At 43.1% G+C, this 136362-nt stretch overlaps 1 protein-coding gene and 1 non-coding gene across 2 annotated transcripts; both read left to right on the top strand.

The window, feature by feature from the left end:
* The first annotated feature begins 30088 nt into the window (after positions 1–30088).
* LOC145391419 (uncharacterized) lies at positions 30089–91200 on the top strand. Its single transcript, XM_080266032.1, has 7 exons — positions 30089–30705; positions 45118–45327; positions 48032–48211; positions 59372–59518; positions 71508–71762; positions 87056–87106; positions 90978–91200. The coding sequence occupies exons 1-7, from the start codon at positions 30089–30091 to the stop codon at positions 91198–91200; spliced, it is 1683 nt and encodes a 560-aa protein (XP_080122158.1).
* On the top strand, positions 34138–34256 carry LOC145391537 (5S ribosomal RNA). Its single transcript, XR_013895856.1, has one exon. It is a non-coding gene; the product is annotated as a 5S ribosomal RNA (ribosomal RNA).
* Positions 91201–136362: the final 45162 nt, after the last annotated feature.

Genomic DNA, 136362 nt, shown 5'->3' with positions numbered 1-136362 from the left:
TTCCAAAGTCTGCTTGCCTCGTGTGTCCCGTCCCTCCCTGTGCTCATCCTCGTCCTCGAGAACAACCATCACCTCGTCCAGGAACTTCCGACGGTATAGGTGCTTTGTTGCCACGATCACTCCTTGGTCCATTGGTTGGATGAGAGCAGTCGTATTAGGTGGCAGAAACATGCACCTAATACGGCCATTTTCAGCAACCAAGTCCTTGTCGCACGGGTGGGCAGGTGCATTGTCGAGTAGAAGGAGAGCCTTTACCTGGTCGCACGGGATTCTCAGTGTCTTCTTCTGGTAATGGATGACTCCTTGACGAAGTGACGGTGAAACCAGTCTTTGAAGATCACAGCTGTGAACCATGCCTTCAAAGAATGGTACCAGACGACAGGAAGGACATCCATCACCCCACGAAGGCACCGAGGCTGCTTTGCGCGGCCAACAACAACGGGCTTAAGCCGGTGCATGCCGTTAGCACTGGCACAACACAAAGCAGATATCCGTTCCTTGGAAAGCTTGCGGCCAGGTACACGCTTCTCCGTCTCCTCGACTAGAGTGTTCGTTGGCAGCGAGAGATAGAATAGGCCAGTTTCGTCAGCATTGTAGACTTGACCGAGAGTTAGGCCCTCCCTGTCGATCGAGCCTTTCACCTTGTGCCGAAACTCGTCAACTCCATCCTCGTTAGCGTCCAATGCTTCGCCATGTGCTTTACGGTTAGTAAGGCCATGTCGCAACTTGAACGCGAAGAGCCAACCCTCGGATGCCTTGAAGTCTAGGGCGTCGTGAAGTCTGGCGAACTTCTCAGCAGCAGCCTTCAGCTCCGTTCCACGTACCATCACACCAGCAGCACGTTGTTGTCGATACCAAATCAATGTGGATCGGTCGATTTCTGCAAACTTGTGGGTAAACATAACCTTCCTTTCCACGTTGCGTTTGCTTCTCGACGAGAAGTCAGCCATGTACTGCATGAGTTTGTCTCGGGACCTCTTGATATCGAACAAAGTAGACCTGGCCAGGTTGAACTCGCGAAGAATGCGGGAAGAAGACCAACCCGCATCCGCTTTCTCCAATATCTCCCTCTTCTTCTCCAGGGTCAACACCACTCTCTTCCTTTTCTCAGGTGGCAGGGCCATCATCACACACACTAAGAGGAGGCCCGAGAGCAGCAGGAGGCCCTGCAGCAGGTAGGGCACCACCACAAAAGTGATCACGTGGGCAGCCATCACGACTAGCGTGCACTCGTGGTGAGAGACAGGCGGGAAGTGGGGAGGATGCAGCGGCACTCTATCGGGTGTCGGAGGAATGATGCGCCAAAACAAAGCTCTCCCGCGGCGCGCGCGGTAAGTTCAAATTACGGAAGGGAAAAAATCTCTCTCTCTCTCTCTCTCTTTTTTTTTTTTTTTTTTTTTTTTTTTTTTTTTTTTTGTTTATCCCAGGACGATTATGTCCGGGTAGTGGGGATGTTCGGTTATTGGGCGTCCGGATATTAGAGTGATTACTGTATATATATATATACACGGTTAATGCTGGGATACGTATAAGACAATGTAAGATTAAAGAACCATTATGAAAACTATAAATTTACGCAAGACGGGCGGTCTTTGAAAGGCCAAATCCTCGAACATCAGCGCAGCACCATGCACGGTTTGTTTTGATCACGTGATCGTTTCTTGCTTTTCCACAGTACAGTACAGTAAATATTTACATTACTGTTCTGGTAAGTTTATGTACAAGTTAAAGTACTTTTAAGTAACGTGAAAGCAAGAAATAAAGTCTTACAACCAGTTTACCTGATAGGCGTCGGAATATTGCCTTTTTTATTTGTCCTTTAAAGATTTGGTGCACTGATTTTCCACGGTACTGTAATTGTAAGTTAAATATTTACTGTACTGGTATGTAAGTTAAAGCACTTAAATATAGTTTAAGCATTAAATAAAACCTTGTAACCAGTTAACCTGATTTATATGATTACCCATGATCGGTGGGTTCCGAGACAATTCTCCATCAAGTTAATTCGCCGTCAGACAATTCCCCATCAAAACATGGACGATTCCACGTCAGGACTATTCGCACTCTGAATGATTCCCTGTCATTCTATAACTATACTTATTTTGCCTTCTGATTATATTTTAGCATCACTTACAGCTGTCTTCATTAATGACGGCGAATTGTCTTGATATTGTTGTGATGGCGAACTGACGACGACGAATTTTCCCGAAACCAATCGGCATCGGAATGTTGCCTTGTATTTATGTATTTGTGTGTTGAAGTTTTGCTGTGCAGTACCGTATTTGTATGTTATAACTTTAAATAAACCATCTAACCACTTAAAATGCTTTATATTGATTACCAGTGGCAGATAACAGCAAAACACCACATTTAAGGGGTCTAGGGAGCCAAATAAGGAGTAGTTAAAACTTACGTGGTTTTGCGCTGAACGCGCCGTGGTTGGAACCAAACCTTCGCGTTAGGGGCGAGCTTGCTGTATATATATATATATATATATATATATATATATATATATATATATATCGTTTCGTTTCGTTTCGTTTCATTTTTAAAGGCTCCAACATGCTTGCATGTGTCGGCCTTGGTCACCTAATGGGGGCTCTCCATGCTGCACGATCCATTGCAGCCTCCCTGTTCAGTCCCTTAACCCTAAGGTCACACTTAATGACCTCGTCCCATGTCTTTCTCGGTCTACCCCTCGTAACCCCACCCCCAATATTAACACTTCCCACCCTCCTCACCCAATTATCATCCCTCATCCTCTCCACATGTCCAAACCATCTCAATCTACCTCTCCTCATCACAACACCAATACACTTCAGTCCCATCCTACCTCTCAACTCTTCCATTGTGAACCCAGTCCCCCCAGACCTTGGACGCAGGGACGCACTACACATCCACCTAATAATTGTCATTTCTGTATGTCTGAGCCGGCGAATATCCTCCTCCTTCACTGCCTAGATCTCACTACCATACAGCATTACACTCCTAACACATGCTGCAAACAAAGACCCCTTAGCACGTAGGAAGAGTCCTCTCAATGTCAGGAGAGGCAACAGCTCCCTGAACTTCTTCCAACCACTTCTCATCCTAGCCACAGAGCTAGCTCCAGCCCCACCTCCAGCACACAACATGTCTACCAAATAACAAAACTTTTCCACACACTCAAGAGATTCACCTGCAAGTTCAATTCTTTCACGTCTGACAATCTCCACCTGCTCTCCCCGACGCGCTGTACACACAAAATCTGCATTATCTCGCAGTCTACCTCTAATACCACTACATCTCTCATGCACCCATTTATCACAAACACCGCACAAGATGGAATTACTTCCCACGCCCTTGTGGCAGACTGCACGTGGCCACTCTCCCTTGTCTTTGACAATACCGCCACCAACCCTAGATATCATCACTTTTGTTTTATCTGCATTTACCCTTAAGCCCTTGTGACCCATACCATCTCTCCACTTCCTAAACCTTTCCTCTGCCTCCCTTTCATTCTCTGCAATCAACACCAAATCATCAGCATACAACAACTCCCACGGGAGTCCGTTTCTAAAGTCACGTGAAAGGGCTTCAAGTACCATGATAAATAACAGGGGTCTCAAAACTGACCCCTGATGCACACCAACATTCACGGAAAACCCATCACTCAAATCTCCATTCACTCCTACCTGGGTGCGAGCACCCACATGCATAGCCATAACCACCCTAACCAGCCACTCCTTCAAGCCAAGCTTTCTCATTGCCCATTTCACCACCTCTCTAGGGACTTTGTCAAAGGCCTTTTCCAAATGAACAAAAACAAAATAAAAATCCCTTCTCCTACCAATATATTTTTCCTGAAGCTGTCGAACAATGAATATGGCATCAGTCGTCCCCCTGCCTAGCATAAACCCAACCTGCATCTCATCAATATTCACTCTTTCTCTAATCATACCTTCTGAAACTCTGTCCATTACCTTCATTATCTGATCTGAAATCTTTATACCTCTATAATTTCCTCTTTCCAGGGCATCACCCTTCCCTTTATACACATTTACAATTACACTCTTCAGCCAATCATCTGGGACAACACACTCATAAATAATCCTGTTTATCAGGTCAGTGACTAACTTCACCCTATATCGCCAGAGGCCTTCAACGTTTCGGCAGTCAACCCCGACACACCTGCCGCCTTCCCCACCTTCATCCTGCCTATTGCCTCACTCACAGTAGCAGCATCAATCAAAGGCCAAGGGCCAGACACTGGATCTGCTGGCTTCAAACCTTCTCTGTCCCAGTCAAACTCCTCATTCAACAACCGGTTATAATGCTCTCTCCATGCATCTTTAATATCCTCACTGTTCACCACTACCCTTCCTTCATTCTTCACACACTGCTCACCTATAATATCTCGATTATCCCTCTTCACCTGACCTGCCACCTTAAATATCATATTTTTCCCTTCCCCATGATTTAGGTTATCAAGTAAAAGTCTCCGTGTCTCAGACTTTGCCCTGTATACCTCTCTTCTAGCCCTACGCTTGGCGGCCAAATATTCCTCTTTGCTACCACCCTTCTTCCATTCCCGGAAAAGCCTTCTTTTCTCCTTAACTGCAGCTTCTACACCCTCATCCCACCACCAAGTTTATGTCTTTATGTGGTCCTCTTGTCCAACCACATGTTACATCAGTAACTCTCAAGAGATTGTTCTTGAGGGCTCTGTACTGTTCGTTAACGCCTCTGTCTACAGCTCCCTGTTCAGCCACCACTCTCATCAACTCGCTATAGAAGGCATCCCTTACTACTGTACTTGGTTTTTCAGCTTCCATATTTTCCTCCTAGGTAAATAAGTCCTCTTTTTCATCACTCATCCTTTAAGCACCATATCACAAATCAGTAGTTTGTGCTGCTGCACACACTCCTCACTTCCTATAACTTTAACATCCCTCACTAACCTCCTATCGGCCCTCCTAACCAGAAAATAATCTATCTGACTGCTATTTCCCCCAGACTCTAACGTAATTAACCTACTGTCTCTTTTCCTAAAGTATGTGTTGCACACAATTATGTCCGTTGCCAACCCTTCTGCATTTATACCATACGCATATCCCCCATGCACTCCTTTATAACCTTGTGCTGCTTCACCTACATGACCATTTAAGTCCCCTCCCAAAACCACTATCTCATCATCCCACATACCACCCACTACATGTATTAAATCATCCCTAAATCTATCTTTCTCTGCTTTATCTAATCCTTCCTGTGGAGCATATGCCGATATAATCGCGGCTATCCTTCTACCGAACAGAATTTTCACTGCCAATATCTATCACTTACTCTCATAACATTCATAACATATTCCACCCATTTCACTGCAACCATCACACCAACACCTCCATATCCGTCTGCCCCCCCTTGCCAAAACAACTTATAGCAACAGTCCTTCCCAACAATCTGTCTGGCTGATCCACCCCTGTACTGCACTTCCTGCAAACACGCCACATCCACACACCTCCTACTATATATATATATATATATATATATATATACAGTAATCCCTCTACTTTCTGGACGCCCACTTTCCGGACATCCCCACTAACCAGACATAATCGTCCCGGGATCCAATAGTCCCAAAATGGTCCGAAAACCGCAAAAAATTTGAAAAAACCCAATTTTTTCCCGCCTGTAAATTGAACTTGGCACGCGGGGTGCAGGACAGCTTTGTTGTGCCGCGTCATTCCTCCGACGTCCGCTAGAGCACCCGTGCATCCTCTCCACTTTCCGCCTGTCTCTTGTCACAAGTGAACGCTCGTCGTCATGGGTGCCCACGTGCTCGCTTTTGTGGTGGTACCTTACCTGCTGCAGGCACTCCTGCTGCTCTCGTGCCTCTCCTTCATGTGTGTGATGATGGCCCCGCTGCCTGAGAAGAGGAAGAGAGTGGTGTTGACTCTGGAGAAGCGGGAGATATTGGAGAAAGTAGATGCGGGATGGTCTTCTTCACGCATCCTCCGTGAGTTTAACCTGGCCCGATCTACAGTACCCTCGTGTCCAGCACGGTAATATTGTCATGCATGGGTCACGTGTTGGACCAAAAACGTGTTGGACTAACAACAGAGCTTATGGGGAAAAATGAATTATGTCAGCAACCCTCGGAAAAGTCACCATAAATACCTACCATATACCTATACATATATTGGTACTATTGTAATTATAATAAATGGTACTGTGCTATGAATGATAACTAACCTTTTAGGATAGTGTTGTTGGGCTTGCTGGGAATGGAAGGTGGTATCCAAGGCTGTAGTTAGTCCTACTGGGTCCCCGGAGGATGGCTTCTGGCGTCACTAGCGGGTAATGGCCGTTGCTCCTCCTCAACCTCCCTCATAAATCCTTCAAAAACAAACCTCCCTCATAAATCCTTTGAAATCACACTCAGAATCACTATCTTCGTCCACAGCCATGGAAGGTCCTGCTTCTGCCTGTCCTAGCCCTGTAATCCTCAGCAAAGTGCATGCTTCTCACACTGTTGCCAGAGCCCCGTCTCGTGACTGTGGAAAGTGATCACTGTCGCTGACTCGGTAGAGAATAAGGAGAAGCAACTTTGTTTATAAACTGGTACGCACGCCGATGAGAAGGGTTTCAAAACGATTGATATTTATTCTAAAATATTAATATGTATTCAGTGTCAGGCTAAATGTTCAGTGCTATAGTACGATACATTCTCTGTCGAGTCGCCTGGGTTTTGGTCACACTGTTTTCCCCGTCGTATGCTCAGCAGGAATCCATCCAGATGAATTCCAAATGCCCGTGGTATCGTCGGCAATTTTACCACGTTACCGTTCCGATTTACCATCGTATCCTCGGCAAACCTGGTATGAAGTGCCGTGTGATAGCCTTCGGCTGCCAGAATCTTGTCTTAAGTTTTTTATTATGATCACGTTGGCCTCATTCATGCCGTAGGCCTTGGCAATGTCAACTTTCCTCTCCCCTTTCTTCTTCCTCTCAATGCTTTCTAGCTTGGTGGCCTGAGGGAGGTGCCGACGCTTCTTGGGGTTCTCAGAAGGCTTCCTAGGCATCGTGACCAGGGTAAAATGCAGTAACAAGGGCGGAAAATGCAGCAAGAAAAAAGCAGCTTCCAATGCAATTATGCGACTGAGTGGCTCTGTGGTGGGAGAAATGTAAACAAAACATCATGTGACACCAGAAGCGTTTTTAATTGGGCGGCATCACGATCACGTCACGATAGCGGGCGGGGAAGGCTACTTGATCAAAAGTTTTTCATTGGCTATCATCGTCATGGGAATGTCCAGTATGACTGTGTTGGACCGGGGGTGATCGTGCTAGAGTGAACTCTGCGGATTTCGCCCTCTTCTCGGAGCTCTGTGCGTGTTATGCTAACACACTCGTGTTGCAGTAATTAAATCATATTAAATAATACTAATTAATTGCTCTCCGTGCTGGACCTGAATCGTGCTGGACTAACGCGTGTTGGATGCGAGGGTACTGTACTTTGTTTGATATTAAGAGATCCTGAGACAAACTCATTCAGTACACGGCTGACTTCTCATCGAAAAGCAAACACAACGTGGAGAGGAAGATGATGTTTACTCCCAAGTTTGCTGAAGTCGACCGTTCCACGTTGATTTGGTATCAACAGCAACGTGCTGCTGGTGTGATGGTACGTGGTACGGAGCTGAAGGCTGCTGCTGAGAAGTTCGCAAGGCTTCATGATGCCCTAGACTTCAAGGTATCCGAGGGTTGGCTCTTCGCGTTTAAGTTACGGCATGGCCTTACCAACCGTAAGTCTCATGGCGAAGCTTTGGACACTAACGAGGATGGAGTAGACGAGTTTCGGCACAAGGTGAAGGGCTTGATCGACAGGGAGGGCCTCACTCTCGGTCAAGTCTACAATGTTGACGGAACTGGTTTATTCTATCGCTCTTATTACAAAACAAAAGTCCGTCAAGGTGAGTTGTTTGGCTAGAAGCACGACACTTATGCAAACTTTAAGAAATTTTCACTCTGAATCCTGATTTTCTGTTAATAATTAAATTAAGCACAAATTTTTGACTGAATGTCAAATAATTTGGTGTGCAAACCTATATGGTGATAAAGATTAAAATATTTTCCAATTAAAATTGCCGATTCAGTCTAAGATTGCGTGTTTGTATCTCGGTCAGCTGATTAGTGGTTGCCTGACCTTGTGGTGCTCTATTCCTTGCTCATTTTCCTCTTTTTCCTCAGCTTTCTGATCTTCTTCTATCACACCCTCCACATTCTCGTCAACAACTGTCTAAACAACCATTCTTAGGGTTGTAGCTAGCAAAATACAGCTATTGTGTCAGTTATTATTATTGTAATTGTGTGCGATGAAGAAGATTAAGCTGGGAAAGGCCCCAGGAATTGATGGAGTGTGTGGTGAAATGCTTAGGTATGGGGGTGAGATTGTTGTGGAGTGGATATGGAAGTTGTGTAGATTGGCTTGGGAAGAGGGAAGGGTTCCAGAGGACTGGAAATCAGGTATAATTGTTCCTCTGTACAAAGGAAAAGGGGAGAGAGAAGTATGTGGTAACCATAGGGGTATTTGCCTTCTTAGTGTGACTGGTAAAATATATGGTAGAATGCTCATTGATAGGGTTAGGCATATGACAGAGGAGCTAGTTGGAGAAGAACAAGGGGGATTTAGGAAGGGAAAAGGGTGTGTAGATCAGATATTTGTTCTAAGATGTTTAGTGCAAAAGTATCTAGAGAAGGGAAGGAAAGTGTATGCTGCCTTCATGGACCTGGAGAAAGCTTATGACAGAATAGATAGGCAAGGTATGTGGAAGGTATTAGAATATATGGAGTGGAGGGGAAATTGTTGAGTGCTGTGAAGAGTATGTACGAGGGAGCTAGGGCTACGGTGCGAGTGGATGGTGAGCTGAGTGAGTTCTTTGATCTCAGTGTGGGACTGAAACGGGTGTGTTATGTCTCCATGGCTGTTTAATATATATATGGATGGGGTTGTAAAGGAGGTGCAAGGTAGGGCAGTGGATGTGGGGGTGGCCCTAATGAATGAGGGTGAGATTTGGAAGCTTCCGGTGTTGCTGTTTGCTGATGATACAGAATTGTTGAGTGAAGATGAATGGGAGTTGCAAGGTTTGATGAATGAATTTGGGACAGTGTGTAGGAGGAGGAAGCTGAAAGTTAATGTAAACAAAAGTAAAGTTATGGTGTTTGAGAGGAATGAAGTCACAGAGTGTGCAGTGAGGTTGGATGGTGAGGATATGGAGAATGTGAGTGCATTCAAGTACTTGGGTAGTGTGATGAGTAAGGATGGAACTTTGGGGGATGAAGTACGTGAAAGGGTACAGCAGGGAAGAAAGGTTGTTGGTACACTGAAAGCAGTGATGAGAAATAGGGAGGTGAGTATGGAAGTTAAGAAGTCACTGCATGATGGTATTGTGATCCCTACCCTGACATAAGGAAGCGAGGCATGGACCTTGCAAGAGGGGAACAAGTCAAGAGTGAGAGCAGTGGAAATGAGTTACTTGAGAGGAGCATGTGGAGTGACGTGGAGGGACAGGTTGACGAATGAAGAAGTGAAGGAACGTTGTGGGGTAGATGTGGATGTGGTTGAAAAGATTAGGAGAAATACACTGAGGTGGTTTGGACATGTGGAGAGAATGGAGAATGAAAGACTGACTAAGAGGGTGTATGTAAGTGAGGTGGAGGGAGGGAGAGGGAGGGGTAAACCGAGGATGAGGTGGAGGGATGGAGTTGAGAGGTATATGAGGGAGGGGGGGGGTGAGTTGGGGGGAGGGGAGTCAAATGGTGGGTGACAGAGTGACTTGGAGGCGTTTTGTCTGCGGCCACCCTTTGCGGGATTAGGGTGTCGGGCTATAGATAGATAGATAGATAGATAGTGTCAGTGTTATTATTTTATGTACTGTGTATATTAGTTATGTTGGTATAGGTAGCCTATATTCCAGAATGATCTAGATTATCGGAATAATTCTATCTATCTATCTATTGCCAGACGCCATAATCCCGTAAGGGGTGGCCATTTGACTTTGGGTTATTTGTTTTACGGGGAGTGGCACTAACCCTCCACCAACCCACTTGCTGACACATAGGGAGGACGTATGGTTTGGTTATATGGTTACCACCCAGTGTTGTAAATGGTTTCTTGGCATACAGGAAACCATTTGGCTTGCCACTCAATATAAAGCCACTTGTAAAGGAAAGAAAAGCAATAAGAAATGACAGGAAAGATGGGAGAAATAGGAAGAGAGGAGGGCAGGCACAGAAAAAGAATGATAAAGGCTAAGGAAGAAGTAGGCAGCACTACATCAAGTGAGTGGATGATGGTCGCCACCATCTACCACAAATCGTAATAATTGCTGGACAGTATTGGAGAATTTGGACAAAGTATGGTAATAGTCCTGGGAATGGTATGTGGGGCTGGGCTTTTGCCATTCCCGGACTGGTTTACCCCCCTTGCAGTCCGGCAAATCGAGGGTCGAATATATAGATAGATAGATAGATAGATAGATAGATAGACAGTAATCCCTCCAATATCCGATGTAATAGAGCCAAAGGCATGACCGGAAAGTAGTCCTGTACGGATAGTGGGCCCCAGCCTGCTGGACTTGTACTTATGGACCCTAACTCAGAAAAACACCTATATAACACCCTCTGGACATGCATAGGACCTATTTAAGACCCAAATCACACCAATAAGGGACATAAAAGACTGAAATAAATGCAAAAGAACCATAAAATGAGGTTTCAGAGGTGAGTTTATACAATGTTAAACATTCCGGGTACTTACAACAAGTCCCTGGCTCCTGGACTGGTAGTTATGGACCCTATCCTAGCCTAACTCAGAATAACACCTCCCTACTGCACATGCATAACACCTAAGACCCTATTCACACCAATAAGAGACATAAAAGAGTGAAATGAGATGTTACATGTAATTACAGTATGAAAAATACAATACAATATGAAACATTCTGGGTACTTACAGCAAGTCCCTGGCCATCTTGATGAATAACCCGCCTCCTATCAGACTCTGACAGTAAGAAGGAGTTCCTGAAGCACTTGCAGTACACTGTACATGGAGTATTGCACTGAACTTAATCATTTTGCACTCAGAATTCCATTCTTTTAACACTGCTCACTCTTGTCTTACTTGTGCTCCATTGTACCTTAATGAAATAAGTGTTGCACTCTGCAATTAAAGTCTTTCCATTCATAAAACCATTTTCTAAACATAACACACTCTCGTTAATTTACGTTACGTTGAAAGTCAACTAAATCTTTGTCTTTTCACTCAGAATTCTAATTTCTTAACACTATGCACCGTTTTTTTTTTCACTGCACAACACTGTAAATTCCCGTGTGGTCTAGTGGAGAAGTTCTAGGCGTTTAATCACTGCCAGAGTCTGAGAGTAGCTCTTGCAGGCAACATAGGGATGCATCGCTGGGTCGTGATGATGGAGTACCCACTGCAGACGACTCTGAAGAGAGGCGCAAACTCACATCGAGTGATGACTCCACCGTGCCTGATGTGTTGTGCTGTGGCTCAGAGCATGAGGGTCTGTCTTGGGGAGGCAATGGAGTGGAGCCAGGGCTGGGTACAGCGGGGGTCACGGGCCTGAAAAAGCTGTCAATGGTTGATTGACGCAAGGAACGATTTTGATGATTAATGATGCGCTGCCTGAAAGCTCGCACTTCCTCCACAAGTTCCAAGGGCCCCATCTTCCTGTGGCAGTCTGGGTGCTCCAGGTAGTCCAGAACGAACTCTAGGTGTTCCCAGAGTGCGCTCGGCTTTGGGATGGCTGGAGTAGTGTCATGCTGAGAGGAGTCCGCATCATCGTCAACATCCTCATCGGAATCTTCAAGCTGGGTACTGACACCTGCAACTGAAGATGTGATCTCAATATCAGACAATGTCTGATACCCAGGATCGCCCTCGTCGTCATCCAACCACTCACGCACTTCGTCTACATCAACATCGTCCCCATGCGCACGTAGATGTGCATGGAAGTCATCCTTGTCAAAACCTAGGAAATCGTGCTCCACATCCGTTCCGAGAAGCAGACGAGACCAACCATTTTCTAGATTCTTGACAGGGACTTCCTTCCATGCACTGGCCCAGTTGTAGATGGCAGACTTGATGTTGTAGAAGCAAAGGTTTTCCAAAGTTCGCTGGCCTCATGTGTCCCGTCCCTCCCTGCGCTCGTCCTTGTCCTCGTCCTCGAGAACAACCATCACCTCATCCAGGAACTTCCTTTGGTACAGCCTCTTTGTTGCCACGATCACTCCTTGGTCCATTGGTTGGATGATAGCAGTCATATTAGGTGGCAGAGACATGCACCTAATGCAGCCATTCTCAGCCACCAAGTCCTTGTTGCCTGGGTGGGCAGGTACATTGTCAAGGAGAAGGAGGGCCTTTACCTGGTCGCGTGGGATTTCCAATTTCTCCGTCTAGCAATGGATGACCTCCTTGACGAAATGGCGATGGAACCAGTCTTTGAAGATGTTGACAGTGAACCATGCCTTCAAAGAATGGTACCAGAGGACAGGAAGGGCATCCATCACCCCACGAAGACACCGAGGCTGCTTTGCACGGCCAACAATAACGGGCTTAAGCCGGTGCATGCCGTTAGCATTGGCACAACACAAAGCAGATATCCATTGCTTGGAGAGCTTGCGGCCAGGTACACACTTCTCCGTCTCCTCCGCTAGAGTGTTCGTAGGCAAAGAGTGATAGAATAAACCAGTTTCGTCAGTGTTGTAGACTTGACCGAGAGTGAGGCCCTCCCTGACAATCAAGCGCTTCACCTTGTGCTGAAACTCGTTTACTCCATCCTCGTTGGCGTCCAAAGCTTCGCCATGAGACTTACGGTCGGTAAGGCCATGTCGTAACTTGAACGCGAAGAGCCAACCTTCGGATGCCTTGAAGTCTGGGGCGTTGTGAAGCCTTGTGAACTTCTCAGCAGCAGCCTTCAGCTCCATGCCACGCACCATCACACCAGCAGCATGTTGCTGTCGATACCAAATCAACGTGGAGTGGTCGACTTTTGCATACTTGGGAGTAAACATCACCTTCCTCACCACGTTGCGTTTTCTTTTCAACAAGAAGTCAGCTGTGTACTGCATGAGTTTGTCTCGGGATCTCCTGATATCAAACAAAGTAGATCGGTCCAGGTTGAATTCACGAAGGATGCGTGAGGAAGACCATCCCGCATCCACCTTGTCCAATATCTCCCTCTTCTTCTCCAGAGTCAAAACCACTCTCTTCCTCTTCTCAGCCGGTGGGGCCATCATCACACACATGAAGAAAAGGCACGAGAGTAGCAGGAGAGCCTGCAGTAGGTAAGGCACCACCACAAAAGCAAGCATGTGGGCGGCCATGACGACGAGCGTGCACACACAACGAGAGATGGGTGGTAAATGGGGAGGATACAGGGGTGCTCTAGCGGACGGCGGCGGAACGACGCACCAAAACACAGCTGGCCCGCGCCGCGTGCGCCAAGTTCAAATTATGGGTGGGGAAAAGTCGTATATTTTTTAAATTTTTTGCAGTTTTTGGCCCATTTTGGGAATATTGGATCCCGGGACGAAAATGTCCGGTAAGTGGGGATGTCAGGAAATTGAGCATCCGGATATTACTGGGATTACTGTACACTCAACCCCCTGCTATCGCGCGTTCAGCTATCACGTTTATTTGCTATCACGCACATATCAAATGCACAACCATACATGCTATCACGCACCCCAAGACCGCTATCACGCGTCGAGTTTGAAGACAGGCTAGGTGGTACTTCATATTCACACGCCACTTGAAACAAGGATTTGCCGAGGATACGATGGTTAATCGGAACGATAACGTGGTAAAATTGCCGACGATACCACTGGCATTTGGAATGCATCTGAACGGATTCCTGCCGAGGATACAACGAGCAAAATAGTGTGAACAAAACACATTCGACTCGAAAGAATATATCGTACTACAGCATTGAAATTTAGCCTAACACTGAATACTTATTAACCCCTAAAACGCGGCTGTGTACGGGCGATCCCCCCGCTATGGCGGGGTTGTAGTGGGGTCTGAGTACCTGTGGGAAAATATTTGCCAAAAATCATAGATTAACTCTAGAGCATTAAAATTTTTATGGCATATAGTACTTACATTCAGCTTTCTCCTGAGCCACATGTTGAGCCTTCGTTGACTACCAAAGGACTTGTGAAGACTTGCAAAGTTGGGTAACAAAGTCTTCACTCTCACACCTCCAGAAACCCGGTTTTCTTTCTACCACAGCCTCAATCTGTCACAGTACACTTTATACAACAACGTACAGGTTGTTTGGAATCCGTATTTGTAAATAAGCACTGAAAATAAGGCTAAAATGAACGGAGCGCACGGCCGACATGCAGCGCGGTGGCGATCTTCCCGTCACTATTGTCACATTTGCCTTTTCTCGGCAAAAAACACATACTACATTTTTTTTCATCATAGGACTTCGCAGACGTTTGCCTGTCACTATTACGGCCATAAAAATCAATGTCACTGCCAGTATTGTGGATTGGGACTGAGGAAGACCACCGCGGCGCGAGTTTATTCAGCCTTACGGCAGGCACTTTATTCTCGCTCCTGTCGGCCACTCGCACTTCATTTCTATTGCTCACTTTCACTGTATCTGTTCTTTTTTTTGCCTTATTCATCAGTGTCACTGTCCAGTGTTATAAAAATAATATTTTCTACACAACAAACTGTCACTGTCAGAACATAGAATAGGAAAATATGCTTTCATCTTCTTACACTGGAGTGACTGTCACTCGCAATACTTATATTATTACTATGTGCAATTATTTACACCAAAAAACACTGTCACTGTCAGTGCTTTTACAAGTACATACACTAATTTACACTCATCAGGCTGTCACTGTCAGCACGTAAAAGAAAACTAAACAATATTATCACTGTCACTCTCAGTATTATTTCAAAGAATCTTACCCTTATTTTCAAAATCTACTTAGGCTGTGGTAGTCAAAGAAACACGGGTAAGCACAGAGGGGAACTTTGCACTCTTTGCACTGCAAGGAGGTGCGCCTAAAGGTTCTGTCCTGCCTGGTAGTGTGGCTGCACACATGACACGTCCTCAGTGCTTTCCCCCTCTTTGCAGTGGCTGGCAGTTGCTCCAGGCGGTGTCACTGAAGGTAGGCCATACACTGTAGGCGGTCTGGAGGTGTGTGAGGGTGGCGTTTGGGACCTGTTGAAAGAACCTGGCCGTAACGCTGAAGCAGCTGGTAGACACAAGTCTTGGAAAATCGTCTGAGAGAGTAGTTGGCTGGCTTCCTGTTCTTGATTTTATACAGGATGAAGGCGTTCAACATGCACATATCAATCAAGTGCAAGAACACCTTCCTGTGCCAACGACGATTTTTCCTCAGGCAGTCAATCTCTCCAATCATCATATCAGACTTGTCCACCAGCCGCATATTGACGTTATAGTCAATGACAGCATCAGGCTTCATCACAGGCTCGCCAGTCCTTCTGTCGACCTTCCCTGTTGCCAGCATTTCCCCCTTGTGTACTGTGGTGAGCATGTTCACGACTCTCTTATCATGCCACCTGATCGCAAGCATCTTGTCAGATTTCTTCAGGTGCACGTCTCCCCGCTTTGACTTTTCAGCCTCGGGGAAGGCAGGGTAATGTGCCCTTTTGCTTCTGACAGTGCCACAGGAGCTGACGCCGTTTTCAGAAAGGTACTTGGTGAGTTTAGGAGCGGTATAGTAATTGTCCGTATACAGGACATGATTCTCGCCAAAGTACTTTTCCAAAAGCACTTTCACCACAGAACCAGAGAATCCAAGGGGGTCAGTCTTATCCAAATCGACATTGCTGGCGGTGTAAATGACGAAGTCAAGGATGAACCCCGTCTTGCAGTCGCACAGCACGAAAAACTTGATTCCAAAGCGGTGCCGTTTGCTTGGAATGTACTGGACGAACCGAAGACGGCCCCTGAACAATACCAAGGACTCGTCAATCACGACTTTCTTGAAAGGGCGCAGGAACCTCGTAAACTTATCCTTGATCATGTTCAGGATTCCCCTCACTTTCCATAATGGGTCAGTTTGGGAAGGCTCATCATTGTTCGCGAAGTGAAGGTAAGTCATCAGCTGCCTTAAACGATCGCGGCTCATGTATTTATTGAAAATGGGTGTTGGGCACAGCTCGTCGGAAGTCCAGTATTCTTCTAACTTGTGTTTCCAGTTGTGCGGCATTAGCAACATCAATCCAATAAATACAAAAAGTTCGCGGATCGTAAGAGGCACCCATGCTGCCATCCGCGACGTGGATGGCGTGGCCGCCTCACCTTCTCCTTCGCGAACTGGAGCACATTGCCCCTCGTACCTGTTTGTCTCGGTACAGATGTGCTCCATAACCTCGTCGTCAAGGAAGGCCAACAGGTAGTCAAGGCATTCACCATCCTCGTCCACAGGGAAGTCAGCCTGAAGTCCACACCCACTGTCGTCTAAGGGCAGATCCTCCGGCACAAAATCTGATCCCTCTGACCACACGAAGGCATCCAGCGTTCCCTGCCTAGGCTGGGAGGTGCTTGGGGTGGCGGGGGGTGAGGCAGGTCGTGTGGGAGTGGGTGAGGCAGGCGGTGCGACAGTATGTGAGGCAGAGGCTATCCCAGGTCGTGTTGGTGTTGTGGTGGTGGTGGTGGTGGGGACATTATCACTGGGCTCAAGGTCACTCGCGGTGGCGTGACTGCCGAGTTGCCTAGTGCGAGTTCCCTCCCTACGAGCTAGCCTTATACTAGGGGACAAAGTTTTTGCTCTACCAACACGAACACTAGGCCTACGGAAACCTCTAGAACGTAATGTTGCACATTTACTTCCCTTTCGAGGTGGTGAAGGCGACTCCGACGACTCAGGAGACAGGGCAGCAGAGGAGGAGGACGAGAGAATAGGGCTGGGAGTACGTGGTGGGCTTGCGGTGGCGTGACGTGGCGTAGGGGGCAATGGCAGTGAGCTGGGGTCACCGCTCCTTTTCCGTTTTTCCCCCTTCCCATACTCAAGGCCCCTTCTCACAGGAGCCTTCCCTGCTGAGGTGCTGGGCACTGACACACTGTCCTCCGGCACAGAAACAATCACTTCTGGCCCGGACTCTGCACTGGATTGTGTGTCAGACTCAGCCAGGCTCGACCACACACCGACGTCACTGCCATAGTCCATTGAGGCTTTCAAAAGTTCAGAGGCTATTGCAGAGTAACTTAGGCCCTTAGTAGTTCCTGGTAAGGTTTTGAAGGGGGTTGAGGTCACAAAACCCATTTTCGGAGGGCAAAAAGGCACAGACTCGGAAGAGCTCGAGTTTGACATGGTGTCACCGTGGCAGATTTGCGTGGACTGACGCTATTCTGGGGCAAACCGCGCGAAAAAATGACAGTGTGACAACTGGGGAAACAAGCGTTTCCCAATAGCAAAAAGTGCTTGCGAGATGACGGCGCAGATTGACACGTATCAGCCGTCCGCGCGTTGCCATATCGCACGACGAGGGAGGGCCGCGCATCGGTGCGTCCGTGGGTAAAAAAAATGATACTTGGCAACAACCGAGGTCAGTAGTACAAAGTTCAAGTGTGCTAAACGTAGCTCACGGGTGGCGGGACTGATAGACAATACCAGCTGGAGCCTGCTTGCCCGCGGTTATTCAAAATTAACTCAAATTGCAAACGCGACGATCCGCCGTTCTGCCCTTTGGGCCGACTGTCGCAAATGCGACGATCCGCGTTTTAGGGGTTAATACAGTAATCACTCTAATATCCGGACGCCCAGTAACCGAACATCCCCACTAACCGAACCTTATCGTCCTGGGATCAAACATTCCCAAAATGGTCCGAAAATTCAAAAAAATTAAAACAAAAATCGATTTTTTGCCGTCCGTAATTTGAACTTGCCGCGCGCGCCGTGTGAGAGCATTGTTTTGGTTCGTCATTCCTCCGACGTCCGATAGAGCGCCGCTGCATCCTCCCCACTTCCCGCCTGTCTCTCACCGCGACTGGACCTACGCTCTTCGCCATGGCTGCCCACGTGCTCGCTTTTGTGGTGGTGCCGTACTTGCTGCAAGGCCTCCTGCTGCTCTCTGCCCTCCTCTTAGTATGTGTGATGATGGCCCTGCCTCCTGAGAAAAGGAAGAGAGTGGTGTTGACTCTGGAGAAGAAACGGGAGATATTGGAGAAAGTTGATGCGGGTTGGTCTTCTTCACGTATTCTCCGCGAGTTTAACCTGGCCCGGTCGACTTTGTACGATATCAAGCTTTCCCGAGACAAGCTCATGCAGTACACGGCTGACTTCTTGTCGAGAAGCAAACGCAACGTGGAAAGGAAGGTTATGTTTAACCCCAAGTTTGCAGAAATCGACCGATCCACGTTGATTTGGTACCGACAGCAACGTGCAGCTGGTGTGATGGTACGTGGAACGGAGCTGAAGGCTGCTGCTGAGAAGTTTGCAAGGCTTCACGACGCCCTAGACTTCAAGGCATCCGAGGGTTGGCTCTTAGCGTTCAAGTTGCGACATGGCCTTACTAACCGTAAAGCACATGGCAAAGCATTGGACGCTAACGAGGATGGAGTTGACGAGTTTCGGCACAAGGTGAAAGGCTTGATCGACAGGGAGGGCCTCACTCTCGGTCAAGTCTATAACGAAGACGAAACTGGCCTATTCTATCTCTCGCTGCCAACGAACACTCTAGCCGATGAGACGGAGAAGCGTGTACCTGGCCGCAAGCTTTCTAGGGAAAGGAATATCTGCTTTGTGTTGTGCCAGTGCTAACGGCATGCACCGGCTTAAGCCCGTTATTGTTGGCCATGCAAAGCAGCCTCGGTGCCTTCGTGGGGTGATGGATGTCCTTCCTGTCGTATGGTACCATTCTTTGAAAGCATGGTTCACAGCTGTGATTTTCAAAGACTGGTTTCACCGTCACTTCGTCAAGGAGGTCATCCAGTACCAGACGAAGACACTGGGAATTCCTCGCGACCAGGTAAAGGCTCTCCTTCTCCTCGACAATGCACCTGCCCACCCGTGTGACAAGGACTTGGTTGCTGAGAATGGCCGTATTAGGTGCATGTTTCTGCCACCTAATATGACTGCTCTCATTCAACCCATGGACCAAGGAGTGATTGTGGCAACAAAGCACCTGTACCGTCGGAAGTTCCTGGACGAGGTGATGGTTGTTCTCGAGGACGAGGACGAGCGCAGGGAAGGACGTGACACTCGAGGCAAGCGGACTTTGGAAAACCTTTGCCGCTACAACATCGTCTGCGCTGTACAACTGGGCTAGTGCATGGAAGGAAGTCCCTGTGAAAACACTTGAAAATGGTTGGTCTCGTCTGCTTCTCAGAACAGATATGGAGTACGATTTCCTAGGGTTTGACGTGGATGACTTCCATGCACGGCTACGTACGCACGGCGACGATGTTGATGTGGACGATGTTTGTGAGTGGTTGGACGACGACGAGGGCGATCCTGGGTATCAGACGTTGTCTGATATCGAGATCGCGTCTTCGGTTGCTGGTGTCAGTACCGAACTTGAAGATTCCGACGACGAAGGCGATGATGATGCGGACTCCTCTCAGCAGGACACTACTCCAGCCATCCCCAAGCTGAGCGCACTCCGGGAACATCTAGAGTTCGTCCTAGACTACCTGGAACACCCGGACTGTGACAGGGAGATGGAGCCCTTGGGACTCGTGGAGGAAGTGCGTGCTTTCCGGCAGTGCATCATCAATTGCCATAATCGTCGGTCCTTGCGTCAGTCAACGATTGACAGTTTTTTCAGGCCCATGACCCCCGCTGTGCCAAGCCTGGTTCCACTCCGTTGCCTCCCCAAGACAGGCCCTCATGCTCCAAGCCACAGCCCAGCACATCAGCTACAGTGGAGTCACCGCTCGATGTGAGTTTGCGGCTATCTTCAGAGGCTTCTGTAGTCGGTACGCCATCACCACGACCCACCGATGCACCCCTTGGTCGCCTGCCAGTGATACTCTCGGACTCTGACAGTGAATAAACAGCAAGAACTTCTCCACTAGACCACACGGGAATTTTGAGTGTTGTGCTGTGAAAAAAACGGTGTGTTGTGTTAAGGTTTTCGAAATGAGAGAAAAGACTCAGTGGAAACAAAATTTAACGTAACTAACCTTCTTTGTTTTGGCTTTAGAAATTGAAAAGATTGGGGAAAGTTTATGTGCAACACGAAAGTTAACTGGAACATTATTTGGACTAAAGTGAACACTGTGAAGAGAACGGACTTCTGTGTGTTATTGACTAATTTCAGTGCAAGACTTCAGGAAGAGTGTACTGCAAGTGCTTCAGGAAATCGTTCTTACTGTCAGAGTCCGAGAGGAGGCGGTTATTCATCGAGGTGGCCAGGGACTTGCTGTAAGTAGCCAGAATGTTTCATATTGTACTTTTTTCCATACTATACTTACCAGAATGTGTCATACTGTACTTTTTTCCATACTATACTTACCTCATGCATGTGCAGTAGGAATGTGTTTTTCAGAGTTAGGTTCAGTTAAGGTCCATAAGTACCAGAATGTTTATTAATGTATGAACATACTTCTAAACCCTCATTTTATGTTTCTTTTGCATTTATTTCAGTCATTTATGTGCCTTATTGGTGTGATTTGGGTGTTAAATAGGTGCTATGCATGTCCGGAGGGAGTTGTATAGGTGTTTCTCTGAGTTAGGGTCCATAAGTACAAGTCCATAAGCTGGGGCCCAATATCCGGATGAAACCAATATCCGAACCTACCGATGGCTCTATTAATCCAGATATTGGAGGGGTTACTGTACTGTATTTTAGAATAATTATCAATCGTTTTGAAACCCTCATAAAGAGTTAATATTTCCTATGCCGAGAAAACTGTGATGCCAGTAAAGTAATCACATGTTTACAACTGAGACGTGGCTCTGGCAATAGTATGAGGAGGAACGTGTGTGGTAGCGTGCAAGTTTTGGTCCACTTAAATCTTCCTCGGCAGTTCCTGATACGATGTACCGTGTGATACCCCCTTTAGCTGTGGACACTAAGAAATCACAGTGACAGCTAAAGAGATCTGGCGGCAATTAAGCCACTCCCAAGCCTCGGAACCCATCAAACCACCCAAGCCTTAATCCTTATAAAAGTTTGATGGCCTTTTATGTTGTTCATTTATTCATTATAATGTTATTATTAATATAATAATGCTTTATTTCATGTTGGAGGAGAGATTGGCAAGAAATCACAGGCATAAAGTGGTTAAAAGTCAGAAAAATGGCCCAACGAAAAACCAATTAGAAATTTTCCCATTGATTGTTCAGTTCAGTTATTGCATATTCAGCTATCACGCACGTTTGCTGTGACCAATTAGGCGCGATAGCAGGGGGTTGAGTGTATATATATATATATATATATATATAAACATCATCATCATCATCATAAATAGACAAGGATTGTGGGAAGTATTAAGAATATATGGAGTCGATGGGAAGTTGTTGAATGCTGTGAAGAGTATGTACGATGGTGTTAAGACTGCAGTGTGTGTGGATGGTGAACTAAGTGAATTTTTCTCTTTGAAGGTTGGGTTGAAACAGGGATGTGTCATGTCTCCATGGTTGTTCAATCTGTACATGGATGGGGTAATAAAAGAGGTACAAGGTAGGGTAGTGGATGTTGGAGTGGCCCTGGTGAGAGAGGACAGTGTTTGGAAACTCCCTGTACTGTTGTTTGCAGATGATACTGTGTTGTTGAGTGATGATGAAGGAGAGCTGCAGGGCTTGGTGGATGAGTTTGGGAGAGTGTGTAAGAAACGGAATCTAAAGGTGAATATAGGGAAGAGTAAAGTGATGGTCTTTGAGAGAGGTGAAGTCAGTGAATGTACAATGAGGTTGGATGGTGAGGAATTGGAAAATGTGAGTAAGTTTAAGTACTTGGGTAGTGTGATGAGTAAGGATGGAGGTTTGGAGGGTGAAGTGTTTGAAAGGGTACAGCAGAGAAGAAAGGTTGCTGGTTCCTTGAAAGCAGTGATAAGAAATAGGGAAGTGAGCATGGAAATGAAAAAGTTACTACATGATAGTATTGTGATACCAACTCTAACGTATGGAAGTGAAGCTTGGACGTTGTTGGAAGGACACAAGTCAAGAGTGAGGGCAGTGGAAATGAGTTATTTATGAGGAGCCTGTGGAGTCACATGGAGAGACAGGCTGACAAATGAGGATATAAAGGAGCGTTGTGGTGTGGATGTGGATGTGATGGGAAGCGTTAGGAGGAATACACTGAGGTGGTTTGGCCATGTGGAGAGGATGGAGGGTGAACGACTGACGTTGAGAGTGTATGTGAGTGAGGTGGAGGGGGAGGAGAGGGAGGGGGAGGCTGAGGATGAGATGGAGGGATGGGGTTGAGAGGTATATGAGAGAGGGGTGTGTGAGTTGGGAGCAGGGCAGTGAAATGGAGGGGGACAGGGCGACGTGGAGGCGATTTGTTTGTGGCCACCCTGAACGGGATTGAGGCGTCTGGCAATAGATAGATAGATAGATCATCATCATCATCAGCCGTTGAGGTCCACTGCAGGACCTGCCTATCCCTTCCGAAGCAGGGACGATACAGCCAATGTATCTCTACCTAGTGGCTTTGGCTGTCTGGTAGAAACTGTATGTAGGGTGAGAAGTGCTTGTGAGTGTGATTGTAGTGTTGTAGTGGCTTTGGATGTGTGTGTAGTCTGTGAACCAAGTGTAATCGGCCCACCTTAAGCCGATTGGTTGCAAGCATACTGGTATGCGACACTGGTTCAACCACATCACCCCTTGTGTCCGCCAAAGTAGCAAGTGGCTTGGTGAATGCTTCCCAAAGTTTTTTACAACTCTGGCGGGAGGCGAACCCGTGCTCACCTGCGTGCGAAATGTACCACTGTATCACAGAGGCTCCATATATATATATATATATATATATATATATATATATATGAAGGGAGTCATAACAGTATAAGGTAGGGCAGTGGATGTTGCAGTGACCTTAGTGAGAAAAGGGAAATAGTGTACTGTATTTCAAACCTCTCTCAGACTAAAAATATTAGCCAACAGAGAAAAGTGAGTTGTAAATGAAATCATTTATTAGTGCAAACCTTTGTACCCCAGGCTCTGGTGTGTTGTGTTTAGTTATAGGATTTTTTTTTTTTAAATACATATCAGTATTATGTTGTTGTTTGTTACATTAGCTCATCCAGACATGATGCTAATGGACTGCAGACTGAATTTTCCCTGCCCTAGTCCACTATCCTTCTGTGGAGGGATAAGGAAAGGATTTGAGGGATGTTTATGCCCAGGCGTGGGAGACCCCTGGGTATATCAGTACCAGTGTGTGATGGTACCCTCCTGCAGCTTATCACCATCATAGTCATCATTCATACCTCCTTTCCAGAGAGCCAGAAAAACCTGATAGAAGGAGAGATTAACTAAAGTCTGCCCAGTTGACTAGACCACACTCTTTCACTACCATTCAAGCCTCTAGAGTCCTGACCACCTCTTATAGCTAATGGGACTAAAAATAGAGGCAAGCTCCCAAATTGTAAAGGTATGAATGAAGTACATGAAAACTTACTTTATGTCTCAATTTATCACTATCTATGTATCTCATGCTAGATGCCTTAATCCTGTAAGGGGTGGCCACAAACAAATCAGCTTCATGTTGCCCTGTCTCCCACAATATCACTTCCCTCCCGCCAGCTTACACCTTTCTCTCTCATATACCACTCCACCTCATCCCTTTCAAATCATCCTCAGCCTCCCCCTCCCTCTCTCTCCCTCCACCTCACTCACATACACTCTCCTCATTAGTCTCTCACTCTCCATCCTCTCCACATGGCCAAGCCACCTCAGTGTATTTCTCCTATTGCTTTCTATCATCTCCACATCCACACCACAACATTCCTTCACTTCCTCATTTGTCAGTCTGTCTTTGTGTATAACTCCACATGCTTCTCTCAAATAACTCATTTCCACTGCTCTCTTTCTTGACTTGCATCCTTCCAACAAGGTCCAAGCATCATTCCCATCCATTAGGATTGGTATCACAGTACTATCATGCAGTGACTTTTTTACTTCCATGCTCACTTCTCTGTTTCATATCACTGTTTTCAAAGAACCAGCAACCTTTCTTACGTGCTCTACCCTTTCAAGCACTTCATCCTCCAAACTTCCATCCTTACTGATCACTACCCAAGTACTCACATTTTCCATTACCTCATCATCCACCCTCACTGTACATTCACTGACTTCACCTCTCTCAAAGACCATCACTTTACTCATCCATACATTTACCTTTAGATTCTGTTTCTTACACACTCTTCCAGACTCATCCACCAAGCCTTGCAGCTCCCCTTCATCTTCACTCAACAACACAATATCATCTGCAAACAACAGTACAGGGAGTTTCCAGTCACTACCCTCTCTCACCAGGGCCACTCTGACATCCACTACCCTACCTTGTACCTCTTTTATTACCCCATTCATGTACAGATTGAACAACCTTAGAGACATGACATATACCTGTTTCAACCCAATCTTCAAGGAGAAAAATTCACTTAGTTCACCATCCACACGCACTGCAGCCTTCGCACCATCATACATACTCTTCACAGCATTCAACAAATTCCCATCTACTCCATATATTCTTAATTCTTTCCACAATCCTTGTCTATCCACCCTGTCAAATGCTTTCTCCAAATCCATGAAAGCCGCATACAGCTTCTTTCCCTTCTCTAGAAACTTTTCCACTAAAGATCTAAGAATGAATATCTGATCTACACAACCTCTTTCCTTCCTAAAGCCTCCCTGTTCTTCTCCAACTAATTCCTCTGTTCTTTCCCTAACTCTGTCAATAAGTATCCTACCATACACTTTTCCTGTTACACTAAGAAGACAAATGCCCCTATGATTACCACACACTTCTTTTTCCCCTTTTCCTTTGTACAAGGGGATAATTATACCTGACTTCCAATCCTCCGGGACTCTACTTTCCTCCCAGGCCAATCTGCACATCTTCCACATGCATTCTACTACTATCTCTCCCCCATGCTTTAGCATTTCACCACACACTCCATCAATTCTTGGGGCTTTCCACATTTTAACTTTCTTCATTGCTTCCACAACTTCTATCCTACTGATTTCTTCCTGTCTTCTCACCTCCCTCCTTCACCCAGCCATTCCCTAGCCACTTATACTCACATTACTTCCATCGTCTATGTTCAACAATTCCTGAAAGTGTTCTCTCTTTTTAACCATTCTCCACTAGTAATCTACCATTTTTATTTTTCACTCCCTTGCTAACTTCACTGCCACCCTGTCTTACTCTCTTCACCTCTTTCCAGAACATTTTCGTACAGTCCCTCCACTTTACACTCAAATTCCTTCCAAATTCCTCATCCACTATCTTCTTACTCTCTCTTACTAATCTTTTCACCACTCTCTTCCTTTCTACATGCAACTCTCTCTTCCGTCTCTCAACTTCCTCAACGCCCCTATTTCTCATCCATTCATTGTATGCTTTCTTCTTTTGTGCCACAGCCTGTCTCACCTCTTCATTCTACCACGCTGTTCCTTACACCCCCCTCTGTCTTCTCTTCAGCCCACACACCACGTCACATGCTGCACATATTTCTTCTGTAAATATCCTGCACACACCTTCCACGTCCCCCATCTGCTCCAATTCATATTTGCCCAATCGTTCCTCCACATCTGTCTTATATTCTGCCTTTTTCCCATCCTCTTGTAACCTTTCCACTCTCCTTGCAACTACTTCTTCTCGTCCTTCCCTTCTTCTATTTCTCCATCTTACTTGGATCTTGATTCTGGCCACCACCAAGTAGTGGTCAGAAAGTCCACTCCCCCAACCTCTATAAGCTCTTGCATCCACTACACATCTTTGCATCCTTTCATCCACACGCACATAATCAATCATTACCTTCCTTTCATTCAGTTCACTACCCACCCTTCTCATCACACGCCATGTATACCTGTGGATCATTTTGTGCCTGAAGAGGGTATTGGCTATCACCAACCCCCTCCTGGCACAAATGTCCACTAACGCACTGCCATTCTCATCTATCTCAGCAAGCACACCTCACTCACCAATTATTCCATCCACTTTCATATTCCCTACTTTACCATTCATATCACCGATCAAAAACACTCTCTCATTCCTTCCAAGCTTTTCCATGCACACTTCCACATTTGTCCAGAACTCTCCTCTCACTCTGCTTGCACGATATTGCGTTGGCGCCTATACGCACACAATCGCCCACATTTGTATTCCAACTTTCAGTCTTACCCACACAATCCTTGAGCCAGCTGATCCATACTCTCTTATGTTCTTCTTCCATCTTTTACTCACAACAATACACACTCCTTCGTTTGCCCTCTCATTGTCACCTACTTCTGCACTTATACCCCATCCATACTCCCATTCTCTCACACTTTCTCCTTTCCATTTAGTTTCAGTTACTCCACATACATCCACTTTCCCACCTTCAGGCACATGGACAATCTCTCTCTCTTACACCTCATCATTAGCACCCCTTACATTCCATGTTGCGATCAGTACCTGTCCTTTGTCCGGTCCTTGGTCGTCATCTTTTGGTCAGTCCTTGTCCGAGGCTTCTTGTTCGTCTTTTTAGTTTTCTGGGGAGGGACACTAACATATATAGTATCATTGTAAATTGATTGCAACCATAATTCACTCACTATTTGTTGTGCTGCCTACTTCTTCCTTCCAATTTCTCATTCTGCTTCTGTGTCACTGTCTGCCCTCCTCTCTTCCTACTTCACCCTTTCCTTCTGGTCAGTTTTTATTATTCTCCTTTCCACTTCAGGTGACTGTACACTGAGTGACAAGCCTGATAGTTTCCTGCACCCAAGAAAACCATTTACACCACTGGGTGGTAACCATATAACCTAGTTATGGGGAGAAGTGAAGCCTGCCACAGTGCCCCTGTTAACTGGGTAGAGAGATGGAAGTGTGGGATCCATCCAGGGACTAAACCTCCACACTATTCCTTGCATCTTGCTGTAGTGAGCCACTGTCAGTTGCAAGGCAACATTAATTCACTGTACACTCTGCATGGTCAGTTGCTTGCTTACAGGTGATGGATCTGCTCGTCCAGACAGACTGGGGTTGATAATTTGATCGATAACAACAACAACAACTCAGCTGAATAAAATCAGTTCAGTGTTAATGGGAAAAGGATGCTAGAGTTGTCCCAGGCATTAGAAAGTTAGTAGTTACTCTTAATTTCAGATATGATGGAGGTAACAAATATGCACGATGTTGAGACTCTGCAACGTACTCTATGTTTACTTTCTGTGGTTCATGCACAGGAAGAAGCAGCCTGCCCTGACATAGCTACATGACCACAGCATCCTTACCAAAAGTTACTATTCTGCCTCGCTCCCTCCCCATCTATCTATCTATCTATTGCCAGACGCCTCAATCCTGTTTGGGGTGGCAACAAACAAATCACCTCCAAGTCGCCCTGTCCCCCGCCATTTCACTGCCCTGCTCCCAACTCACACCCCCCTCTCTCATATACCTCTCCACCCCATCCCTCCATCTCATCCTCGACCTCCCCCTCCATCTTCCCCCCTCCACCTCACTCACATACACTCTCTTCGTCAGTCTTTCACCCTCCATCCTCTCCACATGGCCAAACCACCTCAGTGTGTTCCTCATAACGCTTCCTATCACATCCACATCCACACCACAACGCTCCTTTATATCCTCATTCGTCAGCCTGTCTATCCATGTGACTCCACAGACACCTCTTAAATAACTCATTTCCACTGCTCTCACTCTTGACTTGTGTCCTTCCAAGAACGTACAAGCTTCACTTCCATACGTTAGAGTTGGTATCACAGTACTGTCATGTAGTAACTTTTACACTTCCATGCTCACTTCCCTGTTTCTTATCACTGCTTTCAAAGAACCAGCAACCTTTCTTCCCTGCTGTACCCTTTCAAGCACTTCACCCTCCAAACCTCCATCCTTACTCATCACACTAACCAAGTACGTAAATGTACTCACATTATCTAATTCCTCACCATCCAACCTCGCTGCACATTCACTGACTTCACCTCTCTCAAAGACCATCACTTTACTCTACCTACATTCACCTTTAGATTCCGTTTCTTACACACTCTCCCAAACTCATCCACCAAGCCTTGCAGCTCCCCTTCGTCTTCACTCAACAACACAGTATCATCTGCAAACAATAGTACAGGGAGTTTCCAAACACTATCCTCTCTCACCAGGGCCACTCCAACATCCACTACCCTACCTTGTACCTCTTTTTTTACCCCATCCATGTACAGATTGAACAACCATGGAGACATGACACATCCCTGTTTCAACCCAACTTTCAAAGAGAAAAATTCTTTTAGTTCACCATCCACATGCACTGCAGCCTTCGCACCATCGTACATACTCTTCACAGCATTCAACGACTTCCCATCTACTCCATATATTCTTAACACTTTCCACAATCCTTGTTTATCCACCCTGTCATATGCTTTCTCCTAATCCATGAAAGCCGCATATAACTTCTTTCCCTTCTCTAGAAACTTTTCCACTAAAGATCTAAGAATGAATATCTGATCTACACAACCTCTTCCCTTCCTAAAGCCTCCCTGTTCTTCTCCAACTAATTTCTCTGTTCTTTCTCTAACTCTGTCAATAAATATCCTACCATACACTTTTCCTATTATACTAAGAAGACAAATGCCCCTATGATTACCACACACTTCTTTTTCCTCTTTTCCTTTGTACAAGGGAATAATTATACCTGACTTCCAATCTTCCAGAACTCTACCTTCCTCCCGGGCCGTTCTGCACATCTTCCACATCCATTCTTCTACTGTCTCTCCCCCATGCTTCAGCATTTCACCACACACTCCATCAATTCTTGAGGCTTTCCCAGATTTAACTTTCTTCATTGCTTCCACAACTTCTATCCTACTGATTTCTTCCTGTCTTCTCACCTCCCTCCTTGTCCCAGCCATTCCCCAGCCACTTATACTCGCATTACTTCCATCCTCTATGTTCAACAATTCCTGAAAGTGTTCTCTCCATCTGCTCACTTTTTCTCCCTTCTCCACTAGTAATGTACCATTTTTATCTTTCACTCCCCTGGCAACTTCACTTCCACCCTGTCTTACTCTTTTCACCTCTTTCCAGAACATTTTCGTACAGTCCCTCCACTTTACACTCAAATTCCTTGCAAATTCCTCATCCACTCTCTTCTTACTCTCTCTTACTAATCTTTTCACCTCTCTCTTTCTTTCTACATATAGCTCTCTCTTCCTCCTCTCAACTTCTTCCACGCCCCTATTTCTCATCCATTCATTGTATGCTTTCTTCTTTTGTGCCACAGCCTGTCTCACCTCTTCAGTCCACCACGCTGTTCCTTGCACCCCCCTCCGTCTTCTCTTCCTTCCACACACCACATCACATGCTGCACATATTTTTCCTGTAAATATCCTACACACACCTTCCACGTCTCCCATCTGCTCCAATTCATATTTGCCCAATTGTTCCTCCACTTCTCTCTTATACTCTGCCTTTTTCTCATCCTCTTGTAACCTTTCCACTCTCCTTGCAACTACTCCTTCCTCTCGTCTTTCCCTTCTTCTATTCCTCCATCTTACTTGAATCCTAATTCTCACCACCACCAAGTAGTGGTCAGAAAGTCCACTCCCCCAACCTCTATAAGCTCTTGCATCCATTACACATCTTCGCATCCTTTCATCCACACACACATAATCAATCATTGCCTTCCTTTCATTCCCTCCCCATGATTTATTTATTTATTATTTTTTTTATATATCAGTACTGTATTGCCCTCTGTCATATTGATGCAAACTAAGTCAGTATTGAAGTGACATAGATGTAGAAGAAGGTAGTATGCAAAATAAACATCTACGGAAGAGGTGTTAGGGAATCTGTAAAGCCACTTAGAATAAGACCCTGAAAGGGGAAGATTATTTTTAATTTTTTTGTTTTTTATGTTTCAGAGTCATCATGCTGGAGGTAATAAATCTTCACAGTGGGGAAGTAGTGCCCCATCCACTGTGTTTACTGCGTGTGATTGGTACACAGAAAGAGGCAACCTGCGCTGCCATACACAACCAGAGTGATAACACCAGAAATGGTGCCTTGTGGAAAATTCACCAGGGAGGATTCAATGCCTTAATTCCCTTAGTTGAAGGTGATAATGACCTCAGAATTATATGTGGCACAGAGGAGGCAACTATCAAGGTGACCTACAAGCCAGCCAACAACCCTCTGTATATAAGACTTATTTACATAACCTGCTTGAATGAAGACAAGTTCCAAGGCCCAAAGGATGCTGAATGTTCACCAAACACTGCCATACGTAAAATCCAAACAGGGGCGCTGGTACTTCAAACGTTTACTGCGGAGACCTTAGCGACAGAGGGACTAGGCAGACGGACATTCAGATTTGAACTGGACACAGAGGGGAATCCAATAGTACATGTTATACAGCTTCCAGTAACCTTGAAAGAAGTTCACAACATGACAGAGGAGCGTTTATGGGAGACAACAGCCTTGCATATCCTCTCCTCTCATCTTTCTGACAAGAATTGCAAATATGTTGCTTTCTTCTGTGGAACCAGGTGAAGTATTCTTAAAGTTTTTCAGTTACTTCTTTGTTGATTAATGTTATGGTTTGCTTTATATTTTTGTGTCCTCCATATGAGTGTACACCTTATGATAGACATTTGCCAAGGTAGAGAAAGTCTTCATTAAACTGTTCATTACAAGACACCTTTCCCAAGTTCAGTACTGTAAATTGTCTAGAGGCTGTAAGAATGAACTAGGATAAGAAAAGCTTGCATATTCTCTCCTCACATCTTGCTAACAGGAAGTTTAACTCTGTCCCTTTGTGTGAGGGAAACAGATGGAGTATTCTTGAAGTTTCTTAATTGCTGCTGTATGATAATGTTTTGGTTTAGCTTTTTCTTGATACCAGTACCTCAGGTCCATTTTATTTGGCTAAGAAGTAAGTTGATACTGAAAGATTTAACCATTTCACACCAGTGATGTTTTCCATCCATCAGTCATCCAATCCTTTGTTGACCCTTCAAGAGCATAGGGTCATGGGGCCAAACCACTCAGTCCCAACATGTGAGGTGAGGTGTATTTACCTATTTGTATTTACCTATTTGTAGTATACAGGAATTGAGCAATGCTCGTGTTGTCCTGTCTCCAAATCCACATTTATCAAGTCTACCTTTACACACATGAATGTTTTTCTCATGCACCACCTCTTCGTCTAAGTCGTTCCAAATATTTATGTATTTACCTAATATACCTAATTGTGATATACACGGAATGTGCTATGCACGTGGGTTTCCGTCGCTGTTTCTCAATAAGTCAAATTTAGCTTTAAATTCGTTTAAGTTTTTAGACTGGACGATCTCTTTGTCCAGGCTATTCCATAAGTTAATACTTGTGTAAGGAAAGCTATATTTCTTGATATCCTTCAAGCAGCTTGACTTTTTCAGTTTCATTCCGTGTCCTCTTGTTACTCTCCTAACCCATACAAACAGATCCTCTTTGTCAGTTTTATCTACTCCCACCATGGTCCTGAACACTGCAATCATGCCTCCCCTCTTTCTCCTTTCCTCTAAGGAAGGCAAATCCAGCTTTTCCAGCCTCTCTCTCTATGACAGGTCTGCCAGACTGGGGACCATCTTGGTTGCTGTTCTTTGTATTCTCTCAGTCTTGTTTATATCTTTCTTTTTGTGTGGGGACCACAGTACCACTGCATATTCTAACCTGGGGCGGATCATGGCCAATATCAATTTTTTCATCATCTCCTCATCCATATAATGAAATGCTACTCGTATGTTAGTCAAGAGTTTATAAGTCTCTCCAACCATCTTGTTAATGTTTCTGGTGACAAACTATCTTGGACCAGCACTCCAAAATTTTTCTCTTCTCTCATTTTTGTGATTAATTCATTACCCAACAAATAATTCAGTGATGGCCTCCTGGTACTTTTACCCATTTCCAATATTTTACATTTCTTTACATTAAATTTCATTTCCCACGTCCGGCTCCAATCATGTATCCTATCCAAATCCTCCTGCAGCTTTTTACAATCCTCCTCAACCTCTACCTTCCTCAAGATCTTTACATCATCAGCAAACAGACTTGCATAACTGTTCACTCCATCTACCATATCATTTACGTAAATCAGGAACATTACTGGCGCCAACACCGAGCCTTGAGGGACTCCACTTGTTACGTCCCTCCATCCTGACATCCTATCCTTTATTACTGTCCTCATTTGTCTGTCTCTCAAAAAAGTCTCTCATCCATTCCAGACGTTTCCCCTTCAGTCCTCCTATATATTCTAGTTTCCACATTAGTCTTTTATGAGGTACAGTACCTTGTCAAAGGCCTTCTTTAAGTCTAAGTACACACAATCCACCCAACCATCTCTCTCCTGTACCACGTCAATTACTCTTGAGTAAAAGCTCAACAAGTTAGAAACACATGACCTTCCACTTCTGAATCCAAACTGACATTCAGCGAAAATATTCATCTCTTCTAGATATTTTATCCATCTGTCTTTCACGAATCTTTCGCACAATTTTGCGACCATGCTGGTTAGAGACACTGGTCTATAATTCAGGGGTTCTTCCCTGTTTCCTCCCTTATAAATTGGTACCACATTTGCCCTCTTCCATTCTTGTGGCACTTTCCCCTCTTCCAGAGAACACACGATTAAACCGTGCATTTTATCCTTCAGTACCCAATTAGAAATTCCATCAGGTCCTGGGGCTTTCCTTTCATCTTGAGTTTCCAGTAATTTATACACTTCCTGTACCTCCACTTTTATATCTTTTATCACCGGTACATTGCTAATCACTCCCTCCCCTTCCACAAACTCTTTTTCATTAGTGAAAACCGATTGGAAACATTTGTTCATTATTTCAGCTTGCATTGCTGCATCTTTATAGACCTCTCCTTTTACTTTCAGTTTGGTGATTCCTTCCTTTTGTTTCAGTTTGCCATTAACAAATCTATAAAACAGTTTGGGTTCATCCTTGCATTTGTCTATTATACCTTTTTCAAATTTCCTTTCTTCTTCTCTACGTATTCTTGTGTATTCATTTCTAGTTCTTTTATATTCTTCCTTTGTTCTATTGTTACCTCTCTTTCTCCAATTGTTCCACACCTTATCTCTCTCTTTTTTTGCTATCATACACCTTCTATTAAACCACTCCTTTTTCCTGTTTTCTTTCCCTCTTACTCTTGGTACAAATTTTTCCACTCCCAAATTATATAGGTCTAGAAAGATATCCCACATCCTCTGTATCTCTCTTGTATCTCTGAATTTTCTCCAATCCGCATTTTCAAAAAATTTTCTCAATCTTGTAAAATTTGCTTTCCCAAAGTTGTATCTTCCATGTCTATGAAGCTTGTCTCTTGGCTTGACGTTCCCTATTATCATCTGGAACTCAGTGATCACATGATCACTTTTTCCTATAGGACAGAGATATTTCAATGATTCTATTACATCGGGTTCTTTGGTAAACAGTAAATCTAACCTTGCTGGTGTGTCCTTACCTCGAAACCGTGTCTCTTCTTTGACCCATTGCGTCATCACATTATTCATTATTATATATAATAACATAGTGCCCCACGAATCCTCACCGCCTCCCGAGTACCATTCCTCCCAGTTCACCTCTTTACAATTAAAGTCACCCACCAAAATTATATTATTGCTTTTCTCAATTATTTTTTGTAAATAGCTAGCCATATCTGACAACATCTCCTGATATTCGTCATCATTCCATGCTCTCGTCTTTGGGGGAACATACACTACCGGCATATCTCTCTTAACATTCTCTCCAGTTTCTAGTTTCATATATATCACTTCAGCCCTGCCTTCTCCCATTTCCACAGTATCTACATTTATGTTGTTCTTCACTGCTATCATCACTCCTCCTCCCATTTTTTCTTTTCTGTCTTTTCTCCACAGTTTGTATTTACCATGTCCCAAATGAACATCAATATCTTGTCTTAATTTGGATGCCAACGGCCATACCACGTTGAGTACACCGCTTCCCGTCCGATCAGCGAAGTTAAGCAACGTTGGGTCTGGTTACTACTTGGATGGGTGACCGCCTGGGAACACCAGAAGCTGTTGGCATCCCTACGTGTCAAGTGGGGTTGGTGGAGGATTAGTGCCCCTCCCTGTAAAACAATTAACTCTAAGCCCTTGGCCACCCCGTTTGGGATACATGGCGTCTGGCAATGAATGAATGAATGAAAATTTGGTCTCTACAAAGCACATGACATCAGGTTCATGTTCTCTCAAGAAATTGTTAATTTTGAGCCTTGCTGATATTAAACCATCAACATTAGTATATATCACCTTCAAATTATTTTTGATGTTTTTTATACCCTCTTCTCTCCTACTCTCCATCAGTACCACTTCCTTAACTTCTGATCGTTCACAGCCATCCCCCTTAGTTTCCTTCACTTCTATTTCCTTAAATACCACTTCCTTACTTTCATATCCATTACTCTCCCCAAAAAAGTATTACATTCTTCCTCTGTCCTCCTATCATTTTTTTTCCTTTACTTCTTCCTTCAATGATCTTAAAACTTCTCTCTCTTCTTCATTCAGATCTTTTCTTATTGTAATATTTTCCATCCCTGCCTCTTTGCTTAATTTCCAGGTCACTTTAAGTATATCATCTACTACACTTTCTGCTGAAAACTTGACTCTCACCAGGCTGTAAGAATGAACTAGGATAAGAAAAGCTTGCATATTCTCTCCTCACATCTTGCTAACAGGAAGTTTAACTCTGTCCCTTTGTGTGAGGGAAACAGATGGAGTATTCTTGAAGTTTCTTAATTGCTGCTGTATGATAATGTTTTGGTTTAGCTTTTTCTTTATACCAGTACCTCAGGTCCATTTTATTTGACTAAGAAGTAAGTTGATACTGAAAGATTTAACCATTTCACATCAGTGATGTTTTCCACCCATCAATCATCCAATCCCTTGCTGACCCTTCAAGAGCGTAGGGTCATGGGGCCAAACCATTCAGTCCCAACGTGTGAGGTGAGGTGTGAGTGGCATTATGTGAGTAATAAACCCCAGCTATCCATTGGATGTAAGCCTTTAAGTGCCTCATCCATGTAGAGTGCCTTAACCCACCAGACTACCAGACATAAAACATACAGAGCCTGTTTTTTTTTTTGCATATTGTTTGAACAAATCTGACACATACAGTCCATTTCAGACTAGAACAACACTGGGCCATAACTTATCATCATCATCATCATCATCATCATCATCATCATCATCATCCGGACCTCCTTTCCCACCCTAGGGCAGGATGAGGAGTAGCAACGTCCAGACTGCCCAAATTTGCCCAGTCCAGTGGGCCACGCTTCCATTCACTCACCATTCAAGCCTCCGGAAATTTGGTTCTGTCTGATATGCCAAAAACATTCACCACATTTTATAGCTTCACATAAATGGTTTTTGGCTGGGTTAAATGTACCCCAGAGTCCCTTGTTTAAAATCACTTAATCATGGCAAATGTTTTGGAGAGCTTCATAACTTACATCCTTTAGTTTACTGCTACCTTCAGGCAGTTTTAGTTTTAGTTTTCCTTGAATTGGATTAAGCCACAATAAACACATTCATTTTGATGGACCATTCATAAACTGAATAGAATTGTGTGCTAGCAGGAAGAATGAGCTAAATAGGACGTCATCTGGATTGAAGGAGTTAATCTGTTCTTAACCCCTTTAACCCCTTATGGGCAGGTGAATTATCAATTAGACGACCATGTGGGGCGGCATATTTTCAGAAAAATAATGTTTCAAGGAATAAGCCTAAACATACATAAATCGATGAAAATGGATGAAAAACAAAGGTATGGGGTGTAACTTACGTGGTAATATGTCTCTGCTGGTTGTAGGAGGAGGAGGGAGGGAGGAGGGCGAGCTGGTGCACCTGGGGTGAGGCTAGCAGATTTTTTCATTTTCTTCACCACTGAATACTAAATTTATCATTTATGCATTCTTTACACTGTTCATTGTCTTCAAAATCTTTATGTATAGGTTTTCTATTGTACTTGTACACATATAACAATCATACATACCGGGTATGAATCTTCTATTTTACTTGAACGCTTATAACACTACAGCTTATGTTCGTATATTTTATTTTACTTGTTTCAAGGCTTGGGCGGGTAGAGGGCAGGACAGTAGGTGACAAGGATGCCATATTGCCCAGTATCGCCAATAAATTAGGACAGAAAATGGCCGGATGTTATGTAATATCGCCCGTCTCCTCACACATGGACGTTACATAATGTCGCCCGCCTGTTAGGGGTTAATATGTTGATACTAATTTTTCTGAGGCCTTACATATCCTTGTGTTGCATCTTACAGACAGTAAATGTTAATGTCATTTTCTTCAGGAGAGCCAGGTATAGTGTATTATTTAATCTCAGTTTTTCTTCTTGGCATGGTTAAATGGTTTTATATAGGTGGAGAGTGATATGAACTGGATGTGTTCAATACAGCTAGTATTAAATCAGCAAGGGAGATCCTTCCCAAGTTCAGTAAAATTATATGGAGGTGGTAAGAAATGTTAGACTAGCCTTCGTGAACTCTTGCATTGCTTGAGGTTATTTTAAAGTAGGTGGGGGCGCCCACCATCCACTCACTCGATGTTGTGCTGCTCTTGGGTGTCTGCCCTTTCTTCTCCTCCATCCTTCTTTCCTTCCATCCTCTTCTGCTTTTCTTTCCTTCATTCTTTCCTTGTCCTTCTGCCTATGGGTGACTTTACACTCCCTCATCTGTCTTTCTTTCCTTCAGTCTTTCCTCTTCCTTCTGCTTGTGGGTGACTCTACACTGAGTGACAAGCCAAATGGTTTCTTGTACACGAGGAAACCATTATACTACCGTGGGTGGCAACCATATAACCAAATTATGGCGCCTGGTGGTTTAGTGGGTAATTAAGACGCTTCAATTGGATTGAGCCAGTGAAGGTTTATATCGAAGGGGTGGTTGGGGTTTTTGCTCACATAATGCCACTCAGGGATGAGTGAGGCTGGTCACTCTCATCTTATATGTCAGGACCAATATGCTTAGCCCTGGGCTCCTATGCTCCTCATGGGACAATGTAGGATTGGATGATGGATAGATGGATAAATAATATAATCTAGAGGCAACAAGAATCACCTCGGAGAAAACATTGCTTATCCTTTATCGTACTTTACAAACAAGAATTGCAAATATATTTTAGTGGTAGGTGAGGGCACTCACCATCCACTCTCTCAATGTAGTGCGACTTTGTGTGTCTGCCCTTTCCTTTCTTCCTGCCTTCCTCTTCTGTCTTTCTTTCCTTCATTCTTTCCCCTTCCTTCTGCCTATGAGTGACTTTACACTCCCTCTTCTGTCTTTCTTTCCTTCATTCTCTCGTCTTTCATCTTCCAATTGGTGACTCTACATTGAGTGACAAGCCAAATGGCTTCCTGTACACCAGGAAACCATTTACTACGCTGGGCGATATCCATATAACCAAATTATGGGGCCTAATGATTTAATGGGTAACTAAGGCGCTGTGGTCGGATTGAGCCTGTGTACAGTAGGTTTATATCCAAGGGGTGTTTGGGGTTTATTGCTTATGTTATGCCACTCAGGGATGAGTGAGGCTGGTCACTTTCATCTAAAATGTCAGGACCAACTTGCCTAACCCTGGGCTCCAACGCTTTTCATGGGGCGACATAGGATTGGATGATGGATGGATGGATATAAATGTATAAATATGTACAGTAAAACCTCACTTTAATGGACTAATTGGGGCCAAAGCCATCCTGAAAAAAGCGAAATTCCTATAAAAGCGACATCGGACTTCCTATTGCTAACCAGGACTTTTTCCAATAAATCAGACATTAGTCTGGATTGCACCAATGGTTTTTAAACTCTTTTCACTTCCATTGCAGTACTATACACACTGTACTGTATTATACACTCGGTACAGTAATCAAATGGTATAATATTTATAAGAATACTGTACTGTACGCTGACAAACATGTCTTTTATTTACCTTATTGTGGTGAACACACCTGAAGCGGTCAGGCAGTCTGGACTGCTTCTGGTGTTATCAGACCTTTTCTGGTATGTGAATTTAGTCTGGTAGCTCCTAGATTCCAATAAAGGCAGATTGCGGTCTATTGAAGTCTGTTATATTGAGTTTTGTGTGTGTGTGTGTGTGTGTGTGTGTGTGTGTGTGTCTTATTTTCCTAGGTGGAACCAGACATTGTATTATTTATCTTAGTTAACCTCTTCAGTGTAGTAATGTACTGGCTTAATATATTCTTGGCATGGTTAGAGTATTTTAGTTAGCTTAAAAGTGACCTTTTAGTTGCGGAGGTTAGGTATAGATGCAATAAACCTTCTTGCTCCTGGGGAGCACTCATTAGTCTAGTAAAGACTTTTTTTTTTTTTTTTTTTATCTGTGGTAATAGTTGGCTATACTGTCACACACTATATATATATATATATATATATATATATATATATATATATATTTATTTATTTATAATATATATATATATATATATATATATATATATTTATTTATTTATAATATATATATATATATATATATATATATATATACAGTGCTCGTCAGAAGTATGGAGCGCCCTGCGTCCCTCCTGAGAAACAAACCTTTCAACATTGAAAAAACATATAAATAATGCATTTTATTTACCTTTAGTGCTTCGTAGGGTAGCCTTTACGTTTCTTCACGGACCTGAGACGTCTTGGAAGTGAAAGGGCGAGGCTCCTGAGGTGCTGGAGCGGTATTTTGTCCCAGGAGTCACGAATGGCGGCTTCCAGCTTAGGGAGAGAGCTCACGTCCTTCCCTTGGAAACTCTTCTTTACGAGGTACCAGAGGTTTTCAATCGGGTTGAGGTCTGGGCTATTTCCTGGCCAGTCTGTCATGAATGATACCTCGCAGTCACGAAGCCAATTGGTGACCGATTTGGCCTTGTGAGCAGGTGCACCGTCCTGCTGAAACACTCGTGCACCTGTTAGCTCGAAGGAGTCTGGTAAATGATCACACAGAAGCTCCAGGTAAACATCCTGATTCACTCTGAGGTTCTTGGGAAGTACAACAAGCTTCCCCAAACCCTTCCCTGAGAAACAACCCCATACCATGAGTGAATCAGGATGTTTAACTGTGCTTTCTACATACCGTGGGTCAAGTGGGTCACTACCTTTGCATGCTCCTCTGTTACAGGTAACACTAAACGTTGCCTCATCAGACCACAATACTGACAACCATTGCTCCTCACCCCAGTTTAGATATTTATTAACAAAGGCAAGCCTACGAATTCTCTGGCTGCTAGAGAGAAAAGGCTTTGTCACAGGCCTGTGACTTGTGTAACCAAGCTCATGCACCCTACGAGACACTGTTCTCACTGACACCTCACCAAACACTTCTGGGTTGCTCTCCTTAATTTTCCTTGCACTCACACGAGGATTAAACTCCACTGCACGTTTTAAAACATTAACAGACCTTGGGGAAGTTTTCCTAGGCCTACCAGACCTCGGTTTCTTTGTGGGAACTTCACCACTGTTTTCCTCCCGAAACCGCGCACACCAACGACGCACTGTCGATCGTGCCACACCAACCAATTCACTAATTTCCTTTGTCTGGTGGCCTGCCTCCTTTAGAGCAATGATCTGGGATATGATTTCACTCGATAGTTCACGGGTAGGTGCCATAACAAAGTTTTAAAGGCCAAAACACTGCGGGACACTCGGTAAAAAATGGCGCAATTTGAGAGGGACACTCGGCGGAGTTCCTCTCTTTCAGGCAGCCCGTAGGCGACTGAGGCGGGAACCAACCAGCGTGTCGGAAGGCCTCAGGCTACCGTGACGTCATGCTCGGAGCTGAAACTTGTGGCTCAATTCTTACCCCCAAAAATGGGTGATTCTTTTTGGGCCATAAGTATTGCGCGCCCGGCAGACAACGCTCAATACTTCTGACGAGTACTGTATATATATATATATATATATATATATATATTTATTTATAATATATATATATATCTATTGCCAGACCCCTCAATCCCGTTTGGGGTGGCCACAAACAAATTGCCTCCAAGTCGCCCTGTCCCCCACCATTTCACTGCCCTGCTCCCAACTCACACCCCCCTCTCTCATATACCTCTCCACCCCATCCCTCCATCTCATCCTCGGCCTCCCCCTCCCTCTTCCCCCCTCCACCTCACTCACATACACTCTCTTCGTCAGTCTCTCACCCTCCATCCTCTCCACATGGCCAAACCACCTCAGTGTGTTCCTCATAACGCTTCCTATCACATCCACATCCACACCACAACGCTCCTTTATATCCTCATTCGTCAGCCTGTCTCTCCACGTGACTCCACAGGCTCCTCTTAAATATCTCATTTCCACTGCTCTCACTCTTGACTTGTGTCCTTCCAACAATGTCCAAGCTTCACTTCCGTACGTTAGAGTTGGTATCACAATACTCTCATGTAGTAACTTTTTCACTTCCATGCTCACTTCCCTGTTTCTTATCACTGCTTTCAAGGAACCAGCAACCTTTCTTCCCTGCTGTACCCTTTCAAGCACTTCACCCTCCAAACCTCCATCCTTACTCATCACACTACCCAAATACTTAAACGTACTCACATTTTCCAATTCCTCACCATCTAACCTCGCTGTACATTCACTAACTTCACCTCTCTCAAAGACCATCACTTTACTCTTCCCTACATTCACCTTTAGGTTCCGTTTCTTACACACTCTCCCAAACTCATCCACCAAGCCTTGCAGCTCCCCTTCGTCTTCACTCAACAACACAGTATCATCTGCAAACAACAGTACAGGGAGTTTCCAAACACTATCCTCTCTCACCAGGGCCACTCCAACATCCACTACCCTACCTTGTACCTCTTTTATTACCCCATCCATGTACAGATTGAACAACCATGGAGACATGACACATCCCTGTTTCAAACCAACTTTCAAAGAGAAAAACTCACTTAGTTCACCATCCACACGCACTGCAGCCTTCGCACCATCGTACATACTCTTCACAGCATTCAACAACTTCCCATCTACTCCATATATTCTTAACACTTTCCACAATCCTTGTCTATCCACCCTGTCATATGCTTTCTCCAAATCCATGAAAGCCGCATACAACTTCTTTCCCTTCTCTAGAAACTTTTCCACTAAAGATCTAAGAATGAATATCTGATCTACACAACCTCTTCCCTTCCTAAAGCCTCCCTGTTCTTCTCCAACTAATTTCTCTGTTCTTTCTCTAACTCTGTCTATAAGTATCCTACCATACACTTTTCCTATTATACTAAGAAGACAAATGCCCCTATGATTACCACACACTTCTTTTTCCCCTTTTCCTTTGTACAAGGGAATAATTATACCTGACTTCCAATCCTCCGGGACTCTACCTTCCTTCCGAGGCCAATCTGCACATCTTCCACATCCATTCTACTACTATCTCTCCCCCATGCTTCAGCATTTCACCACACACTCCATCAATTCCTGGGGCTTTCCCCGATTTAACTTTCTTCATTGCTTCCACTACTTCTATCCTACTGATTTCTTCCTGTCTTCTCACCTCCCTCCTTCTCCCAGCCATTCCCCAGCCACTTATACTCGCATTACTTCCATCCTCTACGTTCAACAATTCCTTAAAGTGTTCTCTCCATCTGCTCACTTTTTCTCTCTTCTCCACTAGTAATCTACCATTTTTATCTTTCACTCCCCTGCTAACTTCACTTCCACCCTGTCTTACTCTTTTCACTTCTCTCCAGAACATTTTCTTACAGTCCCTCCACTTTACACTCAAATTCCTTCCAAATTCCTCATCCACTCTCTTCTTACTCTCTCTTACCAATCTTTTCACCTCTCTCTTCCTTTCCACATATAACTCTCTCTTCCACCTCTCAACTTCTTCCACGCCCCTATTTCTCACCCATTCATTGTATGCTTTCTTCTTTTGTGCCACAGCCTGTTTCACCTCTTCAGTCCACCACGCTGTTCCTTGCACCCCCCTCCGCCTTCTCTTCCTTCCACACACCACATCACATGCTGCACATATTTCTTCTATAAATATCTTACACACACCTTCCACGTCTCCCATCTGCTCCAATTCATATTTGCCCAATCGTTCCTCCACTTCTCTCTTATACTCTGCCTTTTTCTCATCCTCTTGTAACCTTTCCACTCTCCTTGCAACTACTCCTTCCTCTCGTCTTTCCCTTCTTCTATTCCTCCATCTCACTTGCATCCTAATTCTGGCCACCACCAAGTAGTGGTCAGAAAGTCCACTCCCCCAACCTCTATACACTCTTGCATCCTTTACACATCTTCGCATCCTTTCATCCACACACACATAATCAATCATTGCCTTCCTTTCATTCAGTTCACCACCCACCCTTCTCATCACTCGCCATGTATACCTGTGGATCATTTCATGCCTGAAGAGGGTATTGGCTATAACCAACCCCCTCCCAGCACAAATGTCCACTAACGCACTCCCATTCTCATCTATCTCGGCAGGCACACCCCACTCACCAACTATTCCATCCACCTTCACATTACCAACTTTACCATTCATATCACCAATCAAAAACACTCTCTCATTCCTTCCAAACTTTTCCATGCACATTTCCACATTTGTCCAGAACTCTTCTCTCACTCTTCTAGCACAATCTTGCGTTGGCGCATACACACACACAATCGCCCACATTTGTATTCCAACTTTCAACTTTACCCACACAATCCTTGACCCAACTGATCCATACTGTCTTATGCTCCTCTTCCATCTTTTACTCACAACTATACACACTCCTTCCTTTGCCCTCTCATTCTCATCTACTCCTGCACATATACCCCATCCATACTCCCATTGTCTCACACTTTCTCCTCTCCATTTTGTTTCAGTTATTCCACATACATCCACTTTCGCACCCTCAAGCACCTGGACAATCTCTCTCTCTCTCTTTCACCTCATCATTCGCTCCTCTTACATTCCATGTACTCATTACCAAGTCCTTTGTCCGGTCCTGGGTCGTCATCGTTTGGTCAGTCCTTGTCCGAGGCTTCTTGTTTGTTTTTTTAGTTAGTTGTTTTCCGGGGAGGGGCACTAACCCTCCGCCAACCCTTTTAGTTGCCTTTTACGACAAGCAGGGATACTGGGGGAGTATTCTTGAAAACCCCCCTACCCCCAGGGGTAATATATATATATATATTTATTTATAATGTATATACTGTATATATATATATATATATATATATATATATATATATTTATATATATATATATATTTATAATGTATATACTATATATATATATATATATATATATATATATATATATATATATATATATATATATATATATATATATATATACACATTATAAATATGTATATATTAGGGCAAGTCAAGGGATAACACTTGCATAACATACATACTCTTGTTCATTATACTTGACTTTTTTTTCTTTTTTCATTTGCTAGTACAGTGGCCTTACATCCAGTATGATAATTGGATCAGACAGGTGACAACACTCCCACAAGAAGCTAATTTTGTACTGGAAGATTATAAACCTTATGGGAAAAATTATTTAGATCAGACAAGACTATTAATTTAATGAACAAGAATCCCTACAACGTTGTAAACAATGATAGGCAGACACACAAACTTGCAGTTTGGCATGGTGAATAAGGGCAAATAATACAAATAAAAACACACAATGGTACTCCCCAACACACTGTTATGATGCTATTATGCTGGCAAGCATAAGGAGACTGACACTTTATGATGTCACCTCTCCCAGCCAGTGCATGTTCTCACTGGCTGTGGCACCTTTCAACATCCCAGGATAATGAATCCCTCCATTCGCTCTGCCCCCCTTCCCCCAAAAAAAAAACTCTGTGGATAAGGAACATTCTGCCATCAAAATTAAACAAGGTAAGGTTGCGAGAATATCGCTGAACTTTGAACCCGTTTTCTTCCTTTTTATGATTTGACGAGAGAACACCTTATGTCACCCAACCCATCAATTAGTGTAGACAGTACATATCAGTACTTTTACTGGTCACCAGTCCTGAAGAAAAGCCAATAAAGACTGAATAAAAAATAATAGCCAACACAAAGGGTCACCTTTCTGTCTGTGGATGGGGCATAGCACCTCAGTACTATGGCTAATATAACCCCTCCGGTTCCTTAAGTCTCTGCTTAGCTAAATGGAAATGCCATAAGTTATGAAGAGTGTATTAACAGAGCTGTTACTGTATTTCTGGCATTACTAGCAAAAACTGTAGGTCTCTGTGCCCCTTACTGGACAATAAAGGATTTCATGGTAGACAGATAGACATAGATAGATGGACTGGTTGATGGATAGATATCAGCCCTCCCCCCCAAAAAAAAAAGAATGTTACTAGAACTTTCTTTCCTTTCGCAGATTTTCAAACCCCAACAAAAAGTTATCGATGCATACAGAATCGAAAGTACTGTAGTAGCCAACACAATGGGTCACTTTTAATTGGGTGGTGGGGGTCTGACACTGATTGAAACTGAGCAGAATGTAAGAAAGGAAATAACTAAAATCAGTTACATTTTTGCATATTTTAGACCCTCCCCTCCCCCATAAAATAAAATCTGAAGACCAGATTAGTAGTAGACGCTAACACAAGAGTGCCACATTTCATTGGGTGGCGGGATCTGGTGCTGCTTGGCAGTGAAGTGCTGTAGCTATGGGAATAGTTCTCTTGTGTTAGGTGAAAACAGGCTATACCTATATCATGTGCCTGTACGTCCCCAGATTCTTCATCCCCAACTAAAAGCCAGTGAAGACCAAATTGGAAGCCACACAAAGGGCCATAGGAATGCAGTTTCATTCTGCAATCCACCAGGTTCACAGTCGTATGGGCCTGGGGCTGCAACTACAACAATTAATTCATTTTCAGGTTCTCCAACCCTGACAAAAAGCCAATGAAGACAGAATCTGAGGTTATGGCCAACACAAAGGGTCAGGTGTCACTGGGAGGAGGGGGCCTGGCACTGGTTGGTACTGGAGCGCTGTATACCTGGGCCACTCACGTTGATAAGGTTATTGATGTCATGAATGACCAAAGCCCCATCGATACCACTACTGTAATGGACTTCAGTGGTGGAAGGTGAGTTGGAGGGAGGGCAGCTTGTGGTAGAGGGCACAGTGACATGGAAGTGGTTTGTTAAGGTAACTGATGTTATGAGTGAAGAATTCATTTCATTTATTTTATAGAGAAACTAAATAATGCAAAATAATGCTAATTTTGTGTTTGCAGTGTGTCAGGGAGAGCATGTAGATATTGTCAGGTGTGAAAGGATTGATCTTGGTGGAGAGTCTCGTGAGTGTGTGGAGGAATTTTGTTTATTTAAGGGACATGTTATGTGCTGAAGGTGGGGCTGGAGTTAGCTCTGGCTAAGGCAAGGAGTGTTAGGAGAAAGTTCAGGAAGCTGTTGCCTCTCTTAACATTGATAGGGCTCTCCTTTTGTGCTAAGAGATCTTTGTATGCAGCATATGTTAGGAATGTACTGCTGTATGGTAGTAAGACCTCTGGGGCAGTAAAGGGAGAGACATTTGTAGGCTCAGACGTACAGAAATTACAGTGATTAGATGGATGTGTAGTGTGTCCTTGAATGTACGGCCTGGGGGAGCAGAGGCTGGGATTGTGATTAAAGAGGAGGAGTAGTAGTAGTAGTAGCTGTTCCCTAGGCAGTCTGGCCGAACAGTCCCGAGTCCCTAAGGAAGGTCACGGCCGAGACTGGGCTTTCCCAAGAGCTCTCAAGGAGTGTATGTTGTGTTGTTGGTGCAGGTGATTGTGTGTAATGCAGTCTTCCATAATGTGCTTAATAGAATGGGATGCTGTGTTGCATCCTGGACAGGCATCAGCGACAGAGTCATCCAGCCTCTTCTGACTGAAGAGTTTAGAGTAAGGGTGGGACTGGAATGTAATGGTGTTGTGATGAGGAGGGGTAGATTGAGATGGTTTGGGCATGTTAAGAGGGTGGAGGATGACAGTTGGGTTAGGAATGTTAGAAGTGTGAATGTTAGGGGTAGAGTTGAGAAAGGTAGACCAAAAGAGACCTGAGACAAGGTCATACTGTGACCTCAGGGATAAGGGACAGAATAGCGAGACTGCCAGAGATCAAGCAGTGTGGAGAATCACCATTAGGTAACCAAGGCTGATGCATGCAAGCATGTTCGAGCCTATAAATGATTCAAAACAGTATGATACTAGAAAGCGCTCAGAGAATGCACACCTCCGCCAATGCCATCGTCATTAAAAAAGATCCGGATCTGGATCTGCCCCCTAATTTAACAGTTCTTTCTTGGTCCATGGCCCACCTTTCCTAAAAATTTAATTGAAATTCATTGAGAGCTTTTGAAGATATTGTGCGGAATACTCCTGATCTTGACCCGGATCTGCTCGCAAATTTAATCATTTCTTCTTTGGCCCATGGCCTACCCTTCCACAAAATTTCGTTAGAATCCATTCATAACTTTTTGAGTAATCCTGGGTCCAAATCCGTGGACATAGGATCGGGATCTGAATCTGCTCCAAAATTTAATCACTTCTTTCGTGGTCCATGGCTCACCTTTCCACAAAATTTCGTTGAAATTTTGAGAACTTTTGGAGAAATTGTTTGGATACTCTGGATGTGGATCCGGATCTGGCCCAAAATTTAAAAATTTTTCCCTGGACCATGGCCCACCATTCCACAAAATTTCATCAAAATCTGTTCATAAATTTTTTAGTAATCCTGCTAACAGACAGACAGACAAACCAGCATGTGATAAAACATAACCTTCTTGGGAGAGGTAATAATTATAAAGGCTCCAACATGCATGCATGATGCATGCAAACATGTTGGCCTTGTTACCAAATAGTGGCTGTACACGCTGCTTGATGTCCAGCACCCTCCTTGTTCAGCCCACTGTTCCTAAGGTCACACTCTGTGACTCATTGATACCACCCTGCGTATGGACAGTGGTGGAAGGTGAGGAGGGAGAGCAATAGCCAGAATTATTTTTCATCCATGCCAGCAAAGTAAAAGTGATTAGAAATAAAAGTGTATTATAGGAGCCTGAGAGTGGTAATATTGCCACCATAGATGATATGCTTATGGATTTTAGTGGTGGAAAATAGTGGTAAGTGAGAATGCCTACCACCCACTTACTCAGTGTACAGTTGTGTTGCCTTTAGATGACTCTACAGTGAGTGACAAGACAAATGATTTCCTGTAACCCAAGAAGTCATGTAAAGCACTGGGTGGAAAGCACATAGCTAGATAATGGGTTGATGTGGAGCCGACTATGGTGTTCCTGTTATACAGCCCTGCAGGGACAGTCCCAGCAGTTGATGGGTCTGTTTGTTCAGACAGACTGGGATTACTCTGCATCAGCAATAGTGTGGTGGATGATGAGGAGGGAGAATGGCAGATGGGTTTAACCCTTACCCATGCTGGCAAAGAATGGATGAAGATAGATAAGAGGGAGTCACAGGAACCTGAGTGTTGTTTTCATCATTATTTCAGCCCTAATTGTCTTAAGAAGTGGGGTAAGGTAAGTTCCAGGAACATGATCATCATCAATAAAATAGGACTGTGGAATAGGGTGGCTGCAATAGATTTAGCAGCATGAAGGCTTGTCATAGAATGACTAAGGCAGATGCATGTAAGTATGCTGCAGTCTTTGTAAATTAACCACCATATAGACAAATGTGGGGTCCCGTTATGGAACTCACCTGGTTTGATACTGCAAGAGCTGGTTAGGATGATGATGATGAAAGTTCTCATAATTGTTGTAAAAAACATTTATTTATTTATTTGTCACAGAGGCACGTGGGGATCCTGTTATGGAACTCACCTTGGCTCAGTTCTACATGAACTGGCGCATACTTTAGACCTGGGTCACACACCACATGGAATTATGGCAAGAGGCTTTGAGGACCTACACATATTTTTCACCACAACCAAACTCACATCAGATTATTTACCCCAGAGTCCACATCACAGGTATGGTTGTCTTATCTTTTTCCATCTGTCAGTCTATGTGACTATCATGGTCAGACACAATGAGAATTTTTTTTTTTTTTTCCCACAACCATGAAACTCATATGGCTACCCATCATAGCGATCACTTTGGAGGTTAGAAACATATAGAATGCATTAATATGTACAAAATTATTTCATGCCATTGGACTGATGTTTGTGATGATTCCCAGTTCTTGAGAGGTGAGTTAGTGTATGGCACATTTCGCTGGGTATGCTGTTGTGTAGATCTCCCACTTTTTTTTTTTCCTCACATTTGGGTGGGAAAAGACACCAGGATGATGATGATGATGATAAAGATAATGATGATGATGACATAACAGTGCACTCCTTTCATCATGGATGGTAAAGTAAGATATACCTTGTTCACTTTAACTTGGCCTGAAATTGCTATCTTTCCTTCTTGAATGTTAAATTATAGCAAGAGTAATTGTATACTATGATGCTAACTACAGGCAAGTGCTGTAGAAAGGATGTAGCAATGTAGCATTGTCTGATTCAGATACTGAGCTTTGTGGAATAAGCCGCATTAGGACAAAAAAACTGGGCTAAGTTAAGGTAAAAAGTATTGTAGTATAGTGAACTCTTGCACCTAAAATAATAACTTCATCATAATGCATCCATAATTTCTTTGTGCCAGTATAATGCTTTAATTCCCCTTGAATGGTGTGGGAGAGGAACACCTTCACGGGGTGGCACTGATATAACCAGACCGCTCTTCTCTCTGATAATTTAGATGTCCCTCAATTCCCTCCTTATCCCCCATAAGGAGGATGTTGGACTGTAGGATAACAGCTTCAGCCTTCAGTCCACTGGCTTTGCATTTCAGATAAGCCTGGGGTCACAACACCAACAACACCTTGAATTCAGGTGACACCCTTTTACTTTATTCCTGGTGCCACCAAATGATGTTCAACGTAGGAAAGGTTTCTCATTCTGGAATGGTTTAGAAAGGCTGTAGCTTAGTCCTCCAGAAAAAATATATATATATATATATATATATATATATATATATATATATATATATATATATATATATATATATATATATATATATACTGTATATATATATATATATATATATATATATATATATATATATATATATTGTTACATAGCCTATGATTTCATCATCCTTTGTGTAATTCTAATGTACAGTATGCTGCATGTTTGATCACGAGCGTGTTCTACCTCACTCCCCCCTTCTACCCTTATAGTAAGTCGTTCTTTCTGTTGTTCAGAGCAGGAGTGTCTACTCTTTGTCCCCTGTGGCTTCATTTGCGCGTCATTCTTACAAATAGTATCAAGCTCTGCCGGCCCTTATATAATGAGCTCAGTCTCTACATTAATTGCCACTTAGATCTACTCCTCATTTTGTTCACATCTCTGTCCTCCCCTGTACAATTGTTATTGTTGTGAGTGCTCAGGAAGTCTCCAACCATCTAGCAGCTGTGTAATTTGAGTATAAGTGTTATTGCATTTTTTCTTGTACTGTATAGCATGGGGTGTTAATTCGTAGGCCTAGTGAGGTTTTTGTGATTCATGTGTTTTAAGTGTCAGCCATTATTGATAATATTTCGTATCTGTAATAATATATCTTGCATTCACTGAGCATTATCCGGTTTTCTCATTTTATCAGAGCTGACTTAGATAAATTTACACTTGCTAATTTCGTGTTAATAGAGGCTATTGCAGTTAACCATATATTTAACCTGTGTTTTGCCATTACATTATCCTTATGAGTCCTGAATGTTTAGTTGTTAGTTTGAGCATTAAACCTTAACTTGTAATTTTACCTAACTCTTTTGTTTTGAACCTGGAACTTTGTGGGACAGTTTTCTCTGTTCTGTAACAATATATATATATATATATATATATATATATATATATATTGTTACATAGCCTATGATTTCATCATCCTTTGTGTAATTTTAATGCACAGTTGCTGCATGTTTGATCACGAGCGTGTTCTGCCTCAGTCCCCCCCTTCTACCGTTATAGTAGAGTAGGTCGTTCTCTCTGTTATTCAGAGCGGGATTTTCAGCTTTTTGTCCCCATGGCTTCATTTGCGCGTCCTTCTTACAAGTTATATCAAGCTCTCCTGGCCCCTATATAATGAGCTCAGTCTCTGCATCATTGCCACTTAGATCTGCTCCTCATTTTGTTCACATCTCTGTCCTCCCCTGTACAGATATTATTATTGTGAGTGCTCAAGAAATCTCCAAACATCTAGCAGCTGTGTGTAATTTGAGTATAACTGTTGTTGCATTTTTTCTTGTACTGTGTAGCATAGGGTTGATTCTTAGGCCTAGTGAGGTCTTTGTGATTGGTGTGGGGTTTTATATCAGTTATTTTTGATAATAGTTTGTATCTGTAATAATATAGCTGGCATTCACTGAGTATTATCTGGTATCTCATTTTATCAGGGCTGACTTAGATAAATTTACTCTTGCTAATTTCGTGTTAATAGAGGCTATTGCAGTTAACCATATATTTAACCTGTTTATTTGCCATTACATTATCCTTATGAGTCCTGAATGTTTTGTTGTTAGTTTGAGCATTAAACTTTAACTTGTAATTTTACCTAACTCTTTTGTTTTGAACCTGGAACTTTACGGGACAGTAGTGACTCTTAGTATTCTCACTTAAAGTGTACGTTATCTTTCTCTGTTCCGTAACATAAATTTGGCGACCTCATATCAGGATATTCAGGATATTATCATAAGGATATTGCTTGATATTTTGTGACTGTTACTTATTCATGATGTCTACTATTACTACACTTGATGAAGCCAAAGATTTTTTGTCAAATGTGCAAACAGTGTGTGATATAGAAAACAGAACAAAGAATGAACTTAAGCTTGTTGCTCAACAATTGGGAATTGCAGTTCACTCTCATCATTCTAAAGATCAAATTGTTGACATGATTAATGAAAGCTTGTTTAATGTAACTCCTCCAAATGAGCAAACGCAGATTGAATTAGCTAAGTTACAGCTAGCCCTGCAGGAGGCAAAAGCTAAGGAGGCTGAATTTCAGGCAAATGCTCGTATTCAAGAGGCACAGGTACGGGCTCAGGCACAAGTTGAACTTGCCAGGATTCAGGCAGACCATGAGTATCGCATGAAACAAGGTGGAACTGGATCATCTAGCTCTGATGATTTTGATGTGGCTAAAAATGTTAAACTTGTCCCTCCTTTTAATGAATCTGATTTAACAAAGTATTTTCAGTTGTTTGAGAGGGTAGCTACAGGTTTTAATTGGCCCAAACAGAATTGGCCAGTACTCCTTCAAACTGTTCTCACCGGTAAAGCTCAAGTAACTTATGCATCTTTGCCTCAGGATCAATGTGATAATTATGATGTAGTTAAGAGCTTGATTCTTAAGGCCTATGAGCTTGTTCCTGAAGCCTATAGAGTAAAATTTAGGACAACTTACAAGCAAGATAAGCAATCCCATGTTGAGTATGCAAAAATCAAAGAAGATTTGTTAGAGCAGTGGTTAAATTCTAAGAATGTGGATTCTGATTTTGACAAATTTAAGCAGATGATTTTGCTGGAGGACTTCAAAAGGTGTATTTATACAGATGTAAGCCTATATCTTGATGAGAAAAGAATAGATAATTTGTCTGATGCTGAAGTTTTAGCTGATGAGTATGTTCTCACTCACAAGAGATATTCTAGAGAAAAAGGGAAAGCTGAGAGTAAGTACGTTGCCTCTACTCAGAGTACAGGTAACAGGAAAGAGAATAAGGATGATGTTTCTCAGGAAGTAAATACCAGCTTCACCTCTAGATTTCAGAAAAGTAAATGTACTTATTGTAGTAAGCTTGGTCATACTACGGAGAGATGTTTCAGGAGACAGCGTGATGTGAACAAAAAGGAGTCATTAAATATTCAGTCAATTGGTCTAGTGTCCACTCTTGAGAGTTCCCAGAATTCTTTAACTGAGTTAACTGAACCTGCTTTGAGGGGTAACTTAAATTCTCATGATGGAGCTCCTCTTTTGAGCAGTAACGTGGGTGACACTCTCAAGAGTTCATGTGCTAATTTCCTGTCTGATGGTTTTGTCAGTCCTCTGGACAGTAATGACAGGAAATCAGTTAAAATATATCGTGATACAGGTGCTTGCCAATCCCTTATGCTGATCAGTGTTCTAGGCTCTAATGTTAATTCCTCTGATGAAACTGTAATCTTACAAGGTGTAGGGAATAATTACTTCTCTGTCCCTCTGTGCAGAGTGAATTTAGAGTCTGGTTTTGTTAATGGTTCCGTTATGGTTGGGTTGGTTGAGACACTCCCGATGTCAGGTGTAACTTTCTTACTTGGAAATGATATTGGTGGAAGTCAAGTGTGTCCAGCTTCTCAGTTGTCTAGTGAGCCAGTGGCTGCGTCCCAGGATTGTGATGTCCCTGATGTGTTCCCTGCATGTGCTGTCACTAGGGCTAAGTCTGAAGTTACTGGTGATTTAGAGGATAATGATGATGATGATGTTATCCTAGCTGACACTTTTCTTGCTAATTTGGACCACTCACCAGATGAGGCAGTACCCCGTAGTGTTGATAATTTGTCTCGTCAAGAGTTGGTTGAGTTGCAGGTTGCTGACCCTGAGTTGAAAGGTCTAGCTAACTCTGCTTACAGTGAAGAAGAGTCAGCCGGTGCTTCTACTTGTTATTATGTAAAGTCAGGAGTACTTATGAGGAAGTGGAGACCCCCAACAGCATCAGCTGACTGTGAATGGGAGGTTGTACATCAAGTTGTCATCCCTCGTGTTTGTAGGCAGGATATCATTAGAGTGGCTCATGACTCCAGTTTGGCAGGACACCTTGGAGTGAGGAAGACTGTGGCACGCATTTTGAAGCACTTCTACTGGCCAGGTATCTTCAGGGATGTTTCCTGGTATTGTAAGTCTTGTCACACCTGTCAAGTTGTGGGGAAGTGTAATCAGACCGAAAAGGTTGCACCTCTAGTTCCCATTCCTCCTTTTGAGGCGCCTTTCACCCGTGTGTTGGTGGATATTGTGGGCCCTCTTCCTAAGACTTCTTCAGGATTTTCTTATGTGTTGACCATGATTGATATGGCTACTCGTTATCCTGAAGCCATTCCACTTAGAAACATCTCAGCAAAGAACGTGGTTAAGGAAATGCTAGGGTTCTTCACAAAGTTTGGTCTGCCCAAGGAGGTACAGTCAGACTGGGGAAGTAATTTCATGTCAAATGTTTTCAAGCAGTCTCTGAAAGAGTTGGGCATCACCCAGATCACGTCTTCAGCTTACCATCCCCAGACCCAAGGAGCGTTGGAGAGATATCATCAAACACTCAAATTGATGCTCAAGAAATACTCTTTGGAACATCAGAAAGACTGGGATAAAGGTCTTCCATTCGTTGTGTTTGCCGCAAGAGAATCTCCAAATGAATCACTGGGCTTCTCACCTTTTGAACTACTGTTTGGCCATGAAGTAAGAGGACCCCTTAAGCTATTCAAGGAATGCTGGCTGTCGGAGGAAGATGACGTCAACCTGCTGGAGTATGTGATGAAGTTCAAAGAACGGCTGTCCACTGCTTTACAGCTGGCGAGAGAGAATTTAGGAGCTGCTCAGGAGAAGATGAAGACTTGGTATGATAAGATGTCCAGGTTACGCCACTTTCAGCCAGGAGATCAGGTTTTGATTCTGCTGCCAGTGCATGGGCAACCTCTTCAAGCCAAGTTTAGTGGTCCTTATTTCGTGGAGAAGAAACTCAGTGATGTCAACTATGTCATCGCCACACCAGATCGTAGAAAGAGCAAGCAACTATGTCACATCAACATGCTAAAGTTATATCACAGGCGGGACGAAAATAATCCAGTCTGCACTGTAGCTGTTCCACCCGTGTCTGCAAGTGAAGCTCTCCCATGCAGTATGAGCATGAGTGATAGTTTGGGGAAGAATCCTGATATCATGAATGATCTCCAGGCTAAGCTTTCTCATCTACCTCCCAAGGAAAGGCAGGAGTTTTCGGCATTACTGCAGGAGTACCCGCAAGTGTTCCGTGCCACTCCAGGAAGAACCACTGTGTTGATGCATGATGTCGATGTTGGAGACGCAAAGCCAATTAAATTGCCTCCTTACCGTGTGAACCCAGTGAAAGTTCCTCTCATCCAGAAGGAGCTTGGCTACCTGTTGGACCACAAGATGATTGAGCCCTGTCAGAGCGAGTGGAGTTCTCCTGTCACTCTAGTCCCTAAGCCAGGTGGGTCACAGCGGCTTTGCATCGACTACAGACGTGTTAATCAGATAACCAAAACAGACACTTACCCTCTCCCTCGCGTGGAAGATTGCATAGACAAGATCGGAAAGGCTAGGTACATAAGTAAGTTTGATTTGTTAAAGGGATACTGGCAAGTACCTATGACTGAACGTGCTAGGGAGATCTCATGTTTTGTAACATTAGGAAAGACATTTGCATGTTCTGTAATGCCATGTACAGATTGTTTTAGAGTAATAAGAAATTTCCTTTGTAAATTTCTTTTTTCTTTGTGGGGAGGTGTTACATAGCCTATGATTTCATCATCCTTTGAGTAATTTTAACGCACAGTTGCTGCATGTTTGATCACGAGCGTGTTCTGCCTCAGTCCCCCCCTTCTACCGTTATAGTAGAGTAAGTCGTTCTCTCTGTTATTCAGAGCGGGATTTTCAGCTTTTTGTCCCCATGGCTTCATTTGCGCGTCCTTCTTACAAGTTATATCAAGCTCTCCTGGCCCCTATATAATGAGCTCAGTCTCTGCATCATTGCCACTTAGATCTGCTCCTCATTTTGTTCACATCTCTGTCCTCCCCTGTACAGATATTATTATTGTGAGTGCTCAAGAAATCTCCAAACATCTAGCAGCTGTGTGTAATTTGAGTATAACTGTTGTTGCATTTTTTCTTGTACTGTGTAGCATAGGGTTGATTCTTAGGCCTAGTGAGGTCTTTGTGATTGGTGTGGGGTTTTATATCAGTTATTTTTGATAATAGTTTGTATCTGTAATAATATATCTGGCATTCACTGAGTATTATCTGGTATCTCATTTTATCAGGGCTGACTTAGATAAATTTACTCTTGCTAATTTCGTGTTAATAGAGGCTATTGCAGTTAACCATATATTTAACCTGTTTATTTGCCATTACATTATCCTTATGAGTCCTGAATGTTTTGTTGTTAGTTTGAGCATTAAACTTTAACTTGTAATTTTACCTAACTCTTTTGTTTTGAACCTGGAACTTTACGGGACAGTAGTGACTCTTAGTATTCTCACTTAAAGTGTACGTTATCTTTCTCTGTTCCGTAACAATATATATATATATATATATATATATATATATATATATACAGTATATATGTACTGTATATATATATGTATATATATTATGGTCAGGAGATGGCAAAAATATGATGAAAAAGACATCCCTGGTCTTTGTGGTTTAAAAATTGCATGGTATTGTCAGACAAGGAACAAAATACAAATGAAATATGCTTTCTTGTGGCATGAATGATATTCAGCTTTTATTTATATGATAATGTTTGGTGTTGGAGAGGGATGCCATCAAACGGTGGCACCAGCTTTACAAACATCCCTAATCTCTATCCCTGTTCGTCGAAAGGGTGATGCTGGACTGCAGGAGGAGGGTTGCTTTACCCTGCATTCCACTGGGTACATACTCAGATAAACCTGAAGCTGCAGCTACCAGTAGTACATGATGTTGCTAACCCTTTCACTGTGATGATGTATCTTGAGCTACTGTATACAGTATTCTTGATACCACTGTAATATTTATTGATCTTGAGGGAGACTCACTAATCCAGGGAGGTCAGCTCCTTATCCCATACGCTGTGGTAGAGTGGAAATCCAAAGTGCACCTCGTGCATGAAAACCCAGATTTTCAGTATATTTATTTTCTTGCCTTTATGATTGATAGAGGATGTGATAATTATGTCTATTGACTTTCAGGTCGGTACAGTATATGTCATAGCTTTACTGCTACAGTATTTTGAATTTAAGTAATTTTGGACTGCTAAATGTATGTACAGTATGTTACATCATTTTTTCCAACGACCAGTTTTATGGGTATAATATCGAAGAGAGAATGCTGCGGTATGGATGTGCTGATTTTAAGGTCAGTTTGTAGTGTGACCTGAAAGAGCTTGGATATTTTCTTTATTTTGGAGGTGGGACATAAGCAAAAATGCAGCTACCAGGAATATTCTATCTATCTATAGCCCGACGCCCTAATCCCGCAAAGGGTGGCCGCAGACAAAACGCCTCCAAGTCACTCTGTCACCCACCATTTGACTCCCCTCCCCCCAACTCACCCCCCCCTCCCTTATATACCTCTCAACTCCATCCCTCCACCTCATCCTTGGTCTACCCCTCCCTCTCCATCCCTCCACCTCACCTACATACACCCTCTTAGTCAGTCTTTCATTCTCCATCCTCTCCACATGTCCAAACCACCTCAGTGTATTTCTCCTAATCTTTTCAACCACATATTCATCATAAATAAATTTTATGACTGTTTCATGAAAGAGTGCATGCATAAATATTATGCAATTTAAAATGAATCCAGCATCAACTGTGTTGTAGCTGTGGTGAACTTTTGAAATTTGGTGGACCAGATCGTGACCTTTCATTGTACCAAACAGTGACCAATGAGGCACACATGGGGTAGGCCGTGGGTGGCTGAAAAGACTCCAGATTCCTCCACGTGACATATTTCAAGTCTTTTATCAATAATCCACCCCAAAACTTTCTGTCTATTTATTGCCAGACGCCTTAATCCTGTAAAGAGTGGCCACAAACAAATCGCCTCCATGTCGCCCTGTCCCTCCATTTCACTGCCCTGCTCCCAGCTAACACCCCCCTCTCTCATGTCCCTCTCCACTCCATCCCTCCATCTCATCCTTGGCCTCCCCCTCCTTCTCCCCCCTCCCTCCACCACACTCACAAACACTTTCCTCATCAGTCTCTCACAATCCATTACCTCAGTGTGTTTCTCCTAACTCATCCTAACACATCCACATCCACACCACAACGCTCCTTCACTTCCTCATTTGTCAGTCTGTCTCTCTGCGTAACTCCACATGCTTCTCTCAAATACAGTAGCTCATTTCCACTGCTGTCACTTTTCACTTCTGTCCCTCCAGCAAGGTCCAAGCTTCACTTCCATACAGTACAGTTGGTATCACAATACTGTCATGTAACTTTTTCACTTCCATGCTCACTTCCCTGTTTCTTATCACTGCTTTCAAGGAACCAACAGACTTTCTTCCTTGTTGTACCCTTTCAAGCACTTCATGCTCCAAACTTCCATCCTTACTCATCACACTACCCAAGTACTTAAACACACTCACATATTCCATTTTTCATCATCCAGTCTCTCTGTACATTCAGTGACTTCACTTCTCTCAGAGACCATAACTTTACTCCTCCCTACATTCACCTTCCACCAAGCCTTGCAGCTCCCCTTCTTCTTCTCTTAACAATACAGTATCATCTGCAAACAACAGTACAGGGAGTTTCCAGACACTGACCTCTCTCACTAGGGTCGCTTCAACATCCACTGCCCTACCTTGTATCTCTTTTATAACCCCATCCATATACAGATTGAACAACCATGGAGACATGACACATCCCTGTTTCAGTCCAACCTTCAAATAGAAAAATTCACTCAGATCCCTATCCACACGCATTGCAGCCTTAGCACCATCATATATACTCTTCACGGCCTTCAACTTTCCATTTACTCCTTATATTCTTAATACTTTCTACAGTCCGTGTCTATCCACCCTGTCATATGCTTTCTCCAAATCCATGAAGGCCACATACAACTTCTTTCCCTTCTCTAGAAACTTTTCCACTGAAGACCTAACAATGAATATCTGAGCTACCCAACCTGATCCCTTCCTAAAACCTCCCTGTTCGTCTCCAACTAATTCCTCTGTTATGTCCCTAGTTCTGTCAATAAGTATCCTACCATACACTTTTCCTATTACACTAAGAAGACAAATGCCCAAAACAAAGTATGGAAAATTACATTTTTAACCCGGTGCGAGAGCTGTACACATCAGTGCACACTGGAGTGGCTGTGGCTGCTCATCGCAATTAATGGGTTAATAAATTCTTTTACTACTGCAGAAATTATGACTGACACGGAACCCACTGGGTATTGTGTTGTTGTCAAATAACTGTTTCTTACCCTCCCCTTCCCTCCTCCCCCCTCCCCCGTGTTTTTTTTTTTTTTTTTTTTTTTTTTTTTTTATAGCCAGTGCTGGAGAGGGATGCTTTTATGTGCTGGCACCAATATAGCTGGGCAGCTCAACTGCCTGCTTATACTACATCCATATCTGCTGAAAGGAGGAGGAGGATGGTTTGCAGGAGAAGGGTATTAAGTCTGCAGTTCACTGGGTTCACGTTGTTGATGGGCCTGCGGTTATAACAGCTGCTGCTATTAGTAACATTAACAACTCTGTTCAGTACTGCAGTCAGACTCTTTCAGTAATTCAAGGCTCTCTCCAGTCACCTCTCTCAGGAGTCATCACTATGGCTCCAAATTCTTTCTATAACTCCACTGCATGACCAGCATTATATTCTAGTGCAATCTGTTGTTTTAAGTTGACATTCATGGTGAAGGGATGACAGTTTTAGCCCAGGTTAGAGTAAAAGGAATATAATCTACAGACCACTGTATGTAAAGTACTGGTAATTTTTTTCTAATTACAGTATTTTATTCTCATCTTAAATGTCAGGACCAACTTGCCCAGCCCAGGGCTCCTACGCTTCTCTTGGCCAACATAGGATTGGATGGTGGATGGATGAGTACTTCATTTTTGTGGCTGTTAGCGTATATATAGAATATCATTTCTAATACTCACCAGTTCAGATCTCTCTCCATTCACTGATGTCTGTTGACAACCATCGCTATACCTTTATGTACAGTTACTCATAATTCAGATTTTATCTTTTTTTTTCTCTTATTTATTTATTAATGTTTTTCATTTCCATCGTGTGCCAATTGATGTCAGGTTCCCTAAGGAAGGAGTCAGTAACATTCATGATGATGATGGTGATGATGATGATGATGGTGATGATTTCTTCATTTCATTTCAGTTCCATCATGCGCCAGTCCATGTCAAGTTCATTAATCAAGGAGTCGGTAACATTCACCACGGATTTTGTTCGTCGAATTCCTTTGAACAACATAAACATGACAGTGGAGCCACCTAAGGAACCTATTGCTTCTTGTGGTGTTTACAGGTATAGTTCTACCACTGTAACTTATTAACCTAGATTTTATTTCTTTTGCGGCTTATGTCACATAGCTCAATGGCTAAAAAAAATCAATTAATTAATTAAAAAAATAAGTGCTCCACCCTTTCTATAGCACTTCTTCATGACTAGTATTATATTCCATTGTAAATCATGTACAACTCAGCATTCAAGATGAAGAGTTGGCAGTCTTAGATCAAGCTACAGTGAGATAGGTATAGTATCCTCCTTGGGTGGTGCTGGAGGAGGCTGCCTCCATGTGGTACGGTAGCACCAGTATTTCCAGGATGTGGGGCTGTCTAGTAATATAAATATCCCCTTACTCCCTCCATGTCCCTGAAAGTGGGTTGATAGACTGCAGAAAAAGGCAACTTCAGCCTAAAGTCCACCATGTTCACATCCAGAAGAATCTAGGGCTACAACTATTACTAGTACTGCTACTACTGTCCAGTGACATTTTTCCTCCTGTCATGTTTGTTCTTGCTCTCTGGACCCTACCAGACATGGGAAAAGAGGTTTGGATGATGGGGATGATGATTCTTGCTTTGTCCAGACAATTGTGTTCAGCTTCAGAGAAAACCAAACTTGTGAAGGGGTTAATGAAGGCCATATCTGACCCTTTCTGTTCAAAAAGCTTCTCCTAAGCTGAATAAAATCATCTGGTAATAGCAGTGATGTTAGTGGTAGCTGTAGGCCTAGGTTGGACTGCAACATGAACCAACAGGCTGAAGTTGCTCTCCTCAAGCAGTCCACCATCCTTGTTTCAGGGGATGGGATGGACTTAAAGGACATTTGTACTGTTGTTGTTGTTGTTTGTTGTTGTTACTGAACCCTGGTCTGTCTGGCCAAGGAGTCGTTTTAACCACAAGTAAACAGCTGCTCCTGTTGGGCCATCTTACAGGTAAAGTACAGTACATACACCAGTTAGGGGGTCCACATCCTTTTGTGTCAGACAGCACCGCACCAGGGTTGGACCAGGGGCCTTCCCATGGTGAGGTGCCGGGAAATACGGCGATGTTTGGCTCACGTGTGGAGACTTCAACTGCCCCACCCAGGTGCATAGCGCTACCATGTGTAGGCTCCCCTGCGGTGCCAACTTTCCTTTAGTGCCAGCTCTCTTTCATTGCTTGTTTATACTGTATTACTGGGTAGTGGATCTGACCAGTTATTTCAATGCTCCCAGAGACTTTGAGGGGTTAAACCAATCTGCCATTATCCCAACCCTTAATGGTAACTGTTGTAAAAAGTTGTGATACTTAGACAACATAACCAGAATACACACAGTCCTCGTAAATCGCGTGTTTATAAATCACAGATTCGTAAATCACGGCTAAGTGGCCGTCAGACTGTCGGCATTCTTAAATTACTGTTAAGTCTCGAAACTCGCAGACCTAGGCACCGAAGTGGGCCTTTTCCGAGGAGAATCGTAAACCGCGGCATTCAGTTTGAAAATCGCGACCTAACAACCAATCACTACCCGTCTCTGGTGGCAAGTGTGCATACTAATGCTGCCACGTTGTTGTTGTTCTTCCCACCAGTCCGCACACTGCAGACCATCGCCGTGGAGTACGAGAGCTACCTGTCTTTTTTTTATGCACCTTCCCCCCCGCCTCCTACCTTCCATGGCCCCTCCCGAACCCCTGATGAAGCGCTTTAAGCAGTATGGGGTCAAGAAGCAGCTGCCGTTGTCATACAGTCAATGTTTGGAGCTCATTTGTCGTGTTGAGAAGGGAGAGAACTTTTCAGAGCTGGCAAAAGAGTTTGGGAAGAACAAGTGCTGAGAGGTTCTAAGTTCTTCCCAATACCACCTCACTCCATTCACTTAAGCAATATCTTCATAGGATTAAGGTGAGATCCCTTAACATTGCTTATTTCTATTAAATACATGCACTGAATATTCCTAAATTTGTATGTTTGAGTTTGATGGTGCCTAGATAGGTGTAGGTAGGGTGCTGTGGGGGGTGGTTGGCCAAAGTCCAGACCCAAGTTAATTTTTCACATAAGAGTTATTATTTATAAACCACAGAATTTGTAAATCGCGGCAATGGTCCAGACCCAAATTGCCGCAATTTATGAGGATTGAGTGTATACACAGTGTCCCACTACATTTTTGAGAAACCTGGGAAGTTATTCTGGGGCTAATTTTGAGTACCAGTAAATATTTTTTATATCAACATGGGTCTGATTATGATCTGGTAAAGGGCTACAATTACTGATGACCTTATGGGTGAAAATGGCCTCACTGGCATCCAATAATGCGATCAGTAATTGTAGCGTGGTTATGATTAAGAATTTGACCCATGCTAATGAGCATTATTTACTCAGAATTAGGCACAGAATATCCTCCATAAGATTTATAACTATTACACGATGCACTGCATAACAGGGATTGTCTGTGCCAAAACAAGGGTTAGGTTGGGTTATGCTGTAGCTTGTTTTCACCTGACAGAACCAGCTCACTTCTACAACTTAAAGACCAAGTCATGGTTGCTTGAAATTGGGCAAGCCTTTTAGTTATGAGATAACAATGTGTCTCCTTGGTTAATACTTCACTTTAAAGAACTGGGCCACCTCCACAAGTTAAACAGCAAGTCATGGTTGCTTGAAATTTAATGGACCTTAATTAGTAGGTAGGAATGAGTCTCCTTTGATGCTGTTGCCAGTTTGTGTATGTGTGGGGGAACTGGACCACTCCCACAACTTGAATACCCAGTTGCTGTTGCATGAAATTCAGTGAACCTTAATTATGAGATAGGAATGAGTGTCCTTGGTTAGTACTCAAACTAACCCTTCAGTCTGACTACATTTGGTCATCAACTCAACTGAGCAGGACTGGGGATCTTTGTCAGGTTGGAACAAACATTCCATGGTGTAATGCATTGGTGAGGGACAGGCTTGGATGTCCTTAAAGGAAAGGAGAAAGAAAACACTCTGTAGATGAAAGTGGCTATGTTGGGGGGGGGGGAGTCCACAGACCCATGATATAAAGCTCATTATAGGTCTTTCATCTAAACATGGCAGAGATTTTTTACCCTTTGTAGCTTATTTCACATAGCTCAGAGCTAGAAAAAAAATACTACTGCTCTGTATCCTTTTCATAACCCATCTTTGTGACAAGCATCATCATCATCATCATCATCTGGACCTCCTTTCCCACCCTAGGGCAGGGTGAGGAGTAGCATTGTCCAGACAGCCCAAGTTTGCCCAGTACAATGGTCCACACTTCCATTCACTCATCATTCAAGCCCCTGGAATCCTGGCTCTTATCTGATATGCCAAAAACTTTCACCACATTCTGTAGCTTCACATAAACATATCTGATAGATTCAGTCCAGACGCTGTCAAGTTAAGAAGGGGTGCCAAATCCCTGATCATGCACTTCTTCTCGCAACATTCATCCGGCCAGCTCAATCTCTTGTCAGTCTCCTAGCCTCACCCACTTCCTCACACACTCATCCACCATATCCCTCCATCTTCTCCTTGGCCTACCTTGCCTCCTTCCTTCTTCAGATTCGCTCAGATACACCTTTTTTCACTACTGTTGTTATCCATTCTCTCCACATGACCATCCCATCTCAGTGCACTCTTTTCGATTTCTGGTGTCCACAGACTTCCTCACTCCACATCTCTAATGAATCACATTACACTCGACCCTCGATTTGCTGGACTAAAAGGGGGATAGACCAGTCCAGGAATGGCAAAAGTCCGGCCCCACACCATTCCCCAGACTATTACCATACTTTGTCCGAATTCTCCAATATTGTCCAGCAATAATTCCTATAATCTAGAACATTCTGGAATGTAGGCTACCAATACCAATATAACTAACATACACAGTACATAAAATAATAACACTGACACAATAACAATAATAATAACTGACACAATAGCTTTATTTTGCTAGCTACAACCCTAAGAATGGTTGTTTAGACAGTTGACGAGAATGTGGACGGTGTGATAGAAGAAGATCAGAAAGCTGAGGAAAAAGAGGAAAATGAGCAAGGAATAGAGCACCACAAGGTCAGGCAACCACTAACCAGCTGACCGAGATACAAACACGCAATCTTAGACCGAATCGACAATTTTAATTGGAAAATAATTTAATCTTTATCACCATATAGGTTTGCACACCTAATTATTTGAAATTCAGTCAAAAATTTGTCTATCTATCTATCTATAGCCCGACGCCCTAATCCCGCAAAGGGTGGCTGCAGACAAAACACCTCCAAGTCGCTCTGTCACCCACCATTTGACTACCCTCCCCCCAACTCACCCCCCCTTCCCTCATATACCTCTCAACTCCATCCCTCCACCTCATCCTCAGTCAACCCCTTCCTCTCCCTCCCTCCACGTCACTACATACACCCTCTTAGTCAGTCACCCTCTTAGTCAGTCTTTCATTCTCCATTCTCTCCACATGTCCAAACCACCTCAGTGTATTTCTCCTAATCTTCTCAACCACATCCACCCCACAACGTTCTTTCACTTCTTCATTCGTCAACCTGTCCCTCCATGTCACTCCACATGCTCCTCTCAAGTAACTCATCTCCACTGCTCTCACTTTTGACTTGTTCCCCTCTTGCAAGGTCCACGCCTTGCTTCCATACGTCAGGGTAGGAATCACAATACTATCATGCAGTGACTTTTTTAACTTCCATAATCACCTCCCTATTTCTCATCACTGCTTTCAGTGAACCAACAACCTTCCTTCCCTGCTGTACCCTTTCACACACTTCATCCCCCAGAGTTCCATCCTTACTCATCACACTACCCAAGTACATGAATGCACTCACATTCTCCATATCCTCACCATCCAACCTCACTGTACATTCTGTGACTTCATTCCTCTCAAACACCATAACTTTACTTTTGTTTACATTAACTTTCAACTTCCTCCTCCTACACACTGTCCCAAATTCATTCACCAAACCTTGCAACTCCCATTCATCTTCACTCAACAATACTGTATCATCAGCAAACAGCAACATCGGAATCTTCCAAATCTCACCTTCATTCATTAGAGTCACCCCAGCATCCACTGCCCTACCCTGCACCTCCTTTACAACCCCATCCATGTATATATTAAACAGCCATGGAGACATCACACAACCCTGTTTCAGTCCCACAATGAGATCAAAGAACTCACTCAGCTCACCATCCACTCGCACCGTAGCCCTAGCTCCTTCATACATACTCTTCACCGCACTCAACAATTTCCCCTCCACTCCTTATATTCTTAATACCTTCCACATACCTTGCCTATCTGTTCTGTTATAAGCTTTCTCCAAGTCCATGAAGGCAGCATACACTTTCTTTCCCTTCTCTTGATACTTCTCCACTAAACATCTTTGAACAAATATCTGATCTACACACACTTTTCCCTTCCTAAATCCCCCTTGTTCTTCTCCAACTAGCTCCTCTGTCATAAGCCTTACCTTATCAATGAGTATTCTACCATATATTTTACCAGTCACACTAAGTAGGCAAATACCCCTATGGTTACCACTTACTTCTCTCTCCCCTTTTCCATTGTATAAAGGAACAGTTATACCTGATTTCCAGTCCTCTGGAACCCTTCCCTCTTCCCAAGCCAATCTACACAACTTCCATATCCACTCCACAACAATCTCACCCCCATACCTCAACATTTCACCATACACTCCATCAATTCCTGGGGCCTTTCCCAACTTGATCTTCTTCATTGCTTCCACTACTTCTGCCCTACTGATCACTTCCTCCCTCCTCTCATCTCTTCTTCTCCCAGCCATTCCCCAACCACATATACTCGCACTGCTCTCACTCTCTACATTCAACAAATTCTCAAAGTTCTCCTTCCATCTCAATTTCTCTCTCTTCTCCACCAACAATCTATTACAGTAAAAGTCCAATTCTTCGGCATCCAATTCCCTGGCAAATCTGACATTTCGGCAGTTTTGAGAAATAGTCCCATTTACGAAAATCTCTGATCGTTCGGCAGATTTTCCGATTTTTTTCGTCAGTCTTGAAATTCTCCATGAGTCCTTAGAGCCTGTTGCAGGACCTTCTACTGCTGGGGACTTCTTCCAGCAGTAGCAGACTCCAATGAACCCCTTCTACTGTACATATGTAAATAAGGAACCTACTATAAGTTTATGTAAGTGCATGTGAACTTGTAGGCCTACTGTACCATTATATTTATATACAGTATGTTCACTAATTTCTTTATTTTTCATATTCATGTATAGTACTGTATTCATTACAGTATTGTACAGTATCAAACAGTATACAGTACTTTCTCCAAACACATTTGTAATGATAAGAGTAGTGATGATAGTGTTCACTGAAACATGTAAGGTACTGGGTAGGGTTTTTGATAATTCGGCAATTTTGATTTTTCGGCACTTGCCTGGTCCCATAGATGCCGAAAAATCGGACTTCTACTGTATTCCTATCTTTCACTCCCCTACTATTTCCCCCTTCACATTGCCTTACTTTCTTTACCTTCTTCCAAAACAATTTCTTACTCTCCCTCCATTTCACGCTCAGATTCCTCCCAAACTCTTCATCCACTTTCTTCTTACTCTCCTTCACCAGTCTCTTTACCTCCCTTCTCCTGCTTACATATACCTCTCTCTTCTCTCTCATCTTCTCCCCTACCTCTCCTCGCTAACCATTCACTATAAGCCCTCTTCTTTTGTTCCACAGCTCGTTTCACCTCATCATTCCACCATGCTGTCCCTTGTACACCCTTGCATCTCCTCCTCACTCCACAAACCACCTCACATGCTGCACCTCTCTCTTCCTTGAATATCTTACATACGTCTTCCACCCCTTCCATCTGCTTTAGCTCATACCTTCCCAATCTTTCTTCCACTATGCTTTTATACTCTGCCATTTTCCCACTGTCTTGCAAATTCAAGCACAAAAATTTGTGCTTAATTTAATTATTAACAAAAAAATCAGGATTCAGAGTGAAAATTTCTTAAAGTTAGCAGAAGTGTTTTGCTTCTACCCAAACAACTCACCTTGACGGACTTTTGTTTTGTAATATATATCGTTTAAAATGCAGATTCATTTTTTTGTACTCAAGATAAAGATTTATGCCAAACAGAAGTCTGTCAAGGCATCCTGATGATATGAAGGGGAAATATCTGCTAACATTGGCCAACCACTCATCAGCTGACCAAGATATAAACACTGACGATCTGAAGGGGAAATATCTGCTAACATTCGTGCATTTTAGCTCTGATACCTAATTTTTAAAGTAACTTATATTAAGTAAAATTTTTAAAGTAGATATCCGATAATTAGGTGTGTATGAGCCACTGTGGCAATAAAAATTAAAATATTTTCCAGTGAAAAGTGCCGATTCGGTATTTACTCCCACCAAGTCGGGTGAGCCAAGTGAGTAGCAATGGATCTCATTGACTTTGTCCATAAGAAAATATATATATTTTTTTATTACCTGTGAATATTATTGTGACCAAGCCTTCCTTAAACTTTACTGTGTTATGCAATAAACTATTTATAGTGGCATTTGAGAATGGTAAGAGGCAAATGGGATATTGCCATGAGCTAGGAGCTGGTAGCATGAAGCAGGTTGGTGGCCAAGATGCGTTTTATGTATGAAAATAATTTTTTGTGTGTGTTACAAATGGCCTTTACTGAGTCAAAAGATTGTTAAAATTATAACCGTGTTGTGCAGCAGACTGAGTAAAATAATGGCTGGACTTTTGTTGAGAATCCCGGACTTGTATGGGCATTTGTCTGGCATTTGATAATATTGTTTGGCCTCAGCCCTTGTCCGTGAAATTCGAAATCTGGGAAATAGGGGTCTGCCAAATCGAGGGTCGAGTTTATTTTGTATCCTCTCCACTCTTTGTACTCCACATACATTCCTTTGCAGTCCCATCTCTACTGCTCTCACTCATGACTTTTCATTTTCATGCCACACGTAGTCTTACGTCCATGTGTTAAAGCTGGCACTAACACTCCTTCATGTAAGCCTCGCGCAGCTACAACACTCAATCCTCTGTTTTTTATTAAGGCCTTCATAGCACCAGATGCTTTCCTTTCTTGTGTCTCTCTACTTTCCACTGCTTTTGCACATTTTCCTCATATTTATTGTTAAGCTTATGTGATGGGTCAGCATTCAAGATGGAAAGATGTTAGTTTTAGGGCAGGTTAGATTAAAAAGTGTAATAGATATTGTTTTGGTGCTGGAGAGTGTTGCCTCCGCACGGTGGCATTGATATAACCAGACGGCTTTCTTTGCCTGGTTATACAAACATCCCTCATCTCCATTCTTGTCCCCCAAAAGGAGGACGTTAGAATACAAGTGTAGGGAAACCTCAGCCAACAGTCCACCAGTTTCATGTCCAGATGAGCCTGGGACCACAACAAGAACAACAGCAACAATATAAATTGCTACTGGGATTACATTTATACAAAAAAAGCCTTACAAATACAGGGTGTCCTGAGAGTTAAGTCAAAAACTTTGGGAAATGATAGAGGAGGGAATTCTGAGGAAAAAATGTTCTATGAACTTGTGTCCAAATCCCAACCGTTACGGAGCTACAGTTACTGATGACCTTATGGGCGAATTATGAAGGAGACCATTTTCGCCCATAAGGTCATCAGTAACTGTAGCTCCGTAACGGTTGAGATTTGGACACATGTTCATTTAACATTTTTTGCTAAAATTCCCTCATCTGTCATTTCTCAAAGTTTTTGGCATAACTCCAGGGACACCCTGTATAAAGTGTCCATACGCGCATTATGGTTAGGGCAGGTTAATTTAGTGTAGGTTAGGTAAATTAGGCAAGTTTAACTTAGGTTAGGTTAGGTTAAGTAAGGTAGGTGTTATGTAATTTTTAAAGATTATGTAAAGTCAGCTTTTCTTTTACCATAAATTATCCTACTCATTAAAGCCAAGTTGCTATAGATTTATCCTGTTTATGAAGAGTAGGTATGGTACTGTGTTTTCATACTTATCTATAATTTTGTAAAGTTCTATCTATCTATCTATTGCCAGACGCCTCAATCCTGTTTGGGGTGGCCACAAACAAATCGCCTCCAAGTCGCCCTGTCCCCCGCCATCTCACTGCCCTGCTCCCAGCTCACACCCCCCTCTCTCATATACCTCTCCACCCCATCCCTCCATCTCATCCTCGGCCTCCCCCTCCCTCTTCCCCCCTCCACCTCACTCACATACACTCTCTTCGTCAGTCTTTCACCCTCCATCCTCTCCACATGGCCAAACCACCTCAGTGTGTTCCTCATAATGCTTCCTATCACATCCACATCCACACCACAACGCTCCTTTATATCCTCATTCGTCAGCCTGTCTCTCCATGTGACTCCACAGGCTCCTCTTAAATAACTCATTTCCACTGCTCTCACTCTTGACTTGTGTCCTTCCAACAACGTCCAAGCTTCACTTCCATGCTCACTTCCCTGTTTCTTATCACTGCTTTCAAAGAACCAGCAACCTTTCTTCCCTGCTGTACCCTTTCATGCACTTCACCCTCCAAACCTCCATCCTTACTCATCACACTACCCAAGTACTTAAACGTACTCACATTTTCCAATTCCTCACCATCCAACCTCTTTGTACATTCACTGACTTCACCTCTTTCAAAGACCATCATTTTACTCTTCCCTACATTCACCTTTAGATTCCGTTTCTTACACACTCTCCCAAAATCATCCACCAAGCCATGCAGCTCCCCTTCGTCTTCACCCAACAACACAGTATCATTTGCAAACAACAGTACAGGGAGTTTCCAAACACTATCCTCTCTCACCAGGGCCACTCCAGCATCCACTACCCTACCTTGTACCTCTTTTATTACCCCATCCATGTAAAGATTGAACAATCATGGAGACATGACACATCCCTGTTTCAACCCAACTTTAAAAGAGAAAAATTCACTTAGTTCACCATCCACACGCACTGCAGCCTTCGCACCATCGTACATACTCTTCACAGCATTCAACAACTTCCCATCTACTCCATATATTCTTAACACTTTCCACAATCCTTGTCTATCCACCCTGTCATATGCTTTCTCCAAATCCATGAAAGCGGCATACAACTTCTTTCCCTTCTTTAGAAACTTTTCCACTAAAGATCTAAGAATGAATATCTGATCTACACAACCTCTTCCTTTCCTAAAGCCTCCCTGTTCTTCTCCAACTAATTTCTCTGTTCTTTCTCTAACTCTGTCAATAAGTATCCTACCATACACTTTTCCTATTATACTAAGAAGACAAATGCCCCTATGATTACCACACACTTCTTTTTCCCCTTTTCCTTTGTACAAGGGAATAATTATACCTGACTTCCAATCCTGCGGGACTCTACCTTCCTCCCAGGCCAATCTGCACATCTTTAAAATGGACTTAGAGCTGCTCCCCTAATTCCATCCATCCATCATCCAATCCTATGTTGCCCCAAGAGGAGTATAGGAGCCCAGGGCTAGGCAAGTTGGTCCTGACATTTAAGATGAGAGTGACCACCCTGACTCATCCCTGAGTGGCATTATGTGAGCAATAAACCCCAACTACCCCTGGGATATAAACCTGCCCTGGCTCAATCTGATTGGAACACCATAATTACCCACTAAACCACCAGGTGCCATAATTTGGTTTTATGGTTACCACCCAGCATAGTAAATGGTTTCTCGGTGTACAGGAAACCATTTAAAAGATTTACAATGAAATATAATCCCTTAATTAATGACTTCATTGTTTCTAAGGGATGGTTATATCTAGAATAGTTCTTAATATAAAATTCACTAATATCCAAGGCCAAATATGCATGGTTTCCTACAGTGGCTTTAAGAAACTTCAAGAGGTTGTTCTTTGGCTATTTTGATTAGAAATTGCTATATCAGCATGTAACCAACTGGTGCACAGCAGCAATTACTGATGAACTTTTGGCAAAAAAATGGGCTCCCTTATACAGTCACGACTCATTATATGATAGGGTTACATCAAGTGATAACCTATTGTATAATGATTTATCATATAATGAGGTTGATATAACATAGGTTCATTGGGGATAGGGAGGGTGCCCTGGACCATGCAATGAAGTACCATACACCTCCACATGTCACCACTTCGGTGCTAACACCCACCGTCCATATTGAATACATCCTAGGGCTGTCTCTTACAGGATTGGTGTATTGGTATTAGCGGGGGTATTTTTACATGTCGGAGGGTCTTCTGGTAGATCAGTAAAGTCTGATTTTATGAAATTCAAATCCTTAAACTGTTCCCTGTCCCAGGAGGGATTTGAACCCAGGTCCGGTAGGACTGCAGGGCACATCTACTGATTAAGCCACAGCCTTCCCCCATTGAGCCACCGCTTCCCCCCCTACCTCAACGCCATATATCATAATTATAGAACAGCCAGTTTTGAGACTGGATATTGCATAATTTTGCCAGAAATTGATTTAATAGAGCAGATCCAGCAGCGCTGGATATTGCGACGACGGATAATTGAGAGGTTACTTTGTTGGACACAGGCAGAGGCTGAAACATCACTGTTGTACCAGTTACATCAGATAAATTTCATCATTAATGCTACCATAGTCATTAAGTCTTCGTAAGTTCTGTATACAGTATTTTGTAGAAGTCACTGAAAAAATAACACATTAAATGCATCAGAAAAATATATGTGCAGTATATATATATTCAAAGCTTCTTAACTGGATAGTTCGTACCAGTAAATAGGAAAGCAACTCTAGTTAAAAAGGCTGCCGTCTAATCTCACCTAACTTAACCAAACCTAACCCAACTCAACTCAGCTCAGCGTAACCTTTCTTACAGTACATTCATATTAATAAGGTAGAGATTTTTGTTGTTTTACAGCTCTGACCACCACCGCTAATGTTATCTTCTTAGTACAGCTGAGCAGTCAGCATGGAGAAGTGTCAATTTTATGTCAGGGTAAAGTAAACAGTATACATAAAAACCAATTCATCCTTTTCAGTCCACCTGCGCTTCTTTCCCGACGCTACCCCAATAAGATCCAGCGATCAAACTCCGGCACCAGCTCTCCCCTAAGCATTGAAGACTCTCTGATCTCATCACCCACACAGAAGAACGCTTGTAGCCGCACTCTGTTGAATGCCCCCTCACCCAACCTTGCCGGCATGATTAACAACAACAAGAATTTGGATGCCAGCTCAAGTAAATGTCGAGCATTTTGGGCCCGATCCAGTGCAATTCTCCTGGCCTTTCATAAGTGAGTGTGTCTTGATTTGCTTTCTCTCTCTCTCTCTCTCTCGTGTGTACGTGTGTGCCTCAGACAAACTGACCAACTATACGTCTGTTTCTCCATCTATCTATCTGTCTTTCCAGTGGTGTTCTGCTGGGATTTCACAAGAGAGTGTGTGCTGTTGGTGGTGGTGTGCCCCCATGGTTATACATACAGATTTCTTTCATCAGTGAGTGCAGTACATCAAGGCTCTTATATACTTACAGTGGCTTTATTTTCACCTGTTGGAATTGGCCCTCTTTTACAGCTTGAATCCTGGGAATACTGGGTGGTAACCATATAACCAAATCATGTGGTGCAGTAGAGCCTACTGTGGTGTGCCTGTTAACTGGGTGGATGGATACAAATGTGGCATCCACCCAGGAGCCAAACTTCCACATTTTACCCTGTGCCTTGCCACAGCAAGGCTCTGCGAACCTTAAGGGAATGTCAGTTCCTTGCACAGGACAGCAGGGGTAGCTGCTTGCCTGCAATTGATGGGTCTGCTTGGTCAGACAGACTAGGGTTGATCAACAACAAAAACAATTGTGTTGTGGTTGCATTAATATCAGTAAGCCATAGTTATGAGGCAGGATTCAGTGTCCTTGGTTACTAATTAAATCCACTCTGTGGTCTCCAGTCTGACTACATTGGTCTGTCTACTTAGTTGAAAGGGGTTACGAAGCACCACTGCCACCTACAGCCTGATCCAACTTAACCAGCATCATCCCATGCTGACCCAAGATAACTTAACCATCATCATCATCATCATCATCATCACCACCCTTCTGACTCACTGCCTTATCCCTTAACCTCTCAGCTAGTATGATGGTAATAAGATGTGGACATGAGCTGGAGCAAGTGTATGAGACTTAGCTGAAATCCAGCCCCGTGCTTCTTGCTTTTTATAGGAGAGTACACCCATGCACCAAAGTTTCTGTACCCCCCTCGCTGGAAGGAAGTGGAAGTCAGGGTTAAAGAGAGGGCAGGCGAATGGACAACTGTGAGTGGTAGTTTGGAACTGAGCTACAAGGCGAATGATGAGAAACCTAATGACACTGGATTCGAAACATTCCATGCTATTCACCTGCAAAACATCATGCGTTCGTAACATACATAGCATATATTACAACGTTTTTGTTTTTGTTTTCGTTTTTAAAGGCTCCAACATGCTTGCATGTGTCGGCCTTGGTCACCTAATGGTGGCTCTCCACGCTGCACGATCCATTGCAGCCTCCCTGTTCAGTCCCTTAACCCTAAGGTCACACTTAATGACCTTGTCCCATGTCTTCCTCGGTCTACCCCTCATAATCCCATCCCCAATATTAACACTTCTCACCTTCCTCACCCAATTATCATCCCCCATCCTCTCCACATGTCCAAACCACCTCAATCTACCTCTCCTCATAACAACACCATTACACTCCAGTCCCATCCTACCTCTCAACTCTTCCACTGTAAACCCAGCCCCTCCAGGCCTTGGACGCAGGGACGCACTGCACATCCACCTAATCATTGTCATTTCTGTACGTCTGAGCCGGCGAATATCTTCCTCCTTCATTGCCCAGATCTCACTGCCATACAGCATTACACTCCTAACACATGCTGCATACAAAGACCCCTTAGCACGTAGGGAGAGCCCTCTCAATGTCAGGAGAGGCAAGAGCTCCCTGAACTTCTTCCAACCACTTCTCACCCTAGCCACAGAGCTAGCTCCAGCCCCACCTCCAGCACACAACATGTTTCCCAAATAACAAAACTCTTCCACACACTCAAGAGATTCACCTGCAAGTTCAATCCTTTCACGTCTGACAATCTCCACCTGCTCACCCCAGCACGCCGTACACATAAAATCAGCGTTATCTCGCAGTCTACCTCTCATACCACTACATCTCTTATGCACCCATTTATCACACACACCGCACAAGATGGAATTACTTCCCATGCCCTTGTGGCAAACTGCACATGGCCACTCTCCCTCGTCTTTGACAGTACTGCCACCAACCCTAGATATCATCACTTTTGTTTTATCTGCATTTACCCTTAAGCCCTTTTGCCCCATACCATCTCTCCACTTCCTAAACCTTTCCTCTGCCTCCCTTTCATTCTCTGCAATCAACACCAAATCATTAGCATACAACAACTCCCACGGGAGTCCGTTTCTAAAGTCACGTGAAAGGGCTTCAAGTACTATGATAAACAACATGGGACTCAAGACTGACCCCTGATGCACACCACCATTCACGGAAAACTCATCACTCAAATCTCCATTCACTCTCACCTGGGTGTGAGCACCCACATACATGGCCATAACCACCCTAACCAGCCACTCCTCCAAGCCAAGCTTTCTCATTGCCCACTTCACCACCTCTCAAGGGACTCTGTCAAAGGCCTTTTCCAAATCAACAAAAACAAAATAAAGATCCCTTCTCCTACCAATATATTTTTCCTGAAGCTGTCGAACAATGAATATGGCATCAGTGGTCCCCGTACCTGGCATAAACCCAAACTGCATCTCATCAATATTCACCTTCTCTAATCATATCTTCTAAAACTCTCTCCATTACCTTCATTATCTGATCTAAAAGCTTTATACCTCTATAATTTCATCTTTCCAGGGCATCACCCTTCCCTTTATACACATTTACAATTACACTCTTCAGCCAATCATCTGGGACAACACACTCATAAATAATCCTATTTATCAGGTCAGTGACTAAACTCACCCCTATATCGCCTGAGGCCTTCAACATTTCGGCAGTCAACCCAGACACACCTGCTGCCTTCCCCACCCTCATCCTGCCTATTGCCTCACTCACAGTAGCAGTATCAATCAAAGGCCAAGGGCCAGACACTGGATCTGCTGGCTCCAAACCTTCCCTGTCCCAGTCAAACTCCTCATTCAACAACCGGTTATAATGCTCTCTCGATGCATCTTTAATATCCTCACTGTTCACCACTACCCTTCCTTCATCATTCTTCACACACTGCTCACCTATGATATCCCGATTATCCCTCTTCACCTGACCTACCACCCTAAATATATTTTTCCTTTCCCCATGATTTAGATTATCAAGTAATTGTCTCTGTGACTCAGACTTTGCCCTGTATACCTCTCTTCTAGGCCTACGCTTGGCAGCCAAATATTCCTCTTTGCTACCACCCTTCTTCCATTCCCGGAAAAGCCTTCGTTTCTCCTTAATTGCAGCTTCTACACCCTCATCCCACCACCAAATTACTTTATGTCTTGGTGGTCCTTTTGTCCAGCCGCATGTTACATCAGTAACTCTCAAGAAATTGTTCTTGAGGGCTCTGTATTGTTCATTAACGCCTCTGTCTACAGCTTCCTGTTCAGCCACCACTCTCCTCAACTCGCTATAGAAGGCATCCCTTACTACTTGGTTTTTCAGCTTCCATATTTTCCTCCTAGGTACATAAGTCCTCTTTTTCATCACTTGTTCTTTAAGCACCATATCACAAATCAGTAGTTTGTGCTGCTGCACACACTCCTCACTTCCTATAACTTTAACATCCCTCACTAACCTCCTATCGGCCCTCCTAACCAGAAAATAATCTATCTGACTGCTATTTCCCCCAGACTCATACGTAATTAACCTACTGTCTCTTTTCCTAAAATATGTGTTGCACACAATCATGTTCGTTGCCTCCCCAAACTCGAGTATCCTTTCCCCTTCTGCATTCCTTAGACCATATGCACATCCCCCATGCACTCCTTCATAACCTTGTGCTGCTTCACCTACATGACCATTTAAGTCCTTTCCCAAACATAGACTAATATGTTATCATGGTGTCCTGTGAATCTGGTCCAGACACGACCTGTCTGATTTGGATCCTCTTCATACAATAAAGCACCGAGCCACTTGTATATAAACTGCGACTGGTCATTATCACTGCGGTGATATTTTTTGTGAATATGTTGTTCCTGGATTGTCTATAGTTATAACATAGAATGATTGTGAATTTAATCCTGTTCCCACAGTAGCTGTGCAGAAGGTTATAAATGTTAAAACTGTTTTATGTGGACGAATAAACCACATTATGGTGGACAGCGGAGAGCATTCACCAATAATTTACTATAACCAGATGAAATTAGATGCAATCAACACAAACTATTATGAGACAACGAAGATACAGTTTGGTATCCTGCTTCGCCTCGTTATCCAGGCCTTTACTGTTGCTTCACTTCATACGTGCATTATTTTGCTTCAGTCTCTTACTTCCGGTATCCTCTTACTGCATGCCGTCATATTCCTTAGGGGGTTTCTAGTTGTCCGGTCATACAACCCCTTCTGTATTACATTATTCCTCATATCACCACTCCCACACAAACAACATTAGCACAAGACTGCTGAATCTGTTACTACCATTATTAGCACTGCCACTACTAACCCCCTGTTTCCCACTGACTGTGTCTAATTTCCCTCACAATACTACTATTGCTACTCCTACTATAAATCCACTCTAAATCTGTATATTATTACATATGATTGTCCTTATGTCTGTGTATCTGCTAACCACATTCTCCCTGTCTCACCATCGACAACTCGTCATTTACCCCCACCACTACCCCAGTTGTACCCCCTCTCTCCCACCCATCATCAGCCCTACTCCTCCCCCACTCCAACACCACATTACCTCTCACCCCATCCTTGGGCCACCAGGCCTTTGTTCACCCTTTAACGGTGAATATACGTGGTATGCATAAATAATGAAAAAAAGGCATTTGGGAGCCGAATGCTAATCGCCCGCCAGAATATGCTGTTGGCCTAGTCCAAAATTTAGGTCATATTTTGATACCCTGAGGGTTTTATGTTGATAGCTCAAGCTGTTCATCAAATATAATGGTGCTAAAGGCAGGCGATAAAAACTAGTTGACCTTTGGTAGCCATTTTGGTGACCCTGGCCTTGACCCCGAGTGTCCATTTTTGAACTCGGCCAAAATTTTGGCCATATCTTGATATGCTGAAGGTTTCATGTTGATAGCTCAAGCCGTTCATGAGATATAATGGTGCTGAAGTTGGGTGGTAGAAACTAGTTGACCTTTGGCAGCCATTTTGATGACATTGACCTTGACCCTGAGTGCCCATTTTCGAACTCATCCAAGATTTTAGCCATGTCTTGATACCCTGAAGGTTTAGTGTTGATAGCTCAAGCCGTTCATGAGATATAATGGGAACACACACACACACACACTCACACACACACACACACACACACACACACTCACACACACACACACACACACACACACACACACGGATGCAAGCAAAAACATTATCGCTCCTCCTTCTAATGGCGGGTGATAATAAATTTATAATAATAATAATAATAACAGCAACAACATATTTGTGTAGTGTTCCTATCATTAGGCTACACATAAAACCTGCAGACCCAAATGTGCCTATTATTATGGAGCACTGATATATTAAACACAGAATCGACCACAGACCATTCTTATCATTACCACTGGACCTTCCCTATAGCACTTCACCGAGGTAAAACAACTTATTGTAGTCCTTTGTGGGATCACATCAGATGTTTGGGAAAAACAACATACTGAACGACATTCCTACAACCCACCAAAATAGACATGTGACGTTTCACTGACATCCATCATATAGCCTAGGAGATGTTAGCAGACAAACACACAGACGACTGGACATAGACAGAGGCCGGATGTCTTGCATCGGTATATGACGACCTGACAAAACTGTTACCATCCTGCTTTAAAGTTGTCATCATGGTTATAGCAATACTACTACTACTACTACTAATGGTAGTAGTAGTGGTGGTGGCGGTGGCGGCAACAGCACGGGACAATACAGAGGAGGACGAGCACCATGATCTCCCTGATAAAACACGTGAACACAGCTTTGACGTATAAAACCAAACAGTGCCATAATATGCTGTAATGGTAGGGTTATAGCAATACTGACTAAAATTTATGTTTGACAGCAACCCAACCTTCTGTCATGGCAAACAGATTCTGCATTGCATCCACACATGCTTCTTCAGTGTTTGTTCGTGCCTAAGAACATGTGATTATTTTTATTATTATTATTATTATTATTATTATTGCTATAAGTATGATGACACCTGCAAAGCAGGATGGTAACAGTTTTGTCAGGTCGTCATATACTGATGCGAGACATTCAGCCTTTGTCTGTCTACGTCTAGTTGTTTGTGTGTTTTTCCACTAACTTCTAGGCTATTTGCTAGATGTCATTGAAATGTCACAGGTGTATTTTAGTGGGTTGTAGGAACGTCGTGCACTATATTATTTTTCCCAAACAGCTGTAGTGATCCCACAAAGGACTACAATGGGTTGTATTACCATGCTGAAGTGCTATAGGGAAGGTCCAGTGGTAATAATAAGAAGGGTATGTAGTCGGTTCTGTGATCAATATATCAGAGCTCCGTAATATATAGGCATGTTTGGGTCTGCAGCTTTTATATGTATTTTTAGGAACACTGCATATCTATGTTGTTATTATTATAATTATTATTATTATTAATGCATACCATGTATATTCACCTGTAAATGGGTGGACAACAGGCCTGGTGGCCTGAGGATCAGGTAAGGGGTAGTGTGGTGTCAGAGTGGGGGAAGACTAGGGCCCATGTTGGGTGGGCAAGAGAGGGGTGCAACTGGGGTAGCGGTGGGGGATAAATGACTAGCTGTCGGCGGTGGGACAGTGGGACATGGACAATGTGGTTAGCCAATACACAGACATTAGGACAATCATATGCATTGTTATACAGATTTATAGTAGATTAGTAGTAGGAGTAGCAGTAGTAGTACTGTGAGGGAAATTAGACACAATGGGAATAGGGGGGTTAGTGGTGGTAGTGGCAATAATGGTAGTAACAGATTCAGCAGTCTTATGCTATTGTCGTTTTTTATGGGAGTGGTGTGCTTGTAGTACAAGGATACCGGGAGTAAGAGTAACAGAAGAGGCAGAGACTGAAGCAAAATAATGCACGTATGAGGTGAAGCAACAGTAAAGGCCTGGATAACGAGGCGAAGCAGGATACCAAACTGTATCTTCGTTGTCTCATAATAGTTTGTGTTGATTGCATCTAATTTCATCTGGTTATAGTAAATTATTGGTGAATGCTCTCCGCTGTCCACCATAATGTGATTTATTCGTCCACATAAAATAGTTTTAACATTTATAACCTTCTGCACAGCTACTGTGGGAACAGGATTAAATTCACAATCATTGTATGTTATAACTATAGACAATCCAGGAACAACATATTCACAAAAAATATCACCGCAGTGATAATGACCAGTCGCAGTTTATATACAAGTGGCTCGGTGCTTTATTTGTATGAAGAGGATCCGAATCAGACAGGTCGTGTCTGGACCAGTTTCACAGGACACCATGATAACATAGTCTATGTTATAATATATGCTATATATGTTATGTGTAGATCAGATATTTGTTCTAAGATGTGTTGTGGAGAAGTATCTAGAGAAGGGAAAGAAAGTGTATGCTGCCTTCATGGACTTGGAGAAAGCTTATGACAGAATAGATAGGCAAGGTATGTGGAAGGTATTAAGAATATATGGAGTGGAGGGGAAATTGTTGAGTGCTGTGAAGAGTATGTACGAAGGAGCTAGGGCTATGGTGCGAGTGGATGGTGAGCTGAGTGAGTTCTTTGATCTCAGTGCGGGACTGAAACAGGGTTGTGTGATGTCTCCATGGCTTTTTAATATATACATGGATGGGGTTGTAAAGGAGGTGCAAGGTAGGGCAGTGGATGTGGGGGTGGCTCTAATGAATGAGGGTGAGATTTGGAAGATTCCGATGTTGCTGGTTGCTGATGATACAGTATTGTTGAGTGAAGATAAATGGGAGTTGCAAGGTTTGGTGAATGAGTTTGGGACAGTGTGTAGGAAGAGAAATCTGAAAGTTAATGTAAACAAAAGTAAAGTTATGGTGTTTGAGAGGAATGAAGTCACAGAATGTACAGTGAGGTTGGATGGTGAGGATATGGAGAATGTGAGTGCATTCAAGTACTTGGGTAGTGTGTTGAGTAAGGATGGAACTTTGGGGGATGAAGTGTGTGAAAGGGTACAGCAGGGAAGGAAGGTTGTTGGTTCACTGAAAGCAGTTGTGAGAAATAGGGAGGTGAGTATGGAATTTAAGAAGTCACTGAATGATATTACAGTAATCCCTCCATTATCTGATGTAATAGAGCCAAAGGCACGTCCGGAAAGTGGTCCCGTCCGGATAGTGGGCCCTAGCCTCCTGGACTTGTACTTATGGACCCTAACTCAGAAAAACACCTATACAACTCCTGCTGGACATGCATAGCACCTATTTAAGACCCAAATCACACCAATAAGGGACATAAAAGACTAAAATAAATGCAAAAGAACCATAAAATGAGGTTTTAGAGGTGAGTTTATACAATTTTAAACATTCTGGGTACTTACAAGTCCCTGGCTCCTGGACTGGTAGTTATGGACCCTATCCTAGCCTGACTCAGAAAAACACCTCCCTACTGCACATGTATGGCACCTAAGACCCTATTCACACCAGTAAGGGACATAAAAGAGTGAAATGAGGTGTTAGAGGTAAGTATGGAAAATACAGTACAATATGAAACATTCTGGGTACTTACAACAAGTCCCTGGCCATCTCAATGAATAACCCGCTTCCTCTTAGACTCTGACAGTAAAAAGGAGTACCTGAAGCACCTGTAGTACACTGTACATGGAGTCTTGCACTGAACTTAGTCATTTGCACTCAGAATTCCATTCTCTTAACACTGCGCACTCTAGTCTTACTTGTGCTCCATTGTACCTTAATGAAATAAGTGTTGCACTCTGCACTTAAATAAATCCATTTTATAAACATAACACAGTCTAGTTTATTTGTGCTACATTGAAAGTCTATAAAATCAGTGTTGCATTCTGCACTTTACTCTTTGCACTCGGAATTCTAATTTCTTAACACTATGCATTGTTTTTTTTTCACTGCACAACAATATAAATTCCCATGTGGTCTAGTGGAGAAGTTCTGTCTATCTGTCTATCTATTGCCAGACGCCTCAATCCCATTCGGGGTGACCACAAACAAATCTCCTCCACGTCGCCCTGTCCCCCGTCATTTCACTGCCCTGCTCCCAACTCACACCCCCCTCTCTCATATATCTCTCCACCCCATCCCTCCATCTCATCCTCGGCCTCCCCCTCCCTCTCCCCCCCTCCACCTCACTCACATACACTCTCTTCGTCAGTCTTTCACCCTCCATCCTCTCCACATGGCCAAACCACGTCAGTGTATTCCTCCTAACACTTCCTATCACATCCACATCCACACCACAACGCTCCTTTATATCCTCATTTGTCAGCCTGTCTCTCCATGTGACTCCACAGGCTCCTCTTAAATAACTCATTTCCATTGCTCTAACTCTTGACTTGTGCCCTTCCAAACTTCACTTCCATACGTTAGAGTTGGTAACACAATACTGTCATGTAGTAACTTTTTCACTTCCATGTTCACTTCCCTGTTTCTTATCACTGCTTTCAAGGAACCAGCAACCTCTCTTCCCTGCTGTACCCTTTCAAGCACTTCACCCTCCAAACCTCCATCCTTACTTATCACACTACCCAAGTACAGTACTTAAACGTACTCACATTTTCCAATTCCTCACCATCCAATCTTGCTGTACATTCACTGACTTCACCTCTCTCAAAGACCATCACTTTACTCTTCCCTGCATTCACCTTTAGATTCCATTTCTTATACAGTCTCATTAAGTCATCCACCAAGCCTTGCAGCTCCCCTTCATCTTCACTCAACAACACAATATCATCTGCAAACAACACCACAGGGAGTTTCCAGACACTACCCTCTCTCATCAGGGCCACTCCAACATCCACAACCCTAATTTGTCCCTCTTTTATTACCCCATCCATGTACAGATTGAACAACCATGGAAACATGACACATCCCTGTTTCAACCCAACCTTCAGAGAGAAAAATTCACTCAGTTCACCATCCACAAAAACTGCAGCCTTAGCACCATCATACATACTCTTCACAGCATTCAACAACTTCCCATCTACTCCATATATTCTTAATACTTCCCACAGTCCTTGTCTATCCAACCTGTCATATGCTTTCTTCAAATCCATGAAAGCCGCATACAACTTCTTTCCCTTCACTAGAAACTTTTCCACTAAAGATCTAAGAATGAATATCTGATCTACACAACCTCTTCCCTTCCTAAAGCCTCCCTGTTCTTCTCCAACTAATTCCTCTGTAGATTCCCTAACTCTGTCAGTAAGTATCCTACCTTACACTTTTCCTATTATACTAAGAAGACAAATGCCCCTATGATTACGACACACTTCTCTTTCACATTTTCCTTTGTACAAGGGAATAATTATACCTGACTTCCAATCCTCTAGAACCCTACCTTCCTCCCAGGCCAATCTGCACATCTTCCACATGCATTCTACTACTATCTCTCTCCCATGCTTCAAGATTTCACCACACACTTCATCAATTCCTGGGGATTTCCCCAATTTAACTTTCTTCATTGCTTCCACAACTTCTGTCCTACTGATTTCTTCCTGTCTTCTCACATCCCTTCTTCTCCCAGCCACTTATACTCGCATCACTTCCATCCTCTATGTTCAACAATTCCTTAAAGTGTTCTCTCCATCTGCTCACTTTTTCTCCCTTCTCCACTAGTAATCTACCATTTTTATCTTTCACTCCCCTGGTAACTTCACTTCCACCCTGTCTTACTCTCCTCACCTCTTTCCAGAACATTTTCTTACAGTCCCTCCACTTTACACTCAAATTCCTTCCAAATTCCTCATCCACTCTCTTCTTACTCTCTCTTACTAATCTTTTTACCTCTCTCTTTCTTTCAACATATAACTCTCCCTTCCGCCTCTCAACTTCTTCCACGCCCCTATTTCTCATCCATTCATTGTATGCTTTCTTCTTGTGTGCCACAGCCTGTCTCACTTCTTCATTCCACCATGCTGTTCCTTGCACCCCCCTCCGTCTTCTCTTCATCCCACACACCACATCACATGGAGAAGTTCTTGCCGTTTAATCACTGTCAGAGTCTGAGAGTAGCTGTTGCAGGTGGCCTAGGGGTGCGGTGCTGGGTTGTGGTGATGGAGTACCCACTGCAGATGACTCTGAAGAGAGGCACAAACTCACGTCGAGTGGTGACCACCGTGCCTGATGTGCTGGGCTGTGGCTCGGAGCATGAGGGCCTGTCTTGGGGAGGCAATGTTGTGGAGCCAGGGCTGGGCACAGCAGGGGTCACGGGTCTGAAATAGCTGTCAATGGTTGATTGACGCAAGGAACGACGATTTTGATGATTAATGATGCGCTGCCTGAAAGCGCGCACTTCCTCCACAAGTCCCAAGGGCCCCATCTCCCTGTTGCAGTCTGGGTGTTCCAGGTAGTCGAGAACGAACTCTATGTGTTCCCGGAGTGCGCTAAGCTTGGGGATGCCTGGAGTAGTGTCACGCTGAGAGGAGTCCGCATCATCATCGCCGTCCTCGTCGGAATCTTCAAGCTGGGTACTGACCCCTGCAACTGAAGATGTGATCTCAATATCAGACATGGCCCTTGTCGTCATCCAGCCACTCACGCACTTCGTCCACATCAACATCGTCCCCATGCGCACGTAGACGTGCCTGGAAGTCATCCTTGTCAAAACCTAGGAAATTGTGCTCCACATCCGTTCCGAGAAGCAGACGAGACCAACCATTTTCTAGAGTCTTGACAGGGACTTCCTTCCATGCACTGGCCCAGTTGTAGATGGCAGACTTGATGTTGTAGCGGGGAAGGTTTTCCAAAGTCCGCTGGCCTCGCGTGTCCCGTCCCTCCCTGCGCTCGTCCTCGTCCTCGAGAACAACCATCACCTCGTCCAGGAACTTCCTTTGGTACAGCCTCTTCGTTGCCACGATCACTCCTTGGTCCATTGGTTAGATGAGAGCAGTCGTATTAGGTGGCAGAAACATGCACCTAATGCGCTCATTCTCAGCTACCAAGTCCTTGTCACACGGGTGAGCAGGTGCATTGTCGAGGAGAAGGAGGGCCTTTACCTGGTTGCGTGGGATTCCCAGTTTCTCCGTCTGGTAATGGATGACCTCCTTGACAAAATGGCGGTGGAACCAGTCTTTGAAGAATGGTACCAAACGACAGGAAGGACATCCATCACCCCATGAAGATACCGAGGCTGCTCTGCATGGCCAACAATAACAGGCTTAAGCAGGTGCATGCCGTTAGCATTGGTACAACACAAAGCAGATATCCATTGCCTGGAGAGCTTGTGGCCAGGTACATGCTTCTTCGTCTCCTTGGCTAGAGTGTTTGTAGGCAAAGAGCAATAGAATAACCCAGTTTCGTTAGCGTTGTAGACTTGACCAAGAGTGAGGCCCTCCCTGTTGATCAAGCGCCTCACCTTGTGCCAAAACTCCTCTACTCCATCCTCATTGGCATCCAAAGCTTCGCCATGAGACTTACGGTTGGTAAGACCAACGCGAAGAGCCAACCCTCGGATGCCTTGAAGTCTAGGGCGTCGTGAAGCCTTGCAAACTTCTCAGCAGCAGCCTTCAGCTCTGTGCCATGCACCAGCACACCAGCAGCACGTTTCTTTCGATACCAAATCAACTTGGAGCGGTCGACTTCAGCATACTTGAAAGTAAACATCATCATCATCTCCATGTTGCGTTTGCTTTTCGATGAGAAGTCAGCCGTGTACTGCATGAGTTTGTCGAGGGATCTCTTGATATCAAACAAAGTAGATCAGGCCAGGCTGAATTCAAGAAGGATGCATGAGGTAGACCATCCTGCATCCACCTTGTCCAATATCTCCCTCTTCTTCTCCAGAGTCAAAACCACTCTCTTCCTCTTCTCAGGTGGCGGGGCCATCATCACACACACTAACAAAAGGCAGGAGAGCAGCAGCAGAGCCTGCAGCAGGTAAGGCACTACCACAAAAGCGAGCACGTGGGCGGCCACAATCTTGAGCTTGCACTCACAACAAGAGACGGGCGGTATGTGGGGAGGATGCAGGGGCGCTCTAGCGGATGGCGGCAGAACTACGCACCAAAACACAGGTGGTCCGCGCTGCACGCACAGAGTTCAAATTACGGGTGGGAAAAAGTCAGATTTTTTTCGAATTTTTTGCAATTTTTGGCCCATTTTGGGAATACTGGATCCCGGGACCAAAATATCCGGTAAGTGGGGATGTCTGGAAAGTGGGCGTGTGGATAGTACGGGAGTTACTGTATTGTGATCCCTACCCTGACGTATGGAAGCAAGGGAACAAGTCAAGAGTGAGAGCAGTGGAAATGAGTTACTTGAGAGAAGCATGTGGAGTGACATGGAGGGACAGGTTGACAAATGAAGAAGTGAAGGAACATTGTGGGGTGGATGTGGATGTGGTTGAGAAGATTAGGAGAAATACAGTGAGGTGGTTTGGACATGTGGAGAGAATGGAGAATGAAAGACTGACTAAGAGGGTGTATGTAGGTGAGGTGGAGGGAGGGAGAGGGAGAGGTAGACTGAGGATGAGGTGGAAGGATGGAGTTGAGAGGTATATGAGGGAGGGGGGGATGAGCTGGGGGGAGGGTAGTCAAATGGTGGGTGACAGGTGACTTGGAGGCATTTTGTCTGCGGCCACCCTTTGTGGGATTAGGGCGTCGGGCTATAGGTAGATAGGTAGATGTTACGAACGCATGATGTTTTGCAGGTGAATAGCATGGAATGTTTCGAATCCAGTGTCATTAGGTTTCTCATCATTCGCCTCGTAGCTCAGTTCCAAACTACCACTCACGGTTGTCCATTCGCCTGCCCTCACTCTAACCCTGACTTCCCTTCCTTCCACCGAGGGGGGTAGAGAAACTTTGGTGCGTGGGTGTACATGCATATTTCAGTTTCTTTTTTCTCTTCTTATTCTTTTTTATTATGAATTTTTCATTAAAGCATTTCATATATGAATGTGGTTATACTGTAGTGTATTTGTTTTCAACTGTCTGCTGTAGGTTACACTCACATCTTGAATACCACCTCTCAGTGTATAATATTCAGTGAGCCTTTGTCATGAAGTAGAGATAAGTGTCCTTGGTTAGGAAAATGTTGAATCCTCCAGTCTTGGTACAGATGGCCATCAACCAGGCAAAATGGGGTTACAAGTTCTAGTCAGATAAAACAAGCCAGCTATAGTAAGTTTGGATGTTTATGTCTGTGAGGTGCAATCAGGGTCCTAGAGTCTTCAGTGGTGTGTAAATGAGAGTGTCCCACTCAGTTGGCCAGACTTTTGATCAGTTTCTTCTTCTATCAGTTTTTTCTTTTTTTTTCTTGTTTTCTGGATGGGAACTGCAAGGCCTGGTGAATGAATTTGGGAGAGTGTGTTAGAAGTGGAATCTGAAGATGAATGTAGGGAAGAGTAAAGTTATGGTTTTCGAGAGAAACAGTCACAAGATGAATGTAGGGAAGAGTAAAGTTATGGTTTTCGAGAGAAACAGTCACAGAATGTACAGTGAGGTTGGATGAGGAGCAAATTGAAAGTGTGAGTGCGTTTAAGCACTTCGGTAGTGTGATGAGTAAAAATGGATGTTTAGAGGGTGAAGTGCTTGAAAGGGTGCAACAAGGAAGAAAGGTTGCTGGTTCTTTGAAAGAAGTGACAAGAAATAGGAAAGTGAACATGGAAGTAAGAAAGTCGCTATATGACAGTACTATATTGTGATACCAGCTCTAACGTATGGAAGTGAAGCTTGGACCTTGTTGGAGGGAGAGAAGAGTGAGAGCAGTGGAAATGAGTTATTTGAGAGGAGCATGTGGAGTCACATGGAGAGACAGACTGACAAATGAGGAAGTGAAGGAGTGTTGTGGTGTGGATGTGGATGTGTTAGAAAGCGTTAGGAGAAATATTTTGAGGTGGTTTGGCCATGTGGAGAGGATGGAGAGCAGGAGACTAATGAGGAGAATGTATGTGAGTGCAGTGGATGGGGGGAGAGGGAGGGGGAGGCTGAGGATGAGGTGGAGGAATGGAGTGGAGGTATATGAGAGAGGGCATAGGGCAGTGAAATGGCAGGGGACACGGCAACATGGAGGCGATTTGTTTGTGACCACCCCTTACAAGATTAAGGCGTTTGGCAATAGATAGATAGTTTTGTGGACCATGCCTCACCTTGTCTTTGGGCAGGAAAAGAGGTCAGGATGATGATGATGATGATGATGATAAATGTCTGCCTTTCCTTTCAGATGGCTAACTGTGGACACAAATGGTAGTGGAAGTACTCCTGAACTGAAAGGGTGAGTTAATATATAGTTTTAGATTTGCAAATCATTCTCTCTCTCTCTCTCTCTCTCTCTCTCTCTCTCTCTCCTCTCTCTCTCTCTCTCCATTCCTCCCTCTTTCCCTTTTCTCTTCCTGTCTTTCCCTTCTCTCTCCCTCCAGTTTATCTCCTCTTCCCTCCCTCTTCCCGTCCCCCCTCCCCATTCTCACCTCTTTTTCCCCTCTCTCTCTTCCTCCATTTTTCTTCTCTATCACCAGTGTCTCTCCACTTCTCACTCTCTTTTCCTCCATTTTTTCCTCCTTCCCTGCAATTTCCCTCCCTCCATTTTTCCCCTCTCTCTCTCTCTGTCTCTCTCTCTCTCTCACCATTTTCCCCTCCCTTGCTCCCTCAATTTTTTTCTCCCTCCCTCCAATTTCTTTCCACTTCTTCCCTCCATCTCTCCCCCTTTTTAATTAGCCTGCATACAGGTACAGTGTATTTAATGGTAATGGAGGTAATAGGTAGGTGGGGGAGCTCAACATCCACTCAGTCATTGTGCTCCAACCATAAGGTGGCCCAACACTGAATGCCAAGTCTAGTGTTGTGTAACCCAGGAAGCCATGTACTGTGCTCGATGATACTCATATAGAATAGACCGTCAATTTATGTGGGACTGATTCGCATTAAACATGTTTTTCATGGAAAGAAAAACTCTGACCCGACCCAGTAAATGTGCGGGATAATCACAGAAGTTGGCTCCCAACCCTAGTCATTCTCTATTGAATTCCACTCTCAGATCACGTAGATGCAAGCTTACTCTGCCGAGAATAAACAAAACAATGTCTTTTTGTAGGATTTTGCTAAAGCAAATGGTCATAATTCAACACAGCTGAAATTATGGAACATGAAACGGTCTGTTAACTCTTGATCAGCTAACCGTGCACACACCACATTGCCCACCGCTTGCCTTTCATCTCTCACTTCATTACTGCTACTCATTATGTACCATACTATTTCTTCTTTCAACTAAATTTTTCATTAAAGTAAATGGTCATTAATCAACAAGGTCAAAATTATGGGATGTGAAATGGTCTCTTAATACTCATCAGCCACACACATGCACGCACACACAAAAAATTACTCATCACCTGCTTCTTGCCATTCACCTCATTGCCACCACTCTTTGTGTGTCTTTTCTTCTTTCAGCTAAGTTTTTTGTTACTTTGTGCTATCAGAATAGTTTTCCATCAACCTTTGGGGGAGGTGGTAGCTGAATTGGTAGAGAAGCAGCCTGCAGTCCTAGTGGACCCAGGTTCGAATCCCAGCTGGAGCAGGGAACAGTTTAAGGATTAGAATATCATAAAATCAGACTTTACTGATCTACCAGAAGACCCACGACCCACTGACGTGTCGTAAAAATACCCCCGTATGAGACAACCCTAGCATGTATTCAGTATGGATGATGGGTGTTAGCGCCGAAGTGATGACACACAGAGGTGTAGGAGGACTACTGGGCCTTGGAATAGGCCACTGCACCCGAGAAACAGGCCCTGAAGCCTTTGCCCAGAGTTTTAAAAAAAAAAAAAAAAAAAAAAAAAAAATCTGAAGGTACCCCCCTCCCTGACCCCCAAACATTGCTCTGTCTCCTGTCATGGTAAGTGTAAAGTCATAAGAAAAAGTATCGTTACCCCAGGAATGTTCAATGCTAAATGAACGTTAGCAGGGCTGTGTGGGCGGGTCCTTGCTGTTCGCCCGTCCCCTATCTAGTGTTGCCATATCACAATCCCATTACAAGAGTTGGAATAGTGAGCAAGAATGAACCATATGGCAGGGAAATATATAGGACGTGTTTGCGTTACCCTGAGTGCCCCGCCGGGGAATAATAATGAAACTCGGCAGGTTTATTTTCCTACTGTTCAACACTTATTATCTATAGAATACAACAAATAAATTAGTTTGAAGTGTATTAAATCTATGGGCATCGACCCTTTTTTTTTTTTTTTTTTTTTTTTTTTTTTTTTATAGACTAGCAGAGGTGCACGAGTTCATTAGTTTGTTTTAGATGGGTGGTTAAATGCTTCAGATGGATACTCCAGATGTCTAGAGGCTGTTTTGGACGCAGGGGATGGGTATACAAAATATTAAAGCAGTGAGACAACATGTATTATTATTTTCCTTCTGCTCAACACTTATTATATGTAGAAAGCAATACATATCATTATTACACTGAAATTTACTAACTTGGCTTGTATTGGCTGAAGTCTATCATACGTCTGGCATGGGTGTACATACTCATTGCCTGTCTTCATGTGTGTTGTTGACTTCAGACCATTTGGTTATATTTTTATTTAATGAATTCAGTGCCAGATAATAAAGCGTATTGTCTCTATGCACAGAGGCCAGACGATCTAATTAGCTTTTATTACCTCTAGCACAAATTCTAATATCTGTCTCACATAACCGACATTGACAGGTTTGAGGTCCAAAGTTTCCTGTCCCGTCATTCCACAACACTTCATCGTCGTGTCATAGTGCATAGCTCTGAGGGGTTATGATAGTTTTTCTTATGACTGTACACCACTTAGTTACTACTTTATATACTTTAATTGACTCTTTTTAATGGCCAGTGATGCTCCTGGATGATGTTCCTGGAGGTTGCATATGAATGTTAGTGAATGTTAGGTATAATCAGGAAAGGGTAAAAATTTTCTAGAGAGCCAGAGGGGGGACTTTGGGAAAAGTTCGGGATTTCGTCATACCAGTTACCCACAGAACATGGATTTCAGTGGCACGTTTTGTTCATTTCGATGTGCATGGTAAAAGTCTTGAATACATTAGCTGTGCAAATTGAGGGTCTACTGTAACTAAATGGTGCGTGGTGGTCTAGTGGGGCAAGGTGCTCAAACTGAAGTGGCATTGTAAAGTTGCATGTATGTTTTTATATGTACTGTTTATCTGTAGGTCACTGGTCTGCACTTTTTTTTTTTTTTTTTTTTTTTTTAAAAATAGGATGTCCCCGTTTCATTGTGTTATTGTGTTTTTAGGTTAGTGCTGGGGAGGGATGCCTTCACACTGTGGCACTGACATAGCTGGGTGGTGGTGCCTGGTCATGTAAATGTACCTCAGGCCTTTCCCTATCTCTTGAAAGGTGGATGGTGGACTGTGGCATGAGGGCAGCTTCAGCCTAAAATCCACCAGTTTCACATCCAGATAAGCTTTGGGATGAAACAACTACTACTACTACTATTGCTACTGCTACTACTACTACTACTGCTACTACTACTACTACTGCTATACTACTACTACTACTACTACTATTGCTACTACTACTACTACTACTACTACTGCAGCTTCTGCTGCTGCTGCTACAACTATTACTATTACTAGTACTACTACTGCTACTACTACTACTACACTACTGCTACTACTTTATACAAATGAATGGTGTGTAGCACTGTAGGTTTATGCATGGTGGAACTCCCAGACCTCCACACCATGGCATTCACCATTGCTGTGTACTTGCGCAATATTTGTGGTTTTATGTATTTTTATATGTTTTATGTGTATCCCTTATGTGCTTTTGTTTTATGTTTTTATTTTTTTGTGTGTGTTTTGTATAAGATTTTTTCCATGTTTTGTGCAGCATGTGTATTTTTTATGTTTTTATGTGTTTTTAAATGTTTTATGTGTATCTCATGTACTTTTACTCTCATCTTAAATCACTCTCATCTTAAATGTCAGGACCAACTTGCCTAGCCCTGGGCTTCTACGCTTCTCATGAGGGAACGTAGGATTGGATGATGGATGGGTGGATGTTTTGTGTTTTTTATTTCTGTTTGATGTGTGTGTGTTTTCCATGTGTTTTTGCATTATGTGTGTTCTGTGCATTTTTACGTATTTACCTGCAGGTCAGTTCTGTGCAGCAGTGCTGGGATACGCGTGGTTGAACTGCGAGACCTCCACACCATGGCCTTCCACCACTGGGAGTTTGTTACCCGTCCCCCACCCCCAGTACTGCACCTCCCATGGGCACAGGTTCCACACTGGCCGTCGGACTCCCATATTGAAGTGGTTGCCGAGGATAACCAAGGAAATCTTATGAAGGGATGCTTTATGCCAAGGCCCCTCTAGTTCGGCAAGTCTTAGTACCATGAGTTTTCAAGATCTCAGTCCTCATCACAAGTTCCTCGTTATTTATTTTTCCTCAGCATTTCACTTAATGTTTTCCATTTGCATCACTAACGTTTGTCTTTTTTTATATTAATTATTCTTTCCCAGTTCTTTGTACATTTTTCTCTCCAGATTCTTTCTCCATTCCTCCTTCCTCCTCGTCTTCCTCATCATCATCTTCCTCCTCTTCCACCTTCTTATCCATCTCCTGTGGGCACAGGTTCCACACTGACCTTCAGACTTGCATATTGCTGGGAAGAGCCAGGAAATATTCTTAATGGCTGCTTTATGCCTCATCCACATTAAGTTCGGTAGTCTTACCACTTAACTCTTCTTGTCTGTATCTGTATCTCTTTGTGTCTGTATATCCGATTCCTATATTTGATGTTATTTGATAACCCTCAGAGTATTCTCAAGGGATGCTTAATGCTAAGGTGTTCAGCAAGTCTTAGCATCTTTAACTGTCTTTCTGTTCCTGTCACTCTGTCTCTGTTTATCTGTATCTGCCTGTCTGTCTGTCAAATTCTCATATTAAGGTAGTTTATTGAAGATACAGGACAGCATTCCCATGGGATGTTTCATGCCAAAGCCTCTTATTAACAGGAGGAGTCACAGTGCCTTTAGTTTGTAAGTCATATTATGTCTCTTATGTAAAAATTTGCTTTGTTAAGTTTCATTATTTACAATATTTACCTCCCTTCAGTTTGTCCATCCACTGATCTACACCCAGATACCTTATTCCTGTAAGGGGTGGCCACAAAATTGTCCCTGCCACCCTGTCCTCAGCCCTCACTCTGCCTTCTCTGATTCACACACCCATCATACATCATACATCTCTCCACCCCATTCCTCTATTTAATCCTTGGTCTTCCCCCTCCATCCACATCACTCACTCTTTCTTCTAGTCTCATTTCATTCACGATCCTCTCCGCATGGCCAAACAGTCTGAGTACTGTATTTCTCTCAGTGCTTTCATTCACATCACATCAACATCACACTGCTCCACCACTTCCTTACTTACACATTGACATCAACACCACAGTGCACCTTCACTTCCACATTTGTCTGTCTGTCTTCCTGTGTAACTTTACTTGTAAACATACATTTATACACACTTACATGCACATCCATGTCAACACCTTAACACTCCTTTGCTCACTCATTTCTATATGTAAGTTCCTGTTTTTATCTCGGTACAAGTTAAATGTTTTTGGCTGTTTATTACTGGATATAAATTTGTCATCCATTGTCCACTCCATCCTCTTTGTCTGTCTGTTTATCAGTGTCAAGCTATCTTTTTGTCTGTCTGCTGGTATATATATCTATCTGTCTATAGAGAGCATGCAGTCATGTGACCCAGGTTTGTTTACACCTCCATGTTGGATGGTAGAAACGAGCTCTACCTTCAAATATGAGTTATAACCCCAAATTACACTTATAAGAGAGGTCAGTGTCAAGTACTTAGCTTTTTCAGGCCATGGGACATTTAGGAGGAGAAGTGGGGCGTCATTATATAGAACAGTGTTGTATTTTGGGTATGCAGAACCCCTACAATTCGCCTTCCAAATTGTTCAAGGAAGTACAAAATTTGCTTTTTGGATATGAAGTTGGAAGATCTGACAGGTTTGGCCTACCCTGACCCATTTAATGTCCTCACACACAAACAGACCTATTACATAGGAGAGGAAAGTAAAGCATGCGAAAGTTTAGAAGCCTACAACCAGTTCATGGAAGGATGCGTAATGAATCTCATGTGGAAAGTTCCACCAAGGCACTGGAAGCTTTACTCACAAAAGTAATTAGTAGTGCAAAGTACACTTAAGAGATGAGTTATTTTATGAGCTGCACTTAACTCTGGACAGAATACTGGAGTGACACGTACCAAACTACGTTCCGTTCTTAAGTACACTATAGACAACGTGTTTGAGTGCCCTCAGTGAGGTTACTGAAGTGCTCCTCATTTTACTCAGTCAGGATGCTGGTACAATGAAAACAACAAGGGAAATAATGGCACTGATAAATTACAAGGAATCAGGAATGAAAAGGCAATCTAAATATGTTTGATGATTTTCATCCAGTTAATACATACTGCAGACAGACATGCAAATCAATTAGTGCAGAAATTAAATTTTCCACAGTACTGTACTAAGACACGTGGTTACTGTAAAATGCAGTTGTTTAATGGTGGTAGTCCAACATTCTTCATTTTTTTCTCTATAAAGCAAAGATTTCCCCATCAAAGACTTATCATGAGACGTTTTCCTATACAGTAGATTTTAAAAATAAGCCAGGACTTGAGTTGTATGGCTGGAGAGGCTGGCTGTTTTGCAGATGAAAAAGTGGCATTTAAAGAATGGTAGGCTAATCAATTTCTTGTGTGATGTGATTCAAGCATTTCATAGTTGTCATAATTCTGGAATAGCTGTTCCCCACAGAAACTAATCTTTTTTATATTCACTCAATAAATTAAATTATATACACAGAATAACAGGTAAATGTCTTGAAAGCATATGAAATAGGGAACTGACATAACTTAACCTATCCTACCCATGTATTGACTGGGACACGACCTACCAAAGTGATTCACAGTGAATATTGTCATAACACAGTATTCAGTACCAGCTGTGTGTCATGGTAAACATTCTGTATTATATCCTTTCAGTAAAGCAGAATACAGTTCATGTATAAAATAACAGGAAAACATCTTGAAGGTATATGGTACGGGCAACCGTCCATGTTTTGACGGGGAAGCAAGGGACCTGTCAAGGTTTGGTGATGCAGGCAGTTTTCAGTGCATATTGTCATATAAAATTCAGCTCTAGCTGTACCCCATGGTAATAACTCTTTATCATATTAAGTAAATTATGTGAAATTATAGGTACCAGGTATATGTCTAGAAAGTGCAACACGGAAATGACCAGCCAAGGTCGTGCAAGCAATTCATGAATCATCCGTAGCTGTGCCCATGATAATCATTCATTACCATATTCTTTCAGCAAATATAAAGGAACAGGAAATGGCTGGAAAGTATAAAGTACAGGGATCCAACCATAACCAAACTTCAGAGCTTGCCTCCATACCGTCCTGTATGTCATATAAACTCCACTGACATTACTGGTGATGTCGTGTGCATTATCTCTATATACCAGTACCATAGAAAAATTGCCTAGGCTATTTAAGTTGCATTAATATTGTACTTTGAAAGCTAATTTGTCTGTTGTCCCATATTTACAATAATGTTTAAAATAATGTAATAGTCTGAATCTTAGCGAGAAAAAGGTGCAGTATTTCGGATCTTAATGAGAAGTTGCAGAGCTGCAATACAGTATTTTGTATCGTAATGATAAAAGTTGCCATATTTTGCATCTTAATGTATATTAATCTATTTTATTAGTTTTATATTCATTTTTTGTTTTCTCCTGTGAGGTGGGGTCAGGATTCCAGGACCTTGAATGGAGAGTGAGTGAGAGAGTGGCCCATTCAGAGAGGCAGACTTTTGGTTAGTTTCCTCCTCAGTCATTGTTTTTTCCCTTCCATTCTCTGAACCATATCAGGTTAAATTCTGCTCCCTCTGCCTTACATTACCCATCGGAGAGTGGGAAGAGAGGTATGAATGATGGTGGTGGTGGTGGTGGTGGTGGTGATGATGGAGGTGATGATGGTGGTGATGATTCTCCACTGATTTTACTTTACCAGTTATAAGGAAGAAGTTATATTTTTTATAGTACATTTCTAAGTTTTTTGAGGACTGCTTTTAGTTCTGGTAATATATATTTATTTACATGTGTTTTTGACTGTTTTCACTTTAACTTGGCTTAAAATTGCCATCTCCCCAACTTGAATGCTGAGTTGTACTACTAATAATACATTAACTCTAGAATATGGTGCTAGTCATGAAGAAGTGCTCTGGAAAGGATGTAGCACCATAGTTGTAATGTCATTCTGCCACTGATCTGTAACAATAGTTTAACACTAGAATATATGCTAGTCACAAAGAAGTGCAGTGGAAAGATTGTAGAACCTTAACATCGTCCTTTTCTGATACTGAGCTATGTGAAATAAGCAGCAAAAGGACAAAAATAAACTACAAAAGGACAATAATCTGGACCAAGTTGAGATGAAGAGAGTATAGTTGCGACAAGCTGTTGCAGTCATTACTGAATTGTTAGGCCAGTATTGTATAGCACTCTCTTTAACTTCTTGGCACTGAAGATGCAATTTTTACTTCATTCATGTTGCTACTGTAGTTCATTTATTTTAACTTGGAGATTTCTGTCCATTCGCAGCTTATTTCCCTTAACTCAGGGAGAGAACATGACAGTATTAGGGTCAACATCCTTTTCACACACCTTTTCATGGTTATACTTGGTTTGTTTTCATCTTGGGTAGCTAGGCATCTCTCATAATTTGGCTACATGAAATTCACTGAAATTTAGTTATGGGGTAGGAATGATGGCCGTATGCTTAACGCTAATGTAGGCCTTTTCTAAGGGCCTTATATCAAAACGGTATGCTAAAAGTTAAAAGAAGGGAAAAATTTCCTTCAGTTTGTAGGGGTTGTTCCAAAACTTTTAAGGGGAAGCATGCTATGGCTTCTGCAAACCCTAAATTTATTTGTTTGTAACTAAGAAGCCCAGTACGTGCAGAAACATATTTTAACAAGCTAATAATACAATGCAAGTATACAATGGAAGTGAATTGTATGTTATTAAAACCAGCAGGCTGTACCTTACAGAGTAATAGGTCAAAGGTGAGCATGGGCCCTGCTTTGCGGTAGTGGTGACATCTGGTGACAGGCACAGTCCTTTTTTTCAAAGAGTAGTTAATAGTACGGCGAGATCTTCAAATTGACATGTTTAAACCACCTTTATACATATCCTTGTTATTTAATTTAATATCAGTCATTCAGTCAGTGCTGTAGGTAATAATATATATTTTAATATCTCGTATTTGACGAAGTTACTGTTCTTAGCACACAGGCCAAACTATGAAGTGTCGTGACTGCGTCAAATTATCATTGCGTTTTAATGCCAGGAACTGTAAACTATTTTTTTTCCTTTTTTCTAACCTATTTTAAAATACCTTCCAGCAGCATCTTCTTCATAATTCCTGAAGGAAAATATGACCACTGTATTTTTGCAGTTTCCTTCAGTTTTTTCCATACCTTTGCTCTTCTTGAGATTCTTTCAGTATTTTCTTATTACATTTTCAAGTTTCAGTGTTATTCTTTTAAAAATGGTATAAAGCATTTAGAAGAGCAGGGTTTGTTCACAGATGGACACTATCTTATGGAATGTGAAGACAGATGGGCGCTGCCTGAAAATGACATTTTTAAGCAAAAGCACCTTTATCAATGCCTGTATATTCAAACCTAACCAATATTTTTATAACTTAACCTAATCTTATATATCCTAACCCTACCAAACCTATTTTATGCTAACCTAACCAAACTCATCCTCAGCTGTGTGCAAACACAGATGGATGCCACCATAGAATGCCATTCTTGAGCGATATTACCCTTACCAGTGCTTGTTTATCCAAATCAAACCCAAACTTTCATAACTTTACCCAGCCTTATTTATCTTAACCTTACCTAATCTTACCAGTTTTATGCTAATCTAACCAAACTTAACAGTTTTATGCTAACATAACCTATCCCATATGTAATCATATTATCCTTGTTTATAGATGGATATTCTTCATACTTGAAAAATTACCTCTGTACACCTTGATAAAGTCACTGGATCGGTTCATTTTTTTTTATTTTTTTAAATGAGGTGGTCATACATCTCCTTAACCCCTAAAGGTCGGTCCCTGTTCTGGAACGTGTATCATGGGGACGTCGGTCCTCATTCCAGAATGTTTACTCTTTTACGTTGTCAGCCACTGCTCTGTAATAATTGTAGGACATTGGAACACCACTCATTTTAAAGCTGAAGAGCTGTTCATTGCTGGGTATAAAGATTTTTATGATAGATTTAATAGTTTCACATAAGAATGATTTTTGACATACCAGTTTCTTGTGAAAATGCATGCTCCTGACGGTCAGTTTTATAAACAATGCCTGACCCCAAGGGGTTAAGGATTACTTAATTCACACAACTCCAGTGCTGGCTACATTATTTACAGCATAAGTATTGATGGAAAAATTTATTGTAAAAGTATATACAGTATATATATATATATATATATACACATCATCTTTTGCAGTTACGTAGCATTGACATATGCCACATATGTTAATAATTAACAAACATACCATATGTAGATAGTTTTTGGTATGAACTGGAGATTACCCTGATGGTCCGGACAATCTGCTAATTCGGACAAACCTTCCCCCCATATAGTCCGAATGAGAGAGGTTCTATTATATATATATATATATATATACAGTATATCAAGATGGAAAATCATCTAGTTTTGTTGTTGATGGACATCATCTTGACAAAGAATAGTCACAGTGACTCCCACAGGAGCACTTCTGACATACCAACTGTTCCTCATGCAGGTAGGAATGGTCACACAGGGCTGCTAGCGACCCTCTTTCCCTTCATGCATTCTTAGCCTACCATGTAAAAATTGAGGGTTTGCATGTGCTTTCCTTAACCCTGGACCAATGTAGGGACCAATGTAGGGCCTTTCCATTTGTGTTTAAGCATATGGCCATGAGTTTCCTTGGTAACTTATCAGATCCATTCACCGGTCCAACTACATCTGGCCACTGTCTGTGCTGGAAAGGTGTTACGGGTCTTTGTTAGGTGAAGACAAACTGACTATAGTACCATATTTTTAGTGTTAATGTTGCTACAGCATTCAAGATGGAGATGTGGGAGTATCATACCAAGTTAAAGTGAACAGAGCATAGATTTTATTCAGCCTAAGAGAACCTCAATTGTGAAGGGGTTAATGAAGGCTGTTATAACCCCTGAAGTTGGAGTTCTCCCAAGCTGAATAAAATAGTATAGCAGAAGCAAGAATAAAATAGGCATTGACATAAAGGCCAACCTCACTGCTGTATACAGTTGACCGTTTTGCAATAATTCACCTATACGATCTTAACATTCGAGCTCTCTTTTTTCAATGTATGATCGCCATTTTTGCATATATACTGTAATCACTATGACTTCCTACAAAGCACCATTTTGCAATATATGATCGCCAATTTCGCTTATATATTTGCTAAAATCCTTACATTTCATACATGTTAAATCGTATAGTAAGGTTGGCCTGTACTTTAACTTTGATCCTTGCTACTTTGAGATGACTTTATTCAACATAGAAACCCTCCAGTGAAAGGGTTCATGAAGGCATTATGTAGCCCCTTAAGTTCAGGTGATCTATACTGAGCTGAATAAAATGACTTGGATAGTGAGAATATAATGGAAAATACATCATCAGATTCTGGTCACGTATTGTGTTAGTCTTGCTTTTTTTTTTTTCCCCCAGACTTTTTTGAGCATAGGGACTTATTGTACTGTATGGGTTCACAAAGGCTATACCTATAGTCTGGTTTTAAAATTTTCCCTTAAATTGAATAAAATCTAGAGGTAGCAAGAACACCTTGTAATAATAATAAAAAGATGTCATAGTAAATTTGTTATTGATAAAACTGGGAAGCACTTTTTTAAAAACATTTATGAGATATAAAAAACTTCACAAACTTCATGTATTACAGATGGCAGTATGGTAGCAGTAAGTGGGGTGTGTTCAGAGTAGAAATAATACCCTGCCTCCATACCTTATGCCACTGTTGGGAATGACATGTTCAAAGACACACATCTCTCTTACCCACGGTGTAATGAATATAGTAATGAAAGTGGCTGTTGCTGGAATGACTGGAGTTTTGTTTCAGGATCTTAACTGTACACCCATGATTCAGTCACCAGTAATAATGAAGTTGATGAAATTAGGATTGAGTTCTGTCCTTTTTAGATCTCTACACTCTTCTTGCTGGTAAAACTAGTCAGCAGTGTTGCAACATATTTTGTGGGCACTTGACGCATACGAAGGTCTTCAGTAAAAATAGCTAGACATGGTCCAGGTGTAATTCCCAGATAACTAGTAATTTTCAAGATGGTTATCATTTGTCACTTTGAATTTGTGTTTTGCCGTAGCAGCCATTTCATCATTGGATGATACTGACGATCTTTCTGAATATGGGTCGTCTTTGATTTTCAGCTCCCTTGGAATTATTGTATCTATTGATAAACAGCAGTCATACTCCAGCAGTCATCATCAGAGGCAGTTTATAACATTTATAGGATTTCTGTTTGACCTACCCCTTTACACAGAAAATTTGCTGCACACGCTTTACTCTGCTTTTGTGTCCAGTTTTATTTCGATAGAAGCAAGAAATACGTTGTTGTTAAGTAACCCCAGTCTGGCCGAGCAGACCCTGTGTCTTTGGAAACATCTTTGTCAACCCTGGTATAAGGTATGGAGAAATGGCCTGTTCCTAAAGGTGGTTAATATTTCTGCAAAATACACACCTCAGTGTAGCTCAATGCATGATTATTCCCTCCAAGGAGGAAAAAAAAGGTAACAGCTAGTTCAACATCTGTTAACAACATTTTGATGAGATCCCACAAACTCTTTCACTCCAGTGACATATTTGTAGTATATTCTTGCTAATGCCAGACCATTAGACTCAACTTTTGAACTGTAGGAGTTAGATATAGCCTTCATAAATTATTCCCCTTCAGTACAAGTGGTCTTTCTTGAGCCAAAAAAATTGTCTGAAAGTTGGACAGAATAAAGCAGTAAAATATGTAACCACACTCCTGTGATGTATTTATGAGAGATTTCATTCAGTGTAGGAGAGACTTCTTGAGCTGGAGGAATTATATGTAGCCTCAGTTTACCTCTTCAGCACATCTCCACAAAACTGAATACAATTGTCTGGTATACTCCATTTACTCAAGTATGGCCTAGAATTGCCATCCCTCCATTTTGTCTGCTGAGATGTAACCAAATATTAACATTAGAATGTGATGCTAGTCACAAAGAAGTGTTAGAGAAATGATATGGAGGTGTAGTATGGTCTTTTTCTACTGTGACGTTCATGAAAGTCCAGGTCAGGTTAAGATGAAAGGATATAGTAGCAAGGAAAAAGCACTACACATCAGTGGAATGAGGGAGATAATAGCATTGTAACATACACAGTATTCTTAAAATTTAGGCTTTTGCTGCTTGCCTGCCATTAAACTGTTATTCCAAGGCAATGCAGCTACATTGTAATACAGATATATCCAGAGCTTTTTATGCAGACATTAAAAGCAGAGTTTAATATATGATGCCTGGTGGTCTAGAGAGTTAGGGTGCTCCAACAGGATGGGGGCCATAAAGGTTTACATTCAAGGTGTAGCTGGGGTTTACTGCTCACATAATGCCACTCAGGGGCAAGTGAAGCTGGTCACCCTCACCTTAAATTTTGGGACTGAGTAATCTAACCCTGGGCCATTGTGCTCCTGATGGGGCAAAAATGTATTCAGTAATGGATAGATGGATGATTTAATATCAAATTCAGCAAAAGGTTATAACCTACTAGATTTCCTTGTAACATCAAAATAGAAAGTGTCTTGTAAAGGCTGTAGCTTATACCGTATGTAACATTCCATAATACTGATGGTGTTCTGTGAGGTTTTTGACAAACTTCAGGAGGTTACTTTAGGGATAATTTTGAGAAGAAAATGCTGTATCAACAATGGTGCAATTCACAGCCAGTATAGAATTACATATACTGGTGACCTCTTAGGTGAATCTCATATTTTCCCGTCCCATGGGTAATTGTTTCTCTAATGGTTGACAGTTAGGCCTATGTTGATATAGCATTTTATACTCAAAATTAGTCCAAGAATAACAGCCTGAAGTGTATCAAAAATCTTGTGAAACACCCTGTATATCTGTCCATAATATATATATGTCAAGACACAGCTGAGTTTTCTCAGAGTAGCTTGTAATTGAGGCTGTGTGAGCCAAATGCAGCTATCCACCAAAATTAAACAATGCCAGAAAATGTAGTTCAAGTATGGGCTTGTTTATTGTTTATTATCTTTGTAACCATGCAGAATTGCAAAGTCTTCTTACAACCATTGATTATTTTACATTTATTAGTAATCATTTATTAATCATAAGGGTAGATATTTTTCCCTTGCTATTGAATGATTATAATGTTTAAGAAATTAGTATCATCAACAACATAATCAAACAGCATTTATTGAGTAATTAATTCTTAATTATTAAAATCATATAAAATTGCAGCAAAAATAATACAGTAATGAACACTGTTTTATTCATTTAGTAAACATAAATCCTTCCAGCAGTCGTAACCAAATCTCTCTCTCTCTCTCTCTCTCTGTCTTACTTCCAGTAGTAAACATGACGACTAGTGAGGAACAGTCCACAAAACACTGACGGAGTTTTCACTCCTGTATCAGACCAAGAAGCTGTATTTTGAGGCTGTAATGTAAGGGAATGGCAGAACTTTGTAACAGTGCTTTAGTGGTTCTCAGCTGCTTCTGGCTCACATAACTTTAAATATGTTGTGTCAAGTGTGATATAAAGAATGGCAAAAGCTTCTGTGTAACATTCTATACACTGTACATCTCATAAGTACACTGCATTTTGTGGCACAGCTGAATATTATCAAAATAGCTTGTAAATCAGAATAGCTTGTGATAATTATATCAAGTCACCTGTACTGAATGTTTCCGATAAAAAACTGGCTAGAGGTTTTGTCTAACATTCCATATATATATATATATATATACACACACACACACCTGTATAGCTGCCCACATGTACACTGCATATTTTAACACAGCTGAATTTTGTCATGAAAGCTTGTGGTGGGAGTTGTCAGATAGAGAAGTACCTGTACATGTCAGTTGTACACACCTCAGTATTTCATTGTAATCTCAGATCTCATTTTGTTTGGTTTATGAAGTCGACCTACTTTAATTGAATTTCATTTTATGTGTCTTTATAGTTCTTGTATTTTTATTTTTATTTTACCATAAGCTTTTGTTAGATTTTATTGTAGCTTTTGTCAGCCTGCCAGATTTCTGGTGGTGTGGTCATGTTTGTATTTAGGCAGCACAGTTATCCAGCTTTTGTCATATTTGTCAGTTTTGTGTATACAACATATTTATATATATTTTTTCGTACTATGTATGATACATGTAAAGGGATGAAGCTTTTTAATAGTCACAGTTTTCAGCCAAAGAATAGCTTAGTGTATAAAGCTTTTTAATAGTCAGTTGTCAGCCAAAGTAAAACTTAGCTTATAAGGCTTTTAAATAGTAATAATTTTCAGCCAAAGACTAGCCTAGTTGTTATATTCCATAGCTGACATGGAAGTTCTGTCCTTATGTATGAAATTGCTTGTGTGGTGATGATGATGATGATGACGATTATATATGTCAGTACATGCATGTGCTTCTATGCTTGTGCATAAAGTGTCCATTCTCCTATCAGGTTTTTTCTTGCTCTCTGAACCCTACCTCACCCCATCCTTAGGTGGGAAAAAAGAGTGATGATGATGTACCATACAGTGTGTGTGAATCAGCGAACATACCATATGTGTTTCCATGCACAGTCATGCCCAGTATATATAATATTCCATATGAAAATATCATTACTTAATGTAATCCACTTTTCTATATAAATATAGGTCAGGATGATGATGGCAGTATAGGGTACCCTTGCATTTTTGTTTATTATGTTGTTTTGTTTTGTTTCATTTATAAAGACCTCAACATGCATGTACGCATTGGCTTTGGTCACCTAATCATTTACTAATCATAATTAGGCATATGGGCCTGATGGAGTCCTTCTTGTTGTCCTCAAGAACTGTGCTTACACCCTGCCTAGGTAAACTCTTTCGCCTTTGTCTGTCACCTTGTACCTTTCCTTCTTGCTGGAAGTTTGCTCTCATTCAGCCAGTCCCAAAGAAGGGTGACCATTCCCAACCCTCAAATTATCATCGAGTTGCTTTAACATCCTGTATCTCAAAAGTATCATCTGCTCACTTGATGTAGTGCTGCCTACTTCTTCCTTAGCCTTTATTATTCTTTTTCTGTGCCTGCCCTCCTTTCTTCCTATTTCTCCCATCTTTCCTGTCACTTCTTTTTGTGTTTCTTTCCTTTACAGTGGCTTTACATTGAGTGACAAACCAAATGGTCTCCTGTAAGTCAAGAAACTATTTACAACTCTGGGTGGTAACCATATAACCAAACCATACGTGCTCCCTATGTGTCAGCAAGTGGGTTGGTGGAGGGTTAGTGCCCCTCCTCGTAAAACAAATAACTCAAAGTCAAATGGCTACCCCTTGCGAGATTGTGGCATCTGGCGATAGATAGATCTCAAAAGTTTTCGAGTCAATTCTTAATAGAAAAATTTTAATGCATCTTTCCTATCACAATCTTCTTTCTGATCGTCAGCATGGATTCCGTCAGGGACGCTCCACTGGCGATCTTCTCGCCTGCGTTTCAGGCTCCTGGTCATCCTTCTTTTGGGACTTCGGTGAAAGCTTTGCCATTGCACTTGACATCTCAAAGGCTTTCTATCAAGTCTGGCATAAGTGTTTAACTTCCAAACTGCCCTCTTATGGTTTCTATCCTTCTATCTGTGCCTTCATCTATAGCTTCCTTTCTGGTCGTTCTATAGCCGCTGTTGTAGATGGCCATTGTTCTTCTAGATCTATCAACAATGGTATTCCTCAGGGCTCTGTCCTATCACCCACTCTCTTCCTTTTATTCATCAGTGACCATCTAAGCTGTACATCTAACCCTATCCACTCGAACCCTGATGACTCCACCTTTCTCCTTTCCATTTGGTTCCGAAACGTCCATCTCAGCAGTTACCTCAACAAACAAAGGATAAGGCTATGGCACACCTAATGTCTGACTTGGCTCGTATCTCTGACTGGGGTAAAAATAATCTTGTTTTTAATGCATCAAAGACTCAGTTCTTACACCTATCAACCCGACAAAATCTTACAGATGTACCCATTAATGTTTAATAATATTCAGCTTAATCCTGCATCATCCTTGAATACTCTTGGGGTTTCATTCACTTGGGACTTATCTTGGAAAGATTATATTACATCTGTAAAATCTGTTTCTAAGAGATTAGGGGTGCTAAGCCGTCTCCGTTCCTTCTTTACCCCTGCACAATTGTTGACTCTATACACGGGCTTTATCAGCCCGTGTGGAATACAACTCTCATGTGTGGGGAGGCTCCCCACATACAGCTCTTCTCAATAGGGTGGAGTCAAAGGCTTTTCATCTCTTAAACTCTCCTCCTCTTACTGCCTCCCTTCAACGTCTGTCTCTTCGCTGCACTGTTGCATCTTTAACTCTTTTCTGATGCTACTTCAATGGTCACTGTTCCTTTGAACTGTCTGCTTACATTCCTCCACCTCTACGACGGGCACGTAGCACCCGTCTAGCAGCAAACTCACATCCATTTTCTGTCCAACTCTCTAATGCAAGAGTTAATCGTTACTCCCGGTCCTTCATTTATGCAACAGGTGAACTGTGGAACACTCTCCCTCTGTCTGTATTTCCTGCTAGCTATGATCTCCAGTCTTTCAAACGCAGTGTGTCCAGGCATCTCGAAATGATCGGATCTTGAATTTGGCTTTCTCTTGTATTTTGTTTTTCTCTTGAAGGGAACGATTATTGTGGGCTCGTGGCCTTTGGTTCCTTCTTCCTAGCATAAAAAAAAAAACTGCAGCTGTCCATGCTGCTCGATCTCTGGCAGCCTCCCTATTCAGTCCCTTATCCCTGAGGTCACACTGTATGACCGCATCCCAGGTGTTTTTTGGTCTGCCTCTTGCAATCCTACCCCCAACATTAACACTTCTCACTTTCTGCACCCAACTATCATCCTCCATCCTCTCCACATGCCCAACCTATTTCAATCTACTACTCCTCATCACAACACCAATACACTCCAGTCCCTTCTTCCATCATGAACTTTACTTAGTTGCCTCAAACCTTTCATTCAGGGATGCACTTCACATGCACTTAATTGCTGTCATTTCTGTATGTTTGAGCCGGTGAAACTTCTCTACCTTTACTGCCCAGGTCTCACTACCATACAGCATTACACTCGTAACACATGCCATACAAAGATCTCTTAGCACGGATGGACATCTCCCAAGTAACAAACTCTTCTGCACACTCAAGACTCACCAGCAAGATTAGTCCTTTTTTGTCTGACAATCCATTTGCTCTCCTTGACACACTGCACACATGAAATCAGCATTATCTCACATTTTTCCTCTAATACCACTACATCGCGTATGCACCCACTTGTCACAAACACTGCACAAGATGGCATCAATTCCCACGCCCTTGTGGCAGATCGCACATGGCCACTCTCCCTCTTCTTTGACAGTACTGCCACCAACCCTAGATACCATCACCTTTGTTTTATCTGCATTTATTCTCAGGCCCTAGTTCCCCATGGCATCTCTCCACTTCCTGAATGTTTCCTCCACCTCCCTTTCATCCTTTGCAATCAACATCATCAGCATACATCTCCTATGGGAGTCCGTTTCTGGAGTCATGTGAGAGGGCTTGAACTATCAAAATAAACAACACGGGGCTTAAGACTGACCCTTGATGCACACCAACATTCATGGAAAACTCACCACTCAAATCTCCATTCAATCTCACCTGTGTGTGAGCACCCACATACATGGTCATAACCACTCTAACCAGCCATTCCACGATCCCCAGCTTTCTCATTTCCCACTTCACCACCTTCCCAGGGACTGTCAAAGACTTACTCCAAATCAACAAATACAATTTTTCATGAAGCTGTCAAACAGTGAATATGGCATCAGTGGTCTCTTTGCCAGGCATAAACCCAAATTGCTTCTCATCAGTACTCACTTTTACTCTAATCATACCTTCTGGAACTCTCTCCATTAGCTTCATTATCTGGTCAAGTTTTATGCCTCTATAATTTCCTCTTTCCAGAGCATCACTATTCCATTTGCACACATTTACAATTACACTCTTCAGCCAGTCATACGGGACAAGATACTCGTATATACCGTAATCATATTTATCAAAACAGTAACTAATCCAACTGCTATATATCCTGAGGCCATCAGCACTTCAGCAGTCAACCCAGACACACCTGGCACCTTCCCCTGATATCTATCTATCAATATGTATGGCACCTGGTGGTTTAATGGGTAATTAAAGCGCTCTAATCGTATTGAGCCTGTGCAGGTTTATATCCAGGGGTGGTTGGGGTTTACTGCTCAAATAATGCCACTCAGGGATGAGTAAGGCTGGTCACTCATCTTAAATGTCAGGACCAACTTGCCTAGCCCCGGGCTTTTGCTTCTCATAGGGCAACACAGGATTAGATGAAGATGTTTATATATATATATATATATATATATATATATATATATATACACAGTATATACAGTATATATATATCTATCTATCAATCTATACAGTATATATCTATCTACCTATCTCTCTCTCTCTCTCTCTCTCTATATATATATGTAATGCTAGGTGTTCTGGGGTCGGCTTCCCGTCCCTCTAACGCCTAGTGTATAGCTGGGTTCTCTTTCTAGACCGGAGCATAGACAGATAGGAGAGAGGCAGAACACAAAAACTCAAGGCAACAACCTTACATGTGTATTGCTAAATTCTACAGTGAAACGGGCAGATGTCACAAATACAGGTATACTGGACAATTATAATTCTAAGGCCTAGATATGGGGTGTTAGTATCGCGCAGGATACTACTCAGGACAAGATCGGGTAAGGTGAATAGCACTTAGAGCAGTGAAGATAAACACTACTACAGTATTTGGGAAGGTCTAGGTTCTGTATACTGGTGGAGTTTGTGGCACTATTTTCACTGCTGACAGGCTAACTGGTTTGTCTGTCGTGTTAATTATTGCCCTTGCACTGGGGCCTCTGTATGATCTTAATATGAGGCGGAGTCACTATATGGTAACGTGTTCACTTGAGACAGACCCTTATTTCACTGCCTTGCTGCATTCAGTGTTTCACTGATATCTTACTTATTCCACCTCTTTTATATTATTACTGATGCTTTTCTCACTGACTTTCCATATTCTGATATCTCACTGTTCTGCCCTTACTTCGCTATGTCATGGACACTGTGCTTTCACTGTCACTCACTTTCGGGACTGGGCTTACAGGCGGTCAGGTACAAGGGCGGCGGGAATGACTCAGCCTCACTACTGACGGGGCTGAGTTCCGCCAGGGGCCTCCGTATTCAGGGGCCACGGGATCACGCATAGAGGCATTCTCTCTCATCTAGGGCTGCTAGTGGCGAAGGGTCCCACACTTTCAGGGCTCGGGGCGTGAGTCTGGCCCTCAGGGCTGGGGCCGAACAGCTGCCTGGACCTCTCGCTCAGGCGCCTGATGGAGGACGAAGATCTCCGGCATCGGGGTGAAGGGATGTCCTGCCCAGGGGTCCTGGGGGTGGCCTGGAGGTCCCGGGGGCTGCGGTCTCCAGAAGTTGGGGACGCCGTCAGGAGTGGGCTGCGGCGTCGGCCTCCGTTGGGGTCTGTCAGGCGGGTCCTCTCAGGAACCGGCTGTAGTGAGAAGAGCCCGGTGGTAGTTACAAGGCCTCCAATACTCCTCCGGGCTGGGGTCTCCCTCTGGGTCGTAGGTTTGTGGGCAGGAGTCGGCACCTGATGGGGGAGCGGCTACCGGCCGTCTCCTGCTGTAGGGCCTAGCTACTGGCTGTGGCCTTCTAAGGGTGTGGCTACCGGCCATCGCTAAGGCCTGGCTACAGGCCGACTCAAGGGCACCTTCGGAGTGGCTACCGGCCGTCTCCTCGTTTCTTCCGGAGTGGCTGCAGGCCGTCTCCTGTAGGAGGGTCGAGCAGCTACCGGCCGTCTCTTGAGGAGCACCTTCAGAGCAGCTGCTGGCCGTCTCCTGTAGGAGGATCGAGCGGCTACCGGCTGTCTCATTTAGGGCACCTTTAGAGCAGCAGCTGGCCGTCTCCTGACGAAGACGGGAGCGGCTACCGGCCATCTCCTCGTTACCTCCAGAGCGGCTGCAGGCTGTCTCCTGCAGGAGGGTTGAGTGGCTACTGGCCATCTCAGGGGTGCTGACTGATGCTAGAGTAATAGTTCCACCCCGTGGTTGTCGGTGGTCGGCTCGCCCGGAAGGTAGTCTCACTTTCCTGCTATGGTGGCGGCGAGCGAGCTCTGGGTCATAGGGGCGCATGGCCCAGGTGGACTTATGTCCCTGTTGCTCAGAGTCCAGTTGCGCTGTATATGCTCCTCTGTGGGCTCCTTTTGGGGGTGTTGGGTTGCCCTCGGTGATACTGTACTGCATTTTAATATATATATATATATATATATATATACAGTATATATATATATATATATATATTAAATAACAGAACGGAGGAAGGAAAAAATAAATAAAAAAAATAATCCATACACCAAATTACTGGTGTCCTTTCATAAAATAATTCTGTAACAGTTACATTTGAACAGCTGTGGGTTGAAATTTGGAGGGAAGCAACTCTGGGGAAGCAAGTTCCAGAGAGATACAGTTTGGGGAATGAAAGAACTCTGATAGGCAGAAGTTCTGCAATATGGCTGAGTGACATTCCACATGAGTGCTACCAGATGCCCACGTGTAGCACGAGGGAAGGCATGGAGAGGTGGCACCATGGACGCAACTTCGTCTGAGCATTTGCCATAAAAATATCTGTAAAATAATGCAAAGGAGGCAAAAATTCCTTCTTACTTGGAGGTAATTTATTTGTAATGGCAGGGTTGTTAATAATTCTAACAGCTTTGTTCTGAATTTTGTCTAGTTGTTTTAATGCAACCTCTCCACATCCATTCCACAAGGGTGGCCATTATTGAAGCTCATAAATTGTAGCTAACTGCTCGTCGGCGAAGAAGTTATGGACTCTGTACAGTACAATAATCAGAGTTTTTTTTTTTTAGGTGGTTTTAGCAGGTGATCTAACATGAAGAGGTCCAGCTGAGGGCATTGTTTAGTAAGATGCGAAGAATTTCAATACTTTTGGAGATGGGAATATTAGTAGCACTGAAGATAATGTACGAATCTTGCAATATCTGTCTATAGTAAATTGTATATATTTAGTTTTACTAGCATTAAACGAGACAAGGTTGTTTTGTCCCCATTCACTGATCGTACATAGGTCTTCATTTATGGAGATGGCTGTACTGAGTTCAGAGGTAAAGATATTAGACTTTGTAAATGGGTGTCTAAGTGTGAATGAACTATGTAGTGTTGAGTCATCTGCATATGAGTGGATGGGATTATGGGTGACAGATAAGAGATCATTAATGTGAACCAGGAATTGGGTTGGCACCAGAATGGTTGGCACCAGAACTGATCCCTGCGGCACACCGGTGTTAATTGAGTGAAAATTGGAATATACATCATCTGCTTTTACTCTTATTTTCCTGTCACTAAGATATGAAGAAATCCAAGGAACAAGAGACATTAGTCCATAGCAAGGGAGTTTGGACAGCAGGGAATGATGTCATACTCTGTTGAGAGCTTTAGAAATATCAAGGGCTACCGCATGAGTTTTTCCATGTAGGTCAGTTGATTGATGGATGGTATGTCGAGTTAGGAGATTATGTATCTCAATGATGGATCTTTCGTGGCAAAAAACATATTGTCTATCACAAATTAAGTTGTTGGATTCAAGATGTTTAACAACGTACTTATTAATTAAAGTTTCAAATACCTTACCAAGAGAAGATGTGACAGCTATTGGTCTGTAATCAGAGGGGTCAGAGGAACTTCCTTTCTTCGGAATTGGGTGGATATTGGCTTCTTTCCATGAATCTGGGAATGAAGAAGTACGTATGCATAGTCTGAATAATTTAGCTAGAACAGAGGCAAGTTCAGGGGAACACTTTTTCAAAACAATTGGCGGAATTCCATCTGGGCCTGGAGCTTTGTTGGTAGGTAAATTGTCTAGGATGGATTTTACGTATCTTGTCTGTATTTTAAGTGGGGCAATTTTGGGAGAGTCAAGTTCTAGTACTGGGACATTCTAGCAGGCATTGTCTATGGTAGAATGTCTGGCAAATGTACTGGCAAAAATATCCGCTTTCCCACGCGGGTCATTTGTAATGTTGCCATCTGAAGATTTTAGTGGGGGAATGGAAGATGACTTGTTAAAGTTATTACTGAAAGAATTAAGAGTTGACCAAAATATTCTATTGTCATTAGGGTTGTTAAGTAGTTTTGATGCTTGCTTTTGAAGAAAGTTTGATTTTGCTAGATGTATAAACAGCTTTTGCATGATTTCTAGCAATATTAAATTGAGAGTGATTCAGATACTTTTGATTTTAAGTAAGAGTTATATGCTAATGACTTTTGGGCTGTTGCTCTGGCACAGTTGCCATCAAACCATTTTGGAGAGTTCGATCTTTTAGTGAACTGTTGACTTGGTATGGATAAATCCATACCAGCTAGTATTAAGTCGCAAATGTCGGACTGGGTAGAATTGGGATAGCTAGAGAAGAAAGACTGCCATGAAATGTCAGCAAAATAATTTCTAAATCCATCCCAGTTTGCCCTATCAAAGTGCCATTGGGTCATCCTGACTGGTTCAGAACAGAGAGGTGTGGGGGGGGTTAACTAATGAGGCTTTGATGAGATTGTGGTCAGAGGATCCAAGTGGTGACAGTACCTCTATCCTGTATTGATCTGGATTATTTGTCAAGAATAAATCCAAGAGATGGCCATTATGGTCAGGATTATCAGGTATTCTGGTTGGTTGCTTTACCAGCTGGGTAAGATTAAACGATTCTGCAAACAGCTCGCACTCTAGATCAGCGTCGTCAGTCGTGGCAGAATGCAATAACCATTCAACATTATGTATGAATTGAACTGAAATATTTATTGTTGTAAAAGGTACAGAGTGCTAATACAACAAAAGAAGGTGGTGGGTCGTGCCATACACTTTCTTCAGCGAATACGGTCACATACAATCAGTAATGTTAAAATCACCCAAAATGGTAATTTCAGTGCTAAGGTCAAGGTTAAGGTTACTCAACTGTGTGGATATGGACTCGAATAAACTGGGTTCCGAAGCCTTGGGGGAGCGATAAACTACAAAAATATATTTGGTAATATTTTCACAATTTAGTTTAAACAATAAATAATCAAAAGTGGATGAAGTGAAGTTTAAAATAGTGTCAACTGCACATTGGGATTTGATATAACAACAGGTGCTGCCCTTGTTATGGAAGTTTGTAAGGAGATGGTAACCGGGATATATCAGTATAGGGTGAGATTTGTGGTTCTGTGAGGAACACAGCCAAAGGGGATATGGACTGAAGGAAAAAATGAACAGAGTTTAAATTTATGGTATGGCCGCGGATATGGACTGAAGGAAAAAATGAACCGAGTTTAAATTTGTGGTACGGCCGCGGATGTTGGAGAAGAATAAGGCCGCACTTTCACTTCTTCGCTGACGAGCACTACCACAAATTGCAACAGTCGCTGCCAGAACAGTCGCTTGACAGCGACTGGGAGGATCCTGTGCCGCCAGCCTTACCCTGCCGGTGGTGGCAATCAGAGGTACCACCTCATTTGATAGTAACATTGCAGCGGCCATTACTAAAGAGAGTGAACAGAAGGTGTGATATGTTATGCGCATGTAGTGTGGTGTAGACAGTTGAAGGTGGATGTATTAAGAGTGCATGCTGGCCTACTCTATGTGTAAGTGCATGCACTGAAAATGTTCTGAAAAAGGGGATGGTCAGGATCAAGTCCTGAGGGCTAATGAAACGGGAGCTCCAGCTCTCCCTATCACCTGGTAAATATATATCAATCTATCTATCTATAGCCCGACGCCCTAATCACGCAAAGGGTGGCCGCAGACAAAACGCCTACAAGTCGCTCTGTCACCCGCCATTTGACTACCCTCCCCCCAACTCACTCCCCCCTTCCTCATATACCTCTCAATTCCATCCCTTCACCTCATCCTCGGTCTACCCCTCCCTCCACCTCACCTACATACACCCTCTTAGTCAGTCGTTCATTCTCCATTCTCTCCACATGCCCAAACAACCTCAGTGTATTTCTCCTAATCTTCTCAACTGCATCCACATCCACCCCACAACGTTCCTTCACTTCTCTATTCGTCAACCTGTCCCTCCATCTCACTCCACATGCTCCTCTCAAGTAACTCATTTCCACTGCTCTCACTCTTGACTTGTTCCCCTCTTGCAGGGTCCACGCCTCACTTCCATACGTCAGGGTAGGGATCACAATAATATCATGCAGTGACTTCTTAACTTCCATACCCACCTCCCTATTTCTCATCACTGCTTTCAGTGAACCAACAACCTTCCTTCCCTGCTGTACCCTTTCATGCGCTTCGTCCCCCAAAGTTCCATCCTAACTCATCACACTACCCAAGTACATGAATGCACTCACATTCTCCATATCCTCACCATTCAACCTCACTGTACATTCTGTGACTTCATTCCTCTCAAACAACATAACTTTACTTTTGTTTACATTAACTTTCAGCTTCCTCCTCGTACACACTGTCCCAAATTCATTCACCAAACTTTGCAACTCCCATTCATCTTCACTCAATATTGTATCATCAGGAAACAGCAACACCGGAATCTTCCAAATCTCACCCTCATTCATTAGAGCTACCCCCACATCCACTGCCCTACCTTGCACCTCCTTTACAACCCCATCCATGTATATATTAAACAGCCATGGAGACATTACACAACCCTGTTTCAGTCCTACATTGAGATAAAAAAACTCACTCAGCTCACCATCCACTTGCACCATAGCCCTAGCTCCTTCGTACACACTCTTCACAGCACTCAACAATTTCCCCTCCACTCCATATATTAATACCTTCCACATACCTTGCCTATCTATTCTGTTATAAGCTCTCTCCAAGTCCATGAAGGCAGCATACACTTTCTTTCCCTTCTCTAGATACTTCTCCACAGTACTGTATATATATATATATATATATATATATATATATATATATATATATATATGCATGTATTATATAAATATGCATGGGATAGAGGAATTAAAATGCAGCAGGACATCAAAACTGAACACAACGAGCCACCAGAAGGAGCCCACGGAGGAGTGTACACAGCGCGAATGAGCTCTGGGCGGAAACGGCTTAAGTCCACCCGGGCCACGCGCCCCTATGACACGGAACTCACCTGCCGCCACCATAGCTGGAATACAAGACAACCTGCTGGGTGAGCTGCCCACAGATCAGATCGGGGTGGAACTGTTTCTCCAGTTCCTAACAGCACCCCTGAGACAGCCAATAGCCGCTCACCCTCCTACAGGAGACGGCCGGATGCTGCTCTGAAGGAAACTAGCAGACGGCCTGAAGCTGCTCCCGCCTTCGTCAGTAGACGGCCTGAAGCCGCTAGGAAGGTGCCCCTCGGAGAGATGGCCTGCAGCTGCTCGCCCTCCTACAGGAGACAGCCTGAAGCCACTTGGGAGGAAAAGAGGAGATGGCCTGAAGCTGCTCCCGCCTTCATCAGGAGACGGCCCGAAGCCGCTCGGAAGGTGCCCTTCGGAGAGACGGCTTGCAGCCGCTCACCCTCCTACAGAAGATGGCCTGAAGCTGCTCCGGAGGCCTATCAGGAGACAGCCTGAAGCTGCTCCGGAGGCCTATCAGGAGACAGCCTGAAGCTGCTCCGGAGGCCTATCAGGAGACAGCCTGAAGCTGCTCCGGAGGCCTATCAGGGGACAGCCTGAAGCTGCTCCGGAGGCCTATCAGGAGACAGCCTGAAGCTGCTCCGGAGGCCTATCAGGAGACAGCCTGAAGCTGCTCCGGAGGCCTATCAGGAGACAGCCGGAAGCCGCTCTGAAGGTGCCTCTGGAGAGATAGCTGGTAGCCACTCACCCTCCTACAGCAGACAGCCTGAAGCCACTCCGGAGGTCAAGCAGGGGAAGGCCGGAAGCTGCTCTGAAGGTGCCCCCAGAGAGTCGACCTGTAGTTGCTCCGAAGGTGTCCCGAGACAGCCACGGCCATAAGCCGGGCCCTACCGCCAGAGACGGCCTGAAGCCGCTCCTTCGTCAGGTGCTGAGCCCAGTACACCTACCTATGACTTGGAGGGAGTCCCCAGCCTGGAGGAGTAATGGAGAGGCCCTGTGACCACCACCGGGCTCTTCTCCCTACAGCCAGTGGAAACGCCCCTGATGGACCGAGACACCGGCCGACGCCACAGCTCACTCCTGATGGCGTCCCCAACCTACGGGAACCGCAGCCTCCCAACCGCCCCTGAGACTCCTGGGCGGGATCTCCCCACACCCAGACGCTAGAGATCCTCATCCTCTGTCAGGCGCCTGACTCCGAAGTTCAAGCGACTGTTCAGCCCCAACCCAGAGGGCCAGACTCCCACCCCGAGCCGAGTAACCTCGGGCCTCTACGCCCCCGGCAGCCCCGGATGAGAGAGGACACCCCTACGCGCTGTCCCCCGCCCCGGGACCTAGCCGCCCCTGGCGGATCCCAGCCCCGTCAGTAGTGAGGCTGAGACTCCGCTGCCATTCCTGTGCCTGACTGTGACATGTCCGACCTGATTGTGAGTGAAAGTGAACATACGCAGCATGCAGACAGTGTAGGAGCAACAAAGTAAAGTGGGCCAGTGGTTAGAGCACAAAAGAAAGTGGTGGAAAAGACAGTGCAATAGTAAGACAGAGAAGGACGGGCCTACCATAGTGTACAGTGCCGCCGTAAGACTGAAGATCATATATAGGCCCCTAAGTTGAAGTTTCAGTTCAGCCAGCTCCACCCAGGTCCATAGTAATGTAAAAGTGATCTACGGGCCAAGGTACAGTGAACACTCTATGCACCACTGACGGTGCGTCTTGATAAGGTCATGCTTAGGCCCAGTGTAAAATATTAATGCTACCCTGGGAAATCTAGACAACCACCACCACCGGCCATGGAAATCTAAATTCCACCAACATAAGTGTCTAGCTCAAGTGTTGTTCCCCCTAACCAGTCTGGTCCTGTACAGTATCCTGCGTGATACAGTACTATTATTCCATATTAGCAGCCCAAGGATTATAATTGTCCAGCTTGTTTGTATTTGTGACATCTGCTCGTTCCTGTGTAAGATTTAGTAATACACATGTAAGGTGTTGCCTTGAGTTTTTGTGTCCTGCCTCTCTCTTATTTGTCTAAGCTCCGGTCTAGAAAGAGAACCCAGCTACTCACTAGGTGCTCTAAGGACGGGAGGCCGACCCTAAAACACCTAGCATTACACTGGTGGACAGCGGTGGCTCTTGACCAGGGCATAAGAGAGAGGTGATCAGGAAATACTATCAAAATCGCAACTAAACAGCATGTGCAATTACCAAAATTCGACCCCAAACAGTATGATGTTCACACATACCTGGCAATTATTAAACCTTTGATGGATGTTGAATTCGAGGACGATAAGCAAAAAATCGCAGTCACGCTCCCATTACTAGGCAAAGCGGCAGCTAATATAGCACCGAAAATCGTTCCCGGGCTCACTTGGCAAAATTTCATGAAACTCGTGATTCAAGCTATCACTCCCTCAATAGGGAAAGTAGTAGTGCTGTCCCAATTGGATAGCCTAACCTTCGATGGAAATTTGGATGATACCCTAATCCAGGCTAGACACCTGGTCATTGCTGCCTACTGGGAGGCAGAGGATGACACCCGGGAACAACACACCTTCAATACTCTCCTGAGAGTGCTCCCTAGTATTGTGAAGGAGCATTTCACAATCCATGATCCAACAGGAGACATGGATAAGGATATCCAACTGATACGCTGCCTCCTGACCTCCCGCCCTGCACCACAGCATATCAACGTGGTAAAGAAGTTTCCTACAAATGCTCCAGCTCCCCCAGTCAAGCCATGCCCACCCATGCCCCACACCAGCCCCACCCCGGCACTCAGCCTACCTAGAGCACACCCTGCCCACTGATGCCCCAGTCACAAGGAGAACCCCAACCTCATCCTAGTCAACCCATGGGAGTTCTTCGCCTGCAGCTTCTGATGCCCCCTGCACGATATCAGGGACCAGCTAAAGACTGCCAGATGAAAAACCACCACCCCGGGCAGGCATAAAGTCTCCTCCCTAGAAAATGAGGAGCCGGACGACGAACCTGGCCCTGTAGAGGAAGCCGAACCCAGGAAGCAGGAGCCAGAGGAAGAAGAAGGAGGCTCCCGACAGTTGGATTTTTAGGACCACCCCCGCACCTTCCCACAGTGGCAGGGGCCACTTCCTCCAATACCGCCCCCCAGTTTACCACAAGATGAAGCTGAACGGGGTAAAAGCCAGATTGCTGGTTGACATGGGAGCGGTCAGATTTTGCCCATATAGCCACTACTTCTCCCATCACAAGTCGACCTTTGGCCCACTACTCCTGACGGCCACTCACCTAGTGGACGCAGGGGATGGCCCCCTGCCGATCCGTGGGGAAACACAGGCCCTGCGCGTCGACACCCATCAGGTGGCATCGGTGATGCACAAATTTATTGTATTCGACTCTTCCTGCCAAAACTATGATGGCTATCTGGGACTGGACCTGCGCAGAAGCTGGGCACCACCATCAACTGCCAGAATAGACAGCTCCAGTTCTGGAAACCCTCTCCCCCCCCCCTCCCACGAGGGCCGTCTGCACTTGCACGCCATGGCCCCGGCAGGAAAACTCCCTGCCTCTCCCTTTCTTGCCCCCCTTCTCTCTACCCCCCTCTCCTCCTTCCCCGCTGCCACCTCCTCGGCTGTCACTATCTCCCCTCATCACGAGGCTTGGGTACCCTTTAACTGGCCCTCAGGTACCTCCATTATATTCTCCCCCCTCCTTCCTCCCGGAACCCTCTCGGCCTGCCTCCTGCCCCCAACCTTCCTTCCCCCTCATCACTCGGCAGTCCGGATTGCAAATCTTGCTCCCTCGCCCCTCACCCTCCCGAAAGGGCTCGTAATTAGAGAGATGGAAGAAGCCGAGCCCTGTGCCCCTTCCCCATCCCTCTGCCCCGTATTCTCAACCATCTCTCAGCCCACCAATCCGACACCCTCTGCCGCCTTCTCCTGGACTTCCAGGATCTATTTGCGGCAGGACCCGCCGACATTAAACATACTACCTACTTAGCTCATGAGATCCATACGATGGGCCCACCAATCCGACAGCCATCCCGGCACAAAAACCCCAAGCAACAGGACGAGGAAGACCGCCAGGTGCAGATGATTGAAGCCGGAGTCGTCTCCCCCTCTACCAGCCCTTGGTCCTCCCCCGTCATCCTCATGAAGAAAAAGGATGGCACAATGCAGTTCTGCATCTATTACCGCCTGCTCAATGACATCACTACCAAGGACGCCACTCTGCTCCCGCGAATAGATGATTCCCTGGACTTCCTATACGGCGCATCCTGGTTCTCCACCCTCGATCTCCAGTCAGGGTACTGGCAGGTTCCGGTGTGACCAGAGGACAGAGGCAAAACTGCATTTTCCACCAGCAATGGGAAACATTATGATTTTAATGTTTTACCTTTTGGCCTCTATAATGCCCCTGCCACCTTTTCACGACTCATGGAATCCATCCTCAGCGGCCTTACATGGGAGATCTGTCTGGCGTACTTGGACGTCGTCATCGTGCTCAGCCAGACCTGGGCCGACCACCTGCAGTGCCTCCGCCGGGTTTTTTCCTGAATCCGACAGACAGGCCTCAAACTCCGGCCCTCCAAGTGCGTCCTGGCCACCAGAACCGTCTCATTCCTGGGGCATGTCATCTCCCAGGCTGGCATATCTCTCGACCCCGACAAACTCCGTGCCATCACAGACATTCCCCCACCCAGCGACGTCCGAGCATTCCTCGGCCTGACTTCCTACTACCGCCGTTTCATGAAGGGATTCATGCACATCGCCAAGCCCCTCCACGACCTGACCTGAAAGGGAGAGCCGTTCATGTGGACAGATGAGAGACGAGCCGCCTTCCAACAACTTAAGGATAAGCTCGTATCCGCCCCTGTCGTCACTTTCCCCGACTACACCCTTCCATTTCGGCTCTGCACAGACGTCTCCTTCATTGCAATTGGGGCCATGCTGGCGCAAGTCCAAGGGAGCCGCGAACACATCATCGCCTGTGCCAGTCGTACCTTAAATCCGGCAGAGAAGAATTACGCCTCCACCAAGAGGGAGTGCCTGGGTATTGTCTGGGCACTCGAGCACTTCCGGGCATACCTATCAGGGACCCAGGTTACCATCATCACTGATCAGCAGTCCCCCCAGTGCTTGCAACAGTCCGACACACACAATGCACACCTCATCAGGTGGTGCGAAACTCTGGAGGAGTTTAACTATGAAATCTTGTACCGCCCCAGCAAACTCCATACCAACGCATTGTCCCTGCCTGGCATCTTGTTGAGGAAGGTGTCACGTGTATACGTACCAAAAATGACTCGCGAAAATTGAAAATTGTGCAAATTAAGGACCTTGCAATTTTTTCACGTTTATGTACATCGATGGGATTGGCAGTGACAAAACGTGTGGGCGTTAAAGAACGTCGACGGGACGCCGCGGGTTAAACAGGTTGATGCTCCTGTTGACCACAGCAGTCTCTTAGTGTGAATAGCAGGTCGCCGTACGAAAACTGGAGCGATTTTTGGACCAAAAAGCTGTATGAAAACCGAGTTGTATGAGTAGAGAGGCATAAGAATTCCGGGGTTCCACTGTATATATATATACAGGGCCAGCTTTCAGCCAATTGTACCAATCGCTGCCAATCAAGCCCCGCACCTAAGGGGGTCCTGCGCTACAAAGCTAGGGTAGGCCTAATCTACAATAGTCTTGTCGAATACACACAACACATTCCAACATACACCTAACACCACGTTGCTGGTTTTACAGAGAACTATGTACTTTTCAAAGGTGATCTACACATTTTGATTTACTGTTTACTGGTACGCTTACATGTATGCAACTTTATAATCAAATGCAGGTTAAATCTTTTTGGTCCATTAACTCATATGCACTTTTTAAGCACACATTTTGATTGCTCTCCATGCTACCATACAGATAAAAAGTCTATAACAGACTTTATTTATATCTCTATGATTCAACAGACCATGGCTGTAAACTTGGGGGTACCAACAAAAATGTTTCCAATTGGGCACTGCAGCTTCTAAGGCTGGCCCTGTATATGTGTGTATATATACATATATATATATATTTTTTTTTTCATTCATTGCCAGATGCCATGTATTTACCTATTTGTAGTATACAGGAATTGAGCAATGCTCGTGTTGTCCTGTCTCCATATCCACATTTATCAAGTCTACCTTTACACACATGAATGTTTTTCTCATGCACCACCTCTTTGTCTAAGTCGTTCCAAATATTTAAGTATTTACCTAATATACCTAATTGTGATATACATGGAATGTACTATGCTCGTGGGTTTCCGTCGCTGTTTCTCAATAAGTCAAATTTAGCTTTAAACTCGTTTAAGTTTTTAGACTGGACGATCTCTCTGTCCAGGCTATTCCATAAGTCTATACTTCTGTAAGGAATGCTATATTTCTTGATATCCTTCAAGCAGCTTGACTTTTTCAATTTCATTCCGTGTCCTCTTGTTGCTCTCTTATCCCATACAAATATATCTTCTTTGTCAATTTTATCTACTCCCACCATGGTCCTGAACACTGCAATCATGTCTCCCCTCTTTCTCCTTTCCTCTAAGGAAGGCAAATCCAGTTTTTCCAGCCTCTCTCTGTATGACAAGTCTATCAGACTGGGGACCATCTTGGTTGCTGTTCTTTGTATTCTCTCAATCTTGTTTATATCTTTCTTTTTGTGTGGGGACCACACTACCGCTGCATATTCTAACCTGGGGCGGATCATGGCCACTATCAATTTTTTCATCATCTCCTCATCCATATAATGAAATGCTACTCTTATATTAGTCAAGAGTTTATAAGTCTCTCCAACTATCTTGTTAACCCCTACACCGCGGGCATGTTTACTGATGTTTTGTGTGTGCCACGGGGTTATTCGGGATCCGACAGACTCTCAACAAATATTTGCCAAAAATCAGTTATTAGTCCTAGAATATTAAAATTACATATGCTTATGGCACATACCTTCAGCTTTCTCCTGGAATGTTTGTTGAGCCTTCGTCAGTTACCGTAGGACTTGTGGAGACCTCTGAAGTTGGGTAATGAAGTCTCCACTTTACACTTCCCAACAACCCGTAATATGATTACCACAGCCAGATATTAAGACTATAAACACTACTCTATGATTTTCAAGTAGTTTGGGATCTATACTCCAAAAAAAAAACCCACTGTGAAAGCAATGAAAATTATGAGCGCGTCTGACCGTCGCACTTGCGCTAGTTCGCTCTTGGTACTCTGTCATTTATTATTCATAAAACCCCTCATACTTTATATTTCTATTATTATATAACACTTATATATATCTATAGTCTTTATCCATAAGTTTTCTTCAGTAGTATTAGTTTATTGTCACTGTAGGGATTCAATTTCTTTCAGTAAAATACGTAGCATTCACTTTCTCGTCCTGTATACTAGCATTGAGAGTGAATATCACTTTCATCTTCACTCTCATAACTCATAGTATTCAGACATGCTAGAGTGAAACTTTCACTTTCATTACTCCTGGGGTATATACTGTACTCGTATTCTTATAATACTACTCATTTACATTTCTATTTACGTTCTCTATTTTATTTACGTTATTTACATTTCTATTTTATTTACACTGTGTTATGCACTGTCACTTGAAGTAACTTATAAAACTATTTTCCACTGTTCACGTATATTTACATTCATTACTTTCACTTGCTGTTTACACATTATTTACAATTCCACTTGCACTGTTTTACTCAATAGAAAGATCGTAGTCACTCTTTTATCAATTGTCAGCCCTTTACCTCTTTCCACACGAGGTTTAGTAGGGGGTAAAGGTCACAGGGCCCTTTGCATGGGGGTGAAAAAGTCCCCGAAATCAGCAAGAGGAAACAGACGTACCTCCACTTCGGAAGATGAGGGTAAACTGATAAGGGAGGGCTGGGTGGAGGCCTACTTAGGGGATATTCAGTACTACCAACGTTAGCTCTTGAAACAGCTATATATAGCACTGAAATGACTGGCAGGAAATCTAGACAATAAATTATAAATTAGGTAGTTCCAGGTGAATGTAAATATCACTTAGGCTTCTCCCTTCCCTCTTTATATGTATATTTATTACGAAAATAGATTATACGGCATATTTCAAGGGGAAATAAAAAGCGAAAATTAGCGAACGAGTGCACGTGAGGTGTTGTCAGGTGATAATTAGCCAATTCCAGGTGTATGGCACTCTCATTTACCTTATTTCTTTCTTGTATATATTATTTGGTATAAGAATAGGGCATAGGGCTTATTTCAATGGATGAAATCAGTGAAAAATTCCAAGGAAGATTTACTTAGCGTAGCACGGCCGGGCAGGCGAGAGGATAGGGTAATGGAGGGGGGGTAGGGAGGGGAGTCAAGAACGGGGAGAAATGGCTAAACTGACAACAATGGATGGGAGTACAGATGAGATTAGGAGTGCTGACTAGTGTTGGACATTGGCAGTACTGATAGATGATACAAGCCCCCACTTGGAAGCCCGGGTGAATTCAAAATAACACAGAATCACAAAAGCGATGTCCCGCAGTATGATCCCTTGCTCCCAAGCGTCACGAAAGTGACGCCTCGCGGTTAAGGGGTTAATGTGCTTTTCTGGTGACAAACTATCTTGGACCAGCACTCCCAAATCTTTCTCTTCTCTCCTTTTTGTGATTAATTCATTACCCAACATATAATTCAGTGATGGCCTCCTGGTACTTTTACCCATTTCCAATATTTTACATTTCTTTACATTAAATTTCATTTCCCACGTCCGGCTCCAATTGTGTATCCTATCCAAATCCTCCTGCAGTATTTTACAATCCTCCTCAACCTCTACCTTCCTCAAGATCTTTACATCATCAGCAAACAGACTTGCATAACTGTTCACTCCATCTACCATATCATTTACGTAAATCAGGAACACTACTGGCGCCAACACCGAGCCTTGAGGGACTCCACTTGTTACTTCCCTCCACCCAGACATCCTATCCTTTATTACTGTCCTCATTTGTCTGTCTCTCAAAATCTCAAACGGGGTGGCCAAGGGCTTAGAGTTAATTGTTTTACAGAGAGGGGCACTAATCCTCCACCAACCCCACTTGACACATAGAGAGAACATTATGCCAACAGCATCTGGTGTTCCCAGGCGGTCACCCATCCAAGTACTAACGAGACCCAACGTTGCTTATATATATATATATATATATATATATATATATATATATACATAAATAGAAAGAGAGAGAGAGAAAGATCTATATCCGTATCCACATTATGTAACAGACATTCACATTAACCCCTAGATGTTGGGTGATTTATAGCGAGGTCATCCTCTCACTATGGACAATTTTCCCAAAATAGCCTGTTTTCAAACCTTTACATCAGGGAAAGTATAGTTGTTAGGAAAACAAATTAAAGATCACATTCCTCAACAACTCTTTCTTGCAAAGGAAACCATCCCCAGATCTGCAGGTGGTCGTGTTGATGAGTAAGAACGTGAAGAAGATAAATAACTTTCGGCAATTCAAGGGGGATGTCTTCGTGCGTGTGCGCGCGGCCCCGACTTTGGCTTCGCTCTCAACGGGGTAACTTCTCCACTACTAGATACGCTAGACAAAGTGGCATCCAAGGCACGCCCTATGGCACTATCACTGAGCCCTTTCCTAGTATCTTTGGGCAGAGGCTTGGCAAGGGTGGATGAGGCAAGGGGTCTGCATGATGTGGGAGCAGAATCAGACAAGAAAGAATCCAAGGACGTTGTTCTACACCTGGCAAAGTCATGGGACAGACTGAAGCACGTTTGCGTGCAATGGCGTGAGTCTCTCCCTACCCTTTGGGGGCAAGATTAAAGATGAGTCAGTTCAAACAATGGTGGGAAAGCACTTGGGGCATATGCCCCATCCACCTATATTGCGACTGCATATCACATTACCTGGCAGGTAGGGGTTAAAAAACACCTAAGATTAAACATCCAATATATTACTAATATACTCGTACATACACTGTTTAATTTTATCACAACCACAATGCTGTGGGAATGAGGTACTGCTAGTGATTTTGTTTTTTTTTAAAGACACTCATGACTTCAGTGAATGGTGGCATGCCTGGCTATGTCTTGGTCACATTTAAGCAATTTCTGAAAGAATTAGTGGGTGCTTAATGAGAACAATTTTACAACCATGCAGTCTACCCTATTCATCACAGCTGCATCTCTTTACTCCTGAATGAACAGGTGCTTTGTAAGGCTGCCACACTTAAAACGTCTTCACTCTTGAATGGATTAGAAAATGCCTAAAAACTAAATACTTTACCACATTTTGCCAAACTTGGACATCTTCAGCCAAATAAATTAGTAAGTGCCAGGTGAGGTGGCCTTTCTACTATAGTGCTTACCACATTCTCCAGAATAAATTAGTATTAGGTAGTTTCAATGAGTCTGTTCTTCTCGCTGAACAGCTCAGCTACCACATTCGTTATACTTATACTCATCACAGTTCTTTACTTCTTAATGTTTCAGTAAGTGCCTAGCGAGGTTCCTCTTGTCGATAAACAGCTGACCACATTCATCACACTTAAAATTTTTCACTCTTGAATGAAGTAATAAGTGCCTGGTGAGGCTCCTTTCCTCACTAAGCAGCTTACCACACACATCACACCTGAACTTACCTTGTAAATGAAGTAATATGTGCTTGGTGAGGTTACCCTTGGTACTGAACAGTTTACCACATTCATCACACCTGAAGTTCTTCTTCACTCCAGAATGAGTTAGTATGTGTTTGGCGAGTTTGTTCTTCTCAATGAACTGTTTATCACATTCATCACACTTGAACTTCTTCACTCCTGAATGAATTAGTAAGTGCTTGGAGAGGTTGCCCTTCTGAGAAAATTGCTTACTGCATGCATCACACTTGAACTTCTTCTCTCCTGAATGAATCAGTAGGTGCCTGTTCAATGTGCTCTTGTCAATAAAGAGTTTGCCACACACATCACACTTGACTTTCTTAACTCCAGAATGAATTAGTAGGTGCTTGGTAAGGTGATCTTTTCTACTAAACTGCTTACCACATTCATCACACTCAATCTTCTTCACTCCTGAATGTATGAATAGGTGGTGCCTAAGTTCAACTTTTCTGCTGAAGTGGTTACTACTCTGTTCACAAGTGAGCATCTTTCTTGACTTCTTCAACTGGTGTCTGTTGATCTTGCTCCTATGATTAAATTGCTTAGCACTCATCTCACTCTCCAATTTCACATCAGGTTCTTCCTTAACCTCTTCTATTATTTCTTCACCCACCACACACTCTAACTTCGCATGAAGTTCTTGCTTAACCATCTTCATTATACTGTCATTCCCAGCTGCGCTCCTATTGCCTGCCAAACTTAGTCAACATAACAGTTAAAAAAGCTCATAACAGTAAACAAAGCATAAGTGGACATGGACAGGTCACATCTTTCTGCACCTCAGACAATTGATGGACAACCTGGTGAACTAAGTGGCAACCCAGAGATGGAGTAAAACAAAAATGCAAACAAAGAACAGACTGGACGATAATATCTGATGATTTGCTAGGTTGGACAGAACAAACAAATTTTCAACGGCTCCATGTAGACAATGCAGTGAAGTTATCATGGATGTTTGATGATGAAATTACCATTAGCCTCTCTTATAACACCTATTCTCTAAATTCTACAAATGACACTAGTAGATCACCCACAGGTAAAAATGATACCACAACAGTTATATTAGCTAGGCTTTACCTTCCCACACATCAAATTAATTACTCTTATGTCATAATGATCTCTGACATACGGTAACACATAAACTGCTGTTTTGTGTGTGTGTGTGTGTGTGTGTGTGTGTGTGTGTGTGTGTGTGTGTCCGACTCTGGGCATAGGCTTTACAGCCTGCTCTCAAGGCCCAGTAGTCCTCCTACATACCATACACCTCTCTACATGTTAGGCACTTGTTGCAGGGTGTTATCAGACAAGACCAAACACTCTTCTTAGGCAACAACACAGGTTGTGACATCATTCCTGTCTACACTTATCATTTACTGCTCAAGCACCACCGTGATGACCACACTGCTGATGTGCCTGCTTCAGTGATGGGACTGGCAGTACCCCATTCCAACTGTGGGTCTGAAACAAGAGGTGCCATAAGCCCAGCATATCTGTGAATCTGATAACATTACAGCACTTAATGCACACACAGCCAGGAGACAAAGTATTTAATTTTATGTCATGACACAACCATTACCTTACAGCTGGGAACAACAGAGTCCACATCAGCTTCTCTGTGCAATGACTGCTGGCTGCCTTGTACATAACAGGTTTCCCTCTCTGGCTACACTCTCACAACACACCTGAAACACAGCACAACCGACTGCATACTCTGCCAATTGGGTAGATATGTTACCCCCTCCATGTTACAAGAGGTACATTGCGCCCCAGTGTATCACACCCAGCAAAATCCATGTTTGTGCTTATCTTTTTTTTTTTTTTTTTACCAAAACCCTTTATTCGAATCAGCATTCCCATTTAATCAAGTTCCCAATACACAAAACGACCCCAATGGTAACAATTATTTTACTAAACAAACTACTCTACACAAAGATTTGCTAAGCCAACCTCTAGAAACAGTGCCTGTGCTGTATGTTTTTGTACCAAAACCTTTAACCAAATTAGAATTCTAGTGGCTGGATGGGAAGTTGACTAGTAGGTGCTGAGAGACAGAGATGAGATCTATACATATTGAAGAAATGAAAGGTAAAAAGACTAGTAGGAGAGGGTAAGTAAAGAGTGGATGAGGTTATATAAAAAAAAAATAAAAAAAAAAATAAAAAAATAAAAAAATAAAAAAAAGCTTCAGTTAGGCAACACACTGCCATTGCTGCACTTTGCACCATGGCCTCTGATACATCTCTTAGTTTATGATAATTCTTTCATGATTACACCTTTCCGACAACACTGAAAAGATTTATATAAGCCATGATAATTTATGCACTCTTTCAGTTTACACTCAATAACTCACACATAACACAGAAAGAGAGTTTTTATTACAGGATATTATGGAGAATGCCACATGACTGGCACTTTTCCTCACTGCATCACTCTCACTGCTAAAAGTCACCTTGGCTTACCAGGAGATTATTCATCACTCATGATTCAGCATCCTGATTATGGATTCCTCAAAGTAAAGCCTTCCAAAAAGTATCCTGTATCTTCATGGTCATCATCAGTGAACAGTGACTTCTCTTGCCAACTGTCTTCACTTCCAACGAAAATTAACTCTTTGGAAGCTAATCTTGTAGCTGGCCAGATTATTTGCAACTGCCAAAATATACAAACAAGCAATCACTAAATGTGATCTTATTATTAGTTGGAATGAAATCTGCACTGACTTAACCCTCTTGGGAATGATGACGCAAATTGCGTCATATCAGAGTTAAACTGAAGAGTGACCACTGATGCAATTTGCTTCATTATCAGTTTTGGGCTGAAGAGATACCGATTAGGCAATTTTTGACTGAAATATTCATCAAAAATTAAGTTTAAGCATGAAGTGCGTCAAACATTGGTGAGTCATTGGGAAGGGCGTCCATTTCAAGGCCAGCACTCTCAAATATTAAGTGTTCTGTCATTTTTTGGTGGTGGTGGTGGGGGCGGTGTGCACGCAATTTTTGGCAATTTACCTAAAAAACATTGGTCATATGAAAATTTCAAAACCACCATAAGAAAGATCATGAAATTCTGCATCTAGACATATGCTTTGCTCTTGCACAATGCAGGCAAAATTTTGCACTAGGAGGTTCGGAAGCTATTTTTACTCTGGAAGTAGTATATTCTCACTGCATTTTGGTAATTTTACTCATAAGTTTTGTGTGTTTTTATTACCTTATCTTATAGTATAAACATCAGTGAAGATGACTGTATACAATTTATACCAATATAACCAACTTCTGGGGCAAATAAAATCCATGGGAATATTTTCCTTTGTGCCGGTCAGAGGCTGCCTTCATTCCATTCTCTCTGATCATGTCACAGAGACTTACAAAAAACTTATGGTTCCTGAGAAGGCTCAGAACGCTACTACCTACAAGTTACTGCACGGGCAAAAAACTGAATTATTGATTCCAGGCATGTTACTGATGACAAATTACCAAATCAGAAGTCAGTTAATGAATCAGCACTTTTAATGGCCAAATAGCTATATATGTGTCTTATGACCATATGGCTTCAAACTACTTTTATGTGAATTTTCATGGAGCTTTTCATCTGACTTCTATAAGATGCTGATGATGGGTATACAGTATTCCTAATCCATGAAGAGTAATTGTGGTTTTAGCCATTTGCTAAAATGGCAGGCCAAAACAGCTGAAAACCAGCAGGACTTTACACTCATGGATTTCAGTGTTAGTGCTGTGCAATATATAAAATCACCACTTATTACACCGCTTCCCGTTCGATCAGCGAAGTTAAGCAACGTTGGGTCTGGTTAGTACTTGGATGGGTGACCGCCTGGGAACACCAGATGCTGTTGGCATCCCTACGTCAAGTGGGGTTGGTGGAGGATTAGTGCCCCTCCCTGTAAAACAATTAACTCTAAGCCCTTGGCCACCCTGTCTGGGATACATGGCGTCTGGCAATGAATGAATGAATGAACCACTTATTTATTCTATTACCTGGTACTTTTCTCACACTATATCTTTAATTCTCTGAGATATTTGTCTTTGCTTGCACAGGAAATGGCATCGCATAAGAGCCCACCAGTTTTGGTACAATACTGGGCCTTTGTAGACACATTGGGTTAGGTTAAATTAAGTTACGATGAGACACGTTTGATTGGGTTAGGATTATTACACTTGGTTATTACCAATCTGTGAGATCTGCCCTCCTCTCTACCTATTTCTTCCATCTTTTCTGTCATTTTTTATTACTCTACTTTCCTTTTCAGGTGGCTTTGCATTGAGTGACAAGGCCAGGAAACCATTTCCAGTGTTGAGTAATAACCATATAACCAACCCAAATGTGTTCCCTGCATGCCAACAAGTGGGTTGGCAGAAGGTTAGTGCCTCTCCCAATAAAAGCAACTACCGTAACTCAAAGACAAATGGCCACCCCTTATGAGATTATGGCATCTGGCTATAGACAGAGATAAATTAAGAGAAACGTAACTTCAATTAGATGTGTTTTATTTAACTTTGATATACTGGCATTTGTTTTTAAAATGGTTAGCTATGAATGGGTTATGTCAATAATTATTACAGAGACAAAGGACAACTTTATTTTACCATAATTTCTGATTTTATTCACCACAGTCCACCATCAGCCTCTCTGAGTTTCTTGAGTGCACTTTCAAGTTCTGATACATGTTTAAATCCATATATTTTTCTGTCATATGCTACTCCCTTTGAAAATCAAGTTTGTTTTCATTCCAGTGATGCCAGACAGATGGGTGCCATCCTGGTACAACATTTGGGCACTGTTCTAATCCTGTACATGCCCACTGTAAAATGACAACTACATATGGACTCCATCCATACATGCTCCTCTAAGCATTTATAAAGTCACTGAATGATTCCAAAGTTAAGGAAGATTTTATTGCAAATATCTGAGTGTTGGACCCCAGTCTCATTAGCATGTACCAGGTGAGGCTCAGTTAGTTTAGCTGATTTATTTATTTATTTATTTATTATTTTTTATTTTTTTGCTCTGGCTCAAAAACACTTCAGAGATTTTTTAATGCATTCTACAGGTATGGCATTTTCTCATCAAAACAGGGGGTATTCTCTATGGCATTTCCTTCACTAATGCGTATTTATGGTGTTTCATAATCACCAAGAAAATTACTCACCAGGACTATAGCACAGGACTCTGGATCTTTCGAGGGCTACTTTACAGAGACTTGCAACCATGATGCCCACTGTCAATTTTCTTGGTCATTATTTCCTATCATGCCACCTCCTATCAAGTTTTCCTGAATCAACCAATGAGAGATGCATGACTAAACTTTTGGCCAATCAGCGATGACCTGACACTCTGGGTGTACTGGGTGTGACCCTGTTTGCTTGTGACAGCAAACACATCTTTTCAAATACGGTAAACTTTCAATTATCCAATGTAATTCAGCCAAGCCCTACACTGGACATTGCACAGAACCCCCTATTGGCTCAATATTCGGGACCGAAATGGATGTTTCGTTATCATATGCCTCACTTTCTATCCTAAAAACTTTCCCATGAGTAAAACATGAAAAATGAGCATGAAATACAATAAAGCAATGATAAAATACAGTAATACAGTGCCAGCTGACAACCTTTTACAAGCTGGTTGATACACTTCGATGCTGGATATTGCACAGGACCGAGAGTTACGTCCTGTTTCGGTGCCGGATATTGCAATGACAGATAATTGGAAGTTTACTCCATGTAGTTGTTGTGCTCCTGTGTGGTAGGTCATAGCCCAGCAGTATTATCAATATAACATGACAAGCCTCGACATTTTTTGCATTCATGGGGTTATAACTACTGATGTGGTTGTATGATACTGTGGTGGAAAAACATGAACAAGATATTGACAGCAATAATACTTTCCTGAGCCTCCTAATCCCTAAAACCACCCGTGCACCAAGCTGCAGGCACCCCTATCCCTGCTGAATTTGATGCAGAAGAACAGGAGGAACACCATGATGAAGATGTAACTTTTTAAGGTAAGTGGTTAGCCTCATTTTGGCTGGCTTTCAAGGTTAGTAATATGGCAGTCTGCATGGTTAATGTCATGGGGCTTGGGGGGCTTGGGGGGCTTCCCCCCCCCCCCAAATTAAGCACCTGGTTTTGGTATGCCCAGTTTTTATAGGCTCAGTTTGTTTTGGTGGGCTTTCATGTGTTTGGCTGAGTTTTTACTGGTTGGAAATGCTTTTCCATTTTTTCTTGCTCTGGGAGGGGGAAGTAAAAAATGGCAAAATAAGGCATTTCCAAAAAAAATGGCCATTTAAAAATTCACGACACATGGAAATCTTTCATATGAAAAAAAGGTGAGGTGAAATAATGTAAAGAAAAATAAAATAAAATAAAGTAATAATAATCATCATCATCCTGACCTCCTTTCTCACCCTAGTGCAGGGTAAGGAGTAACAATGTCCAGACAACCCAAGTTTGCCCAGTCCAATGGGTCACACTTCCTTTCACTCATCATTCAAGCCCCCAGAATCCTGGCTGTATCTGATATGCCAAAAAACTTTCACCACATTCTGTAGTTTCACATAAATGTATCCAACAGAATCAATAATAATAATCTATCTATCTATCTATTGCCAGACACCTTAATCCCTTTTGGGGTGGCCACAAACAAATCGCCTCCAAGTCGCCCTGTCCCCCGCCATTTCACTGCCCTGCTCCCAACTCACACCCCTCTCTCTCATATACCTCTCCACCCCATCCCTCCATCTCATCCTTGGCCTCCCCCTCCCTCTTCCCCCCTCCACCTCACTCACATACACCTCTTCATCAGTCTTTCACCCTTCATCCTATCCACATGGCCAAACCACCTCAGTGTGTTCCTCATAACGCTTCCTATCACATCCACATCCACACCACAACGCTCCTTTATATCTTCATTCGTCAGCCTGTCTCTCCACGTGACTCCACAGGCTCCTCTTAAATAACTCATTTCCACTGCTCTCACTCTTGATTTGTGTCCTTCCAACAATGTCCAAGCTTCACTTCCATACGTTAGAGTTGGTATCACAATACTGTCATGTAGTAACTTTTTCATTTCCATGCTCACTTCCCTGTTTCTTATCACTGCTTTCAAAGAACCAGCAACCTTTCTTCCCTGCTGTACCCTTTCAAGCACTTCACCCTCCAAACCTCCATCCTTACTCATCACACTACCCAGGTACTTAAACGTACTCACATTTTTCCCAATCCTCACCATCCAACCTCGCTGTACATTCACTGACTTCACCTCTCTCAAAGACCATCACTTTACTCTTCCCTACATTCACCTTTAGATTCCGTTTCTTACACACTCTCCCAAACTCATCCACCAAGCCTTGCAGCTCCCCTTCGTCTTCACTCAACAACACAGTATCATCTGCAAACAACAGTACAGGGAGTTTCCAAACACTATCCTCTCTCACCAGGGCCACTCCAACATCCACTACCCTACCTTGTACCTCTTTTATTACCCCATCCATGTACAGATTGAACAACCATGGAGACATGACACATCCCTGTTTGAACCCAACTTTCAAAGAGAAAAATTCACTTAAGTTCACCATCCACACGCACTGCAGCCTTTGCACCATCATACATACTCTTCACAGCATTCAACAACTTCCCATCTACTCCATATATTCTTAACACTTTCCACAATCCTTGTCTATCCACCCTGTCATATGCTTTCTCCAAATCCATGAAAGCCGCATACAACTTCTTTCCCTTCTCTAGAAACTTTTCCACTAAAGATCTAAGAATAATAATAATAATGATAAAAATAATTTAGTTTAGATTAAACCTGCTTGGGTTAGGTTAGACAAGTTATGTTAGTACATTACATTTTGTTAGCCTTGAGTAGGTTGGGTTATTGCTGACCTACGAAAACAGACATAATATACAATAAAAAGTTAATCTTTTGTAAAGTTATTTTCAGTACTTATGTTAAAAATGTAAAGGTCACAGTTTTTAACAAAATTATGTTGGAGGGACAGCAGTCAAGAGTGAGAGCAGTGGAAATGAATTATTTGAGAGGAGTTTGTGGAGTCACATGGAGAGACAGACTGACAAATGAAAAAGTGAAGAAGCACTGTGGCGTGGATGTGGATGTGATAGGAAGCGTTAGGAGAAACACACTGAGGTGGTTTGGCCATGTGGAGGGGATGGTGGGTGTGAGACTGACAAGGAGAGTGTATGTGAGTGAGGTAGAAGGTGGGAGAGGGAGGAGGAAGCCAAGGATAAGACGGAGGGATGGCATGGAGAGGTACGTCAGAGAGCGGGGTGTGAGCTGGGAGCAGGACAACGAAATGGCAGGTGACAAGGAGACATGGATGCGATTTGATTGTGGCCACCCCTTACGGGATTAAGGCGTCTGGCAATAAATACATTAATAGATAGATGTTCATATTAATTGAGGCACTTACTTTGGTAAACATACCATATGGTTTACTTTAACCTGTGGATTGCGCAATTACCTTTTATTTTATCCTTTTTTCATCCCATCTCATGGAGTGCAAACCATAAAAAATTGTTTTAGTTTTTGTTTATTATAAACTTGAAGATAAAAATCCTGGGCATCATCTGGTAAAAGAAAAAAAAAAAATCTGTCTTTGTGTAGGGCCATGTGTAAGTTAGCGTAGGGGAGTAGTGAGAAAAAATATATATATATATATATATAATTGAATTTTTCTCTTTGAAAGTTGGGTTGAAACAGGGATGTATCATGTCTCCATGGTTGTTCAATCTGTACATGGATGGGGTAATAAAAGAGGTACAAGGTAGGGTAATGGATGTTGGAGTGGCCCTGGTGAGAGAGGATAGTGTTTGGAAACTCCCTGTACTGTTGTTTGCAGATGATACTGTGTTGTTGAGTGAAGACGTAGGGGAGCTGCAAGGCTTGGTGGATGAGTTTGGGAGAGTGTGTAAGAAACGGAATCTAAAGGTGAATGTAGGGAAGAGTAAAGTGATGGTCTTTGAGAGAAGTGAAGTCAGTGAATGTACAGCGAGGTTGGATGGTGAAGATTTGGAAAATGTGAGTACGTTTAAATACTTGGGTAGTGTGATGAGTAAGGATGGAGGTTTGGAGGGTGAAGTGCTTGAAAGGGTACAGCTGGGAAGAAAGGTTGCTGGTTCTTTGAAAGCAGTGATAAGAAACAGGGAAGTGAGCATGGAAGTGAAAAAGTTACTACATGACAGTATTGTGATACCAACTCTAACGTATGGAAGTGAAGCTTGGACATTGTTGGAAGGACACAAGTCAAGAGTGAGAGCAGTGGAAATGAGTTATTTAAGAGGAGCCTGTGGAGTCACATGGAGAGACAGGCTGACGAATGAGGATAAAAAGGAGCGTTGTGGTGTGGATGTGGATGTGACAGGATGCGTTATGAGGAACACACCGAGGTGGTTTGGCCATGTGGAGAGGATGGAGGGTGAAAGACTGACAAAGAGAGTGTATGTGAGTGAGGTGGAGGGGGAGGCCAAGGATGAGATGGAGGGATGGGGTGGAGAGGTATATGAGAGAGGGGGGTGTGAGTTGGGAGCAGGGCAGTGAAATGGCGGGGGACAGGGCGACTTGGAGGCGATTTGTTTGTGGCCACCCCAAACGGGATTGAGGCATCTGGCAATAGACATATATATATATATATATATATATATATATATATATATATATATATATATATAGAGTATGACCTCACTACAGTGCTCGTCAGAAGTATGGAGCGCCCTGCGTCCCTCCTGAGAAACAAACCTTTCAACATTGAAAAAACATATAAATAATGCATTTTATTTACCTTTAGTGCTTCGTAGGGTAGCCTTTACGTTTCTTCACGGACCTGAGACGTCTTGGAAGTGAAAGGGCGAGGCTCCTGAGGTGCTGGAGCGGTATTTTGTCCCAGGAGTCACGAATGGCGGCTTCCAGCTTAGGCAGAGAGCTCACGTCCTTCCCTTGGAGACTCTTCTTTACGAGGTACCAGAGGTTTTCAATCGGGTTGAGGTCTGGGCTATTTCCTGGCCAGTCTGTCATGAATGATACCTCGCAGTCACGAAGCCAATTGGTGACCGATTTGGCCTTGTGAGCAGGTGCACCGTCCTGCTGAAACACTCGTGCACCTGTTAGCTCGAAGGAGTCTGGTAAATGATCACACAGAAGCTCCAGGTAAACATCCTGATTCACTCTGAGGTTCTTGGGAAGTACAACAAGCTTCCCCAAACCCTTCCCTGAAAAACAACCCCATACTATGAGTGAATCAGGATGTTTAACTGTGCTTTCTACATACCGTGGGTCAAGTGGGTCACTACCTTTGCATGCTCCTCTGTTACAGGTAACACTAAACGTTGCCTCATCAGACCACAACACTGACAACCATTGCTCCTCACCCCAATTTAGATATTTATTAGCAAAGGCAAGCCTACGAATTCTCTGGCTGCTAGAGAGAAGAGGCTTTTTCACAGGCCTGTGACTTGTGTAACCAAGCTCATGCACCCTACGAGACACTGTTCTCACTGACACCTCACCAAACACTTCTGGGTTGCTCTCCTTAATTTTCCTTGCACTCACACGAGGATTAAACTCCACTGCACGTTTTAAAACATTAACAGACCTTGGGGAAGTTTTCCTAGGCCTACCAGACCTCGGTTTCTTTGTGGGAACTTCACCACTGTTTTCCTCCCGAAACCGCGCACACCAACGACGCACTGTCGATCGTGCCACACCAACCAATTCACTAATTTCCTTTGCTGGTGGCCTGCCTCCTTTAGAGCTTAATGATCTGGGATATGATTTCACTCGATAGTTCACGGGTAGGTGCCATAACAAAGTTTTGAAGGCCAAAACACTGCGGGACACTCGGTAAAAAATGGCGCAATTTGAGAGGGACACTCGGCGGAGTTCCTCTCTCTCAGGCAGCCCGTGGGCGACTGAGGCGGGAACCAACCAGCGCGTCAGAAGGCCCCAGGCTACCGTGACGTCATGCTCGGAGCTCAAACTTGTGGCTCAATTCTTACCCCTAAAAATGGGTGATTCTTTTTGGGCCATAAGTATTGCGCGCCCGGCGGACAACGCTGAATACTTCTGACGAGCACTGTATAACGGACTAATTGCGGCAAAAGCCATTCCGAAAAAAGTGAAATTCCGATAAAAGCGACATCCGGACTTCCCCCTGCTAACCCGGACTTTTTCCGATACATCAGACATTAGTCCGGATCCCACCAACGGTTTTTAAACTGTCATCGCTACCACTGCTGTACTGTACTGTATTATACCTTCACTACAATCATCAAATGGTATAACATATACAGTATAATAATACTGTGCTGTCTTCATTTACCTTACTGTGGTGAACATGGCTATATATATATATATGTATATTTTTAGATTTTGTTTATTACAAACTTGAAGATAAACATCCACGGCATCATCTGGTGAAAAAAAAAAAATTCTCTCTCTCTCTCTCTCTCTCTCTCTGTCTTTGCGTTGTGCCATGCGTAAGTTTGCTTGCGGTGGAGTAGTTAACAGTGATGCACGACCAGCACACCCTGAGCCGTGGCTCGCAACATGATGCTTCCCAGTCTGAGGTGTGGCTCGCAACATGATGCTTCCCAGTCTGAGCTGTGGCTCGCAACATGATGCTTCCCAGTCTGAGCTGTGGCTCGCAATCCACGGGTTAAGGGGGCCATCTGCCTAATTTTTGACCAGGCCAAAAATGCATTAAATATTTGTTGAAGGTTGTGATACTTAGCCACATGTAAAGGGAACTATATACATTAATTATAGCCCCTCAAATCCAATCAACCGCCCTTTTCATTGTTGCCCCTTTCATCCCTTTCAAAAATTAAAATCCTTACTCCTCTCAAACTAACAGAACTAGGTACAGTACATGCTTAAAACTAATACGTCTGAAGGACCCTATTATGTTCTTCAAACAATCAATATGATATCTGAGTTAATATAATGTATACCTCAATATACGATACCCCTAGATGAGATACCCGGCTTAACAATAGGGGTAGAAATACTACCATACCCCACCTAACAATGGCCAAACCCCAATTTGATTATTTTTTAGACTAAAATTGTGTGTTCAGGTTGATTTATAAACTGTTTTTAGACTTAGATTAATGTTTTTTTGCCGCAGGTGGGGTGAACACTGTCATTTTGGGGTACAGTTTACTAAGCTTGATTTTTTCCAGACTTATAACTTGACAATTTTCAAATTTTATTTTTTGGT

The sequence above is a fragment of the Coenobita brevimanus genome, chromosome 18 (genome assembly GCF_032717465.1).
Source record: "Coenobita brevimanus isolate Jiangsu-jjx chromosome 18, ASM3271746v2, whole genome shotgun sequence".
Classification (NCBI taxonomy): Eukaryota; Metazoa; Arthropoda; class Malacostraca; order Decapoda; family Coenobitidae; genus Coenobita; species Coenobita brevimanus.
This window is presented reverse-complemented; position numbering and strand designations above follow the sequence as displayed.

What these genes read in the sequence shown, in the direction of transcription:
- LOC145391419 (XM_080266032.1), top strand. Translation starts at nt 30,089, where the DNA reads ATGCTGGAGGTAATAAATCTTCACAGTGGGGAAGTAGTGCCCCATCCA. An exon ending in GCTTTCTTCTGTGGAACCAG is followed by an intron (nt 30,706 to 45,117) that starts GTGAAGTATTCT and finishes ATTCATTTTCAG; the next exon opens with GTTCTCCAACCCTGACAAAA. An exon ending in ATGGACTTCAGTGGTGGAAG is followed by an intron (nt 45,328 to 48,031) that starts GTGAGTTGGAGG and finishes TATTTGTCACAG; the next exon opens with AGGCACGTGGGGATCCTGTT.